This window comes from Lithobates pipiens, unplaced genomic scaffold, assembly GCF_037356315.1.
Source record: "Lithobates pipiens isolate NorthernLeopardFrog02 unplaced genomic scaffold, aLitPip1_a1.2 Scaffold_27, whole genome shotgun sequence".
Classification (NCBI taxonomy): Eukaryota; Metazoa; Chordata; class Amphibia; order Anura; family Ranidae; genus Lithobates; species Lithobates pipiens.
Window position 1 is genome coordinate 229,239,921 of NW_027507788.1, and position 144,179 is coordinate 229,384,099.

A 144,179-nucleotide genomic window follows, 5' to 3' on the forward strand; every position below is an offset into this window, starting at 1 on the left:
GCATTGGAGTGTGGTGGGTTGTAATAGAGTATATTGGGGTGTGGTGGTGGGTTGTAATGGGGTGTGTTGGGGTGCAATGTTGTGGGTGTGGTGAGTTGTATTAGGGTGTGGTGGGTTGTAGTGAGGTGTGATGGGGTGCGATTTTGTGGGTGTGGTGAGTTGTATTGGGGTGTGTAGTGGGGTGTGCTAGGTTGTAGTGGGGTGTGTTTTGGTGGGTGGATTGTAGTGGGGTGTTTTGAGGTGTGGTGCATTTGGTGTGGTATAGTGGGTGTGTTGGGGTGTGATGTTTTGAGTGTGGTATGGTGGGTTGTAGTGGGGTGTGTTGAAGTATAGTGTGGTCTGATGTGGTGTGGTATAGTGGGTGTGGTGGATTGTAGTGTGGTGTGATGGATTTGGTGCAGTGTAGTGTGGTGGGGTGAGTTGTATTGGGGTATGACATCATATGGTGAGTTGTAGTAGGGTGTGTTGGGTTGTATTAGGGTGTGGCACGATGTGGTGGCTTGTAGTGGGATGTTGGGGTGCAGTATAGAGGGTGTGTTGGGGTGAGATGTTGTGGGTGTGATATGGTGGGTTGTAGTGGGGTGTGTTGGGCTGTATTCGGGTGTGGCATGGTGTGTAGGGTTGTAGTGGGGTGTGTTGGGTTGTAGTGGGGCGTGGCATGGTGTGTAGGGTTGTAGTGGGGTGTGGCATGGTGTGTAGGGTTGTAGTGGGGTATGTTGGGTTGTATTGGGGTGTGGCATGGTGTGTAGGGTTGTAGTGGGGTGTGTTGAGTTGTATTGGGGTGTGGCATGGTGTGTAGGGTTGTAGTGGGGTGTGTTGAGTTGTATTGGGGTGTGGCATGGTGTGTAGGGTTGTAGTGGGGTGTGTTGAGTTGTATTGGGGTGTGGCATGGTGTGTAGGGTTGTAGTGGGGTTTGTTGAGTTGTATTGGGGTGTGTAGGGTTGTAGTGGGGTGTGCTGAGTTGTATTTGGGTGTGGCACGTTGTGTAGGGTTGTAGTGGGGTGGTGAGTTGTATTGGAGTGTGGCATGGTGTGTAGGGTTGTAGTGGGGTGTGTTGAGTTGTATTGGGGTGTGGCATGGTGTGTAGGGTTGTAGTGGGGTGTGTTGAGTTGTATTGGGGTGTGGCATGGTGTGTAGGGTTGTAGTGGGGTGTGTTGAGTTGTATTGGGGTGTGGCATGGTGTGTAGGGTTGTAGTGGGGTGTGTTGAGTTGTATTGGGGTGTGGCATGGTGTGTAGGGTTGTAGTGGGGTGTGTTGAGTTGTATTGGGGTGTGTAGGGTTGTAGTGGGGTGTGTTGAGTTGTATTGGGGTGTGTTGAGTTGTATTGGGGTGTGGCATGGTATGTAGGGTTGTAGTGGGGTGTGTTGAGTTGTATTGGGGTGTGGCATGGTGTGTAGGGTTGTAGTGGGGTGTGTAGGGTTGTAGTGGGGTGTGTTGAGTTGTATTGGGGTGTGGCATGGTGTGTAGGGTTGTAGTGGGGTGTGTAGGGTTGTAGTGGGGTGTGTAGGGTTGTAGTGGGGTGTGTAGGGTTGTAGTGGGGTGTGTTGAGTTGTATTGGGGTGTGGCATGGTGTGTAGGGTTGTAGTGGGGTGTGTTGAGTTGTAGTGGGGTGTGGCATGGTGTGTAGGGTTGTAGTGGGGTGTGTTGAGTTGTATTGGGGTGTGGCATGGTGTGTAGGGTTGTAGTGGGGTGTGTTGAGTTGTATTGGGGTGTGGCATGGTGTGTAGGGTTGTAGTGGGGTGTGTTGAGTTGTATTGGGGTGTGGCATGGTGTGTAGGGTTGTAGTGGGGTGTGTAGGGTTGTAGTGGGGTGTGTAGGGTTGTAGTGGGGTGTGTAGGGTTGTAGTGGGGTGTGTTGAGTTGTATTGGGGTGTGGCATGGTGTGTAGGGTTGTAGTGGGGTGTGTTGAGTTGTATTGGGGTGTGGCATGGTGTGTAGGGTTGTAGTGGGGTGTGTTGAGTTGTATTGGGGTGTGGCATGGTGTGTAGGGTTGTAGTGGGGTGTGTAGGGTTGTAGTGGGGTGTGTAGGGTTGTAGTGGGGTGTGTAGGGTTGTAGTGGGGTGTGTTGAGTTGTATTGGGGTGTGGCATGGTGTGTAGGGTTGTAGTGGGGTGTGTTGAGTTGTATTGGGGTGTGGCATGGTGTGTAGGGTTGTAGTGGGGTGTGTTGAGTTGTATTGGGGTGTGGCATGGTGTGTAGGGTTGTAGTGGGGTGTGTAGGGTTGTAGTGGGGTGTGTAGGGTTGTAGTGGGGTGTGTTGAGTTGTATTGGGGTGTGGCATGGTGTGTAGGGTTGTAGTGGGGTGTGTTGAGTTGTATTGGTCTGGATTTCACCTTCCATGGAAACTTCTCTCCTAAAACTCACAAACGATCTGCTAACAGCAAAATCCAATGGACTCCATTCTGTCCTCCCACCCCGGACCTCTCTGCTGCCTTTGACACCGCGGACCTCCTCCTCCTCCTCCTCCTTCTCAAAAAACTCCTCGCCTTTGCTCTCCATGTACTCTACGCTGGTTCTCTTCCTACTTATCCAACAGCACCTTCAGTGTCCGGGTTCCCCTGGACCTCTCTTATTCTCCATCCTTTTCCCGGGATCAGCTGATGGCCTCCCATGGCTTCCAATACCCCCTCTATGCTGATAACACACCAATCTGCCTCTCCACCCCTCAGCTCCTCCATCAGTCTCCTCACCCATCACTGATTTGCTAACAGATATATCAGCCTGGAAGTCACTTCACTTCCCAACCTCATAATATTTCCTAATATTCCTCCCGATTTCTCTGTCAAGATCAATAGCAACACTTCTATCAGCCCATCCCCCCACATGCCAGGGTGTAACCTGGACTCTGAACTCCTTTCAGCCCCACACCCAAACACTTTCCAAATCTTGGCGCCTCAACTGCCGCAACATCTCCAAAATACGCCCCTTCCTAACCAAAGACCTCACAAAACTCCGAGTTCCCTCCCTGGTCATCTCTCGCCTCCACTACTGCAACTCCCTCCTCATTGGCTCACCTTTCCATAGGCTCCTCCCCCCTTCAATCCATCATGAATGCTGCTCATCCACCTTACAAACTGCTCTGTGTCCTCCACCCCTCTCCACTGACCTCCATTCAGTGTCCTCCACCCCTCTCTACCAATCCCTCCACTGACCTCCATTCAGTGTCCTCCACCCCTCTCTACCAATCCCTCCACTGGTCTCCATTCAGTGTCCTCCACCCCTCTCTACCAATCCCTCCACTGACCTCCATTCAGTGTCCTCCACCCCTCTCTACCAATCCCTCCACTGACCTCCATTCAGTGTCCTCCACCCCTCTCCACCAATCCCTCCACTGACCTCCATTCAGTGTCCTCCACCCCTCTCTACCAATCCCTCCACTGACCTCCATTCAGTGTCCTCCACCCCTCTCTACCAATCCCTCCACTGACCTCCATTCAGTGTCCTCCACCCCTCTCTACCAATCCCTCCACTGATCTCCATTCAGTGTCCTCCACCCCTCTCTACCAATCCCTCCACTGACCTCCATTCAGTGTCCTCCACCCCTCTCTACCAATCCCTCCACTGATCTCCATTCAGTGTCCTCCACCCCCCTCTACCAATCCCTCCACTGATCTCCATTCAGTGTCCTCCACCCCTCTCTACCAATCCCTCCACTGACCTCCATTCAGTGTCCCCCACCCCTCTCTACCAATCCCTCCACTGACCTCCATTCAGTGTCCTCCACCCCTCGCTACCAATCCCTCCACTGACCTCCATTCAGTGTCCTCCACCCCTCTCTACCAATCCCTCCACTGACCACCATTCAGTGTCCTCCACCCATTTCTACCAATCCCTCCACTGGCTTCCACTCACTCAATTAATTAAATTCAAAATTGTAACAACAACTTACAGAGGCATCCACAACTCTACCTCTAGCTACATCACTGACCTAGTCTCTAAATACCAACCTACTCGTTCTCTTCGTACCTCCCACTCTCTAGTTCCCTCTTCACCTCCTCCCATACTTGCCTCCAGGACTTCTGTATAATAATAATTGGGGTGTGGCGTAGTATGGTGGGTTGTAGTGGGGTGTGTTGGGGTGTGATGGCGTTTGGTGGGTTGTAGTGTTGTATGTTGGGCTGTATTGGGGTGTGGTGTGGTGGGTTTAGTGGGGTGCGTTCGGTTGTATTGGGGTGTGGCGGGTTGTGTTGGGCTGTATTGGGGTGTGGCACAGTGTGGTGGGTTGTATTGAGGTATGTTGGGTTGTATTGGTGTGTGGCGGGTTGTAGTGGGGTGTGTTGGGCTGTATTGGGGTGTGGTGTGGTGGGTTTAGTGGGGTGCGTTCGGTTGTATTGGGGTGTGGCGGGTTGTGTTGGGCTGTATTGGGGTGTGGCACAGTGTGGTGGGTTGTATTGAGGTATGTTGGGTTGTATTGGTGTGTGGCGGGTTGTAGTGGGGTGTGTTGGGCTGTATTGGGGTGTGGTGTGGTGGGTTTAGTGGGGAAAGTTTGCTTGTATTGGGTGTGGTGAGTTGTAGTGGGTTGTGTTGGGCTGTATTGGGGTGTGACAGGTTGTAGTGGGTTGTGTTGGTCTGTATTTGGGTGTGGCGCAGTGTGGTGGGTTGTAGTGGGGTACGTTTGGTTGTATTGGGGTGTGACAGGTTGTAGTGGGTTGTGTTGGTCTGTATTTGGGTGTGGCTCAGTGTGGTGGGTTGTAGTGGGGTGTGTTGGGCAGAATTGGGGTGTGGCGCAGTGTGGTGGATTGTAGTGGGGTATGTTGGGTTGTATTGGGGTGTGGCGGGTTGTAGTAGGGTGTGTTGGGCTGTATTTGGGTGTGGTGTGGCGTGTTGTAGTGGGGTGTGCCGGGCTGAATTGGGGTGTGGTGGGTTGTAGTGGGGTGTGTGGAGCTGTATTTGGGTGTGGCGGAGTGTGGTGGGTTGTAGTGGGGTACATTGGGTTGTATTGGGGTGTGGCGGGTTGTAGTGGGGTGTGTTGAGCTGTATTGGGGTGTGGTGAGTTGTAGTGGATTGTATTGGGGTGTGGTGGGTTGTAGTGTTGTGTGTTGGGCTGTATTTGGGTGTGGTGGGTTGTAGTGGGGTTTGCTGAGCTGTATTTGGGTGTGGTGTGTTGTAGTGGGGTGTGGTGGATTGTATTTGGGTGTGGTGGGTTGTAGTGTTGTGTGTTGGGCTGTATTGGGGTGTGGTGGGTTGTATTGGGGTGTGGAGGTTTGTAGTGGGGTTTGTTGAGCTGTATTTGGGTGTGGCGTGGTGTGGTAGGTTGTAGTGGGGTACGTTGGGTTGTATTGGGGTGTGGCGGGTTATACTGGGGTGTGTTGGACTGTATTTGGGTGTGGTGGTTTGTAGTGGGGTGTGGTGCATTGTATTGGGGTGTGGTGGGTTGTAGTGTTGTGTGTTGGGCTGTATTGGGGTGTGGTGGGTTGTAGTGGGGTGTGGTGGGTTGTAGTGTTGTGTGTTGGGCTGTATTGGGGTGTGGTGGGTTGTAGTGTTGTGTGTTGGGCTGTATTGGGGTACGTTGGGTTGTATTGGGGTGTTGTGGATTGTATTGGGGTGTGGTGGGTTGTAGTGGGGTGTGGTGGATTGTATTGGGGTGTGGTGGGTTGTAGTGTTGTGTGTTGGGCTGTATTGGGGTACGTTGGGTTGTAGTGTTGTGTGTTGGGCTGTATTGGGGTACGTTGGGTTGTGTGTTGGGCTGTATTGGGGTGTGGTGGGTTGTATTGGGGTGTGGCGGTTTGTAGTGGGGTTTGTTGAGCTGTATTTGGGTGTGGCGTGGTGTGGTAGGTTGTAGTGGGGTACGTTGGGTTGTATTGGGGTGTGGCGGGTTATACTGGGGTGTGTTGGACTGTATTTGGGTGTGGTGGGTTGTAGTGGGGTGTGGTGGATTGTATTGGGGTGTGGTGGGTTGTAGTGTTGTGTGTTGGGCTGTATTGGGGTGTGGTGGGTTGTAGTGGGGTGTGGTGGGTTGTAGTGTTGTGTGTTGGGCTGTATTGGGGTGTGGTGGGTTGTAGTGTTGTGTGTTGGGCTGTATTGGGGTACGTTGGGTTGTAGTGTTGTGTGTTGGGCTGTATTGGGGTACGTTGGGTTGTAGTGTTGTGTGTTGGGCTGTATTGGGGTACGTTGGGTTGTAGTGTTGTGTGTTGGGCTGTATTGGGGTACGTTGGGTTGTATTGGGGTGTTGTGGATTGTATTGGGGTGTGGTGGGTTGTAGTGTTGGGCTGTATTGGGGTGTGGCACAGTGTGGTGGGTTGTAGTGGGGTACGTTGGGTTGTATTTGGGTGTGGTGGGTTGTATTGGGGTGTGGTGGGTTGTATTTGGGTGTGGTGGGTTGTATTGGGGTGTGGTGGGTTGTAGTGTTGTGTGTTGGGCTGTATTGGGGTGTGGTGGGTTGTAGTGTTGTGTATTGGGGTACGTTGGGTTGTAGTGTTGTGTGTTGGGCTGTATTGGGGTACGTTGGGTTGTATTGGGGTGTGACGGGTTATACTGGGGTGTGTTGGACTGTATTTGGGTGTGGTGGGTTGTAGTGGGGTGTGGTGGATTGTATTGGGGTGTGGTGGGTTGTAGTGTTGTGTGTTGGGCTGTATTGGGGTGTGGTGGGTTGTAGTGGGGTGTGGTGGGTTGTAGTGTTGTGTGTTGGGCTGTATTGGGGTACGTTGGGTTGTATTGGTGTGTGGTGGGTTGTAGTGTTGGGCTGTATTGGGGTGTGGCACAGTGTGGTGGGTTGTAGTGGGGTACGTTGGGTTGTATTTGGGTGTGGTGGGTTGTAGTGGGGTGTGTTGCAGTGTGATGGGTGTAGAGAAGTGGGATAGGAGCGGCGGTGGGAGGGGCGTTGCTCAGTTCACAGAGCAGAGTGACAGAGAGATGAGCCCATCACTGTGCTGCCTCTCCTTTCACTGTCCAATCACAGGCTAAGTTTGGGTCTATGATGACCTGGGCTCAGAGGAAGTGGCTTTCTTGATACTGGCCATCAGACTGAGGACATCTAGGGGCAGAGAAAAGTACTGTGGGGAAAATCTCTGAATTGAAGGGGAATATTGCAAAAGTTGTTTTTTTTTTTTTTTTTTTATATTTTGGTGGACTCTTCTAGCTTTACTTTATACCTAAAGAATAACTCCAGCAAACAAATAACTAATTCCTTGGATATCTATTTATATCCCTTTTCCCCGCAGATCCTTTGACAATTCTTTTGCTTTCCCCATCACTCAGAATCCAGAGAGGTCAGTGCAGCACTGGATGGAAGATGGAAGGGTCTGTCAGGAGTCCAGAAACTCATTGACCTTTTATACTCACTAATTACAAGCAGATGACAGGTGAGGATGGGGACCTTTCATAGCCATTCAAACCCCTTTGTGTCACCTTGTGTGCATGTTATCAGGACAAAACCACCGGGGTATGTAAACTTTTGATCAGGGGCATTTGGGTAGTTTCTGTTTTGAGTATGATATAAAAAAAAGTAAACACAGATGATTGATAATAAATGTCTTCAGCCAATCACTGACCACGAGTGAGAGAAACGTTTTTGTGTTATCATTCATATTCTCTGAAACATGGCCAAGAAATCATAAATTCTGCCCCCGGGGTGTGTAAACTTATGAGCACAGCTGTATTTGGATTGTACGGGGGGGGGGGGGGGGGGGTGACAAGAATAGCCCGGGAAATGATGATCTGGATTGACTGGTTACAAGATTAATATCCATCCACGAGACGTAACATATATATAGATATACAATATATATCTGATTCATACGGACAGCTACACATTGTGAAAATAATTCCCTGAAGAAGACGGCGACTTCATTAGGTCGGAACGCGTTGGAGTACAAGTTTGGGGCTGGATTACTGTACAATTTCAGTAACTCCGCCCCCTGTCTTTTTCATGTTGATGGTCTCTGATGGATTAACATATTCTGCAGCCAGATTCATATTTTAAAACGTTGTGATTTTCAATATTTGTATAATAAAAATAATGTTTTATACAACTTATTGTATTTGACAAATCATTTGCTGCAAATAAAACTCCTCCATCCATCCATCCATCCATCCATGTCTCTATCCATCCATCCATGTCTCTATCCATCCATGTCTCCATCCATCCATGTCTCCATCCATCCATCCATGTCTCTATCCATCCATCCATGACTCTATCCATCCATCCATCCATCCATCCATCCGTGTCTATATCCATCCATCCATGTCTCTATCCATCCATCCATGTCTCTATCCATCCATCCATCCATGTCTCTATCCATCCATGTCTCTATCCATCCATCCATCCATCCATCCCTCCATCCATTATCCAGGTCTCTATCCATCCATCCATCTGTGTCTCTATCCATCCATCCATCCATGTCTCTATCCATCCATCCATCCATCCATGTCTCTATCCATCCATCCATGTCTCTATCCATCCATCTGTGTCTCCATCCATGTCTCCATCCATCCATCCATCCATCCATGTCTATATCCATCCATCCATAACTCTATCCATCCATCCCAGTCTCCATCCATCTATCCGTGTCTATATCCATCCATCCATGACTCTATCCATCCATCCATCCATCCATGACTCTATCCATCCATCCATGTCTCTATCCATCCATCCGTGTCTATATCCATCCATCCATCCATGACTCTATCCATCCATCCATATCTATCCATCCATCCATGTCTCCATCCATCCATCCATCCGTTTCTATATCCATCTATCCATGACTCTATCCATCCATCCATGTCTCTATCCATCCATCCATCCGTTTCTATATCCATCCATCCATGACTCTATCCATCCATCCATGTCTCCATCCATCCATCCATCCGTTTCTATATCCATCCATCCATGACTCTATCCATCCATCCATGTCTCCATCCATCCATCCATCCGTTTCTATATCCATCCATCCATGACTCTATCCATCCATCCATGTCTCCATCCATCCATCCGTTTCTATATCCATCCATCCATGACTCTATCCATCCATCCATGTCTCCATCCATCCATCCGTTTCTATATCCATCCATCCATGACTCTATCCATCCATCCATCCATGAGTCTATCCATCCATCCATCTGTGTCTATATCCATCCATCCATCCATCCATGACTCTATCCATCCATCCATTCATGTCTCCATCCATCCATTCATATCTCCATCCATCCATGACTCTATCCATCCATCCATGTCTCCATCCATCCATCCGTGTCTATATCCATCCATCCATGACTCTATCCATCCATCCATGTCTCCATCCATCCATCCGTGTCTATATCCATCCATCCATGACTCTATCCATCCATCCATGTCTCCATCCATCCATCCGTGTCTATATCCATCCATCCATGTCTCTATCCATCCATCTCTATCCATCCATCCATCCATCCATCCGTGTCTATATCCATCCATCCATGACTCTATCCATCCATCCATTCATGTCTCCATCCATCCATGTTTATCCATCCATCCATGCCATCTTCCATCCATCCATGTCTCCATACATCCATCCATGTCTCCATACATCCATCCATGTCTCCATCTATCCATCTGCATCCATCCATCCATCCCTCTATCGATGCATCCATCTGTGTCTCTATCCATCCATCCATCCATATCTATCCATCCATCCATGTCTCCATCCATCCATCCATCCGTTTCTATATCCATCCATCCATGACTCTATCCATCCATCCATGTCTCTATCCATCCATCCATGTCTCCATCCATCCATCCATCCGTTTCTATATCCATCCATCCATGACTCTATCCATCCATCCATCCGTTTCTATATCCATCCATCCATGACTCTATCCATCCATCCATGACTCTATCCATCCATCCATCCATCCGTGTCTATATCCATCCATCCATGTCTCTATCCATCCATCCATGTCTCTATCCATCCATCCATGTCTCATCCATCCATCCATCCGTTTCTATATCCATCCATCCATGACTCTTTCCATCCATCCATCCATGTCTATATTCATCCATCCATGACTCTATCCATCCATCCATGTCCCTATCCATCCATCCATGACTCTATCCATCCATCCATGTCTCTATCCATCCATCCATCCATCCATCCATGACACTATCCATCCATCCATTCGTGTCTATATCCATCCATCCATGACTCTATCCATCCATTCATCCATGTCACCATCCATCCATGTCTCCATCCATCCATTCATATCTCCATCCATCCATGTCTCCATCCATCCATTCATATATCCATCCATCCATGACTCTATCCATCCATCCATGTCTCTATCCATCCATCCATGACTCTATCCATCCATCCATCCATCCGTGTCTATATCCATCCATCCATGACTCTATCCATCCATCCATCCATTCATGTCTCTATCCATCCATGCATGTCTATCCATCCATCCATCCATGTCTCCATCCATCCATCCGTGTCTATATCCATCCATCCATGACTCTATCCATCCATCCATGTCTCTATCCATCCATCCATGACTCTATCCATCCATCCATGTCTCTATCCATCCATCCATGACTCTATCCATCCATCCATGTCTCTATCCATCCATCCATGACTCTATCCATCCATCCATGTCTCTATCCATCCATCCATGTCTCTATCCATCCATCCATGACTCTATCCATCCATCCATGACTCTATCCATCCATCCATGTCTCTATCCATCCATGCATGTCTATCCATCCATCCATCCATGTCTCCATCCATCCATCCGTGTCTATATCCATCCATCCATGACTCTATCCATCCATCCATGTCTCTATCCATCCATCCATGACTCTATCCATCCATCCATGTCTCTATCCATCCATCCATGACTCTATCCATCCATCCATGTCTCTATCCATCCATCCATGTCTCTATCCATCCATCCATGTCTCTATCCATCCATCCATGACTCTATCCATCCATCCGTGTCTATATCCATCCATCCATGACTCTATCCATCCATCCATGTCATCATCCATCCATCCATGTCTCCATCCATCCATCTGCATCCATCCATCCATCCCTCTATCCATGCATCCATCTGTGTCTCCATCCATCCATCCATCCATTCCTCTATCCATGCATCCATCTGTGTCTCCATCTATCCATCCATCCATGTCTCCATCCATCCATCCATCCATCCATGTCTTTATCCATCGATTCATTTCTCCATCCATCCATGTCTATCCATCCATCCATGTCTCTATCCATCCATCCATACCACCATCCATCCATGTCTCCATCCATCCATCCATGCCACCATCCATCCATGTCTCCATCCATCCATCCATGTCTCCATCCATCTATCCATGCCACCATCCATCCATGTCTCCATCCATCCATCCATATCTCCATCCATCCATCCATGTCTACATCCATCCATCTGCATCTCTATCCATCCATCCATCCCTCTATCCATCCATCCATCTGTGTCTCTATCCATCCATCCATGTCTATATCCATTGATTCATTTCTCCATCCATCCATGTCTCCATCCATCCATCCATCCATGTCTACATCCATCCATCTGCATCTCTATCCATCCATCCATCCCTCTATCCATCCATCCATCTGTGTCTCTATCCATCCATCCATGTCTATATCCATTGATTCATTTCTCCATCCATCCATGTCTCCATCCATCCATCCGTCTCCATCCATCCATGTCTCCATCCATCCATCCATCTCCATCCATCCATGTCTCCGCCCATCTAGCCATCCTTGTCTCCATGATTTATTTTGCTGAGAAATCCCTTTGAAGAACCAGTGCCATCATCTGTGGTGGCAGGTAGGTACTCCCACCTCTGTACAGGTGACGGGATCTGTGTGATCACTCAATACAGCCAATCAGATAAAGGAGACACAGAAAAACAAAATGGCCGCACATTTATCCACATATAAGGTCGGCAATTAAAAGTCTATTTCCAGGACGGGAGTACGGACAGCACTCCGGGGTACCAGCTGCAGGCCGTGTGTGCCCCTCCCCCCCCCCCCCCCCCCCCCGCAGATATATATACGGAATATATAAAGCAGGAGGAGGGAGAAGATACGGCATACGGGTTATATTCTCGGAGTGCCGGCCCTACTTCTGTCCCGGAAATAGAACGGTAATTGCCGTCCTTACATATGGAAACGTGTTCTGGCAACTCATGGAAACAGTTGGGGTCAAAGTACATCTACAATCAGAGATTGCACCAATCCAGCCACCATGGGAGGAGTGCCGAGGGGAAGACTTTGCTGTCCAAAAAGAACAATAGAAAAGGTTCCAGGCGGCCATTGAACATCCAGGGCAGGGCTTCTCACCCAGGGTTCCTCCAGAGGTCCCGAGGGGTTCCCTGAGCCACCATCAGGTCCTGCTCCTCGGAGAAGGTCCCACTGACACCATTCATGTGTAAGGAACATTCCTCCCACCTTGATGTGCCATGAGTTGTAGATATAGGAATTGTTAGCAGAGGGTTTCCCCGAGACCGAAAACCTATTTCATTGGTTCCTCTGTGTTGGAAATGTTGTGAAAGGCTGATCCAGACCTTCCAGAACCATGACTGGAGGACCGATCCATCAAAGACAGAGCTCTCTGGTCACAGTAACAGCAGACATGACTGCTGAGAACTGAAGACAGTATTTCAGAAGACTCTCATACCAACTGTGAAGCACGTGGTGGAAATGTCACAGCTTGAGTTTTTCTTTGCTGCTACCCGGACCTGGCCTGGACATATCGCAGTCATTGAGTCATCTCTAAATTCTGCATCATATCAAAGTCAGCCTGATTATTATTATTATACAGGATTTATATGGCGCCAACAATTTCCGCAGTGCTTTACAATATAAAGGGGGATGGTACAATTTCAATACAAGTCAATACAGAAGGAGAAGGAGGACCCTCCTAGTTGAGCTTACAATCTAAAAGGGAGGGGGGGGGGGGTGGTACAAAAAGTAATAGCTTTGGGGCATGATAAGATGGAGGTGGTCAAAGTTTTGGATTTAGGTGGGAGAGGGGTAGTCTTCTCTGAATGAGTTTTTTAGGGCTTGCCTAAAGGTGGACAGAGTAGAAGATAACCAGACATATTGGGATAGGGAGTTCCAGAGGATGGGAGAGGCTCAGGAGGTCCTCGAGGAGGTCACGAGGAAGCTACAGAGCGGGGGGGGGGGGGGGGGGGTCTTCAGAGGAACGCAGAGGTTTGGGTGATATTTTTGGATGATGTTAGTGATGTAGCTAGGTGCAGAGGTGTGGATGTCTTTGAAGGTTGTGGTTACTATTTTTAATTGTATTTCTTCGTTGAGTGGAAGCCAGTGGTGGGATTGGTAGAGAGGGGTGGAGGACACTGAATGGAGGTCAGTGGTGGGATTGGTAGAGAGGGGTGGAGGACACTGAATGGAGACCAGTGGAGGGATTGGTAGAGAGGAGTGGAGGACACTGAATGGAGGTCAGTGGAGGGATTGGTAGAGAGGGTGGAGGACACTGAATGGAGACCAGTGGAGGGATTGGTAGAGAGGAGTGGAGGACACTGAATGGAGGTCAGTGGAGGGATTGGTAGAGAGGGGTGGAGGACACTGAATGGAGGTCAGTGGAGGGATTGGTAGAGAGGGGTGGAGGACACTGAATGGAGGTCAGTGGAGGGATTGGTAGAGAGGGGTGGAGGACACTGAATGGAGGCCAGTGGTGGGATTGGTAGAGAGGGGTGGAGGACACTGAATGGAGGGTCAGTGGAGGGATTGGTGGAGGGGGGTGGAGGACACTGAATGGAGGTCAGTGGAGGGATTGGTAGAATGGGGTGGAGGACACTGAATGGAGGTCAGTGGAGGGATTGGTGGAGAGGGGTGGAGGACACTGAATTGAGGTCAGTGGAGGGATTGGTAGAGAGGGGTGGAGGACACTGAATGGAGGTCAGTGGAGGGATTGGTAGAGAGGGGTGGAGGACACTGAATGGAGGTCAGTGGAGGGATTGGTAGAGAGGGGGTGGAGGACACTGAATGGAGACCAGTGGAGGGATTGGTAGAGAGGGGTGGAGGACACTGAATGGAGGTCAGTGGAGGTATTGGTAGAGAGGGGTGGAGGACACTGAATGGAGGTCAGTGGAGGGATTGGTAGAGAGGGGTGGAGGACACTGAATGGAGACCAGTGGAGGGATTGGTAGAGAGGGGTGGAGGACACTGAATGGAGGTCAGTGGTTGGATTGGTAGAGAGGGGTGGAGGACACTGAATGGAGACCAGTGGAGGGATTGGTAGAGAGGGGTGGAGGACACTGAATGGAGGTCAGTGGATGGATTGGTAGAGGCGGGTGGAGGACACTGAATGGAGGTCAGTGGAGGGATTGGTAGAGAGGGGTGGAGGACACTGAATGGAGACCAGTGGAGGGATTGGTAGAGAGGGTGGAGGACCTGAATGGAGGTCAGTGGAGGGATTGGTAGAGAGGGGTGGAGGACACTGAATGGAGGTCAGTGGAGGGATTGGTAGAGAGGGGTGGAGGACACTGAATGGAGGTCAGTGGAGGGATTGGTAGAGAGGGGTGGAGGACACTGGAATGGAGGCCAGTGGAGCGATTGGTAGAGAGGGGTGGAGGACACTGAATGGAGGTCAGTGGAGGGATTGGTAGAAAGGGGTGGAGGACACTGAATGGAGGTCAGTGGAGGGATTGGCACAGAGGGGTGGAGGACACTGAATGGAGATCAGTGGAGGGATTGGCACAGAGGGGTGGAGGACACTGAATGAAGGTCAGTGGAGGGATTGGTAGAGAGGGGTGGAGGACACTGAATGGAGACCAGTGGAGGGATTGGTAGAGAGGGGTGGAGGACACTGAATGGAGGTCAGTGGAGGGATTGGTAGAGAGGGGTGGAGGACACTGAATGGAGGTCAGTGGAGGGATTGGTAGAGAGGGGTGGAGGTCAGTGGAGGGATTGGTAGAGAGGGGTGGAGGACACTGAATGGAGGTCAGTGGTGGGATTGGTAGAGAGGGGTGGAGGACACTGAATGGAGACCAGTGGAGGGATTGGTAGAGAGGAGTGGAGGACACTGAATGGAGGTCAGTGGAGGGATTGGTAGAGAGGGGTGGAGGACACTGAATGGAGACCAGTGGAGGGATTGGTAGAGAGGAGTGGAGGACACTGAATGGAGGTCAGTGGAGGGATTGGTAGAGAGGGGTGGAGGACACTGAATGGAGGTCAGTGGAGGGATTGGTAGAGAGGGGTGGAGGACACTGAATGGAGGTCAGTGGAGGGATTGGTAGAGAGGGGTGGAGGACACTGAATGGAGGCCAGTGGTGGGATTGGTAGAGAGGGGTGGAGGACACTGAATGGAGGTCAGTGGAGGGATTGGTGGAGGGGGGTGGAGGACACTGAATGGAGGTCAGTGGAGGGATTGGTAGAATGGGGTGGAGGACACTGAATGGAGGTCAGTGGAGGGATTGGTGGAGAGGGGTGGAGGACACTGAATTGAGGTCAGTGGAGGGATTGGTAGAGAGGGGTGGAGGACACTGAATGGAGGTCAGTGGAGGGATTGGTAGAGAGGGGTGGAGGACACTGAATGGAGGTCAGTGGAGGGATTGGTAGAGAGGGGTGGAGGACACTGAATGGAGACCAGTGGAGGGATTGGTAGAGAGGGGTGGAGGACACTGAATGGAGGTCAGTGGAGGTATTGGTAGAGAGGGGTGGAGGACACTGAATGGAGGTCAGTGGAGGGATTGGTAGAGAGGGGTGGAGGACACTGAATGGAGACCAGTGGAGGGATTGGTAGAGAGGGGTGGAGGACACTGAATGGAGGTCAGTGGTTGGATTGGTAGAGAGGGGTGGAGGACACTGAATGGAGACCAGTGGAGGGATTGGTAGAGAGGGGTGGAGGACACTGAATGGAGGTCAGTGGATGGATTGGTAGAGGCGGGTGGAGGACACTGAATGGAGGTCAGTGGAGGGATTGGTAGAGAGGGGTGGAGGACACTGAATGGAGACCAGTGGAGGGATTGGTAGAGAGGGGTGGAGGACACTGAATGGAGGTCAGTGGAGGGATTGGTAGAGAGGGGTGGAGGACACTGAATGGAGGTCAGTGGAGGGATTGGTAGAGAGGGGTGGAGGACACTGAATGGAGGTCAGTGGAGGGATTGGTAGAGAGGGGTGGAGGACACTGAATGGAGGTCAGTGGAGGGAATGGTAGAGAGGGGTGGAGGACACTGAAAGGAGGTCAGTGGATGGATTGGTAGAGAGGGGTGGAGGACACTGAAAGGAGGTCAGTGGTGGGATTGGTAGAGAGGGGTGGAGGACACTGAATGGAGGTCAGTGGTGGGATTGGTAGAGAGGGGTGGAGGACACTGAATGGAGGTCAGTGGGGGGAATGGTAGAGAGGGGTGGAGGACACTGAAAGGAGGTCAGTGGTGGGATTGGTAGAGAGGGGTGGAGGACACTGAATGGAGGTCAGTGGTGGGATTGGTAGAGAGGGGTGGAGGACACTGAATGGAGGTCAGTGGAGGGAATGGTAGAGAGGGGTGGAGGACACTGAATGGAGGTCAGTGGTGGGATTGGTAGAGAGGGGTGGAGGACACTGAATGGAGGTCAGTGGAGGGATTGGTAGAGAGGGGTGGAGGACACTGAATGGAGACCAGTGGAGGGATTGGTAGAGAGGGGTGGAGGACACTGAATGGAGGTCAGTGGAGGGATTGGTAGAGAGGGGTGGAGGACACTGAAAGGAGGTCAGTGGTGGGATTGGTAGAGAGGGGTGGAGGACACTGAATGGAGGTCAGTGGTGGGATTGGTAGAGAGGGGTGGAGGACACTGAATGGAGGTCAGTGGAGGGAATGGTAGAGAGGGGTGGAGGACACTGAAAGGAGGTCAGTGGTGGGATTGGTAGAGAGGGGTGGAGGACACTGAATGGAGGTCAGTGGTGGGATTGGTAGAGAGGGGTGGAGGACACTGAATGGAGGTCAGTGGAGGGATTGGTAGAGGGGGGTGGAGGACACTGAATGGAGGTCAGTGGAGGGATTGGTAGAGGGGGGTGGAGGACTCGGAGTGGTTGGTAAGTTGGATGAGTCTGGCAGATGCCTTCATGATGGACTGGAGGGGGAGGGGCCTATGTAAAGGTTGGCCAATGAGGATGGAGTTGCAGTAGTCATGGTGGGAGGTGACCAGGGAGTGGGGTGTGATTGGTCAGGAAGGGGGGAGTTACGGAAATGTTATAATGGTGATAAACGTGGAATTCCTTTAGTTCCAAATTAGTTTTTTTAACTAATTTTAACAAATTAGTTGATTCTGAATTTCAACATTTTTACATTTGTGAAATTTCGGAATTTCAAAATTTGCAAAATTATAAATTCCCGAATTTCGAGTTTTCGAATTTCAGATTTTCGGAAATTTGAAAATCAGAAAAAAAGAAAGAAAATCTGTTTAATTATAAATAATAATAACTATGAAATGATTGGGATTCCCTCAGTGAACGTAACGAATTCATCCGAAGTGACGAATCATCTGAAATAAGAAACAAATGGAACGGAAAAACCTTTTTATTATTAATAATTATTTTTTATTAATTTGTTGCGTTCCATTTGTTTAGATTCGTCACTTCGGATAAATTCGAACTCGTAATTTAATTGTTAGTTATTAATTAAACTGATTTTCTTTATTTTTTTTTTCAGATTTTCAGATTTTTGGACTTTCAAATCTTTGAATTCCCGAATTCCAGAAATCAGAAATTCGGAAATTTGGATGAGATTCCGGATTTCATGTTCAGCACTTCACTGAAGAATCTGGAATCTGATTGGTTGCCATGTACTATGGCCCAGAAATCCAGATTATTATTATACAGGATTTATATTATTATTTTTATTTCATTCGTTTAAATGATGCGATGACTACATTTCCTGTATTGTGAGTACGGGGGGAGGGGTTGTCACTGTGGGAGGGGTTGTCACTGTGGGAGGGTCAGGCTGATAATAGAACACAGAGAACCGCCAATTAGCAGACAGAGGGCGGCTCCACACTCAATTTAGAGCGCGGGCCAATAGGAAGCGAAGGACGGAGCCTGAGGTAGCAGCCAATAGAAAGCGAAGGAGGGAGCCTGAGGTAGCAGCCAATAGAAAGCGGAGGACGGAGCCTGAGGTAGCAGCCAATAGGAAGCGGAGGACGGAGTCCAGGGTACCAGCCACTAACCATCCTCCCGATGATGATGATGACAAAAGGGGGCGGGTCCCTTCCGTTCATCCAGCCTCCCCGTCAGCCAATCAGAGCGCCCGAGCATCTTCTTCTCTGTTCCAACTGAAGAGGGAGTCCTGGAACAGGGAGGGGGCGGGGAATTCTCCTTTTTCATTTTAACCAATGGCGTTCGCAGCGGCAAGGCAACTACACGGGGGCGGGCCCGGGAGCGCTAACAGGCGTCCGCCTACTCCAACCAGCTCGGAGGAAGGGTTCCGCGCCATCCAGTGAGAGGAGAACTCATCTGCATATCCCCGCCCCGCCGAAGTTTGTATTTAATTGTGTGTCGGCGCTCCGGTGGATTCATTCCTCTCCTCACACTCCGCCCGATCTTCTCTCCGATCATCTCCGACCTTCTCTCCGGAATTATTATGGCCGATACCGAAGTAGACACTACCGCCACCGTCCCCGCCGCCAAGGTAAGTCCGAAATACCCCTCCCCCTCCCCGGTACTCCCCTCCATCTCCCGGTCCTTGTATTCTCACCGGGAGGAGAAGAACCCTCTGTGAGGAGAAGAGAGGCGGGAAACCGGAGAACTCCCCTCCCCCTCCATTGTGTGAGGTGATCCCGGTGTCCGGTCCGCGGGGGAGGAGAGGAGCCCCGGGACTTCTCACCCGTCCGCCCGACTCTCCCCGGGACTCCTCCTCACTCCCCGGGACTCCTCTCCACCCTCCCCGGGACTCTTCTCCACCCGGGACTCCTCTCCACCCTCCCCGGGACTCCTCTCCACCTGTCCGGTCTGACTGGAGAATAATTATAATAGACCCTCCTCTCCTCACCCCCCGGCTTCTCTCCTCCCGGGGCTCTTCTCCTCTCCTCCGGCACTGTGAGGTGAATGTAGAACACCGGAGACCCCCCCTCCCCCCTCATCTCTGATACCCCCGGGGGGGGGCAATTCTTCCACCCCGCTCTGTATATATGATGTGCGGTGTATATAGATATATATATAGAGATGTCGGTATTTATGACGGTGCGATGTTCTCTCTCCTCTCCCACCTGTGTCCCCTCTCCTCCTCCAATCTATTCTCATCTACATCAAACGGCGGGAAGGGTGATGCGCGCTCCCGGGAAGGGTGATGCGCGCTCCCGGGAAGGGTGATGCGCGCTCCCGGGGAGAGGAGCCGAGTGGGCGGAGCGATCGGACCTTCTCTTTTTCCCCGCCTCCTCCTCCATTCCTTTTCTGTGGCGGGAGCGCGCCCTCGGGCACGCGCCGGACTCCCCCGCCAGCTGGTGGCGCGAGGCTTTGTTTTTCCGCGCGGTCGCCCCGGGAGAGGAGGAGACGGGAACGCGCGTGCGCGCCCCCTGGCTGTGGCAGATGTTCAGGTTCTCCGTTCCCTCCCTCGCCCCGCCCCCTCCACCTCTGTTCTCTGCCATCTGTTTATGGCCATAGAGAGTAACGATGAGCCGCTCCGTGCGAATCCTGCGATCTACATCCTGTACACACCGTACAATCTACACACTACAATCTACACATACTGTACAATCTACACACCGTACAATCTACACACTACAATCTACACATACTGTGCAATCTACACACTACAATCTACACATACTGTACAATCTACACACCGTGCAATCTACACACACCATACAATCTACACACCGTGCAATCTACACACCGTGCAATCTACACACCGTGCAATCTACACACACCATACAATCTACACACCGTGCAATCTACACACACCATACAATCTACACACCGTACAATCTACACACTACAATCTACACATACTGTACAATCTACACACCGTACAATCTACACACTACAATCTACACATACTGTGCAATCTACACACTACAATCTACACATACTGTGCAATCTACACACCGTGCAATCTACACACACCATACAATCTACACACCGTGCAATCTACACACCGTGCAATCTACACACACCATACAATCTACACACCGTGCAATCTACACACACCATACAATCTACACACCGTGCAATCTACACACACCGTGCAATCTACACACACCATACAATCTACACACCGTGCAATCTACACACACCATACAATCTACACACCGTGCAATCTACACACACCATACAATCTACACACCGTGCAATCTACACACACCATACAATCTACACACCGTGCAATCTACACACACTGTACAATCTACACACCGTGCAATCTACACACTGTACAATCTACACACACTGTACAATCTACACACCGTGCAATCTACACACTGTACAATCTACACACACTGTACAATCTACACACCGTGCAATCTACACACCATACAATCTACACACCGTGCAATCTACACACTGTACAATCTACACACACTGTACAATCTACACACTGTACAATCTCCACACCATACAATCTACACACCGTGCAATCTACACACTGTACAATCTACACACACTGTACAATCTACACACCGTACAATCTACACACCGTACAATCTACACACCGTACAATCTACACACCGTGCAATCTACACACACTGTACAATCTATACATATACTGTACAATCTACACACTGTACAATCTACACACACTGTACAATCTATACATATACTGTACAATCTACACACCATACAATCTACACACACTGTACAATTTACACACCATACAATCTACACACCATACAATCTACACATACACTGTGCAATTTACACACACCATACAATCTACACACACTGTACAATCTACACATACCGTGCAATCTACACATATACTGTACAATCTACACACCATACAATCTACACACCGTGCAATCTATACACCGTACAATCTACACATATACTGTACAATCTACACACCATACAATCTACACACCGTGCAATCTATACACCGTACAATCTACACATATACTGTACAATCTACACATACCGTGCAATCTACACACCATACAATCTACACACACTGTACAATTTACACACACCATACAATCTACACATATACTGTACAATCTACACACACTGTACAATCTACACACACCATACAATCTACACACACTGTACAATCTACACACACCGTGCAATCTACACACCGTGCAATCTGTACACCGTACAATCTACACACCGTACAATCTACACATATGCTGTGCAATATACACATTGTACAATCTACACACCATACAATCTACACACATACTGTGCAATCTACATACATATCATGCAATATACTACACACCATACAATCTACACAGCATGCAAGATACACGCTGAACACTCAACATACACACCATGCAATTTACTACATATATATATATATACTACATATCATAGAATCTACAAGTGATATATTGATACACCATACAGTAGAGAACACGGGGTGATCACCACTCATCACTGATCAGATCTATACACCGTCGTCTGATTGGTGGGATTATACACCGTCGTCTGATTGGTGGGATTTGCTTTTCCTCATTCCAGGATCTGAAGGAGAAGAAGGAAGTTGTGGAGAAGAAGGAGAAGAAGGAAGTAGTAGAGGAGCCGGAGAAGAAAGAGAAAAAAGAGAACGGGAGCGAGAAAGCCAAGAACGGAACCGTGAGTCCTTCTGTTTATTTACATTATGGATGGGGGTGGTGATTGTAGTTCTATACCCACAATATGGAGATGAATGGAGGTGATTGTAGTTCTGTACCCACAATATGGAGGTGATTGTAGTTCTGTACCCACAATATGGAGATGAATGGAGGTGATTATAGTTCTGTACCCACACTATGGACAGTAAACCATTCACACACAAGATCTAGAGCTCTGTAGATGCCGGTAATCAGACGTGACTTCCTCTCTGATATCCCTGTATCACCCCGCTGTTTGTTTACATTGGTCGGGGGAGGGGACACTGTAAGGTGATAGGAAGACAGAGTGCCTGTGATGTGAGTATTCATTTGCCCACAATGTCATAGATACAGAGGGGAATGACGGCTCATGTAAAGTGTTTTTCTCCTGCTGGGTCAAAATATATAAACACTGAGTGATGACAGTCGGGGTCACTGGATGGAAACCCAAAACATTTATTTTTCTAATGAAGACTCCTATCCGCGAGAGTGGAGGATGTGATGTCATCCGTGAGAGCGGAGGATGTGATGTCATCTGTGAGAGTGGAGGATGTGATGTCATCCGTGAGAGTGGAGGATGTGATGTCATCCGTGAGAGTGGAGGATGTGATGTCATCCGTGAGAGCGGAGGATGTGATGTCATCCGTGAGAGCGGAGGATGTGATGTCATCATTCTTGTCACGAATCGTTATTCCAGCTCTGAGCAATCCTCTGATATTTTTTCAGTGACATAAAAACCGACCAATCGGAGTCCATTCTCCCACCTTGCTGTGAGTGACGGGGGGGGGGGTTCCTATCTGTGTACTTCACACCCCCCTCCTTTCTTCTCCGGCTCTCCCAGGATTGGCTGCTCCACACCTCAGCAAGGTTGGGCATGCTGAGGTCATGTGGTGACTTTCCTGGGTTTTGACTGGATGTTGGTGATCATGGGGCATAAATCCACGAGACCAGCAGAACTTTAGTGTAAGAAATATTTATGGCTGGCCAAGGGGAGTGTACTGACATCACGACTCCGCCCACCGAGCTCCGGACAAGAGACCCGCCCACATAATCTGGAGTATTGCGGGGCTCCAAATAGCTGAGGGGAGATATTTGATGATAGGTGAGGATATATGCAGGAGGCGTGTCTATCCTTGTAGATCCGCCCTATGGGCGTCATCCAGAAATGATCGGAGCGGCTTCACACCCACTGTAAGGTTCCTAATAGAATGTGAGATGTTTGATATGTTTTATAATGAGACTCTCCTCTGAGTGTAAGCAGTGTAGACAGGAGAGGAGCACTGATGCAGTGTAGACAGGAGAGGAGCACTGAGGTCGTGTAGACAGGAGAGGAGCACTGAGGTCGTGTAGACAGGAGAGGAGCACTGACGCCGTGTAGAAAAGTACAGAGAAGAGCACTCAGGCAGATCAGTAAACATTTCTTCCTTTCCAGGAGGAGAACGGTGCAGAAGACAAGGAAGAGGAGCCCAAGGACGCTGAAGAGGAGGATGAAGGTAACTTTGTGCCCTTTCTATGGGAATAAAATCTGTCACAGAGCAAAACATGTGTGTGAAAGGGCTCCGATGGAAGCTTCCATCCCCAGCACACATAATAGAGCTCCGCCCGGCGCTGATCAGGTCATGGCTGATCCTTCCACACAATGGTTCTGCTTTGTCCCTTTAATGAGATCTTGTTGTTTTCGTGTGATTGGTCGGGTGTTCATATCTCTCTTTGTTCTTCCAGTAGAAGGAGAGGGTGAAGACGAGGAGGAAGATGATGATGAGGAGGAGGAAGAGGAGGAAAGTAAAGGTGATAAGAAGACTGAAGGTAAAGGCGATAAGAAGACTGAATCTGATGGACATCCTGTGAAACGCGCAGCAGAAGAAGAGGTGAGGAACAAAGCCCGGGCACAGTGAGAGTCCGTCATAGAGCACCGTGTGACCATCTACCCACCTGTCATAGATATCGCCCCTTGGAGGAGAGCAGAGGTCCACTGGCTGGGCTGAGGCTGCAGGTTCCCCAGTATTGGCTAATCCCAACCACGGCACAGCAGTTCGCATGTTCTGCCTGCGCGGGTTTCCTCCGGGGGGCTCCGGGTTTCCTCCCACACTACAGACATGCTGGGAGGGTAATTGGCCCCAGTATGGGACATAACCATCATTTCTACACTCTGCGCCCCCTAGTGGTCTCTCTTATAAACAGTGTTCTGTTATTGAAACCACTAGATGGGGCACAATGATAATTTCTAAGTGCTGCGCCCCCTAGTGGTCTCTCCTATAAATTGTCGTTACTTTTTTTAAATTTATTTGCGTTTTCTCATCTTCTATTCTCCTTTTTTTTTTTTTCTTCTAGAAGAAAATCGAACCTAAAAAACAGAAGACAGAAAACGGAGATTCCACAGAAGTGAAAGAGTCCGCTTAACCCCACCCCCCCTCCCCGACATTTTATAGCTTAAGTGACATGGTTGACTTGTAGAGGACGTGCTTTATATCTGTACATTTTGCAGGACGATGACTTTTTATATACTGTAAACCCACATGCACTAGAGGACCTTTACCATCATCACAGCCAAGATAGCGCTAAGGTTTTTTTTTTTGTAAAATGTTATTTATTGGTGCTTTGTTTGTACTGGTTGATTGCTACAATAAAAAAAAAAAAAAGAACAGAATTTTTTTTTTTTGTTTTCAGTGGTTGGTATAGCTTTGCTTTGATTTCTCTGTCCATCTATGAAGCGGCGGACGGCGGCGCGCCGCGTGCGTTGGGAGTGAAGCTGCCTTCTTGTAATATATAACGGTGTTTAGAATAGAACGTTCTTCATATGCAATGAAGACCAAAGAGATCGCCGGAAGGGAACGCTGGGCATTCTGTATAGATCTTTGGATTCTCAGATTATGTTGCTGTTCAGTATATAGTTTGTGGTGCAAAAAAAAAAAAGCAGAAGTTTGGGGGAAAAAAATGTTAAGGTTCTTTTTTATGTAAATTTTTTTTTTTTTTCTTTTTTCTCTCTGTATCCTAATGTACTATGGAAGTGTATGGCGGAGATTTCTGAGGATAGACTTCTTGTCATTATATAACCGTATACCTCATTAGTTGATGCTTGACCACTACTTTGTATATTCAGGTTAAGTGCTACAAATAAATCTTTCTTTTATATAAAAATACGTTTTTGTGGATTTCTTTTATTTCCTTCTCCTCCCATGTAGGAGTCCCTGCATCTCTGTGCCGGTGTCCTATCACATTATGTCCCCCCCATCGGATAGTGTCCGTTGTGTACTGGGCATGCGCAGTACACAGCACACACAGATTCCGAAAATAGCTGAAGATGAACGGCGCCTGCGCCGTGAGTCCAGGTTCTATCCCCACCATCCAAGTGGACATAGAGTTGGAATATAAGAGCCGAGCGCAGCGAGGGGCCCTCTAATATCGGCAGCCCTATGTCCCATGTTTCCATTGGCCCTCGGCTGCCGCCGCCATTGCCTGTATGGGAAACCGGCAAAGAAGGCTTTGCGGCATCACAGTTCCCTACTGCTTTCTGAATGGCCCAGCGGTGGGGAGGAGGTGGCGGGCGGCCGAACTTCCCAGTGGTCTTGCCGCTGCAAAATCTCTCGGAAGTGGGGACAGGTACCTGCCAAAAAAACACGTGTGTGTGGCACCGAAGGGGAGGAGGGGTCAGATAAGCAGAGCTTCCACTTTTGGGTGGAACTCAGCTTTAAGGACCCTGCATTTGGTGTCCTTAATCCTCCCCCTCCATAACCGCATCATTACTCCCCTTCAGAGCAGTGTTCTCCCCATTCAGAGCAGTGTCCTCCCCCCCTTCAGAGCAGTGTTCTCCCCATTCAGAGCAGTGTTCTCCCCATTCAGAGCAGTGTCCTCCCCCCCTTCAGAGCAGTGTTCTCCCCATTCAGAGCAGTGTTCTCCCCATTCAGAGCAGTGTTCTCCCCATTCAGAGCAGTGTCCTCCCCCCTTCAGAGCAGTGTCACCCCCCCCTTCAGAGCAGTGTCACCTCCCCCCTTCAGAGCAGTGTTACCCCCCCCCCCTTCAGAGCAGTGTCACCCCCCCTTCAGAGCAGTGTCACCCCCCCCTTCAGAGCAGTGTCCTTCCCCCCTTCAGAGCAGTGCCCCCCTCCCTTCAGAGCAGTGTCCTTCCCCTTCAGAGCAGTGTCCTCTCCCTTCAGAGCAGTGTCCTCTCCCTTCAGAGCAGTGTCCTCTCCCTTCAGAGCAGTGTCACCACCCCCCCTTCATAGCAGTGTCCTCCCCCCCCCCTTCAGAGCAGTGTCCCCCTCCCTTCAGAGCAGTGTCCTTCCCCTTCAGAGCAGTGTCACCACCCCCCCTTCATAGCAGTGTCCTCCCCCCCCCTTCAGAGCAGTGTCCTCTCCCTTCAGAGCAGTGTCCTTCCCCTTCAGAGCAGTGTCCTCTCCCTTCAGAGCAGTGTCCCCCTCCCTTCAGAGCAGTGTCCTTCCCCTTCAGAGCAGTGTCCCCCTCCCTTCAGAGCAGTGTCCTCTCCCTTCAGAGCAGTGTCCTCTCCCTTCAGAGCAGTGTCCTCTCCCTTCAGAGCAGTGTCCTCCCCCTTCAGAGCAGTGTCCTCTCCCTTCAGAGCAGTGTCCTCTCCCTTCAGAGCAGTGTCCTCTCCCTTCAGAGCAGTGTCCTCTCCCTTCAGAGCAGTGTCCCCTCCCTTCAGAGCAGTGTCCCCTCCCTTCAGAGCAGTGTCCTCTCCCTTCAGAGCAGTGTCCTCTCCCTTCAGAGCAGTGTCCTCTCCCTTCAGAGCAGTGTCCTCTCCCTTCAGAGCAGTGTCCCCCTCCCTTCAGAGCAGTGTCCTTCCCCTTCAGAGCAGTGTCCTCCCCCTTCAGAGCAGTGTCCTCCCCCTTCAGAGCAGTGTCCCCCCCTTCAGAGCAGTGTCACCACCCCCCCCTTCATAGCAGTGTCCCCCTCCCTTCAGAGCAGTGTCCTTCCCCTTCAGAGCAGTGTCCCCCTCCCTTCAGAGCAGTGTCCTTCCCCTTCAGAGCAGTGTCCTCTCCCTTCAGAGCAGTGTCCTTCCCCTTCAGAGCAGTGTCCTCTCCCTTCAGAGCAGTGTCCCCTCCCTTCAGAGCAGTGTCCTTCCCCTTCAGAGCAGTGCCCCCCTCCCTTCAGAGCAGTGTCCTTCCCCTTCAGAGCAGTGTCCCCTCCCTTCAGAGCAGTGTCCCCTCCCTTCAGAGCAGTGTCCTTCCCCTTCAGAGCAGTGTCCTTCCCCTTCAGAGCAGTGTCCTCTCCCTTCAGAGCAGTGTCCCCTCCCTTCAGAGCAGTGTCCTTCCCCTTCAGAGCAGTGTCCTTCCCCTTCAGAGCAGTGCCCCCCTCCCTTCAGAGCAGTGTCCTTCCCCTTCAGAGCAGTGTCCTTCCCCTTCAGAGCAGTGTCCTTCCCCTTCAGAGCAGTGTCCTCTCCCTTCAGAGCAGTGTCCTCTCCCTTCAGAGCAGTGTCCTCTCCCTTCAGAGCAGTGTCCCCCCCTTCATAGCAGTGTCCCCCCCTTCAGAGCAGTGTAGAACAGTGCCCCCCCCTTTAGGGGAGTGTTCTCCCTCCTTCAGAACAGTGTCGTCCCCCTTCAGAGGAGTGTTCTCCCCCCCTTCAGAGAAGTCTTCCCCCCCTTCAGAGCAGTGTCCTTACCCTCGCCCCGCCTGGGTTCCCTATCAGAGTTCTTCTCCTTGGGAACAATGTTTCCATCTTCCTGACAATACATTGTAGATGATATCGGCATCACTTCCTCTCCGGGTTCTATGAAGACTTCCAGTGTGATATGCAGATACATTGTATACTTTTCCATCCATCTCATCAATAAAATGGACATCAAAGTCTCAATGATTGTGAGACTTCGACCACCGATCTTCCTCTATATCGGGGGTTTCTCAACCTTTTTTCAGTTTAGGCGCCCTTTAAAATGATGGACAGTCACCAGGCACCCCATTCTAAAATGTAAAAAAATGATTCTAATGCCGCGCACACGCGGGCGGGATGTCTGACAGAAAAAGTCGATGGAAGCTTTTCATCGTATATTCCGATCGTGTGTATGCCTCATCGGACTTTTCGAAAATCATCGGGCGAAAATTCTGGCAGACCTAGAAATAGAACGTGTTCTAAATATTTCCGATGGAACCAATTCCTATCGGGAAAAAATGCTCGTCTGTACGCTGTTCCGACGGACCAAAAACGACACATGCTCTGAAGCAAGTACGAGACGGAAGCTACTGGCTATTGAACTTCCCTTTTCTAGTCCCGTCGTACTTGTATGTCACCGCGTTCTTGACGATCGGACTTTGGTGTGATCGTGTGTACACGAGAGAGTTTCAGCGGAACTCCGCGGGAAAAATTCAGAGTTTGTTCCGACGGGAAACCCGGTCATGTGTACAGGGCATAATAGTTTTACATAATGCAGCAACATTCACACATGTAGGACACCCAATGTTAGAGGTGATTTATTCTGCCAAAGCAAATAAATACACCTTTACACACTGGTACTGACTAGTATTCCTATGTTTCTCCTCTCCTTCAATTTTTCTCCATCAGTCAGCTAATGTGACCCCAGGGCTGGGGGAAGAGGGGCAGAGGAGGGTCAAACAGAGATGCTGTGGAGGCAATGGATATCCTTCTTATCAACTGATGACATCATTGGATGTTAGGACGCCACTGTCTAGAAAGTTGTAATGAAAACCTGTGGCTTTGTAGTAAGTAAAAGGCTTCATCCACCTTCTGATCAGATTACCGCTATCCATCAGCTTGTGTAATAGAAGAGACATTCCGACCAAAAACGACTCACTGCGCATGTGCTATGCGTTCCAAACATTTCAGAATCTGACGGGTAGCGGTAATCTGATAGAACACCCATGTGGACATCTTACTACGCCCAGCTAGGTCTTGAATTTCAGAGTAGATTTAGCAATAAAGTGAGCCTATATAAATAAATATAGTATAGTGACATCTGTGAAAGATGGAGGCCATGTTGGTACACCAAGCAGTAGGAAGGTGGCGGAGACCATGTTGGTACACCCAGCAGTAAGAAAGTAACAGAGGCTATGTCGGTACACCCAGCAGTAGAAAGGTGGTGGAGGGCCATTGGTGACTTCTAGTACCGGGATCACAGGAGACTTATAGACCCAATCAGGAACTTCCAGTACCGGGATCACAGGAGACTGATAGACCCAATCAGGAACTTCCAGTAGCAGGATCACAGGAGACTAATAGACCCAATCAGGAACTTCCAGTACTAGGATCACAGGAGACTGATAGACCCAATCAGGGACGTCTAGTACCGGGATCACAGGAGACTGATAGACCCAATCAGGAACTTCCAGTACCAGGATCACAGAAGACTGATAGACCCAATCAGGAACTTCTACTACCGGAATCACAATAGACTGATAGACCCAATCAGGAACTTCCAGTATCAGGATCACAGGAGACTGATAGACCCAATCAGGAGCTTCTAGTACCGGGATCACTGGAGACTGATAGACCCAATCAGGAGCTTCTAGTACCAGGATCACAGGAGACTGATAGACCCAATCAGGAGCTTCTAGTACAGGAATCACAGGAGATTGATAGACCCAATCAGGAGCTTCTAGTACCAGGATCACAAGAGACTGATAGACCCAATTAGGGACTTCTAGTACTGGGATCACAGGAGACTCATAGACCCAATCAGGAACATCCAGTACCGGGATCACCGGAGACTGATAGATCCAATCAGGGACCTCTAGTACCGGTATCACCGGAGACTGATAGACCCAATCAGGAACTTCTAGTACTGGGATCACTGGAAGCTGATAGATCTAATCAGGGACCTCTAGTACCAGAATCAGGAGACTGATAGACCCAATCAGGAACATCCAGTACTGGGATCACCAGAGACTGATAGACCCAATCAGACTTCTAATACCAGGATCACAGGAGACTGATAGACCCAATCAGGAGCTTTTAGTACCGGGACCACAGGAGACTGATAGACCCAATCAGGAACTACTAGAACCAGGATCACAGGAGACTGATAGACCCTATCAGGAACTTCCAGTATTGGGATCACAAGAGATTGATAGACCCAATCAGGAGCTTCTAGTACCGGGATCACTGGAGACTGATAGACCCAATCAGGAGCTTCTAGTACCATGATCACAGGAGATTGATAGACCCAATCAGGGACTTCTAGTACAGGAATCACAGGAGATTTATAGACCCAATCAAGAGCTTCTAGTACAGGAATCATAGGAGACTCATAGACCCAATCAGGAACATCCAGTACCGGGATCACAGGAGACTGATAGACCCAATCAGGAGCTTCTAGTACAGAAATCACAGGAGACTGATAGACCCAATCAGGAACATCCAGTACCGGGATAACCGGAGACTGATAGACCCAATCAGACTTCTAATACCAGGATCACAGGAGACTGATAGACCCAATCAGGAGCTTCTAGTACCGGAATCACAGGAGACTGATAGACCCAATCAGGAACATACAGTACCGGGATCACCAGAGACTGATAGACCCAATCAGACTTCTAATACCAGGATCACAGGAGACTGATAGACCCAATCAGACTTCTAATACCAGGATCACATGAGACTGATAGACCCAATCAGGAGCTTCTAGTACTGGGATCACAGGAGACTGATAGACCCAATCAGGAGCTTCTAGTACAGAAATCACAGGAGACTGATAGACCCAATCAGGAGCTTCTAGTACAGAAATCACAGGAGACTGATAGACCCAATCAGGAGCTTCTAGTACAGAAATCACAGGAGACTGATAGACCCAATCAGGAACATCCAGTACCTGGATAACCGGAGACTGATAGACCCAATCAGACTTCTAATACCAGGATCACAGGAGACTGATAGACCCAATCAGGAGCTTCTAGTACTGGGATCACAGGAGACTGATAGACCCAATCAGACTTCTAGAAGCGGGATCACAGGAGACTGATAGACCCAATAAGGAATTACTAGTACTGGGATCACAGGAGACTCATAGACCCAATCAGGGACCTCTAGTACCAGTATCACCGAAGACTGATAGACCCAATCAGGAACTTCTAGTACCGGGATCACCGGAGGCTGATAGATCCAATCAGGGACGTCTAGTACCAGGATCATAAGTAAACTCGTTAAGTACTTACCTCCGCTCCAGTGATTTGAGGTCCCCCACCAGCACCAACATCATCTCAGCTTCTCCCCAGTTGCCAAGTCAGGAAATGCCGTTACATGCAGAGGAATTCTGGCTTGGGGTGTGCCAGGAACATATGCTGAGTGGCACATGCCTGTGTTCTAAGGAAGACCTCCAGTAGGAAGGTAAGTACACACAGAGCCGGCCTGCTCCCAGTTCTTCATTTGGCTACCTTTAGTTCCACTGCACATGAATCCAGAAATTCACATGATCCCGGATTGTCATCTATTCATTCTTATAACTGCCGGGTCTGTCTGGCTGTGACTTTATTACCGGTGAAGTTGGTGGAACATTGCATTTACTCCGGGTATTACGGCAGCAACATGCAGAAAGATGGCCATTAAATGGTTAAGCAATCGTTATTTGCATGACGTTTTGTTGCTTAGCTGCCATCTGTCATGGTCAAAGGTTATAAAGCCGAAATTGCCCATATAGCAGATGAGCTTCTCTCAGCTAGTCTGAATATAAGAGCTCCGTGGCCCTCGGTGGACTCCCAGACCTTACTGGTTGGTGGTGTGCCTGTAGCATTGTGTCCCCAGCTCTCTGAATGTGGAACGACCCCTCCCCCTATGTACAGAGACAGCACAGAACAAGTCCTAACAGAGGGAACCCATACTTATCAGGGAAGTTTATTATCTGTGTATTTGGAGGGAGTTTCCACAGCAATGCAGCTGAAGTAGAACTTCCATTCCAAGTGGCTGCTGGTGAACTCTCCGAGGGAATGTCAGGAGAACTCCCTGAGGCTGGAGACATTGGGAGCTTATAAGGCCCACCTGCCATGGCTGGAGGAAACTGGCTGTCGGGGTGATAATGGCAAATACTAGACAGAAAGCTGATGGCAAATACAAAATATCAGTTTCGTTGATACATCCTTTCTACTTCTGCTAAATGGCCAAGACTTAACACCTATATGAACCTATTCCAAATCCATGGTGAATAATATAGATTTGCCCCTCCCCCATGGGCAATTAATATAGAGTTACATAGTAAATCTGGTTGAAAAAAAGACCATCCAGTTCAACCAAGAAAGAGTTACCCCCTTTGAGGCTATACCATCCATCACTCTGTTGTGAAGACTTTCCACAAGAGTTTGGAGGGTGTCTGTGGGAATTTGGGCCCATTTGAGAGGTCAGGTGCTGATGTTGTATGAGAAGACCTGGCTCACCATTGGCCTTCCAATTCACCCCAAAGGTGTTCGGGTAGGGATGAGGTCAGGGCTCTGTGCAGGACACTGGAGTTCCACCACACCAAACGTTGGCACGTTTGTCATGCTGTGTGATTGTACCGAGAAACCTCAATAACCTGTTTGACAAGAAAGTGCATCTGTTCTATGAATATACGACGTCCTCATGTGATTGGACGGTATGAGGAAGTGCGCCTGTTCTATGAATATACGACGTCCTCGTGTGATTGGACAGTATGAGGAAGTGCGTCTGTTCTATGAATATACGACGTCCTCGTGTGATTGGACAGTATGAGGAAGTGTCCTCGTGTGATTGGACGGTATGAGGAAGTGCGTCTGTTCTATGAATATACGACGTCCTCGTGTGATTGGACGGTATGAGGAAGTGTCCTCGTATGATTGGACAGTATGAGGAAGTGCGTTTGTTCTATGAATATACGACATCCTCGTGTGATTGGAGGGTATGAGGAAATGCGCCTGTTCTATGAATATACAACGTCCTCGTGTGATTGGAGGGTATGAGGAAGTGTTTCTGTTCTATGAATATACGACGTCCTCGTGTAATTGGAGGGTATGAGGAAATGCGCCTGTTCTATGAATATACGACGTCCTCGTGTGATTGGACGGTATGAGGAAATGCGCCTGTTCTATGAATATACGACGTCCTCGTGTGATTGGAGGGTATGAGGAAATGCGCCTGTTCTATGAATATACGACGTCCTCTTGTGATTGGACAGTATGAGGAAGTGTCCTCGTGTGATTGGACAGTATGAGGAAGTGTCCTTGTGTGATTGGACAGTATGAGGAAGTGTCCTCGTGTGATTGGACGGTATGAGGAAGTGCGTCTGTTCTATGACTATACAACGTCCTCGTGTGATTGGAGGGTATGAGGAAATGCGCCTGTTCTATGAATATACGACGTCCTCGTGTGATTGGACGGTATGAGGAAATGCGCCTGTTCTATGAATATACGACGTCCTCGTGTGATTGGAGGGTATGAGGAAATGCGCCTGTTCTATGAATATACGACGTCCTCGTGTGATTGGACGGTATGAGGAAGTGTCCTCGTGTGATTGGACGGTATGAGGAAGTGCGTCTGTTCTATGAATATACGACGTCCTCGTGTGATTGGAGGGTATGAGGAAGTGTCCTCGTGTGATTGGACGGTATGAGGAAGTGCGTCTGTTCTATGAATATACGACGTCCTCATGTGATTGGACGGTATGAGGAAGTGCGTTTGTTCTATGAATATACAACGTCCTCGTGTGATTGGACAGTATGAGGAAGTGTCCTCGTGTGATTGGACGGTATGAGGAAGTGCGTCTGTTCTATGAATATACGACGTCCTCGTGTGATTGGACAGTATGAGGAAGTGTCCTCGTGTGATTGGACGGTATGAGGAAGTGCGTCTGTTCTATGAATATACGACGTCCTCGTGTGATTGGACGGTATGAGGAAGTGTCCTCGTATGATTGGACAGTATGAGGAAGTGCGTTTGTTCTATAAATATACGACATCCTCGTGTGATTGGAGGGTATGAGGAAATGCGCCTGTTCTATGAATATACGACGTCCTCGTGTGATTGGAGGGTATGAGGAAGTGTTTCTGTTCTATGAATATACGACGTCCTCGTGTAATTGGAGGGTATGAGGAAATGCGCCTGTTCTATGAATATACGACGTCCTCGTGTGATTGGACGGTATGAGGAAATGCGCCTGTTCTATGAATATACGACGTCCTCGTGTGATTGGAGGGTATGAGGAAATGCGCCTGTTCTATGAATATACGACGTCCTCTTGTGATTGGACAGTATGAGGAAGTGTCCTCGTGTGATTGGACAGTATGAGGAAGTGTCCTCGTGTGATTGGACAGTATGAGGAAGTGTCCTCGTGTGATTGGACAGTATGAGGAAGTGTCCTCGTGTGATTGGACGGTATGAGGAAGTGCGTCTGTTCTATGACTATACAACGTCCTCGTGTGATTGGAGGGTATGAGGAAATGCGCCTGTTCTATGAATATACGACGTCCTCGTGTGATTGGACGGTATGAGGAAATGCGCCTGTTCTATGAATATACGACGTCCTCGTGTGATTGGAGGGTATGAGGAAATGCGCCTGTTCTATGAATATACGACGTCCTCGTGTGATTGGACGGTATGAGGAAGTGTCCTCGTGTGATTGGACGGTATGAGGAAGTGCGTCTGTTCTATGAATATACGACGTCCTCGTGTGATTGGAGGGTATGAGGAAGTGTCCTCGTGTGATTGGACGGTATGAGGAAGTGCGTCTGTTCTATGAATATACGACGTCCTCATGTGATTGGACGGTATGAGGAAGTGCGTTTGTTCTATGAATATACAACGTCCTCGTGTGATTGGACAGTATGAGGAAGTGTCCTCGTGTGATTGGACGGTATGAGGAAGTGCGTCTGTTCTATGAATATACGACGTCCTCGTGTGATTGGAGGGTATGAGGAAGTGTCCTCGTGTGATTGGACGGTATGAGGAAGTGCGTTTGTTCTATGAATATACAACGTCCTCTTGTGATTGGACAGTATGAGGAAGTGTCCTCGTGTGATTGGACGGTATGAGGAAGTGCGTCTGTTCTATGAATATACGACGTCCTCGTGTGATTGGACGGTATGAGGAAGTGTTTCTGTTCTATGAATATACGACGTCCTCGTGTAATTGGAGGGTATGAGGAAATGCGCCTGTTCTATGAATATACGACGTCCTCGTGTGATTGGACGGTATGAGGAAATGCGCCTGTTCTATGAATATACGACGTCCTCGTGTGATTGGAGGGTATGAGGAAATGCGCCTGTTCTATGAATATACGACGTCCTCGTGTGATTGGAGGGTATGAGGAAATGCGCCTGTTCTATGAATATACGACGACCTCGTGTGATTGGACAGTATGAGGAAGTGCGTCTGTTCTATGAATATACGATGTCCTCGTGTGATTGGACGGTATGAGGAACTGTCCTCGTGTGATTGGACAGTATGTGGAAGTGATCCTGTTCTATGAATATACGATGTCCTCGTGTGATTGGACAGTATGAGGAAGTGCTCCTGTTCTGTGAATATATACGACGACCTCGTGTGATTGGAGGGTATGAGGAAATGCGCCTGTTCTATGAATATACGACGTCCTCGTGTGATTGGAGGGTATGAGGAAATGCGCCTGTTCTATGAATATACGATGTCCTCGTGTGATTGGAGGGTATGAGGAAGTGCGCCTGCAGACAGGGAGACGTAGAGAAAGATGGTACATTTCAAATCTTTTCTTTCCCGACACGCAGACAAATCCAATCAAGTAAAACTAAAAGAAAAACTTTTTCCATTTTGGATGGAGTAAGGGAGGGTTAGAACCCCTGTCAGTTTTTTTTTTTTTTTTTTTTACATCTGTGTCGGAGATTTCCGTTCACTTCCTGTCCCATAGCCAGGATAGTAATGTCTTTCTTTAGTATGGTCTGGACAACAATGAAATACAAATATTTGAATCAAGTAAATGTGAAATATAACATATTTTTTATTATAATATTTTTCTTTTGCCCAGATGGTGACGCTTTAGGCCGGATTCACACCGATGCATTTTTAGTGCTTTTTGAATTTTGCAGATTTGCACTACAGAACGTGTTCCATAGGAAACCATGTTAAATGGACTTTAGTACAAATCTGCAAAGTGCAAAAAAGCTGTAAAAATGCCATAGGTGTGAATCAGGCCTCAGGCTTCTCATGAGTTTCTGTTTACAGCCTGTGTTAAAAAAATAAACTTTTTGTTTACAGGTTCTGTAACTCAAGCTGCGGTTTCCACACAGAAGTGGATGACAGGCACACATTCCTTGTCCTATGGTTCAGACCAACATGTCAGTGAGAGGGAGCCGCAAAGTAGGCTGTTCTGTCTCCTTAGCAAACCCGGAGTCCTCTGGGAATCCTTTGTTGTGTATGAGATTATTAGATGTTTATTTGTAGAACAATGTCTCTATATATGGGATATTTCTTGCAGCAGTCAGAGGTTCCCCTGGGTGCTCTGTAACCACTTTACCAATCCCCCCCCCCCCCCAAGGCTTTTTTGATACTCTTTGTTCACATATAACAATCTGTATTTCTTGGTAGAAAATTACTTAGAACCTCCAAACACGAAATATTTTTTTAAAGCAGAGACCCTAGAGAATAAATTGGTGGGTCAGTTTTTTATGTCACACAGTATTTGCGCAGCGTTTTTTCAAACGCAATTTTTGCAGAAAAATTACACTTTAAAGCAGAGTTCTGCCGGAAAAAAAAAGCAAAAATCAGCAGCTGCAAATATTGCAGCTGCTGACTTTTTATATATGGACACTTACCCGCCCAGGGCGCCGGTGATGTCCGAAGCCAATTTTTGCCATCTTCAGTAAGGGAATCAGGAAGTGGTGCCTTGCGGCTTCACAGCCTGGCTCCCTACTGCGCATGTGCGAGTCACACTGCGCGATCTCACTGGTCTCTGCTGTCTTATGGGACCTGTGTCCCCCCCAAAAGATACGGATACTGCTGTAATCTATGCCCGGAAGTGGGAGAAAATACCTGGATTATACAAGTATCTGCTCCCCCCTGAAAGGTGCCAAATGTGACACCGGAGGGGGGGAAGAATCCGAAAAGTGTAAGTTCCATTTTTGGGTGGAACTCCGCTTTAATGAATTTTAATGCAAAAAAAAACCCAACACAATACATAAATGCACATGCCCGTGGAACAACAACAAACCTTGTAAAATGTACTATTCATAGTCGACTCTTTAAAAGCCTATACAGGTTCCCACTGTAGATGTACAGAGGAGGTCTGCTGATAGAATTATCGCCCGTGATCTGACGTTCGCTGCACATTTGCTTTTGCACTTAATGTTTTTTTTTCATTATTAATTAAAAAATGTTATTCTTACACTGTTTTAATTTTTTTTTATCACTTTTATTGCTGTCACAAGTAATGTTAACATGCTTGCTACAGTGATATACAGTGACATGTCCTCTTTATGGAGAGATCCGGGGTCTATAATGAATGTAAACATCCCATGTGACAGTAATAGGGGGTGACGGGTCCCCTTTATGGAGAGATCCGGGGTCTATAATGAATGTAAACATCCCATGTGACAGTAATAGGGGGTGACGGGTCCCCTTTATGGAGAGATCCGGGGTCTATAATGAATGTAAACATCCCATGTGACGGTAATAGGGGGTGACGGGTCCTCTTTATGGAGAGATCCGGGGTCTATAATGAATGTAAACATCCCATGTGACAGTAATAGGGGGTGACGGGTCCTCTTTATGGAGAGATCCGGGGTCTATAATGAATGTAAACATCCCATGTGACAGTAATAGGGGGTGACGGGTCCCCTTTATGGAGAGATCCGGGGTCTATAATGAATGTAAACATCCCGTGTGACAGTAATAGGGGGTGACAGGTCCTCTTTATGGAGAGATCTGGGTTCTATAATGAATGTAAACATCCCATGTGACAGTAATAGGGGGTGACGGGTCCTCTTTATGGAGAGATCCGGGGTCTATAATGAATGTAAACATCCCATGTGACAGTAATAGAGGGTGACGGGTCCTCTTTATGGAGAGATCCGGGGTCTATAATGAATGTAAACATCCCATGTGACAGTAATAGGGGGTGACGGGTCCTCTTTATGGAGAGATCCGGGGTCTATAATGAATGTAAACATCCCATGTGACAGTAATAGGGGGTGACGGGTCCTCTTTATGGAGAGATCCGGGGTCTATAATGAATGTAAACATCCCATGTGACAGTAATAGGGGGTGACGGGTCCCCTTTATGGAGAGATCCGGGGTCTATAATGAATGTAAACATCCCGTGTGACAGTAATAGGGGGTGACAGGTCCTCTTTATGGAGAGATCTGGGTTCTATAATGAATGTAAACATCCCATGTGACAGTAATAGGGGGTGACGGGTCCTCTTTATGGAGAGATCCGGGGTCTATAATGAATGTAAACATCCCATGTGACAGTAATAGGAGGTGACGGGTCCTCTTTATGGAGAGATCCGGGGTCTATAATGAATGTAAACATCCCATGTGACAGTAATAGGGGGTGACGGGTCCTCTTTATGGAGAGATCCGGGGTATATAATGAATGTAAACATCTCATGTGACAGTAATAGGAGGTGACGGGTCCTCTTTATGGAGGGATCCGGGGTCTATAATGAATGTAAACATCCCGTGTGACAGTAATAGGAGGTGACGGGTCATCTTTATGGAGAGATTCGGGGTTACCATAGCTGAATTTAGATTTGTTTGGCTTTCTGGGGTCTCCTGGTGGAATGGGAGAGCCTTAGAGAACTATGGAAGGGGTTTGGGGGGGGGGAGGGGAGTCTCCTCCCACTGCACTGATTGTAATAGCCATCCAGCAACTTGTTCGCCGCTCTGATTGCTATTACAAGAGAGCCAACCGTTCGCTCCAAAAAACGTCTGCAGGCACTACACAATCCCTGTACAACCACAGAAAGGCCGGCGACATGCCGGTACATCGCTGGTCATTGAGTGGGTGGGTAGTCGGGTAGATGGTCATTGGGTGGGTGGGTAGTTGGGTAGATGGTCATTGAGTGGGTGGGTAGTCGGGTAGATGGTCATTGGGTGGGTGGGTAGTCGGGTAGATGGTCATTGGGTGGGTGGGTAGTCGGGTAGATGGTCATTGGGTGGGTGGGTAGTCGGGTAGATGGGGAACACGCAGGACCCACCACACCATCCACCACCCAATGAATGATGGTTTATGATTTGCTTCCTCCTAATGGTGGATCTGTGTGAACCTCGCCGCCCGTCACCAGAACAGCCGACATTGCAGGAGGCGCATGGAGGAGGCCATATAACAATCTACTTTATAACACCCAATACAATCTCTGCTGAGCTTTATTACATAGGAGATAATAATCTCTCCATCTGAAGGAACATTCCAGAAGATCTGTATTGTAGATGGCGGGACGCCCCCATACATGCAGACACATCTCAGTCATTATCGTCTCGCCCAACATTCGGGGGGTTTCCTGTCAGTTTGCCACTCATCGTGCGTTCCAACAGCAATCGGTCGTCTCCATTTATAAATCCCTTCAGCTGTCAAGATCCTCATTTCCTGAATGGCCTCAGATCTGATCCTTGGAAGCTGCGGACCAAGTCTTCCCGGGATTGCAGCCATGGAGAAGGGTAGACCGGCCTCCGTGTGCCCCCCGGGGCATATAAGAAAGCTTGTGACAAGAGGCTGCAGTCCCGATCACAGGCGGGGCCTAACCAGTGTCCCGGAGAAACAAACACATCGATAGGAAATCCTTACATCACAGAAATAAGGCCTACTCTCTCCCTACCACCATCCCTACTCTCTCCCTACAACCATCCCTACTCTCTCCCTATCACCATCCCTACTCTCTCCCTACCACCATCCCTACTCTCTCCCTACTCTCTCCCTACCACCACCCCTACACTCTCCCTACCACCGTCCCTACACTCTCCCTACCACCGTCCCTACACTCTCCCTACCACCTTCCCTACACTCTCCCTACCACCGTCCCTACTCTCTCCCTACCACCGTCCCTACACTCTCCCTACCACCGTCCCTACTCTCTCCCTACCACCGTCCCTACACTCTCCCTACCACCGTCCCTACACTCTCCCTACCACCTTCCCTACACTCTCCCTACCACCGTCCCTACTCTCTCCCTACCACCGTCCCTACACTCTCCCTACCACCGTCCCTACTCTCTCCCTACCACCGTCCCTACACTCTCCCTACCACCGTCCCTACTCTCTCCCTACCACCGTCCCTACACTCTCCCTACCACCGTCCCTACACTCTCCCTACCACCGTCCCTACACTCTCCCTACCACCGTCCCTACTCTCTCCCTACCACCGTCCCTACACTCTCCCTACCACCGTCCCTACACTCTCCCTACCACCGTCCCTACACTCTCCCTACCACCATCCCTACACTCTCCCTACCACCATCCCTACTCCCTCCCTACCACCATCCCTACACTCTCCCTACCACCATCCATACTCTCTCCCTACCACCATCCCTACACTCTCCCTACCACCATCCCTACTCTCTCCCTACCACCATCCCTACTCTCTCCCTACCACCATCCATACACTCTCCCTACCACCATCCCTACTCTCTCCCTACCACCATCCCTACTCTCTCCCTACCACCGTCCCTACGCTCTCCCTACCACCGTCCCTGCGCTCTCCCTACCACCATCCCTATACTCTCCCTACCACCATCCCTACTCTCTCCCTACCACCATCCCTACACTCTCCCTACCACCGTCCCCGCTCTCTCCCTACCACCATCCCCACTCTCTCCCTACCACCATCCCTACACTCTCCCTACCACCGTCTCTGCTCTCTCCCTACCACCATCTCTATACTCTCCCTACCACCATCCCTACTCTCTCCCTACCACCATCCCTACACTCTCCCTACCACCATCCCTACTCTCTCCCTACCACCATCCCCGCTCTCTCCCTACCACCGTCCCTACACTCTCCCTACCACCATCCCTACACTCTCCCTACCACCGTCTCCGCTCTCTCCCTACCACCATCTCTATACTCTCCCTACCACCATCCCTACTCTCTCCCTACCACCATCCCTACACTCTCCCTACCACCATCCCTACTCTCTCCCTACCACCATCCCCGCTCTCTCCCTACCACCGTCCCTACTCTCTCCCTACCACCATCCATACTCTCTCCCTACCACCGTCCCCGCTCTCTCCCTAATCTTATCCTTATTCTCTGGGTTTAGATATCTGGCTGTAGTGGTCTGAGCGTAGATCTCGGCGTAGATCTCTGGGTAGATCTCGGGGTAGATCTCGGCGTAGATTTCGGCGTAGATCTCGGCGTAGATCTCGGCGTAGATCTCGGGGTAGATCTCGGTGTAGATCTCGGTGTAGATCTCGGGGTAGATCTCGGTGTAAATCTCGGTGTAGATCTCGGTGTAGATCTCGGTGTAAATCTCGGTGCAGATCTCGGCGTAGATCTCGGTGTAGATGTCGGTGTAAATCTCGGCGTAGATTTCGACGTAGATCTCGGTGTAGATTTCGGTGTAGATTCGGTGTAGATTTCGGTGTAGATTCGGTGTAGATCTCGGTGTAGATCTCGGTGTAGATTCGGTGTAGATCTTGGTGTAGATCTCGGTGTAGATCTCAGTGTAGATCTCGGGTTAGATCTCTGTGTAGATCTCGGCGTAGATCTCGGCGTAGATCTCGGCATAGATCTCGGCTTAGATCTCGGCGTAGATCTCGGCGTAGATCTCGGCGTAGATCTCTGTGTAGATCTCGGCGTAGATTTCGGCGTAGATTTCTGCGTAGATCTCTGCGTAGATCTCGGCGTAGATCTCGGCGTAGATCTCGGCGTAGATCTCGGCGTAGATTTTGGCGTAGATCTCGGCGTAGATCTCGGCGTAGATCTCGTCGTAGATCTTGGCGTAGATCTCGTCGTAGATCTCGGTGTAGATCTCGGCGTAGATTTCGGTGTAGATTTCGGTGTAGATCTCGGGGTAGATCGCGGCGTAGATCTCGGCGTAGATCTCGGTGTAGATCTCGGCGTAGATCTCGGTGTAGATCTCGGCGTAGATTTCGGTGTAGCTCTCGGCATAGATCTCGGGGTAGATCTCGGCGTAGATCTCGGCGTAAATCTCGGCGTAGATCTCGGCATAAATCTCGGCGTAGTTTTCGGCATAAATCTCGGCGTAGATCTCGGCGTAGATCTCGACGTAGATTCGGTGTAGATCTCGGTGTAGATCTCGGCGTAGATTTCGGCGTAGATCTCGCCGTAGATTTCGGTGTAGATTTTGGCGTAGATCTCGGCGTAGATCTTGGTGTAGATCTTGGTGTAGATCTCTGGATGGATCACACTGGAATCTGGGAGAATGTGGTGTAGATCTCGGCGTAGATCTCGGCATAGATCTCGGCTTAGATCTCGGCGTAGATCTCGGTGAAGATCTCGGTGTAGATCTCGGTGTAGATTTGGTGTAGATCTCGGCGTAGATTCGGCGTAGATCTCGGCGTAGATCTCGGCGTAGATCTCGGCGTAGATCTCGTCGTAGATCTCGGCGTAGATCTCGTCGTAGATCTCGGTGTAGATCTCGGCGTAGATTTCGGTGTAGATTTCGGCGTAGATCTCGCCGTAGATTTCGGTGTAGATTTTGGCGTAGATCTCGGCGTAGATCTTGGTGAAGATCTTGGCATAGATCTCGGTGTAGATCTTGGTGTAGATCTCTGGATGGATCACACTGGAATCTGGGAGAATGTGGTGTAGATCTCGGCGTAGATCTCGGCATAGATCTCGGCTTAGATCTCGGCGTAGATCTCTGTGAAGATCTCGGTGTAGATTTGGTGTAGATCTCGGTGTAGATTTGGTGTAGATCTCGGTGTAGATCTCGGCGAAGATCTCGGTGTAGATCTCGGCGTAGATCTCGGCGTAGATCTCGGCGTAGATCTCGGCGTAGATCTCGGCGTAGATCTCGGTGTAGATCTCGGCGTAGCTCTCGGCGTAGATCTCGGCGTAGATCTCGGCGTAGATTCGGCGTAGATCACGGCGTAGATCTCGGCGTAGCTCTCGGCGTAGATCTCGGCGTAGATCTCGGTGTAGATCTCGGCGTAGATCTCGGCGTAGATCTCGGCATAGATCTCGGTGCAGATCTCGGCGTAGATCTCGGTGCAGATCTCGGTGTAGATCTCGGTGTAGATCTCAGTGTAGATCTCGGCGTAGATCTCGGCGTAGATCTCGGCATAGATCTCGGCGTAGATCTCGGTGTAGATCTCGGTGTAGATCTCGGTGTAGATCTCGGGGTGGATTCGGCGTAGATCTCGGCGTAGATCTCGGTGTAGATCTCGGTGTAGATCTCGGCGAAGATCTCGGCGTAGATCTCGGCGTAGATCTCGGCGTAGATCTCGGCGTAGATCTCGGTGTAGATCTCGGCGTAGCTCTCGGCGTAGATCTCGGCGTAGATCTCGGCGTAGATTCGGCGTAGATCACGGCGTAGATCTCGGCGTAGCTCTCGGCGTAGATCTCGGCGTAGATCTCGGTGTAGATCTCGGCGTAGATCTCGGCGCAGATCTCGGCATAGATCTCGGTGCAGATCTCGGCGTAGATCTCGGTGCAGATCTCGGTGTAGATCTCGGTGTAGATCTCGGTGTAGATCTCGGCGTAGATCTCGGCGTAGATCTCGGCATAGATCTCGGCGTAGATCTCGGTGTAGATCTCGGTGTAGATCTCGGTGTAGATCTCGGGGTGGATTCGGCGTAGATCTCGGCGTAGATCTCGGTGTAGATCTCGGCGTAGATTTCGGTGTAGATTTCGGCGTAGATCTCGCCGTAGATTTCGGTGTAGATTTTGGCGTAGATCTCGGCGTAGATCTTGGTGAAGATCTTGGCATAGATCTCGGTGTAGATCTTGGTGTAGATCTCTGGATGGATCACACTGGAATCTGGGAGAATGTGGTGTAGATCTCGGCATAGATCTCGGCTTAGATCTCGGCGTAGATCTCGGTGAAGATCTCGGTGTAGATTTGGTGTAGATCTCGGTGTAGATTTGGTGTAGATCTCGGTGTAGATCTCGGCGAAGATCTCGGCGTAGATCTCGGCGTAGATCTCGGCGTAGATCTCGGCGTAGATCTCGGCGTAGATTCGGCGTAGATCTCGGCGTAGCTCTCGGCGTAGATCTCGGCGTAGATCTCGGCGTAGATCTCGGTGTAGATCTCGGTGTAGATCTCGGCGTAGATCTCGGCGTAGATCTCGGCGTAGATCTCGGCGCAGATCTCGGCGTAGATCTCAGTGTAGATCTCGCCATAGATCTCGGCGTAGATCTCGGTGTAGATCTCGGCGTAGATCTCGGCGTAGATCTCGGCGTAGATCTCGGCGTAGATCTCGGTGTAGATCTCGGCGTAGATCTCGGCGTAGATCTCGGCGTAGATCTCGGCGTAGCTCTCGGCGTAAATCTCGGCGTAGATCTCGGCGTAGATCTCGGCGTAGATCTCGGCATAGATCTCGGTGCAGATCTCGGTGTAGATCTCGGTGTAGATCTCGGTGTAGATCTCGGCGTAGATCTCGGCGTAGATCTCGGTATAGATCTCGGTGTAGATCTCGGTGTAGATCTCGGTGTAGATCTCGGTGTGGATTCGGCGTAGATCTCGGTGTAGCTCTCGGCGTAGATCTCGGTGTAGATCTCTGGATGGATCACACTGGAATCTGGGAGAATGTGGTGTAGATCACAGGGGGAGTTGATGAATTCCCAGGAAGAGGACCTCATAGTCCTCACTGTAGTCACTATCAGTATGGGGGATGGGGCTGATGGTGTCAGGAGGATGAGCTGATATCTGATAATCTGATAAGAGAGATAAATCTTCTACTTCCAGACTTCTGTGTGACTTCCGCACCTCCAGGAGCCGAATTCAGAGCAAAGTCCTGAGAGACCACAAATCATATCCAATCCCGGGGGTGGGGGAGGGACACACAGCTCCGATCCGGGGCCCCGCATTTCTCTGTCATCAGTGGAGTACAGCGAATCTTACTAAATCCGAAAACAAAAAAAATGATATATTGCAGTTTACTAATCCTTAGATGTGATGGCCGCATTCGCTTTTCATTTTCTGACTTTAATAAACTGCCCACTAGATGGCGCTTCGCTTTCTATAGGAGCAGTGGGGAAAATCACATGCGATTCTTTTGAGTGCGATTCGCGCCTATTTATTTTATCGCATTGGGCAACCCTAGTATATACTGTGTGTGTGTATATAATATATGTATATATGTGTGTGTGTATGTATATATATGAATAAACATCCCGTCTTCAGCCGGGTATATCGGAGCGCAGTGCTGCTTACCGAGTTGCAGGCTCTGGGAACAGGGCCCAGAAGAAGCAGCGGCTCCTTTGGGGGTAAGTGCTGCACCTTTGTGAATCAAGTCTCCAGAGATATAAACAACGATAACAGCGAAAGTCTGCAGAACAGAAAACAGCTGCGGGCATAGGCACAGTCACTTTGCTGCAGCATGAGGATCGGTTTGTATTCACTGTGATGTCAGGAATTCATTCGCACCGATTTGTAAGATTTTCCGATCGGTTTTACCTCTTTGTTCTGTATTATGAGAGGCTGAAATAAACGGCCAGAGATGATATGAACGAAGTCTGCGTCCGAAATCTCCTTCTCTGTGTCCTCTCACTACACCCGGCATTGTCCCCAATACCAGATCTGGGTGTAGATCTTACTTAGGACAGATTTGTACCAGAAAAACACAAACACATTTGACCTCTAGATGGCGCTAAGTATCAGAAGATAAGCCCTAGGATCCTTAGTACCATCTAGTGGCCAAATGTGGTATTTTCTATTTTAAATCAATTAAAAACATTCAACTAGCACAGGAAATAACCAGATAACATTCGTTTTTTGCCCCATTCACACAGAATGAATGTACACACACTTTCACTGAGTCAATTGTTATGCTATTTTTTTCTTTTTATAAATACACGACTTAAGTATAGCATTTGTTTTTGTTTGTTTGTTTTTTGTTTTTTTTACATCACCCAAATGGTCTTTAGCAATCTCTGTGGGGTTTATGAAGCACACAATCGTCTTGCCAAATGTAATTGAATTGCACTGAATTTGGTTCCATTCATTTGTATACATGCTCTGTAGTCTTGGCATGATTATGATTGTGTGTAAGGAAAACCAATACGGGACACCACCGACCTCTTGACTGTCTGTCATGCTGATCCAACAGCTTCATGATGTTCCCCGTGTTTATGGGGTGTTTAGTAAATGTACCTTTCCTGGAGCGGACAAATTGTGGCTTCTCCCCTATGTTCTTGGTGCAGTACCCTAACTACCACCACTAGGTGTCACTGGCACTTAGGGTCCTAGTTCTGGGATGGCAGCAAATGTTGTGCTATTGAGTCTTTATGTCCCTTCTGCCTCCCACTAGTTTCCTTCTGTGGTACGTGTTGGGGGGCTATAAAAGCCTAGGAAGTGGCCTGCTGAGCTCTCTTTTCCCCTGGGCTTTGGCCTGGGGAGAATGTGTGTTTGTGCTGTGTGGGCCGGAGTCCTATGGGGCCTAGCACAGAATTCTCCAGGCTGTCCTTCATGGTGGAGGAGGACTTCCCTTCCAGGTTGGAAGATAGATGTCTGCTGGAGGGGGTTCAGTGTCCACCCTGGGAGGATCCCGGCACTCCTATGGACAAATGTCATGAAGCCCTTGTTGCTAATGGAAACCCAACCCTGGAGCAGGTTGGGGGGGCAGACCTACCTGTAGCATGGCTGGTGAAAGGCAAACCAACCTTTAGCATGGCTTGTGAGGGGCAGACCTACCTGTAGCATGGCTGGGGGTGTGGACCTACCTGTAGCATGGCTGGTGAAGGGTAAACCAACCTTTAGCATGGCTTGTGAGGGGCAGACCTACCTGTAGCATGGCTGGGGGTGTGGACCTACCTGTAGCATGGCTGGTGAAGGGTAAACCAACCTTTAGCATGGCTTGTGAGGGGCAGACCTACCTGTAGCATGGCCGGTGGGCATGTAAATATTGTATCCCTAATAAGTATCATGCTGATTGGTGTCCCATAAGAGGGGCCTGGCCTAAAACAACCCATCCCCCCTCTCCCTCTTGTCTAACGTTTCAGTCAGGACAGCAATTGCTGTGTTCTCTCTTAATGTAACCCATAGTGCTCCAGGAATCCTATATCCCATAGTTGTCCGGGAATCCTATAACCCATAGTGCTCTGGGAATCCTATATCCCATAGTGCTCCAGGAATCCTATATCCCATAGTTGTCTGGGAATCCTATATCCCATAGTTGTCTGGGAATACTATAACCCATAGTGCTCTGGGAATCTTATATCCCATAGTGCTCTGGGAATCCTATATCCCATAGTGCTCTGGGAATCCTATATCCGATAGTGCTCTGGGAATCCTATATTCCATAGTTCTCTGGGAATCCTATATCCCATAGTTCTCTGGGAATCCTATTTCCTATAGTGCTCTGGGAATCCTATATCCCATAGTTGTCTGGGAATCCTATAACCCATAGTGCTCTGGGAATCCTATATCCCATAGTTGTCTGGGAATCCAATAACCCATAGTGCTCTGGGAATCCTATATCCCATAGTTGTCGAGGAATCCTATATCCCATAGTTCTCTGGGAATCCCATATCCCATAGTTCTCTGGGAATCCTATATCCCATAGTGTTCTGGGAATCCTATATCCCATAGTTGTCGAGGAATCCTATAACCCATAGTGCTCTGGGAATCCTATAACCCATAGTGCTCTGGGAATCCTATATCCCATAGTTGTCGAGGAATCCTATATCCCATAGTTCTCTGGGAATCCCATATCCCATAGTTCTCTGGGAATCCTATATCCCATAGTGTTCTGGGAATCCTATATCCCATAGTTGTCGAGGAATCCTATAACCCATAGTGCTCTGGGAATCCTATAACCCATAGTGCTCTGGGAATCCTATATCACATAGTTGTCTGGGAATCCTATAACCCATAGTGCTCTGGGAATCCTATATCCCATAGTTCTCTGGGAATCCTATATCCCATAGTTCTCTGGGAATCCTATATCCCATAGTGTTCTGGGAATCCTATATCCCATAGTTGTCGAGGAATCCTATAACCCATAGTGCTCTGGGAATCCTATAACCCATAGTGCTCTGGGAATCCTATAACCCATAGTGCTCTGGGAATCCTATAATCCATAGTGCTCCGGGAATACTATAAGTCATAGTGCTCCGGCAATCCTATAATCCATAGTGCTCCGGGAATCCTATAACCCATAGTGCTCCGGGACTCCTATATCCCATAGTGTTCTGGGAATCCTATATCCCATAGTTGTCGAGGAATCCTATAACCCATAGTGCTCTGGGAATCCTATAACCCATAGTGCTCTGGGAATCCTATATCCCATAGTGCTCTGGGAATCCTATAATCCATAGTGCTCCGGAATCCTATAATCCATAGTGCTCCGGGAATCCTATAATCCATAGTGCTCTGGGAATCCTATATCCCATAGTTGTCTGGGAATCCTATATCCCATAGTTCTCTGGGAATCCTATATCCCATAGTGTTCTGGGAATCCTATATCCCATAGTTGTCGAGGAATCCTATAACCCATAGTGCTCTGGGAATCCTATAATCCATAGTGCTCCGGGAATCCTATAAGTCATAGTGCTCCGGCAATCCTATAATCCATAGTGCTCCGGGAATCCTATAACCCATAGTGCTCCGGGAATCCTATATCCCATAGTGTTCTGGGAATCCTATATCCCATAGTTGTCGAGGAATCCTATAACCCATAGTGCTCTGGGAATCCTATAACCCATAGTGCTCTGGGAATCCTATAATCCATAGTGCTCCGGGAATCCTATAAGTCATAGTGCTCCGGCAATCCTATAATCCATAGTGCTCCGGGAATCCTATAATCCATAGTGCTCCGGGAATCCTATAACCCATAGTGCTCCGGGAATCCTATAACCCATAGTGCTCCGGGAATCCTATATCCCATAGTGTTCTGGGAATCCTATATCCCATAGTGCTCTGGGAATCCTATAACCCATAGTGCTCTGGGAATCCTATAACTCATAGTGCTCTGGGAATCCTATAACTCATAGTGCTCTGGGAATCCTATAATCCATAGTGCTCCGGGAATCCTATAAGTCATAGTGCTCCGGCAATCCTATAATCCATAGTGCTCCGGGAATCCTATAACCCATAGTGCTCCGGGAATCCTATATCCCATAGTGTTCTGGGAATCCTATATCCCATAGTTGTCGAGGAATCCTATAACCCATAGTGCTCTGGGAATCCTATAACCCATAGTGCTCTGGGAATCCTATAATCCATAGTGCTCCGGGAATCCTATAAGTCATAGTGCTCCGGCAATCCTATAATCCATAGTGCTCCGGGAATCCTATAACCCATAGTGCTCCGGGAATCCTATAACCCATAGTGCTCCGGGAATCCTATATCCCATAGTGTTCTGGGAATCCTATATCCCATAGTTGTCGAGGAATCCTATAACCCATAGTGCTCTGGGAATCCTATAACCCATAGTGCTCTGGGAATCCTATAACCCATAGTGCTCTGGGAATCCTATAACCCATAGTGCTCTGGGAATCCTATAACCCATAGTGCTCTGGGAATCCTATAATCCATAGTGCTCCGGGAATCCTATAAGTCATAGTGCTCCGGGAATCCTATAATCCATAGTGCTCCGGGAATCCTATAAGTCATAGTGCTCCGGGAATCCTATAATCCATAGTGCTCCGGGAATCCTATGACCCATAGTGCTCCGGGAATCCTATAACCCATAGTGCTCCGGGAATCCTAGAAGTCATAGTGCTCCGGGAATCCTATAAGTCATAGTGCTCTGGGAATCCTATAACCCATAGTGCTCTGGGAATCCTCATCCTTCTTAAATGCCTATATTAAAAAACTGCAATGTTATAAATCTGCCAATCATCAAATCCATCGATATGAAAGAGGAAATGTATCCTCCTCTCCATATCATTAATGTTTTCATTGTAAACCGACTTTTCCTGGGAACGCCATGCGGGAAGAAGAAAGGATTTGCAGAGAATGGCCCCCCGGAATGACGCTGAATGTTCCCCCGCCGCCTCGTACCGCGGTGACCTTTCCATGTATTATGATAATTACACCGACATTCATACAAAGGAGCTCATTGGAGGAACAAAGAGCGAGTGTTGTGCGGAGGACGCGGTCCATCGCTGAGTGGGCCGACCTTCAGAACCTTAACTGTTTATTGGACCCCATACAATGTGACTCTCCATAGGAAAGTATGACGGAGGTCCTCCCCGGGGGATGGGGGGGAGGGGCTCATTAATGCAGAGGTGATGTCATCCATGACCTTGTATGAGGTCATTAACAGAGAAACATTAAATATTTGTATAGAGAGCCCCCCTAAAACTGGGCGAGAATCAGAGCGTGACGTCACCCCCGCCGCCCCCAACTCCTCCGTGTGTCTCTCCATAGAACCCAGATATGTACATTGCTGTGCAGCAGAGCTCAGACTAGGAAGGGGAGAAGCAGCCAATCAGCTGTGCTGCAGAAAAAAGGAATTTTCCCACTAGATGGCACTAAGTATCATACACCCCAAACTCCATACACTCCGTACACCCAACACTCTATACTCCATACACCCCAAACTCTATACCCCACACTCCATACACCCCAAACTCCATACACTCTGTACACCCAACACTCCATACACCCCCCACGCTGTACACCCCAAACTACATACACCCAACACTCCGTACACCCCCCATGCTGTACACCCCAAACTACATACACCCAACACTCCGTACACCCAACACTCCGTAACCCAACACTCCGTACACCCAACACTCCGTACACCCAACACTCCATACACCCAACACTCCATACATCCAACACTTCATACATCCAACACTCCATACACCCAACACTCCATACACCCCCCACGCTGTACACCCCAAACTACATACACCCAACACTCCGTACACCCAACACTCCGTACACCCAACACTCCGTACACCCAACACTCCGTACACCCAACACTCCGTACACCCAACACTCCGTACACCCAACACTCCATACACCCAACACTCCATACATCCAACACTTCATACATCCAACACTCCATACACCCAACACTCCGTACACCCCCCATGCTGTACACCCCACACTACATACACCCAACACTCCATACACCCAACACTCCGTACACCCCCCATGCTGTACACCCCACACTACATACACCCAACACTCCATACACCCAACACTCCATACACCCAACACTCCGTACACCCAACACTCCGTACACCCAACACTCCGTACACCCAACACTCCGTACACCCAACACTCCATACACCCAACACTCCATACACCCCCCATGCTGTACACCCCAAACTACATACACCCAACACTCCGTACACCCCCCATGCTGTACACCCCAAACTACATACACCCAACACTCCGTACACCCAACACTCCGTACACCCAACACTCCGTACACCCAACACTCCGTACACCCCCCATGCTGTACACCCCAAACTACATACACCCAACACTCCGTACACCCAACACTCCGTACACCCAACACTCCGTACACCCCCCATGCTGTACACCCCAAACTACATACACCCAACACTCCGTACACCCAACACTCCATACACCCAACACTCCGTACACCCAACACTCCGTACACCCAACACTCCGTACACCCAACACGCTGTACACCCCAAACTACATACACCCAACACTCCGTACACCCAACACTCCATACACCCAACACTCCGTACACCCCCCATGCTGTACACCCCAAACTACATACACCCAACACTCCGTACACCCAACACTCCGTACACCCAACACTCCATACACCCAACACTCCGTACACCCAACACTCCGTACACCCAACACGCTGTACACCCCAAACTACATACACCCAACACTCCGTACACCCCAAACTACATACATCCAACACTCCGTACACCCAACACTCCGTACACCCCCCACACTGTACACCCCAAACTACATACACCCAACACTCCGTACACCCAACACTCCGTACACCCCCCACGCTGTACACCCCAAACTACATACACCCAACACTCCATACCCCACACACCCAACACTCCATACACCCCAAACTCCGTACCCCATACACCCCAAACTCCACTCCGTACACCCCAAATTCCATACACCCCAAACTACATACACCCAACACTCCATACCATGTACACCCCAAACTACATACACCCCAAACTCCACACACCTCCCCACACCGTACATCCCAAACTCCACCACCCCATAGACTCTGTACTCCATACACCCCAAATTACATATACCCCGCACTCCATACGCCCCGCACTCCATACGCCCCTCACTCCAAACGCCCCGCACTCCATACGCCCCGTACTCCATACGCCCCGTACTCCATACGCCCCGCACTCTATACGCCCCACACTCCATACACCCCACACTCCATACACCCCACACTCCATACACCCCACACTCCATACACCCCGCACTACATACACTCCAAACTCCACACACCTCCCCACACCGTACATCCCAAACTCCACCACCCCATAGACTCTGTACTCCATACACCCCAAATTACATATACCCCGCACTCCATACACCCCGCACTCCATATGCCCCGCACTCCATACGCCCCGCACTACATACGCCCCGCACTACATACACCCCACACTCCATACACCCCCACACTCCATACACCCCGCACTACATACATCCCAAATTACATACACCCCACACTCCATAAACCCTGCACTCCATACACTCCATAAACCCCGCACTCCATACATGTTATTGCACTGACTGACATTATGCAAATATTGAATATTTCCCAACGTTCAGCAGGCAGATGTTTCCTGTGTGATGGTTCAGTGATCGGCTCTATGAAGTGCTGCACAGGAGATGATGGGGGTTGTCCCCTTGTCTCTATAATCTGCACACATATGAATTACACCCCTTCTGAGATAAAGCACTGAGTGAGTTTAATTAGCACCATAATAAGGACGGGCTCAGGTGTGTTCAGTGCCCGCGCCCGCCCGCCAGGAAGTCGGCACTGCGCTAATCACAGGTAGACATTTCTCCATCTCTGCAGCCACGGGTCAGGAAAATGTCTCATTGCCTGTGATCAGCGCAGTGCCGACTTCCTGGCGGGCGCGTGTGGGGTACCGAACACCCCTGAGCCCGTACTTACAGCCCCAAAACCTGTGTGATTCATATGTGTTCGGGGTTAAAGGGGGGAGGTGACAACTCCAGCTGTACATGAGATGAGGATTGCCACCTCATTACCCGATATATAAACCTCAAACTGTAGGTATTGGATACAATAGGAAGGGTTAGATCCCCTGCACGTTTTTATTTTATTTATTTTTTGTGTGTGTTACAATGGGGAGATTTTCCATCACTTCCTGCTCTAAGGACACAACAGGAAGTGAAAGGAAATCTCTTCAAACTAACCGGAAATCTCAAAATTTCCCCCACAATAAGTGTCCCTGCAGAATAAATAGAGGGGGAGGGGCTTCCTCTGTATCACTGACAACATTACCATGGGGTCCTGCTTGGAGATTGATGGGGCAACCTGCAGAGTAAATAGAGCGCCACCTGGAGGCTGCAAGTTGTAAATATAAAAGATTTCCACACTTTATTTATTTATTTTCTGTTTGTTTCATTAAACAATTTCTAAGGAAAGAAGTGCAAGCCTTGTGTGCCAGAGAGTGATGACTGATATCCTCCTGTATCCCCAGTAGAGCCTCACCCCCCCCCCCGCCATGAATGCAGATGATAATATTGGGGACCCCTGGGAGCCCCGTCTTTGGGGAATCTCCAGATATTTGTATTCAGCAGAACCAATGACTGGAGTTGTCTGAGCTATACACAGTATACAGGCTGGTAAAGTGCGCCACCTTGTGGTGTAATATATGTATTGCTCCATCCATTCTCTGTGCCTTTACTGCCTCATTTCTGGAATGTCTGAAAATCATCAGCTGACGCGTTTCTCCATTATTTTATATCGGAACTCCGGATGGAACAATAAACATTATATTTTTGGTTTCATTAAAATAAGTAATTATATTCTAAAATGTAATGACTGTATTTGTCTGATGTCAGAATGTGTAACCCCCGCACTGGGCGATTCAGAACCAATCAGACGCCGCTTCATGCACTTGTGCTAACAAAGAGCATGCTGGGAGGAGGAGAGAGCAGAGAGACGCCCTCATCAGCGTGCTGTTGTTGGTTCATTGTCCAATCAGCAGGCTGGTTCATACACCCCTCACCCCATACACTGCCCACTATACATACACCCCACACACCATATACCCAATACTCCACTCTACATACACCCCCACCCCATACACTCCCCACTATACATACACCCCACACACCGTACTATATACACCCCCCCCACTCTACATACACCCCACACACCATATACCCAATACTCCACTCTACATACACCCCCACCCCATACACTCCCCACTATACATACACCCCACACACCGTACTATATACACCCCCCCCCACTCTACATACACCCCACACACCATATACCCAATACTCCACTCTACATACACCCCCACCCCATACACTCCCCACTATACATACACCCCACACACCGTACTATATACACCCCCCCCACTCTACATACACCCCACACACCATATACCCAATACTCCACTCTACATACACCCCCACCCCATACACTCCCCACTATACATACACCCCACACACCGTACTATATACACCCCCCCCACTCTACATACACCCCACACACCATATACCCAATACTCCACTCTACATACACCCCCACCCCATACACTCCCCACTATACATACACCCCACTCTACATACACCCCACACACCATATACCCAATACTCCACTCTACATACACCCCCACCCCATACACTCCCCACTATACATACACCCCACACACCGTACTATATACACCCCCCCCCACTCTACATACACCCCACACACCATATACCCAATACTCCACTCTACATACACCCCCACCCCATACACTCCCCACTATACATACACCCCACTCTACATACACCCCACACACCATATACCCAATACTCCACTCTACATACACCCCTCACCCCATACACTCCCCACTATACATACACCCCACACACCGTACTATATACACCCCCCCCCACTCTACATACACCCCACACACCATATACCCAATACTCCACTCTACATACACCCCCACCCCATACACTCCCCACTATACATACACCCCACACACCGTACTATATACACCCCCCCCACTCTACATACACCCCACACACCATATACCCAATACTCCACTCTACATACACCCCCACCCCATACACTCCCCACTATACATACACCCCACTCTACATACACCCCACTCTACATACACCCCACACACCATATACCCAATACTCCATAAACCCCCCACTACATACAACCCACCATACATACGCCATACACCCCGCACTCCATACACCCCATAAACCCCCCACTACATACTCCCCACCATACATACGCCCAACACCCCGCACTCCATACACCCCACCATACATACACCCCTGCACTCCATAAACCCTGGACTATATACACTCCATACACCCCGTGCTCCATACACCCCACATTCCATACACCCCACATTCCATACACCCCACATTCCATACACCCCACATTCCATACACCCCACATTCCATACACCCCGCGCTCCATACACCCCGCACTCCATACACCCGTGCTGTGACATGTATAACGCTTTATTTTGCACCGCCCCCTCCCCCCAATTCTCATTCTTTGGGGTCTTATTCGAAGATCGGCTCAATAATACCCAGGAAGGCAGCTCAGCATCCAGTGGAGGGTTTATTGAGATTGAAAACAAAGTTCGGTTTCTAAAGATTCTACGGAGAGTTCAGATGTTGAGTAGAAGCGGCTGCTCCTCGTCATCCAGATCTCCACTCGGTGGAATGTCGTAGATAACAAATAAAGAGGAGTAGAAGCAGCCCACAAAGGCCATGAGGCTGGAGAAGTACATGACTCCATTGGCACTGCCGACGATCGACGTCAGAGGTCCCATGATGATGGAGACCAGGATCTGGGCGAGGAAATACTGGCAGCTGAGGAGAGAGATGTCCACCCCCATCCCACGCTTGGTGCCCTCCGAGCTGGAGCCTACAAACTGGAGAAAGACAATCAATGAGGATATAAAATGTATAGAAAACTCACCTGAGAGGTTCCGGTGATGTTGTGTTGGGTGTTCCTTCAATGGACACACATGGAAGGTCAGCGTGGACATCTTCAGTGTAGATGAGGTCGGAAGCACGCTGGATACGCATGGACATCACTTCAAGCTTTTATACAACTTAGTTATTGATGATTTCAGTTCACATGGTTCAAATGGAGCCAACGCATTTCAGGGGAAAGCACCTCCTTCATCCCTCCGAAACGCGTCAGTTTATTTGTACCTTATGAACTGCAAACCTTAATACATTGTATAAAAGCCTGAAGTGCGATGTCTCTGCATATCGAGCGTGCCTCCAACCTCATCTACACTTACCCTGCAGAGCGATTTCACTTCCCCCTCATCTACCCGTGGGATCCCTATGAAGAGCACCATATCATGGATCTCTTCCAGAGATACCAGACCCCAGACCAGTGGTCTCCAAACTACATGTGGCCCTTTACTTGCTTTTATCGGGCCCTTGGGATACTTTTCCTCCCACTGATTTGGGGCACTAGCCTTCTCACTGACACCAACAATAAGACACTATTCCTCCTACTGACACCAATGACGGGGCACTATTCCTCCCACTGACACCAATGACGGGGCCCTATTCCTCCCACTGATACCAATGATGGGGCCCTATTCCTCCCACCGACACCAATGATGGGACACTATTCCTCCCACTGATACCAATGATGGGGCCCTATTCCTCCCACCGACACCAATGATGGGGCACTATTCCTCCCACTGACACCAATGATGGGGCACTATTCCTCCCACTGACACCAATGATGGGGCACTATTCCTCCCACTGACACCAATGATGGGGCACTATTCCTCCCACTGACACCAATGATGGGGCCCTATTCCTCCCACTGACACCAATGATGGGGCACTATTCCTCCCACTGACACCAATGATGGGGCACTATTCTTACCACTGACACCAATGATGGGGCACTATTCCTCCCACCGACACCAATGATGGGGCACCATTCCTCCCACTGACACCAATGATGGGGCACTATTCTTACCACTGACACCAATGATGGGGCACTATTCCTTCCACTGACACCAATGATGGGGCACTATTCCTCCCGCTGACACCAATGATAGGGCACTATCCCCCCCCCCCCACTGATATTAACGATTGTGCACTTTTTTTTCCCACTGACCATAATGATGGGGCACTATTCCTCCCATTGACGCCAACAATGGGGTATCTTCCACTGGGACCCTTGAGGGAGAACTTTATCTCCTACCAAGATAAACAATGGGGCACTATTCCTTCCACTGAAGATAACATTCCTCCCACTGACCCTGTAGCACCCCCCCCCCCCCAAAGTCTGTTTAGAAAGTTTGGAGAACCCTGATTAAAAGTATCAGACACAGCCAACGCGTTTCAGGAGGGAAAGCCCCCTCCTTCCTCAGGGCTCAATGTTAATACAATCAGGTCAGAATGAAGGGACGGGTGGTGAGGCGTGATGAAGATGAGCGCCCCCTCCTGGCGGCACTGAACCCAGCTGGCTCAAACTGAAGGACTTGGCACACCTTTTGTATCGATGCTCTCAGAACGCGTTCAGCTGATTTCGTTCATTTGGGTTTTCAGCCCCGGTTCACACTGCATGCGACTTTGAAATCGACTTGGAGTCACGCAATTTCATAGCTGCAGGTCAGTGCAATTTCAGGTGCGACTTCCTGCACAGATGTCAATGCAATTTGCACCTGAAATGGCAAAGAGTAGTTCAGGAACCTTCTTTTCAAATTGTCGCGGCACCGCAAAGGTTGAGTCGCACCAGTTTGAACGGTTCCATTGCCGACAATAGGGTGTGACTCGTCATGCAGTTTGGACCCGTCTAATCGCATGACAAAACGCACCGGTGTGAATGGGGGCGAAATGATTTGAAGACCTGATTTTTTGGTATGATGTGCGCTGTCAGTGATTGGGGGGGGGGGGAGGGGTAGACGTACCCTCTTATTCTGGAAATAGTCGCAGAGCAGGGAGTAGGGCAGGATGCAGAGTGTGGAGAAGAGGATGCCGTGCGTTATACACAGAGATAGGATGATGTACAGATTTCTGGAGAGCGTTGCCAGACCCGTCCCCAGGCCAAACGTCAGATAGGCGATGAAGTAGAGCGTGCGGGTGGTGAAATGTTCCTCCAGCTTCTCCAGGAGAGCTTCATATAGAAGAAGAAGAAGAAGGAGGATTTCTGGTGAACATTCACAGATCTTCAATAGAATTATCCCCAAAACACAGAGACCCCCCAGGTGAAATAATTGTCTTTCATAGAGATTAAAGCCGAATTTCACTCCCAATCACCCGGAACTCCTCCTGTGTGATCCTCATCCCCCCCCCCCCCCCATCATTAGTAATAAGTAGGGACTAGGAAGGGAGATTATAGTTTTTGGTTTTGCACTTTTCTTTTTCTTTTTTTTTTTCTTTTCTTTTTTTTTTTTTGATTTCTTCAGTGTCTTCCTGGTTTCTGGTGTAGGCCACAATGATGTCACACCTCCCCAAGGGTCTTCATGGGAGGATTTTTTTTTTTTATCAGCTAAGCAACCCCCTCCTGTTTGCATGTCTGTGCTAAGGGCCGATTGATTCAAGATGGCCAGAGCTAGAAATGCTAGGCGGTGTTTTTCAAAGTGATTTAGCAACAAAATAAAAAATGGGGACATGGGCAGACGGATGGAGACGTGGGTGGGCGGATGGAGACATGGGCGGGTGGATGGAGACATGGGCGGGCGGATGGAGACATGGGCGGGCGGATGGAGACATAGGCGGGTGGATGGAGACATGGGCAGGTGGATGGAGACATGGGCGGGCGGATGGAGACATGGGCGGGTGGATGGAGACATGGGCGGGTGGATGGAGACATGGGCGGGTGGATGGAAACATGGGCGGGTGGATGGAGACATGGGCGGGCAGGTGGATGGAGACATGGGCGGGCAGGTGGATGGAGACATGGGCGGGAGGATGGAGACATGGGCGGGAGGATGGAGACATGGGCGAGAGGATGGAGACATGGGCGGGAGGATGGAGACATGTTCGGGCGGATGGAGATATGGGCGGGCGGATGGAGATATGGGCGGGTGGATGGAGACATGGGCGGGCAGGTGGATGGAGACATGGGCGGGCAGGTGGATGGAGACATGGGCGGGTGGATGGAGACATGGGCGGGAGGATGGAGACATGGGCGAGAGGATGGAGACATGGGCGGGAGGATGGAGACATGGGCGGGCGGATGGAGACATGGGCGGGCGGATGGAGACATGGGCGGGCGGATGGAGACATGGGCGGGTGGATGGAGACATGGGCGGGTGGATGGAGACATGGGCGGGCGGATGGAGACATGGGCAGCCGGATGGAGACATGGGCGGACGGATGGAGACATGGGCGGGCGGATGGAGACATGGGCGGGCGGATGGAGACATGGGCGGGCGGATGGAGACATGGGCGGGCGGATGGAGACATGGGCGGGCGGATGGAGACATGGGCGGGCGGATGGAGACATGGGCGGGCAGATGGAGACATGGGCGGGCGGATGGAGACATGGATGGATGGAGACATGGATGGATGGAGACATGAACAGATGGATGAAGACTAGGGTTGCACTGATGCCGGTATCATTGCCAATACTAAGCATTTGCATGAGTATTAGTACTGGTACAAATGTTCCGAAACCTGAAACTGCTACTTTCAGGCTCGGTTCTTTCAGCTGTCAGCTGCAGTTATCGGTTGTTAAGGAGCCGGGCTGCCGTGTCCTTAACACCCGATGACTCATTCAGCTGTCAGTGGGGTTCCCCTGTTCACATCCATATAAACATGGTGAACCCATGTCTTTATGGAGCTGATCCAAACTGGTCAACTCATGTATTTATGAACCTGGTCCAAACTCCTCAACCCGTGTCTTCATGAACCTGGTCCAAACTGGTCAACCCATGTCTTTATTAACATGGCCCAAACTGGTCAGCCCATGTCTTTATTAACGTGGCCCAAACTGGTCAACCCATGTATTTATGAACCTGGTCCAAACTCCTCAACTCGTGTCTTTACGAACCTGGTCCAAACTGGTCAGCCCATTTCTTTATGGAGCTTTCTTTGTACATGTGGGAAGCACAGTCATGGTGAAGCAGAAAGGGGGCTTCCACAAACTGTTACTACAAGGTTGGAAGAGCATGATTGTCTACAATGTATTTGTATGATGGAGTATTACCGGGACCCTTCACTGGAACCATGGGATTCCACAATCCCAGGGGTCTCCTCATAATTTTTCCCATATAGTATATAATCCACCAGGACTGACTCCTATCCATTTAATGTATAACCAATCAGCAGGGGCAGGTAGATGGTCACACTAGATAGTTGTTCTTCGATCTAAAGAAGATTGTGCAATCAGATTGTATCATATGTGGCAGTACAGATACCTGAGTAAAGAGCGGCACTGAAGGCATATATACACATCCCCCAGCAACCCATTGTAACACCGGCGTTGTATTTATGATAGTCCTCAGAGTTGTGGGGAGCCTTAGGATCTCCTTGAAAGACCACCTCACCCATGAAGTCCGTATAGAAGAGCAACATTCCTTCAAATGACAGCCAACCTGTGAAAAACAAAGGAGAATTTTAATGAGGAATTCGAAACAATCCCGACTAAAACTATTCTACAACATGTAAGGGACAAGCCTTCCATATCATAAAATCTGAACTCCAGGAGAATAAATAAATTGTTAATTAAACTGATCAACCCTACTTATAATTTACCAAATTAAAGATATCTGGATGGATCAATCAACATGACTCGGAAATGGGAGGACTTTTCAAAGGGTCTCCTGCTGATCTCACTCCTGCCATATTTAACCAGAAAGAATGACCAACTCTAGAGCCATTGTGGATCACGGTGCTCCACCAAAATGGTCCTGATTAGGGAATGCCGTGCCTAGGAACTGATGACCTCACCAACATTCCCCTTACACCAGTCTTCCCGGCTGGCACTGCACATGTCAAGCACAAGAACTACAAATCTGACTTTTTTTACCAACACTGACTGAGGCCATACGTTTATTGGACACCCGGAGGCCATACTTTTATTGGACACCCCAAGGCCATACTTTTATTGGACACCCCGAGGCCATACGTTTATTGGACACCCCAAGGCCATACTTTTATGGGACACCCCAAGGCCATACGTTTATGGGACACCCCAAGGCCATACTTTTATTGGACACCCCAAGGCCATACTTTTATTGGACACCCCGAGACCATACTTTTATTGGACACCCCGAGGCCATACTTTTATTGGACACCCCGAGACCATACTTTTATTGGACACCCCGAGGCCATACTTTTATTGGACACCCCGAGGCCATACTTTTATTGGACACCCCCCGAGGCCATACTTTTATTGGACACCCCGAGGCCATACTTTTATTGGACACCCCGAGGCCATACTTTTATTGGACACCCCGAGGCCATACTTTTATTGGACACCTCGAGGCCATACTTTTATTGGACACCCCAAGGCCATACTTTTATTGGACACCTCGAGGCCATACTTTTATTGGACACCCCAAGGCCATACTTTTATTGGACACCCCAAGGCCATACTTTTATTGGACACCCCAAGGCCATACTTTTATTGGACACCCCGAGGCCATACTTTTATTGGACACCCCGAGGCCATACTTTTATTGGACACCTCGAGGCCATACTTTTATTGGACACCCCAAGGCCATACTTTTATTGGACACCTCGAGGCCATACTTTTATTGGACACCCCAAGGCCATACTTTTATTGGACACCCCAAGGCCATACTTTTATTGGACACCCCAAGGCCATACTTTTATTGGACATCCCAAGGCCATACGTTTATTGGACACCCCAAGGCCCTACTTTTATTGGACACCCCAAGGCCATACGTTTATTGGACACCCCAAGGCCATACTTTTATTGGACACCCCAAGGCCATGCTTCCCTTGGACAACCCGATAAATGAGGTTTGCTAAGGTTTCCATGCCCCTGGGATGGAGAGGGAAGTCCTGGTACGAGGCTCATAATCTATTAGACTCCCACACAGCAATGGTCCTGGAATTTACCTAAGAAATGGTTGATGCATAGATTGCGCAGAGCTTTGGGCATGTGGTAGATGGACGAGCAGAGGACTTTCATGGAAAGCCTTTGACGAGATATCTCGTTGGATCCATTGAGTTCGCTTTCGTACTTTGCACCGTTCAGCAATATGTTAGCCACCTGCACCATAAGAACTCCATATCAGCATACAATACAGTCAGAAACACCTAGAAATCAAACCATGTAGCATTAAGTCATGCACAGTCACCTCACATCATGTCCTCAAACTCAGATACAACAATTCACATTTAAAGAGAACCAATTGGCAGAGTTTAAACCTGAACTGTGATCAGTAGATAGCACAATGTTCTGGCACAGCCTGGGCTGAAGTGTGTTCAATAGATAGTGCAGTGTTCTAGTACAGCCTAGACCACGTATGGGGAAGTGTGTTCAATAGATAGCGCAGTGTTCTGGTACAGCCTGGGCCCCGTATACCTGAGAAGAACCTCCATGTATTTGGATATATTTATATAGACACGACCTGACTTGACTTTCTGCTCTTGGGGTGTCTGATGTCTGTTATCCTGCCTAACCACTTCCCCACCTGAGACTGTAAAGGATGATTTTATCAAACATTTCCCATTGATTCCTATGGAGGACTCACTGAGTTTCCTACCATTTTGCTTTTAGCAAACGTTTTTATGGAGAGGATAAAAACCCAAGGAAATACCTTGAAGTTAACCATTTCATTGACCATGCGGGTCAGCGGGTGTAGTTTATTGGCATCCTCACCAGCATCACATATTCTCCTTTCTTTTGTACCCCCACCGCTCCATTTAGCCAATTGGAGTGAAGAAGGATGTCCGGTATTTCCAGGTATGGACCGGCCCACTTTAATTTTGCAAATACGCACAAAAACAGTATATGAACTGCACGCAATTGCGCAAAAAAAAAAAAACTCCCCCTTACATCAGGGTCCCCAGAGAGCCCCTCCTTACATCATTGTCCCCAGACAGCCCCCCACTTACATCAAGATCCCCAAAGAGCCCCCCCTTACATCAGGGTCCCCATATAGCCTTTCCCTTTCATCAGGGTCCCCAGTGAGCCTCCGCCTTACATCAGAGTCCTCAGAGAGCCTCCGCCTTACATCAGGGTCCCCAGAGAGCCCCTACTTACATTAGGGTCCCCAGAGAGCCTCCCCCTTACATCCCGGTTCCCATATAGCCTTCCCCTTTCATCAGGGTCCCCAGAGAGCCTCCGCCTTACATCAGAGTCCCCAGAGAGACTTCGCCTTACATCAGGGTCCCCAGAGAGCCCCTACTTACATCAGGGTCCCCAGAGAGCCTCCGCCTTACATCAGGGTCCCCAGAGAGCCCCTACTTACATTAGGGTCCCCAGAGAGCCTCCCCCTTACATCCCGGTCCCCATATAGCCTTCCCCTTTCATCAGGGTCCCCAGAGAGCCTCCGCCTTACATCAGAGTCCCCAGAGAGACTCCGCCTTACATCAGGGTCCCCAGAGAGCCCCTACTTACATCAGGGTCCCCAGAGAGCCTCCGTCTTACATCAGGGTCCCCAGAGAGCCTCCGTCTTACATCAGGGTCCCCAGAGAGCCCCTACTTACATCAGGGTCCCCAGAGAGCCCCCTCCTTTCATCAAGATCCCCAAAGAGCCCCCCCTTACATCAGGGTCCCCATATAGCCTGCCCGTTACATCCGGGTCCCCAGAGAACCTTCACCTTACATCAGAGTCCCCAGAGAGCCTCCGTCTTACATCAGGGTCCCCAGAGAGCCCCCTCCTTTCATCAAGATCCCCAAAGAGCCCCCCCTTACATCAGGGTCCCCATATAGCCTGCCCCTTACATCCGGGTCCCCAGAGAACCTTCGCCTTACATCAGGGTCCCCAGAGAGCCCCTACTTACATCTGGGTCCCCAAAGAGAGGGCAGGCAGTGAGAGCTGCCTGCCCGCTCTTCAGCTCTCCCATGCTGCCCGCCACACGGCTGCAGAGAGCCCATGGCCCGGTAGTGGGCCGGGACCCTGTGGTTGGGGACTCCTGGTCTGACTCTGGGCTATGGGCCCCAGATTCAGGGCTATAGCCCCACAAGTACCCCCCCCCCTCCCCCAGCGATGCCACTGGCTGTCCCTGAAACTGGCCCACTGAGCCATCGGCCCACCGGGAAAATCCCGGTAGTCCCGATGGCCAGTACATGCCTGGTTGACTGGCTATCTGTTTGGTGTCAATATTGGCCGAGTCGTTAACCCAGAAGAAGTAATCAGATCAATAAGGTCAGAAAACGTTATCTACAGACCCGTTCTGCAATAATGACTCAGAGTGTTGTGACCGGAGGATCAGCATCAGCATCGCAGAGACAGAAGACCGCAGCTGAAGCTTCCTTTTATCCCTCCGCAAAACTTTCTTTTTATTTTATTTTTTTTACATACATTTTTTTTATAGACAAATAAGCTAAAATCATGAAACAAAACAAATTATCTATCAAATGGATCATTAATAAGGGCTTAATGGCGGCTCTGCATGCCCAGAGTCCATATTTAAATATATCTACAGCCAAGACTATCACTTAAAGTTTTGGATAGTAAAGAGAAACCCCTCCCAGGACAGTCATATGTCCCACCGGGGAGACCTCTCTGTATTTCAATTCCTCCCGCTGAAAGATTTCCTCTCCATTCCTGTGCTGGTGAAATCCCAAAACTTTGGATTTTTCTCACTGTTTGGACCCCATGGCATTGGTCACCCGGCCAAAGATAGAGGCGTGGCCACCCTGTATTCATAGCTGTCTAGTACATTTAGTTCTTCTAGGTCACATGTGTCAAACACAAGGCCTACGGGCCGAATCTGGCCCTCCAGGCCACTTCATGTGGCCCTCGAAACCTCTTCTGCAGCTGCACCCCCCTATCTCGTCTCCACCCCCACCTCATCTCAGCAGTTGGCAGCAAAGAGGACAAACCAAACCAGATCCTTCACCACTTCTCTTTGCAGCTACAGGGAGACTCATCGCTGGACATCGAGTCTTGGAAATACAAATGGCCCTTTGAGGGCAACCATAATGCCGATGATGCCTGCCGTGAAATGAAGTTTGCCCCCCCCCCGTTTTAGGTTGTAGTTGTCAAAGTCAATTTGTCGTTTTCTTAAGTTTGGCTCTCCTCTAGGTTCAGGGGTTGCTGCTGCCACTGGGTGTCACTGGCAATTAGGGCAATAGATATGAGGGCAGTGACAATCTTGGGCTATTCAGCATTTATGTCCTCTGACAACCACTAAGAGGTTCATTGGCAGTGGGGCAGAGGAGAATTGAAATGTTTGGGGAGTGGCCTGGTGAGGTCTCTTCCCCCTGCCTGCAGCCTAGGGTTGCCACCTGTCTGGGATTCACCCGGACAGTTCGGGTTTGGATTCATGTGTTCGGGTTTCAGACCACCTGCAACCCGGACACATTATTCAGACCAGACTATGGCTTCCCAGCAGGGTTGCTGGCTGCAGTTGTGTAAGCCAAGAGTGTCTGTTACACTCTCTTTTTCATATTGCCCAAAGCCAGCACTAACAATTAGCCCCTCCCCCCACCCAGACAGGAAAGGAGAGAGGGCTTGATCTGCTCCTCTTCCTCCTAACCCTGTCTGCCCCACACTTCAATCCCTGGTGCTGTGCCTCTCGAAAGGTAATTGGGGGCCAGAAATTTGAAGTCCAGCAGCCTCAGATACATCTGGATGAGAGGTGCTCATTGCCAAGGGGTGAGTGAGCTCACCATCCAACCCTGTCTGTGACTGAAGTCTCCTCCCTTCTCTCTCCTGCCTCTGAGTGAGTACACTAAGGCAAATCAGGGTTCTCAGAGCACCCCTTACATCAGATTTCCCCTTTACACCAGAGGCCACAGTGTTCCCCCTTAAATCAGAGTTCCGAGAGCATCCCTTATGTCAGAGTCTCCAGAGTTCTCCCTTACATCAGAGTCTGCAGAGTCCCCTCTTACAGTGAAAGGGAACTCTGCAAGTTCAGATGTAAAAGGGGAACTCTGTGGGCTCTGATGTAAAGGGGAACTCTGTGCACTCTGATGTAAAGGGGGACTCTTGTTATTAACTTCATATGATTAGAAATGTTATTTAATTGCAAAATATACGAATAGTTTACACAATAAACTAAAACTTTTCTGTGTGCCGCTAAATTGTTCGGGTTTGACTTGAAGAAAAGGTGGCGACCTTACTGCAGCCTGGGGAGGGTGTGTGCAGAACACTTTGCACTGACTAGGCCAGAATCCTGTTTCTGCTTTGTAAGAAATCCTCAAGCTGCCCTGTCTGAGCAAGAAGAACTCCCCCCCCCATGGTTGGAGAGGCAGAGGATGGGAATCCTGCTGGAGGGGGATTGGTGTCCTCCCTCGGAGGATCTTGGCACTCCCTTGGATGGAGGAGACGTGTGGCCGGGTCTGGAGCCCCGTTGCTGGCTAGGGTTGCCACCTTTTCTTCAAGCCAAACCGAACACTTTTGCGGCACAGGGCAATACTTTGTTTCTTTTTTCAGTAAACACTATAGGATTATAAAAGGCCTGGGATATATTTGGGTGCCCCAAGGAGAGTAGAAATGTAGCGCACAGAGCGCACCAGTGGGTGCGGCCAAATCGCTCTTGCTGACATCATCAACCCACCTTTCAGTGATGCCCAACCTGACCTCAAACAGCTGCCCGCAGCGGCAACAGATTTGTGTACGACTATCTGGGTTACTTGGGGAGCCACAGCCTAGTCTGAATAATGTGTCCGGGTTTCAGATAGACTGAAACCCGGACAGATGATTCAAAACCCGAACTGTCCGGGTGAATCCTGGACAGGTGGCAAGCCTATTGCTGGCTGAGACTGATACTCTAGCCTTCTCTCCCTGTGAGCTGGAGCAATAAAACGTGAAACAAATTGGCCCATGCCCACCATTGTTGTGACCATATCCACCGCAGCCATGAATCCACCCTGGGGTAATGCTACTCCTCCCCCTGAGTTAGAGGCATGTTTTCCCTGCCCCAGGCCAGGAGAGGCGCTACAGAGGGTAAATCTCAGCAGGAACACAAAAATAAACCCAAAGGGGCGCTAAACCTACCCCACTGTTGCCTTTAGATACACTTTGAAGTTGGGAGTGTTTTTGTGATGACCCCACGAGTCGCGCTGAGCCATTGGAGCTCATGAAACATGGAACTGTCTGTGGTTCCCAGCAGAGGCGGCTCTCTAATTAGGCAAATAAGGTGGTCGCCTAAGGCCTCACACTCACAGGGGCCTCGCGACAGCCTAATTGAAGAGCTGCCTCTGCTGACAACAATGCCGCTGCGGCATTAAGCTCAGACTGGCAACGGTTTAACATTGCCTGTGAGATAGAGAGCACTGACACCAGCACCGAGAGTACTGACACCAGCACAGAGAGTACTGACACCAGCACTTTAAAGCTCTTAATATATGTAATTTATACAGTTCATTTTTTTATCGCTTGAATTATTTTTCCCATTATGGGCATGAGTGGGGCCTCATGTCTAGGTTTTGCCTAAGGCCTCAAAAAGCCTAGAGCCGCCTCTGGTTCCCAGTATGAGTCACTCCAAACATGAGGGTGTTAAACTTGACCCCGGGGACCGCCGTGCCCCCCACCCCTATGCTGTTATCATCTTGTCCATGTTACCTGTTGGCTGAAGGTGACGTTCCGCCTGCGGCTGCTCTCAGGACAAGTTCCCGTGACTATATCCGGGATGGCCAGGGACTGCGGCCTTTTCAGAATTCCCGATGATCTTGGCTTTGGTGCATCAAGGGACCCGACTCTTAAGCTGGTTCTATCTGTGCCAGGACTTGTCAGGTGGTCTGCGGGGTCCAGGCTTCGGTTGCCACCACCGTACAGATTCTCGGCTACTCGAGGAAGGCTGCTGGCCTGTCTCGGCAAACTGCCGGAGGTTGTGGTGAATCCATCGTGCCCTCCGGTAAAACAGTCAATGAGAACGCTGTCAATGTTGGTCGTGCCAAAGGAGGAAGCAAACTGGTGAATTCCGGTGAGAGAATTGTCCCGGCTGATGAGGCTGCCGTACTTTGGTGTCAGGGGGCTGAGGGGGGAGATGGGACTGGTGAAACTTGCATACAAGTGGTTGGAGTTCTGGCAGCGTTGCTGTTGGTTTTCATGTTCTTCAAAAAATATGGGAGGTGATGGGGGAAGGGCGAGACTGGGGCTCTTCATGACTTTCTTCTTCTTGCTGAAGGACTGAAGAGGTTTTTCCGGGATGCTGAATAACGTCAGGATTGTCATGATGGTCAATGTGATTGAGGTGAACAGATAGATCACCCGCAGCTGTCCTCCAATGGCTTTTCCAAAGCTGGTCTTGTTCCAGTTAATGCCGCCAACCACATACCCAAAACCACCACCAAGGCCTGAAGGAAGAGATAACATTCCTTATATTGCTACAATAATTTACACAAAACTTACAGAATAGAGGTGGGATGTACGGCATCTTGCTTTTAGCATGGAGGCTGGAAGGGGTGATGGGAGGGGAGGGGGTGATGGGTCGGTAGGGGGTGGATGGGGTGATGGGAGGGTAGGGGGGTGGAGGGGGTGATGGGAGGGTAGGGTGTGGAGGGGGTGATGAGAGGGTAGTGGGGTGGATGGGGTGATGAGAGGGTAGTGGGGTGGAAGGGGTGATGGGTGGCTATGGGGGGTGGAGGGGGTGATGGGTGGAGGGGGTGATGGGTGGCTAGGGGGGGTGGAGGGGGTGATGGGAGGGTAGGGGGTGGAGGGGGTGATGGGAGGGTAGGGTGTGGAGGGGGTGATGAGAGGGTAGTGGGGTGGAAGGGGTGATGGGTGGCTATGGGGGGTGGAGGGGGTGATGGGTGGAGGGGGTGAAGGGAAGGTAGGGTGTGGAGGGGGCGATGAGAGGGTAGTGGGGTGGATGGGGTGATGAGAGGGTAGGGGGGTGGAAGGGGGTGATGGTAGGGTAGGGGGGTGGAGGGGGTGATGGGAGGGTAGGGTGTGGAGGAGGTGATGAGAGGGTAGTGGGGTGGAAGGGGTGATGGGTGGGTAGGGGGGTGGAGGGGGTGATGGTAGGGTAGGGGGTGGAGGGGGTGATGGGTGGAGGGGGTGATGGGAGGGTAGGGGGGTAGGGGGGGTGGAAGGGGTGATGGGAGGGTAGGGGGTGGAGGGGGTGATGGGTGGCTAGGGGGGGTGGAGGGGGTGATGGGAGGGTAGGGGGTGGAGGAGGTGATGGGTGGCTGGGGGGGTGGAGGGGGTGATGGGAGGGTAGGAGGGGTGGAGGGGGTGATGGGTGGCTAGGGGGGGTGGAGGGGGTGATGGGAGGGTAGGAGGGGTGGAGGGGGTGATGGGTGGCTAGGGGGGGTGGAGGGGGTGATGGGAGGGTAGGGGGTGGAGGAGGTGATGGGTGGCTGGGGGGGTGGAGGGGGTGATGGGAGGGTAGGAGGGGTGGAGGGGGTGATGGGTGGCTAGGGGGGGTGGAGGGGGTGATGGGAGGGTAGGAGGGGTGGAGGGGGTGATGGGAGGGTAGGAGGGGTGGAGGGGGTGATGGGTGGCTAGGGGGGGTGGAGGGGGTGATGGGTGGCTAGGGGGGTGGATGGGGTGGATGGGGTTGATGGGAGGATAGGGGGTGATGGGAGGGTAGGGGGGTTGGAGGGGGTGATGGGTGGCTAGGGGGGGTGGAGGGGGTGATGGGAGGGTAGGGGGTGGAGGGGGTGATGGGTGGCTGGGGGGGTGGAGGGGTTGATGGGAGGATAGGGGGTGATGGGAGGGTAGGGGGGTGGAAGGGGGTGATGGTAGGGTAGGAGGTGGAGGGGGTGATGGTAGGGTAGGGGGTGGAGAGGGTGATGGTAGGGTAGGGGGTGGAGGGGGTGATGGGAGGATAGGGGGTGATGGGAGGGTAGGGGGTGGAGGGGGTGATGGTAGGGTAGGGGGTGGAGGGGGTGATGGGAGGGTAGGGGGTGGAGGGGGTGATGGGTGGAGGGAGTGATGGGAGGGTAGGGGGGTAGGGGGGGTGGAAGGGGTGATGGGAGGGTAGGGGGTGGAGGGGGTGATGGGTGGCTAGGGGGGGTGGAGGGGGTGATGGGAGGGTAGGGGGTGCAGGAGGTGATGGGTGGGTAGGGGGGGGTGGAAGGGGTGATGGGTGGGTGGAGGGGGTGATGGGTAGGTAGGGGGGGGTGGAGGGGGTGATGGGTGGGTAGGGGGGGCAGAGGGGGTGATGGGTGGGTAGGGGGGTGGAGGGGTTGATGGGAGGATAGGGGGTGATGGGAGGGTAGGGGGGTGGAAGGGGGTGATGGTAGGGTAGGAGGTGGAGGGGGTGATGGTAGGGTAGGGGGTGGAGAGGGTGATGGTAGGGTAGGGGGTGGAGGGGGTGATGGGAGGATAGGGGGTGATGGGAGGGTAGGGGGTGGAAGGGGGTGATGGTAGGGTAGGGGGTGGAGGGGGTGATGGTAGGGTAGGGGGTGGAGGGGGTGATGGTAGGGTAGGGGGTGGAGGGGGTGATGGGAGGGTAGGGGGTGGAGGGGGTGATGGGTGGAGGGAGTGATGGGAGGGTAGGGGGGTAGGGGGGTGGAAGGGGTGATGGGAGGGTAGGGGGTGGAGGGGGTGATGGGTGGCTAGGGGGGGTGGAGGGGGTGATGGGAGGGTAGGGGGTGGAGGAGGTGATGGGTGGGTAGGGGGGGTGGAAGGGGTGATGGGTGGGTGGAGGGGGTGATGGGTAGGTAGGGGGGGTGGAGGGGGTGATGGGTGGGTAGGGGGGGTGAAGGGGGTGATGGGTGGGTGATGGGAGGGTAGGGGGTGGAGGAGGTGATGGGAGGGTACGGGGTGGAGGGGGTGATGGGTGGGTAGGGGGGTGGAAGGGGTGATGGGTGGGTAGGGGGGGCGGAGGAGGTGATGGGTGGGTGATGGGTGGGTAGGGGGGTGGAGGGGGTGAGTGGGGAGTTGAGGGCAGTACTTACCACCAAGCAGTGCATGAATATTGAGCCCCCGATCCTGATCCCCTGGGGAGCAGACGTCCATCATGTAGGCGTGGCTGGGATTATCCGCAGAGTCTGCACTGAAATCCATGAGGATGACTCCGCAGATGGTGAGGATGAGGCCCCATTTATGGTCGGTCTGGGTGTCCCCCACAGACAGGCCAATGTCCCTCCCATTCAGCAGCAGTGTGAGGCCAAATAAGGCTCCTGGAACAAAAATCATTGGAATGTTATTAGAAAATAATTCACAACTGCAGAATATTCCGCTCCCTGCTCTCCCCTCCAGTGCTCACCGGAGTGCCGGGCTGTGCAAGGGGCGGGAGCGGCTGGCTCAGGCTTCTAGTGGCCCGCTGAAAGGTCCAAGCATCTGGGTGGATCCCGACATAAAAGTCAGGATCCTTTCAGAGTCTGGGCTGGTTGAGTGTCAGCTGATAGCCGACTTTAGCCGTTTTTCGGCTAAATACGGGTCACAGGAGTGCCGGAGGAAGTGATCGGTAATGTGATCTGTAGGAGACGCTCGGCCTGAAGAGCTTCCCCTGAACTTTCTTCATTAATAGTTGGAAGACACAGGAGAAACGCGTCGGTGTAGAAACGCGTCGGTGGTGCACACGGAGGGAGATGTGGGGAAGGAGCCCCCCGATATCCTCCGTGTAATTGAGGCGGGTGAATAGGTGGTAATAAGAAGGTCTGACCCGCCCCCTGCCCAGAGCTCCAATCAGAGAGGGTAAGTGTTACTGATTGGAGCACTGGTCAGGGGGCGGGTCAGACCTCTGAGTTATTCTTTGTATGGGGTGATAATAAATGAAGATTGGATGGGGGAGGATCGCCGTCCGCTCTGCGGGTTCCACTGGCGGGAACAATGCTTTGTTATTGGTCGTCCAGACAACGATCAGATAAGGGGGCGTCGGCTCAGCACTGAGTACATAAAGGTGTTCCAGAGATTTACAACTTCCTCTTATCACTACATCCGACCTTCCCTCCTCCTTCTCACGCAATTGTATCCACTCCACCTTCCCCATGTCTGATATTCCTCCAAATATATATATATATATATATACCAGACCTGGGGGTTCTCTAGGAACTGGAAATCACTGTATAGACACCCCTACTACACCACTACTACATCCCTACTACACCGGTACTACATCACTACAACATTCCGACTACACCTGTACCCCATCCCTACTACACCCCTAATACATCCCTACAACACCGCTACAACATCCCTACTACACTGCTACTACATCTCTACTTCACCACTACAACATCCCTAATACACTGCTACTACATCCCTACTATATCACTACTACACCCCCTATTACACCGGCTACAACATCATTACTACACCCCTAATCCATCCCTACTACACTACAACATCCCTACTACATCCCTACTATACCACTAGTATATCCCCTACTACACCCCTACTACATCCCTATTACACCACTACAACATCCCTACTAAGAAAAATAAACTACCGGCGCACAGGGAATTTCCAATCTCAATTTTGTTTGCTGCAACCTGATATAGAAGTGTCACTTTATGGACCAACCTAATTAAAATATATATGAAGCATGGGTTGCGCTAACTCAACTTTTTGTTGAGTTAGAACATCCCTACTACACTGCTACTACATCCCTACTATACCACTACTACACCCCTACAAACCTCTATTGCATCCCTACTATACCACTAATACATCCCTACTATACCGCTACTACATCCCTACTACACCCCTAATACATCACTACTACATCCCTACTACACCAATACAACATCCCTAATCCCTACTACATCCCTACTACACCACTACAACATCCCTACTACATCCCTACTACACCGCTACTACATCCCTACTACATCACTATTACATCCCTACTACACCACTACTACATCCCTATTAAACCCCTAATACATCCTTACTACACCACTACTACATCGCTACTACACCCCTAATACACCCTTACTAAACTGCTACTACACCCCTAATACATCCCTACTACACCCCTAATACATCCCTACTACACTGTTACTACACCCCTAATACATCTGTACTACATCCTGACGACACTGCTACTACATACCTACTATACCCCCTACTACACCCCTTCTACTCCCCCGCTACATCCCTACTGCACCCCAAATACATCCATACTACACTGCTACTACACCCCTAATACATCCCTACTACACACCTAATACATCCCTACTACACCCCTAATACATCCGTACTACACCCCTACTACATCCTGATGACACTGCTACTTCATACCTACTATACCCCCTACTACACCCCTTCTACTCCCCCGCTACATCCCTAATTCACCACTAATACATCCCTACTGCACCCCAAATACATCCATACTACTACTACGTTTCTTGAAACTATCGATGCCCCCCGCTGAGACCACCGCCTGTGGAAGGGAATTCCACATCCTTACCCCTCTTACAGTAAAGAACCCTCTACATAGTTTAAGGTTACACCTCTTTTCTTTTCTTCTTAATTTTAATGAGTGGCCACGAGTCTTGTTATACTCCCTTCTGCAAAAAAGTTTTCTCCCTATTGTGGGGTCACCAGTCCGGTATTTATATATTGTGGGGTCACCAGTCCGGTAAATATATATTGTGGGGTCACCAGTCCGGTATTTATATATTGTGGGGTCACCAGTCCGGTATTTATATATTGTGGGGTCACCAGTCCGGTAAATATATATTGTGGGGTCACCAGTCCGGTATTTATATATTGTGGGGTCACCAGTCCGGTATTTATATATTGTGGGGTCACCAGTCCAGTATTTATATATTGTGGGGTCACCAGTCTTGTATTTATATATTGTGGGGTCACCAGTCCGGTATTTATATATTGTGGGGTCACCAGTCCGGTATTTATATATTGTGGGGTCACCAGTCCGGTATTTATATATTGTGGGGTCACCAGTCCGGTATTTATATATTGTGGGGTCACCAGTCTGGTATTTATATATTGTGGGATCACCAGTCCGGTATTTATATATTGTGGGGTCACCAGTCCGGTATTTATATATTGTGGGGTCACCAGTCCGGTATTTATATATTGTGGGGTCACCAGTCTGGTATTTATATATTGTGGGGTCACCAGTCCGGTATTTATATATTGTGGGGTCACCAGTCCGGTATTTATATATTGTGGGGTCACCAGTCTGGTATTTATATATTGTGGGGTCACCAGTCTGGTATTTATATATTGTGGGGTCACCAGTCCAGTATTTATATATTGTGGGGTCACCAGTCTGGTATTTATATATTGTGGGATCACCAGTCCGGTATTTATATATTGTGGGGTCACCAGTCCGGTATTTATATATTGTGGGGTCACCAGTCTGGTATTTATATATTGTGGGGTCACCAGTCCGGTATTTATATATTGTGGGGTCACAGTCTGGTATTTATATATTGTGGGATCACCAGTCCGGTATTTATATATTGTGGGGTCACCAGTCCGGTATTTATATATTGTGGGGTCACCAGTCCGGTATTTATATATTGTGGGGTCACCAGTCCAGTATTTATATATTGTGGGGTCACCAGTCTTGTATTTATATATTGTGGGGTCACCAGTCCGGTATTTATATATTGTGGGGTCACCAGTCCGGTATTTATATATTGTGGGGTCACCAGTCCGGTATTTATATATTGTGGGGTCACCAGTCTGGTATTTATATATTGTGGGATCACCAGTCCGGTATTTATATATTGTGGGGTCACCAGTCCGGTATTTATATATTGTGGGGTCACCAGTCTGGTATTTATATATTGTGGGGTCACCAGTCTGGTATTTATATATTGTGGGGTCACCAGTCCAGTATTTATATATTGTGGGGTCACCAGTCTGGTATTTATATATTGTGGGATCACCAGTCCGGTATTTATATATTGTGGGGTCACCAGTCCGGTATTTATATATTGTGGGGTCACCAGTCTGGTATTTATATATTGTGGGGTCACCAGTCCGGTATTTATATATTGTGGGGTCACCAGTCCGGTATTTATATATTGTGGGATCACCAGTCCGGTATTTATATATTGTGGGGTCACCAGTCCCGTATTTATATATTGTGGGGTCACCAGTCCGGTATTTATATATTGTGGGGTCACCAGTCCGGTATTTATATATTGTGGGGTCACCAGTCCAGTATTTATATATTGTGGGGTCACCAGTCCAGTATTTATATATTGTGGGGTCACCAGTCCGGTATTTATATATTGTGGGGTCACCAGTCCGGTATTTATATATTGTGGGGTCACCAGTCCGGTATTTATATATTGTGGGGTCACCAGTCCGGTATTTATATATTGGGGGGTCACCAGTCCGGTATTTATATAATGAAATCAGATCCCCTCTCAGGCGTCTCTTCTCCAGACACCCCTAATACATTTCTACTAAGCAGCTACTACAACTATGACAACTACACCACTATTACACTGCTAAGACACCATCACAACACGGCTACTACTGTATATCACTATGACTTCACACTACTACACTGCTACTACAGTGATCTCCACTTACTTCCAGGTCAGGGAATACAAAGTGTTGATTGGATGAGGTGGAGATCATGATGTCACTGCCCCATCTCTCCACCTCATCCAATCAGAGATTCTTTCCATTCACTGAGAAAATACAAAGTGTTCTCTGATTGACCGATAACAAGTGAGTGACATCCTGGGATCACATGACTGCGATGACTATGATGTCATTCTCACCTTCTATGGGGCGGAGTTCCGCTGTAAATGACACCAAAGTGGTGCAGAAACCTTTCCAAAGTCGCACCGCCGACTTCATTTATCAGAGCCGGCGAGATGGAAAGCGATCATGTGATATCATTATCATGTGATATTATCATGTGATTCTATGCGACTCAAATCACATCAGTGTGAAGCGGGACTCATTCCGCACAGGACCCAGAAACTGCCAATTAGTGATGGACGAACTTCCGACGGGACGTTTCGCGAACGCGAACGGACACAAACGTTCGCGAAAACGACCGTTCGCCGCGGGCTCCATTGACTTCAATGGGAGGCGAATTTCGCAAACCTTTAGGTCGAATTTGCGGCCACGGGGTAATTATTAGGGGGTAGCACGTAGTCCCACCACCTGGACAATAGCATAATACATGTATGAGGTGAATTTGGGATCGATAGCTACAAGCATTTTTTTTTTATTTGGGAAATTGTTCTGACAATTCAGGACTATGGAGCTAATGAAGGCAATGGAGGAGAGGGAAGGTCAGGGACCAGGGTAGGCAAACAAGAGGGTGCAGGAGATACAGAGCACTGACAGCAGCACCGTAATACAGAGCACTGACATCAGCACCGTGACATACAGCGCTGACAGCAGCTCCGTGACATACAGCGCTGACAGCAGCTCCGTGACATACAGCGCTGACAGCAGCTCCGTGACATACAGCGCTGACAGCAGCTCCGTGACATACAGCGCTGACAGCAGCACCGTGACATACAGCGCTGACAGCAGCTCCGTGACATACAGCGCTGACAGCAGCTCCGTGACATACAGCGCTGACAGCAGCTCCGTGACATACAGCACTGACAGCAGCTCCGTGACATACAGCGCTGACAGCAGCTCCGTGACATACAGCGCTGACAGCAGCACCGTGACATACAGCGCTGACAGCAGCTCCGTGACATACAGCGCTGACAGCAGCTCCGTGACATACAGCGCTGACAGCAGCTCCGTGACATACAGCACTGACAGCAGCTCCGTGACATACAGCGCTGACAGCAGCTCCGTGACATACAGCGCTGACAGCAGCTCCGTGACATACAGCACTGACAGCAGCTCCGTGACATACAGCGCTGACAGCAGCTCCGTGACATACAGCGCTGACAGCAGCACCGTGACATACAGCGCTGACAGCAGCTCCGTGACATACAGCGCTGACAGCAGCTCCGTGACATACAGCGCTGACAGCAGCTCCGTGACATACAGCACTGACAGCAGCTCCGTGACATACAGCGCTGACAGCAGCTCCGTGACATACAGCGCTGACAGCAGCACCGTGACATACAGCGCTGACAGCAGCTCCGTGACATACAGCGCTGACAGCAGCTCCGTGACATACAGCGCTGACAGCAGCTCCGTGACATACAGCGCTGACAGCAGCTCCGTGACATACAGCGCTGACAGCAGCTCCGTGACATACAGCGCTGACAGCAGCTCCGTGACATACAGCGCTGACAGCAGCTCCGTGACATACAGCGCTGACAGCAGCACCGTAAGCAGCCCCAGGAGGAAGTCAGCACAGCACAGGGATGGTGGGAGCCCCTCATAATAAGAACACCCAGGAGGAAGTCAGCACAGCACAGGGATGGTGTGATCCCCTCATAATAAGAACCCCCAGGAGGAAGTCAGCACAGCACAGGGATGGTGGGAGCCCCTCATAATAAGAACACCCAGGAGGAAGTCAGCACAGCACAGGGATGGTGGGAACCCCTCATAATAAGCAGCCCCAGTAGAAATATGACACCGCTCAACCTCTTCAAAGAGGAGGGTAGGGGCATATAGTACGGTGTGCTTTTTTGGGTCAGGGAAGTGAGCCAAATGAATTAAGAAGGTCTGTGTGCTTGATTCCAAAAATTGTTTATAGACATATACATGGTCTACTGATCACATGTGTTGAATTCCTCCGAGATCCATGCCTCATTCATTTTTAGAAATGTGAGGTAGTTAACACTGTCGTGAGCTAGGCGAGTACGCTTATCGGTCACAATCCCCCCTGCTGCGCTGAACGTCCTTTCGGACAGGACACTGGATGAGGGGCAAGCCAACAGTTCGATTGCAAATTGGGCAAGCTCTGGCCAGAGGTCAAGCCTGCCCACCCAGTAGTCTAGGGGTTCATCACTCCTCAGAGCGTCCACATCGGCCGTTAACCCAATGTAGTCGGACACCTGACGGTCTAGGCGTTCCCTGATGCTGGATCCGGATGACACCTGTCGATGGGTCGGCTGAAAGAATGACCTCATATCCGAAGTCACCAACACATCTTCAAACCGGCCTCTTCTTGCAGGCGCTGTTGGATTGGTACCCGCAAATCCTTCTCTGGGAGTGGGAATTGCTCCTCTGCCAGCGCACGCAAAAGCAGAATGCAGCATTTCTCGAAGCAAGGCCTGGAAGTGCTGCATTCTGACAGCCCTCTGCGACGGCGGTAACATTTCCGCCATTTTGTGTTTGTACCGGGGATCTAAGTACGTTGCCACCCAGTACTGGTCCTTGACCCTCATGCTTTTTATACGGGGGTCCCTATTAAAACACTGGAGCATGAAGGCCCCCATTTGCACTCAAGCGGAAGGTATGTGGTGGTGGTGGTGTTGTTGGTGGTAGTGTCTTTGGGGGTGCACATAGCAGAGAGTGAAGAAGAGGGTGCAGATCGAGAGGATGAGGAGGGTGCAGAAGAGTAAGGCTGAGCGAGCCACTCAACCAAGTCTGGTGCGTCCTTTAAAGTAATTGAACGCACCTTCTGCAACTTCCCACTTTGGCTCAAGGCTGTTGCTCCTGCCCTACCCCTACCACCCCTGCGGAAGGGCCTGCCTCTTCCTCTGCCTGTCATTTTTTAAATCACCCTGTGACAAAACTCTTAGTCCCTATACCGCTGAAGGACTGCTGCAGTATAGGGCAGCGGTCAGCAGTAGTGCACGGCAACCCTATGTATTGTGGACCGATAGCGGTCCTTACAGAACAGCAGACTGTAACGCACTCAGGCCTATGTACCGTAGCACCCTATACCAAGTTACCAGTCCTTATAAGAACTTTTGTGGACCAAGCAGGTTGTGTATTAGTGTTTAGCAGACTGTGCGTCAGTCCCTATACCGCTGAAGGACTGCTGCAGTATAGGGCAGCGGTCAGCAGTAGTGCACGGCAACCCTATGTATTGTGGACCGATAGCGGTCCTTACAGAACAGCAGACTGTAACGCACTCAGGCCTATGTACCGTAGCACCCTATACCAAGTTACCAGTCCTTATAAGAACTTTTGTGGACCAAGCAGGTTGTGTGTTAGTGATTAGCAGACTGTACGTCAGTCCCTATACCAATGAAGGACTGCTGCAGTATAGGGCAGCGGTCAGCAGTAGTGCACGGCAACCCTATCTATTGTGGACCGATAGCGGTCCTTACAGAACAGCAGACTGTACTGCACTCAGGCCTATGTACCGTAGCACCCTATACCAAGTTACCAGTCCTTATAAGAACTTTTGTGGACCAAGCAGGTTGTGTATTAGTGTTTAGCAGACTGTGCGTCAGTCCCTATACCGCTGAAGGACTGCTGCAGTATAGGGCAGCGGTCAGCAGTAGTGCACGGCAACCCTATGTATTGTGGACCGATAGCGGTCCTTACAGAACAGCAGACTGTACCGCACCCAAGCCTATGTACCGTAGCACCCTAGACAGACCAAGTTACCAGTCCTTATAAGAACTTTTGTGGAACAAGTGAGTTGTGAATGATTAGCAGACTGCAGCAGAAGGGCAGCAGTCAAGTATAATATTCTTTCTATATTTGGAAGAAAGAATATTATACGTGTACAAGCCTATTACCGTACCACTGATACCAGTCCTGAAAAGAACCTTTGTGGAACTAATAGTAACAGCAAGTCTTTAAAATTATCCTCACTGCCTGACACACTGCTTCCTGCCTGTCCCTATACAAATTGGCAAAAAAGAGTAGGCTGGAACGATTAGCTGGAACAGCTCTTTTGTGGACCTGATAGTAACAGCTAATGATGATGATGATGATGATGATGAAGAAAGACTAATCTGGCTGAGCTGTCCCTAAAATAGCAGCATACAGCGCTCTGTCCCTTTATCTAAACTGACAAAAGAAACTCAGGCTGCTGACCTAACACCTATACCAGTCCTGAAAAGAACTTTTGTGTACCAAATAGCTAGCGTTTTCTCTGTCCCTACTCCACACAGGATCCTTTCCCTACAGTGACAGAAGAAAGAATGTAAAATGGCCACCGGATCGGGTGTATTTATAGGTTAGGGGGAATGTCCAAGTGTCCATGAGCTGTCATGTCTCAATTGGTTGTCCTGTAACACATGATAAACGTGTCACGAAAGGTTAAAGTTCTTGTATACATTAAACACGTAAGTCCGCCGGGGCGAACGACGGAAAAAGGCGTTCGAACCCGCGGACGGCGAAAGTCGGAAATTCGCCGCGAAACGACCGCCGGGCGAAACGTTCGTCCATCACTACTGCCAATCATCCCTGTAGTAGTGGTGAGGTAGAGGTGTAGTAGCTGTGTATTAATGATGTAGTAAAGATGTGGTAGCGGTGAGGTAGTAGGGTTGGTGTAGTAGAGATATAATAAGGGTCTAGTAGCTGTGTGGTAGAGATATTGTTGTGGTAGTAGTGGTATGATAGCGATGTAGTAGTGCTGCAGTGTAGTAGTGGTGTGATACTGGTGTAGTAGTTGTGTAGTAGAGATGTAGTTGTGGTTAGGTAGTAGGTTGGTAGCGATGTAGTAGAGGTGCAATAGCAGTATAGTAGTAGCGTTGTGATAGTGGTGTAGTAGCAGTGTAGAAGCGGTGTAGTAGAGATGTTGTTTTGGTGAAGTATTAGGTTGGTAGTGAGGTAGTAGCTGTGTAGTAGAGGTGTGATAGTGATGTAGTAGTGGTGTCATACTGGTGTAGTAGGGCTGTAGTAGAGATGTAGTTGTGGTGAGGTAGTAGGGCGATAGTGGTGTAGTAGCGGTGTGGTAGAGGTGTAGTGATGTAGTAGAGGTGTGGTGGAGTAGAGATGTAGTTATGTGAGGTAGTGATGTAGTAGTGGTGTAGCAGTGATGTAGTAGCAGAGCAGTAATGGTGTAGTAGTGGTGTGGTAGAGATGTAGTTATAGTGAGGTAGTAGGGTGGTAGCAGTGTGATACCAATGTAGTAGCAGTATAGTAGAGGTGTGATAGAGGTGTGGTAGAGATGTAGTTGTGGTGAGGTAGTAGGGTGGTAGTGATGTAGTAGCGGTGTAGTAGAGGTGCAGTAGCGGTGTGGTATTGGTGTAGTAGTGATGTAGTAGCGGTGTGGTATTGTTGTAGTAGTGATGTAGTAGCGGTGTGGCATTGATGTAGTCACGGTATTGTTGTAGTAGCGGTGTGGTAGAGGTGTAGTAGCAGTGAAGTAGCAGTGTGGTAGAGGTTTAGTAGCAGTGTGGTAGAGGTGTAGTAGAGGTGTAGTAGCGGTGTGGTATTGTTGTTGTAGCAGTGTGGTATTGATGTAGTAGCGGTATTGTTGTAGTAGAGGTGTAGTAGCAGTGTGGTAGAGGTTTAGTAGCAGTGTGGTAGAGGTGTAGTAGAGGTGTGGTATTGGTGTAGTAGTGATGTAGTAGCAGTGTGGTATTGTTGTAGTAGCGGTGTGGTATTGATGTAGTAGCGGTATTGTTGTAGTAGAGGTGTAGTAGCAGTGTGGTAAAGGTTTAGTAGCAGTGTGGTAGAGGTGTAGTAGAGGTGTAGTAGCGGTGTGGTATTGTTGTTGTAGCGGTGTGGTATTGATGTAGTAGCGGTATTGTTGTAGTAGAGGTGTAGTAGCAGTGTGGTAGAGGTTTAGTAGCAGTGTGGTAGAGGTGTAGTAGAGGTGTAGTAGCGGTGTAGTAGCAGTGTGGTAGAGGTTTAGTAGCAGTGTGGTAGAGGTGTAGTAGAGGTGTGGTATTGGTGTAGTAGTGATGTAGTAGCGGTGTGGTATTGTTGTTGTAGCAGTGTGGTATTGATGTAGTAGCGGTATTGTTGTAGTAGAGGTGTAGTAGCAGTGTAGTAGCAGTGTGGTAGAGGTTTAGTAGCAGTGTGGTAGAGGTGTAGTAGAGGTGTGGTATTGGTGTAGTAGTGATGTAGTAGCGGTGTGGTATTGTTGTAGTAGCGGTGTGGTATTGATGTAGTAGCGGTATTGTTGTAGTAGAGGTGTAGTAGCAGTGTGGTAAAGGTTTAGTAGCAGTGTGGTAGAGGTGTAGTAGAGGTGTAGTAGCAGTGTGGTATTGATGTAGTAGCGGTATTGTTGTAGTAGCGGTGTGGTAGAGGTTTAGTAGCAGTGTGGTAGAGGTGTAGTAGAGGTGTGGTAGCGGTGTAGTAGCAGTGTGGTAGAGGTTTAGTAGCAGTGTGGTAGAGGTTTAGTAGCAGTGTGGTAGAGGTGTAGTAGAGGTGTAGTAGCGGTGTAGTAGCAGTGTGGTAGAGGTTTAGTAGCAGTGTGGTAGAGGTTTAGTAGCAGTGTGGTAGAGGTGTAGTAGAGGTGTAGTAGCGGTGTAGTAGCAGTGTGGTAGAGGTTTAGTAGCAGTGTGGTAGAGGTTTAATAGCAGTGTGGTAGAGGTTTAGTAGCAGTGTGGTAGAGGTGTAGTAGCAGTGTTGTAGAGGTGTAGTAGCAGTGTGGTAGAGGTTTAGTAGCAGTGTGGTAGAGGTTTAGTAGCAGTGTTGTAGAGGTGTAGTAGCAGTGTGGTAGAGGTTTAGTAGCAGTGTGGTAGAGGTTTAGTAGCAGTGTGGTAGAGGTGTAGTAGCAGTGTTGTAGAGGTGTAGTAGCAGTGTGGTAGAGGTTTAGTAGCAGTGTGGTAGAGGTTTAGTAGCAGTGTGGTAGAGGTGTAGTAGAGGTGTAGTAGCAGTGTGGTAGAGGTTTAGTAGCAGTGTGGTAGAGGTGTAGTAGAGGTGTAGTAGCAGTGTGGTAGAGGTGTAGTAGAGGTGTAGTAGCAGTGTGGTAGAGGTTTAGTAGCAGTGTGGTAGAGGTGTAGTAGAGGTGTAGTAGCAGTGTGGTAGAGGTGTAGTAGAGGTGTAGTAGAGGTGTAGTAGCAGTGTGGTAGAGGTTTAGTAGCAGTGTGGTAGAGGTTTAGTAGCGATGTGGTAGAGGTGTAGTAGAGGTGTAGTAGAGGTGTAGTAGCGGTGTGGTAGAGGTGTAGTAGAGGTGTAGTAGAGGTGTAGTAGCAGTGCCTACCACAGTGATTTCCTATGTGACATGTAAATAGAATTTGGTCACTCACCTATGGCGAGAACGAGGATGAAGGGCCGCCTCCGGCCAAACCTGGACACGCAGGTGTCACTCCACGCCCCCAATAACGGCTGGAGGAGGAAACCTGAGGAAACCAATGAAATACATGTCATGTTATTACATCATCTTCTGATGTCATAGGAGCCCCCCTCCCCCTCCCATTCATTGTATCCGGGCAGAGACCCGGACGTGACATCATTGTCAGGGATCAGATCCGCCTTCCAGCTGACAACACACCAAACAATCGGATTGTATAGTGGGGGGCGGATCTCACCACACGGAAATCGATCGGCGCTGTGAGGAATATAACGATCAATAAACGAATCGCGTCTTCCAGGAATTTCAATCAATTGGCAATTTGATGAGAAAACCGCCATTTTCATGAAAGGAAGGATCTGATTGGACATCAGAAATGGCGGAATGCGGTGACTCCGCGGGGCGGTGATCGCTGGGAGACGATCGGAAATGATCGATGATTTCTCCATTGTTTTATGAAATAAATAAATTGGAATGTGAAGCGATCGTTTCCCGTCTTTGGATGAAACCCCCTCCCCTCCCCCCACTGATCTCCGGAGCGACCCATTCATCTTCACAGCACCAAAATCCTTCCAATCAGCTCACCGCCCACCCCTCCCCCCTCCCCCACAACACCCACTCAGAGATTAGCATGGAAGAGGAACAGGGGGAGCTGTAGAGTCACTGCTGGGAGAGGGAGCAGGGAGAGCTGAGCTGCTGAGTCACTGCTGGGAGGGGAAGCAGGGTGAGCTGTAGAGTCACCGCTGGGAGGGGAAGCAGGGGGAGCTGTAGAGTAACCGCTGGGAGGGGGAGCAGGGTGAGCTGTAGAGTCACCGCTGGGAGGGGAAGCAGGGGGAGCTGTAGAGTAACCGCTGGGAGGGGGAGCAGGGGGAGCTGTAGAGTCACTGCTGGGAGAGGGAGCAGGGTGAGCTGAGCTGCTGAGTCACTGCTGGGAGGGGAAGCAGGGTGAGCTGAGCTGCTGAGTCACTGCTGGGAGGGGAAGCAGGGTGAGCTGAGCTGCTGAGTCACTGCTGGGAGGGGGAGCAGGGGGAGCTGTAGAGTCACCGCTGGGAGGGGAAGCAGGGTGAGCTGAGCTGCTGAGTCACTGCTGGGAGGGGGAGCAGGGTGAGCTGAGCTGTAGAGTCACTGCTGGGAGGGGGAGCAGGGTCAGCTGCTGAGTCACTGCTGGGAGGGGGAGCAGGGTGAGCTGAGCTGCTGAGTCACTGCTGGGAGGGGGAGCAGGGTCAGCTGCAGAGTCACTGCTGGGAGAAGGAGCAGGGGGAGCTGCAGAGTCACTGCTGGGAGGGGAAGCAGGGGGAGCTGTAGAGTCACCGCTGGGAGGGGAAGCAGGGGGAGCTGTAGAGTCACTGCTTGGAGAGGGAGCAGGGTGAGCTGAGCTGCTGAGTCACTGCTGGGAGGGGAAGCAGGGGGAGCTGTAGAGTCACTGCTGGGAGAGGGAGCAGGGGGAGCTGCAGAGTCACTGCTGGGAGGGGAAGCAGGGGGAGCTGTAGAGTCACCGCTGGGAGGGGAAGCAGGGGGAGCTGTAGAGTCACTGCTGGGAGGGGAAGCAGGGTGAGCTGAGCTGTAGAGTCACTGCTGGGAGGGGGAGCAGGGGGAGCTGTAGAGTCACTGCTGGGAGGGGGAGCAGGGTGAGCTGAGCTGCTGAGTCACTGCTGGGAGGGGGAGCAGGGTGAGCTGAGCTGCTGAGTCACTGCTGGGAGGGGGAGCAGGGTGAGCTGAGCTGCTGAGTCACTGCTGGGAGGGGGAGCAGGGTGAGCTGAGCTGCTGAGTCACTGCTGGGAGGGGAAGCAGGGTGAGCTGTAGAGTCACCGCTGGGAGGGGAAGCAGGGGGAGCTGTAGAGTCACTGCTGGGAGAGGAAGCAGGGAGAGCTGAGCTGCTGAGTCACTGCTGGGAGGGGAAGCAGGGGGAGCTGTAGAGTCACTGCTGGGAGAGGAAGCAGGGAGAGCTGAGCTGCTGAGTCACTGCTGGGAGGGGGAGCAGGGTGAGCTGTAGAGTCACCGCTGGGAGGGGAAGCAGGGGGAGCTGTAGAGTCACTGCTGGGAGAGGAAGCAGGGAGAGCTGAGCTGCTGAGTCACTGCTGGGAGGGGGAGCAGGGTGAGCTGTAGAGTCACCGCTGGGAGGGGAAGCAGGGGGAGCTGAGCTGATGAGTCACTGCTGGGAGGGGAAGCAGGGGGAGCTGCTGAGTCACTGCTGGGAGGGGAAGCAGGGGGAGCTGTAGAGTCACTGCTGGGAGAGGGAGCAGGGTGAGCTGAGCTGCTGAGTCACTGCTGGGAGGGGAAGCAGGGTGAGCTGAGCTGCTGAGTCACTGCTGGGAGGGGGAGCAGGGTGAGCTGAGCTGCTGAGTCACTGCTGGGAGGGGGAGCAGGGGGAGCTGTAGAGTCACCGCTGGGAGGGGAAGCAGGGTGAGCTGAGCTGCTGAGTCACTGCTGGGAGGGGGAGCAGGGTGAGCTGAGCTGTAGAGTCACTGCTGGGAGGGGGAGCAGGGGGAGCTGTAGAGTCACCGCTGGGAGGGGAAGCAGGGTGAGCTGAGCTGCTGAGTCACTGCTGGGAGGGGGAGCAGGGTGAGCTGAGCTGCTGAGTCACTGCTGGGAGGGGGAGCAGGGGGAGCTGTAGAGTCACTGCTGGGAGGGGAAGCAGGGTCAGCTGCTGAGTCACTGCTGGGAGGGGGAGCAGGGTGAGCTGAGCTGCTGAGTCACTGCTGGGAGGGGGAGCAGGGTCAGCTGCAGAGTCACTGCTGGGAGAAGGAGCAGGGGGAGCTGCAGAGTCACTGCTGGGAGGGGAAGCAGGGGGAGCTGTAGAGTCACCGCTGGGAGGGGAAGCAGGGGGAGCTGTAGAGTCACCGCTGGGAGGGGAAGCAGGGGGAGCTGTAGAGTCACTGCTTGGAGAGGGAGCAGGGTGAGCTGAGCTGCTGAGTCACTGCTGGGAGGGGAAGCAGGGTGAGCTGAGCTGCTGAGTCACTGCTGGGAGGGGAAGCAGGGGGAGCTGTAGAGTCACCGCTGGGAGGGGAAGCAGGGGGAGCTGTAGAGTCACTGCTGGGAGGGGAAGCAGGGTGAGCTGAGCTGTAGAGTCACTGCTGGGAGGGGGAGCAGGGGGAGCTGTAGAGTCACTGCTTGGAGAGGGAGCAGGGTGAGCTGAGCTGCTGAGTCACTGCTGGGAGGGGAAGCAGGGTGAGCTGAGCTGCTGAGTCACTGCTGGGAGGGGGAGCAGGGTGAGCTGAGCTGCTGAGTCACTGCTGGGAGGGGAAGCAGGGTGAGCTGAGCTGCTGAGTCACTGCTGGGATGGGAAGCAGGGGGAGCTGTAGAGTCACTGCTGGGAGGGGAAGCAGGGGGAGCTGTAGAGTCACTGCTGGGAAGGGAAGCAGGGGGAGCTGTAGAGTCACTGCTGGGAGGGGAAGCAGGGGGAGCTGTAGAGTCACTGCTGGGAGGGGAAGCAGGGGGAGCTGTAGAGTCACTGCTGGGAAGGGAAGCAGGGGGAGCTGTAGAGTCACTGCTGGGAGGGGAAGCAGGGGGAGCTGTAGAGTCACTGCTGGGAGGGGAAGCAGGGGGAGCTGTAGAGTCACTGCTGGGAGGGGAAGCAGGGGGAGCTGAGCTGCAGAGTTACCGCTGGGAGGGGAAGCAGGGGGAGCTGTAGAGTCACTGCTGGGAGGGGAAGCAGGGGGAGCTGTAGAGTCACCGCTGGGAGGGGAAGCAGGGGGAGCTGTAGAGTCACCGCTGGGAGGGGAAGCAGGGTGAGCTGTAGAGTAACCGCTGGGAGGGGAAGCAGGGGGAGCTGTAGAGTCACCGCTGGGAGGGGAAGCAGGGTGAGCTGTAGAGTAACCGCTGGGAGGGGAAGCAGGCGGAGCTGTAGAGTCACTGCTGGGAGAGGGAGCAGGGGGAGCTGTAGAGTCACTGCTGGGAGAGGGAGCAGGGGGAGCTGTAGAGTCACTGCTGGGAGAGGGAGCAGGGGGAGCTGTAGAGTCACTGCTGGGAGAGGGAGCAGGGGGAGCTGTAGAGTCACTGCTGGGAGAGGGAGCAGGGGGAGCTGTAGAGTCACTGCTGGGAGAGGGAGCAGGGGGAGCTGTAGAGTCACTGCTGGGAGAGGGAGCAGGGTGAGCTGCAGAGTCACTGCTGGGAGAGGGAGCAGGGGGAGCTGTAGAGTCACTGCTGGGAGGGGAAGCAGGGGGAGCTGTAGAGTCACTGCTGGGAGAGGGAGCAGGGTGAGCTGCAGAGTCACTGCTGGGAGAGGGAGCAGGGGGAGCTGTAGAGTCACCGCTGGGAGGGGAAGCAGGGGGAGCTGTAGAGTCACCGCTGGGAGGGGAAGCAGGGTGAGCTGTAGAGTCACTGCTGGGAGGGGAAGCAGGGGGAGCTGTAGAGTTACCGCTGGGAAGGGAAGAAGGGGGAGCTGTAGAGTCACTGCTGGGAGAGGGAGCAGGGTGAGCTGTAGAGTCACTGCTGGGAGAGGGAGCAGGGGGAGCTGTAGAGTCACTGCTGGGAGGGGAAGCAGGGGGAGCTGCAGTCACTGCTGGGAGAGGAAGCAGGGGGAGCTGCAGTGTCACTCCTGGGAGAGGGAGCAGGGGGAGCTGTAGAGTCACTGCTGGGAGAGGGAGCAGGGGGAGCTGCAGTCACTGCTGGGAGAGGGAGCAGGGGGAGCTGCAGTCACTGCTGGGAGAGGGAGCAGGGGGAGCTGCAGTCACTGCTGGGAGAGGGAGTAGGGGGAGCTGTAGAGTCACTGCTGGGAGAGGGAGCAGGGGGAGCTGCAGTCACTGCTGGGAGAGGGAGCAGGGGGAGCTGCAGTCACTGCTGGGAGAGGGAGTAGGGGGAGCTGTAGAGTCACCGCTGGGAGGGGAAGCAGGGGGAGCTGTAGAGTCACCGCTGGGAGGGGAAGCAGGGGGAGCTGTAGAGTCACTGCTGGGAGGGGAAGCAGGGGGAGCTGTAGAGTCACCGCTGGGAGGGGAAGCAGGGGGAGCTGTAGAGTCACCGCTGGGAGGGGAAGCAGGAGGAGCTGCAGTCACTGCTGGGAGAGGGAGCAGGGGAGCTGCAGTCACTGCTGGGAGAGGGAGCAGGGGGAGCTGCAGTCTGTGCTGAGAAGGAGGGAGAGCAGAGAAAAGGACTTGGAGGACTTCAGTGCTTCTGCTGTGAGATTTGAGGAATAATTGCTCCACAGTGCTTGCCGCTACGGAGGTGATTGGCGTGTTTTTCCGCTCACTATGTGATTGGTAGGGACAGTTGGACGGATTGGTTGGATGTTCGTATCCTGGGAGGGGGGGAGGGGGGGTCATTCTCATTCATACATGTTAGGTGTCAGCGGTCCAATCAGAATGCAGAAATGAAGATTACCCAGGATGGGGCTGATAAACCACACCATGCTATAGAACTCATCGGGGAGACCCATCTGGAGAAGTACCGGGGTGACGTAGGCCGTCTCCATCGCATAGCAGAACTCGATGCCGAACAATATGCAGCCGTTACACAGGAGCTCCAAGAAGGATCTTCGAGGGTGAAGGTCTACGAAATCGATCAGATCGAGCGGGCACGGGGTGTTGGGGGGAGGGGGCGGCGACGGCCGGATTAGTTTTCTTCTCTTTGGATGTCTTTTGAAATTGTTGGCTCGATGGCTGAGGTGACCCGTGACCGATGAGGTGTACCCACACACCTGCGACCTCCAGAAATCCTGGGCGACCGTGCCGGGGGCCGCGGGGTCGGCGGGAGGGGAGAAGGCGGCGGAAGCCATTATCACGAGATATTTCTACGTCTGGAAAACAGAAAGACGACATCCGTTATATAGTGCGAGGAACGCGGAAAACATGGCCGCCGCCACTGCCGACCCTCCCAGAGTACTGACCCGCTTGTCCCGCCGGCGGGTTTATCAATATTATAAATATATACATTTCATAAAATAATACATAAATCGCCAGCCACCCCCCTCCCCACCCCCACCCCCAGGACCCCTGACTCCTCCTACATGGGGAAAAAAACAGCTTTTCAAAATTAGAACCCGAAACATTGTATATTTATACAGAGAATAAAATGGTGGGTGTTGCAATTTTTTATGTCACACGGTATTTGCGCAGCAGTTTTGGAAAAAATACACTTTAATGAATTGTAGCGCACAAAAGTACAATATATATAATATATTACACATTTTTTGGTAAGGTATAAAAGGGTTACGCCCAGTAAATATTGTATCTGACAAAAGTAAGTACACCCCTCAGTCATGTGTGTAAATCTTTTCATGTGACAACACTGAAAAATGACACTTGGGCCCAATTAGCCATTTTCCCTCCCCGGTGTCATGTGACTCGTTAGTGTTACAAGGTCTCAGGTGTGAATGGGGAGCAGGTGTGATAAATTTGGTGTTACCGCTCTCACTCTCTCATACTGGTCACTGGAGGTACAACATGGCACCTCATGGCAAAGAACTCTCTGAGGATCTGAAGATAAGAATTGTTGCTCTACATAAAGATGGCCTAGGCTATAAGAAGATTGCCAAGACCCTGAAACTGAGCTGCAGCACGGTGGACAAGACCATACAGCGGTATAACAGGACAGGTTCCCCTCAGAACAGGCCTCGCCATGGTCCACCAGAGAAGTTGAGGTCACGTGCTCAGCGTCATATCCAGAGGTTGTCTTTGGGAAATAGACGTATGAGTGCTGCCAGCATTGCTGCAGAGGTTGTAGGGGTGGGGGGGTCAGCCTGTCAGTGCTCAGACCATACGCCGCACACTGCATCAAATTGGTCTGCATGGCTGTCATCCCAGAAGGAAGCCTCTTCTAAAGATGATGCACAAGAAAGACCACAAACAGTTTGCTGAAGACAAGCAGACTAAGGAGATGGATTACTGGAACCACGTCCTGTGGTCTGATGAGACCAAGATAAAGGTATTTGGTGTCAGATGGTGACAGGCGTGTGTGGGGGCAACCAGGTGAGGAGGACAAAGACAAGTGTGTCTTGTCTACAGTCAGGCATGGTGGTGGGGGTGTCATGGTCTGGGGCTGCATGAGTGCTGCCGGCACTGGGGGGCTACAGATCATTGAGGGGACCATGAATGCCAACATGTACTGTGACATACTGAAGCAGAGCATGATCCCCTCCCTTCAGAGACTGGACCGCAGGGCAGTATTCCAACATGATAACCACCCCAAACACACCTCCAACACCACCACTGCCTTGCTAAAGAAGCTGAGGGTAAAGGGGATGGACTGGCCAAGCATGTCTCCAGACCTAAACCCTATTGATCATCTGTGGGACATCCTCAGGGGGAAGGTGGAGGAGGGGAAGGTCTCCAACATCCACCAGCTCCGTGATGTCATCATGGGGGAGGGGAAGAGGACTCCAGTGGTGACCTGTGAAGCTCTGCTGACCTCCATGCCCAAGAGGGTGAAGGCAGTGCTGGAAAATAATGGCGGCCACACAAAATATTGAGACCTTGGGCCCAATTTGGAGATTTTCACTTAGGGGGTGTACTGACTTTTGTTGCCAGCGGTTTAGACATTAATGGCTGTGTGTTGAGTTATTTTGAGGGGACAGGAAATTTACACTGTTATACAAGCTGTACACTCACTACTTTACATTGTAGACAAGTGTCATTTCTTCAGTGTTGTCACATGAAAAGAGAGAAGAAATGTCACTGAGGGGTGTACTTACTTTTGTGAGATAAAATATATACCGTGGAGGTCTGTCGGGATATACCGTGGAGGTGTGTCGGGATATACTGTGGAGGTGTGTCGGGATATACAATGGAGGTGTGTCGGGATATACCATGGAGGTCTGTCGGGATATACTATGGAGGTGTGTTGGGATATACCATGGAGGTGTGTCGGGATATACCATGGAGGTGTGTTGGGATATACCATGGAGGTCTGTCGGGATATACCATGGAGGTGTGTCGGGATATACCGTGGAGGTGTGTCGGGATATACCATGGAGGTGTGTCGGGATATACCATGGAGGTGTGTCGGGATATACCGTGGAGGTGTTTCGGGATATACCATGGAGGTGTGTCGGGATATACCGTGGAGGCGTGTCGGGATATACCATGGAGGTGTGTCGGGATATACCATGGAGGTCTGTCGGGATATACCATGGAGGTGTGTCGGGATATATCATGGAGGTGTGTCGGGATATACTATGGAGGTGTGTTGGGATATACCATGGAGGTGTGTCGGGATATACCATGGAGGTCTGTCGGGATATACCATGGAGGTCTGTCGGGATATACCATGGAGGTCTGTCGGGATATACCATGGAGGTCTGTCGGGATCTACCATGGAGGCCTGTCGGGATATACCATGGAGGTGTGTCGGGATATACCGTGGAGGTGTGTCGGGATATACCATGGAGGTCTGTCGGGATATACCATGGAGGTCTGTCGGGATATACCATGGAGGTGTGTTGGGATATACCATGGAGGTCTGTCGGGATATACCATGGAGGTGTGTTGGGATATACCATGGAGGTCTGTCGGGATATACCATGGAGGTGTGTTGGGATATACCATGGAGGTCTGTCGGGATATACCATGGAGGTGTGTTGGGATATACCGTGGAGGTCTGTCGGTATATACCGTGGAGGTGTGTCGGGATATACCATGGAGGTGTGTCGGGATATACCGTGGAGGTCTGTCGGGATATACCATGGAGGTGTGTCGGGATATACCATGGAGGTGTGTCGGGATATACCATGGAGGTGTGTCGGGATATACCATGGAGGTCTGTCGGGATATTCCATGGAGGTGTGTCGGGATATACCGTGGAGGTGTGTCGGGATATACCATGGAGGTCTGTCGGGATATACCATGGAGGTCTGTCGGGATATACCATGGAGGTGTGTTGGGATATACCATGGAGGTCTGTCGGGATATACCATGGAGGTGTGTTGGGATATACCATGGAGGTCTGTCGGGATATACCATGGAGGTGTGTTGGGATATACCATGGAGGTCTGTCGGGATATACCATGGAGGTGTGTTGGGATATACCGTGGAGGTCTGTCGGTATATACCGTGGAGGTGTGTCGGGATATACAATGGAGGTGTGTCAGGATATACCATGGAGGTGTGTCGGGATATACCATGGAGGTCTGTCGGGATATACCGTGGAGGTGTGTCGGGATATATCATGGAGGTGTGTCGGGATATACCATGGAGGTGTGTTGGGATATACCATGGAGGTGTGTTGGGATATACCATGGAGGCGTGTCGGGATATACCATGGAGGCGTGTCGGGATATACCATGGAGGTGTGTCGGGATATACCGTGGAGGTGTGTCGGGATATACCATGGAGGTCTGTCGGGATATACCATGGAGGTCTGTCGGGATATACCATGGAGGTCTGTCGGGATATACCATGGAGGTGTGTTGGGATATACCATGGAGGTGTGTTGGGATATACCATGGAGGTGTGTCGGGATATACCATGGAGGTCTGTCGGGATATACCATGGAGGTCTGTCGGGATATACCATGGAGGTCTGTCGGGATATACCATGGAGGTCTGTCGGGATATACCGTGGAGGTGTGTTGGGATATACCATGGAGGTGTGTCGGGATATACAATGGAGGTGTGTCAGGATATACCATGGAGGTGTGTCGGGATATACCATGGAGGTCTGTCGGGATATACCGTGGAGGTGTGTCGGGATATATCATGGAGGTGTGTCGGGATATACTATGGAGGTGTGTTGGGATATACCATGGAGGTGTGTTGGGATATACCATGGAGGTCTGTCGGGATATACCATGGAGGTGTGTCGGGATCTACCATGGAGGCCTGTCGGGATATACCATGGAGGTGTGTCGGGATATACCATGGAGGTCTGTCGGGATATACCATGGAGGTCTGTCGGGATATACCATGGAGGTCTGTCGGGATATACCATGGAGGTGTGTTGGGATATACCATGGAGGTCTGTCGGGATATACCATGGAGGTGTGTTGGGATATACCATGGAGGTCTGTCGGGATATACCATGGAGGTGTGTCGGTATATACCATGGAGGTGTGTTGGGATATACCGTGGAGGTCTGTCGGTATATACCGTGGAGGTGTGTCGGGATATACCATGGAGGTGTGTCGGGATATACCGTGGAGGTGTGTCGGGATATACCATGGAGGTGTGTCGGGATATACCATGGAGGTGTGTTGGGATATACCGTGGAGGTCTGTCGGTATATACCGTGGAGGTGTGTCGGGATATACCATGGAGGTGTGTCGGGATATACCGTGGAGGTGTGTCGGGATATATCATGGAGGTGTGTCGGGATATACTATGGAGGTGTGTCGGGATATATCATGGAGGTGTGTCGGGATATACTATGGAGGTGTGTCGGGATATATCATGGAGGTGTGTCGGGATATACTATGGAGGTGTGTCGGGATATATCATGGAGGTGTGTCGGGATATACTATGGAGGTGTGTCGGGATCTACCATGGAGGTCTGTCGGGATATACCATGGAGGTGTGTCGGGTTGTGAAGCTCTTACTGCAGACGGAGATCTGGAAGAAATTTTGGATCATTTATAAAATTTACAGAATTGCCCCAAATTTTCCTTATTTTTAGTAAAACAATAATATTGGGGTGGCCATGTATGAGGACAGAAGATTGGTCCCCCGGGGGTGGGGGGGGGCACACGTGTTTCAGGTGTTAGAAGAGACACGTGTCAGGAGTGGGGGTGGGGGGGACACGTGTGTCAAGATTCGGGGGATATTTGTGTCAGGAGTGGACACATGTCAGGAGTGGGGGTGGGGGGACACGTGTGTCATGAGTGGGGGTGGGGGACACACGTGTGTCAAGATTCGGGGGATATTTGTGTCAGGAGTGGACACATGTCAGGAGTGGGGGTGGGGGGACGCGTGTGTCATGAGTGGGGGTGGGAGGGACATGTGTGTCAGGAGTGGGGGACACACATGTGTCAGGAGTGGAGGACACATATGTCAGGTGTGGGGGGGACACGTGTGTCGGCCGTGGTGCTGGGGGACACATGTCAGGAGTGGGGGGGCACGTGTCAGGATTGGGGGTGGGGGACACATGTCAGGAGTGGATGGACACGTGCCAGGATTGGGGGTGGGGGACACATGTCAGGAGTGGGGGGACACATGTGTCAGGAGTGGGGGGACACGTGTGTCAGGGGTGGGGGACACATGTTAGGAGTGGGGGGACACGTGTGTCGGGGGTGGGGGGACACATGTCAGGAGTGGGGGGACACGTGTGTCGGGGGTGGGGGGACACATGTCAGGAGTGGGGGGACACGTGTGTCGGGGGTGGGGGACACATGTCAGGAGTGGGGGGACACATGTCAGGAGTGGGGGGACACGTGTGTCGGGGGTGGGGGACACATGTCAGGAGTGGGGGACACATGTCAGGAGTGGGGGGACACGTGTGTCAGGAGTGGGGGGACAAGTGTGTCGGGGGTGGGGGGACACATGTCAGGAGTGGGGGGACACGTGTGTCGGGGGTGGGGGACACATGTCAGGAGTGGGGGGACACGTGTGTCGGGGGTGGGGGGACACATGTCAGGAGTGGGGGGACACGTGTGTCGGGGGTAGGGGGACACATGTCAGGAGTGGGGGGACACGTGTGTCGGGGGTAGGGGGACACATGTCAGGAGTGGGGGGACGCGTGTGTCGGGGGTGGGGGGACACATGTCAGGAGTGGGGGGACACGTGTGTCGGGGGTAGGGGGACACATGTCAGGAGTGGGGGGACACGTGTGTCGGGGGTAGGGGGACACATGTCAGGAGTGGGGGGACACGTGTGTCGGGGGTGGGGGGACACATGTCAGGAGTGGGGGGACACGTGTGTCGGGGGTGGGGGACACGTGTGTCGGGGGTGGGGGGACACATGTCAGGAGTGGGGGGACGCGTGTGTCGGGGGTGGGGGGACACATGTCAGGAGTGGGGGGACACGTGTGTCGGGATGACCTGAGCGGCGAGCCTCTCCTGGGCACACGTGTCTGTGTCTGGCGCTACGTTGTATCAGTCGCTGTCTCTGGCTCATTAGATGCTCCATCAGCGACCAATCAAATCGCCGGATGCAGCAGACGGGATTTTTTTTCTTTTACAGCAATGCAGCAGAAGTAATTTAAGGGTAAAGTAGAACAAAGACCCCCCACCCCCACCCCGAGGATGAAGACGGAGGGGGGGAATGGGGGGCGGGGGGGTCGGGTGGAACGTTACCTGGGAATTTAGGGACATTCTCTTCCAGAGATGCTGCATGGAGGATGACGATGGAGCGACTTCCCCGGCTGCCTCTGCTGCATCCTCCCTCCCTGTAGCTTCCTTCTGGCTGAGGTGGGGGGAGGTGTGCGTCTTCTGACATCACCGCTCCGCTCCGCTCTGCCGTCCCAGGCTTTGCCTGTCTCCTGGTGTCTTCCATTGTTCTGCTGAGCCCCGTACACCTGACTGCCGCCATCTGATTGGTGGACGCAAAACGCATGGAAAACGCACGCGTGACCCGCCTTTTCCATTTTTTTAATAAAACATTTATTTCTGCACATCGGGGAACGATACAGGAACGTCGTAGTTTGATGGACGCAGTTCATTGACGCGCTTCTTTGTGCATCGCAATGCTTACGTTTAGGCTTGGCGCAACCAAGAGCGGGCACAGGTTTTTTTTGACGCATTTCTGTGCAGGCCCCGCCTATTCATTGCAATGGGCCGCCCTATATGTGCGAAAAAACGCGGGAAAGAAGTGCTGCAGTGCAGTTTGGCACGCGGAATATAAAATGAACTAGAGGTGCGCCGCTATCGATCCCGAGTGCTCCGATACCCGAAACCGATACCTTTGCGGTGCGTTTCGAGCTCCTACAAAATAAAACGGTCTCAAATCGCACTGCAAAAAAATTGAATGCGTTTTTTTAACTGGAATGCGGTGCGATTCCTGTCCGAATCGCAGGCGGTTTCCTGCACTGCTTAGGGTCCTAACCCTAAGACCCCTTCCACACTGAGGCGCTTTTCAGGCGCTTTCACGCTAAACAAAAGCGCCTGAAAATCTCATGAAAACGTATTTTCCATTAAATTCAATGAATGGTTTCACGCGGGTAGTAAGAAGAGTCGGCAACTCTGCAATCCTTGAAGTCTCCTTTATTGGTACAATAATTTGACGCGTTTCGGCAATAGCCTTAGTTGTAGCTGGTTTCACACTGGGGCGGGGCGGTGAAAAAACTCCGGCAAGCAGCATCTTCGGAGCGTGTTTGGAGCGCTAATAAAGCACCTCAAAAGCGCCCCCCCCCCCCCCCTCCAATGAAGGGAAACGCATTAAAAAGCGCCTAAAATAGTTCTTTTGAGTCACATGACCTTCAGAAAAGCGCATCGCTAACGTCTCAAAAGCACCGCAAAAGTGCCTCAAATGCGCCCGTTGTTTTATGGGCAGTTTCGAAGCGCGTCGGTGTGAAAGTGCTCTGAGTCGCACTGCTCCTGTGTGATCCCAAGTGAAGTCGCGATGACAAGCCAATACCGGTATCAATGCGACTCCAATGTATTATATACCGTGTGTGCCGCAGCACCACGTCTTTCAGTGCGGCGCCTTTTTGGAAATACCGTGTATTCGTACCCCGTGCTCCAATACCCGACACCGATACCTTTGCGGTTGCGATTCGAGCCAAAACAAAAAGAATGGGCTCAAATCACGCTACAAAGAACCTGCATGTGATTGGAATAGGAATGTGGTGCGATTCCTGTCCGAATCGCATGCATTTCCCCGCACGGCTCCTGTGGGAACCCAGGCTTGTCATGGTGACTTCAGCCTGTGTTCGCACCTAAGCGGTGCGGGAAGCTGCATGCGATTCGGACAGGAAGCGCAGCACTTTCCTGTCTAACTGGCATGCGATTCTTTGCAGTGTGGTGTGAGTCCATTTATTTTGTATGAGCTCAAATCGCACCGCCAAGGTATCGGTACTCGGTGTTGGCAAGTACTTGGCTGAAGGTATCGGTCCTTGTCCGGTATCAGTGCAACTCTGTAATAAAGGAAGAATGTTCCCGCTGTGACCAATAGGGGCAGCACCTAGGAGATCTGAGCACTTCACACTACTACAAAGATAGGTGCGCCGGCCCTTTAAGAATCTCCTGCAGAGATAACTATTATATAACCAGAATAGTAACAAAATACTTCATAATGTGCAGATTGGATACAAGAATCCCAATATTTCTCATGTTTACCAATACAATCCCCAGTACACAGTATATATATATATACAAACAGCCCAACAGAGTTTAGGATTGATGCACTATACAGTTAAAGTGTTTGTTACCCCAATACCCCCTCCCCCCCCCCCGCTGCCCCATGTACCGCATGAAGAAGTCTCCCGTTCTCTTTGTATTGCTTCCTTTGTGTGAAATCCCCTCTGCTTTCCTATTAAAAACTGACCACACTAAGCAGGAGAGCACAGCATGGTCTCTAGCTATGCTGGGAACCCAGTATGCTCCTCTCCAATGATCAGTCTTGTGCTGACAACCACCCCCCCCCCCCCCGCACAGCCATTCACTGGGAAGCTCAGTGTCCTGATGTTTCTCCCCCCCCCCCCAGATTTCTAATCAGATTTCAGCAATCACCGGACACTTTTTGAGCACCAGTCACTTTGTCTGTTTGTTTTCAGACTTGTATATCCATCGCTAGCAAATTGTATATATTTTTTATTACTTGTTATGACATTTATTATCATCATAATATAGGCATCTAATTCATTTTATAAATATTCCCCTAACAGGTCATAATGAGTGTGAAAAACACCAGCCAGAGGTTGTAACACGTGATATAAAAATCCCAACAAAACACTGCAGCAGCACTTATTGAATTCACATAAACACTTTTATATTCTTTTACTACATGACATTCAGGCAGAGGGTGTAGTACATTCATACTAAAGGGGCTACAATTCCCCACATTTTTTGTTTACACCATTTTGGTTTATTTTTATTTCAGGAAGTGTTATCACCAAATATTGAGCGTTCCTCCTGGGGCTTCTGTCCTGGCTCGCTGTATCAGGCAGAGGTTGCAACACACTTAGTAGCACATGGCTCATTGGATATCGCATCTTGCAGAGGACATACATATTATTATTATTCTTTGCTATAACTAGATGGTGTATATTCTATCACTGTTTATATCTTATTTTTATTTTTTTGGGGATTTTAAAGTTTGTATCATTGCAACCTGCAGAGGGTGCAACACAGAACTATCATTAAAATAGTTTCAAACCAAATATCCTAAAACCTTCCTAATTAGAAGAGCGCCACGCCCCTGCCACTCCTTTTTTCAAAATCTAAACACAAACTTCACCTAGGAGAAAGTATATCTGCAGAAAGTATATCTTTAAGATTATTATTTATTTTTTTCATCTCTTTCCTGTGCGCAGATTTATCCACAGCTTTTTCTCAACAGACAAGAGAAGTATTCATTAAAGATAGAAAAGGTCAGGATGGGCAGCGGGCAAGAGAAGTATTCATTAAACAAAGCGAAGGTCAGGGTGGGCAGTGGGCAAGAGAAGTATCCATTAAACATAGAAATGGTCAGGATGGGCAGCGGGCAAGAGAAGTATTCATTAAACATAGAAAAGGTCAGGATGGGCAGCGGGCAAGAGAAGTATCCATTAAACATAGAAATGGTCAGGATGGGCAGCGGGCAAGAGAAGTATTCATTAAACATAGAAAAGGTCAGGATGGGCAGCGGGCAAGGGAAGTATCCACTAAAGATGGAAAAGGTCAGGATGGGCAGCGGGCAAGAGAAGTATCCACTAAAGATAGAAAAGGTCAGGATGGTGTCACGGTCGTTCCACTATCCCGATCGTACCAAGGAGACTTACCCGCAGGTTTCCTGTGCAAGGGGATCGTCGGTGCCCTCGGACGCGGGTTGGCGCAAACGAACGCACGCGAGTGCATGTAGTCCCCAACAGGCGCACGCGGGTGCGCGTTGACACGAGCGGGCGCACGCGGGTGCGCGACAAGCCGAACGGGCGTACGCGGGTACGCGGGGTCACGAACGGGAGCACGGTTACCCGCGGGGGTACGCAAACGTACCGTGCGACCGTTCTTGGCGCCCAACAGCCTACTTAAGGGATCAGCTCCTGCTCCACAGTGCTGTCCTGTCTACAGCGTTCCTGAGACTTTTGCTACCTGCTCCTGTGTGTGTGTTCGTGATCCTGTACCCGGCCTGTTCCTTGACCTTGGCTGTTTGCCGCCTGCCTCCGACCCTTTGCCTGATTGACCTCGCTTCTGCCTTCTGCCTCTGTACCTCCGCTGCCTGATAGTTGCCGACCCGGCTCGCCTCTGACCACGCCTGCCTGCCTACCTGAAGTCCAGCACTGACTTCTTCTGTGGTTCCTGCCTGTCCACCTGTGCCAGCTGTCCAGCAGTTCCCGCCCAGCGCTGGTGGTGCCCACCGTTCCAGTCTACTACCTGTTCCGGCTGTGCCTGCTATCTGCTAACCGGCCTGGCACTTGTGTCCTCCGGACTCCTGAATCCCTGTCTCCATCTCCAGGGGCTCTCGAGCCGGAGGCTTACGAGGCGCCGCTCCCTGCACATTTGGGCTCTCCAACCAGGTACGTGACAGATGGGCAGCGGGCAAGAGAAGTATTCATTAAACATACAAAAGGTCAGGATGGGCAGCGGGCAAGGGAAGTATCCACTAAAGATAGAAAAGGTCAGCATGGGCAGCGGGCAAGAGAAGTATTCATTAAACATAGAAAAAGTCAGGATGGGCAGCAGGCAAGAGAAGTATTCATTAAACATGGCAAAGCTCAGTAGGGGAAGCGGGCAAGAGAAGTATTCATTAAACATAGCAAAGGTCAGGGTGGGCAGCGGGCAAGAGAAGTATTCATTAAACATAGAAAAGGTCAGGGTGGGCAGCAAGGTAAGCAATCCATTGTAGCAAAGGTCAGGACAGGGAGTAGAGGTATAGCGTAGAGTAGAGGTATAGAGTAGAGGGATCTGGTAACATAACGAAGGTCAGGACAGGCAGCAGACACTTTGGGGATCCAGTAATGTAGAAAAGGTTGATGTGGAAATTTTATCAAAGCGGAGTTCCACCAAAAAATGGAGCTTCCATTTTAAGGGAAGGTGACCCCCTGACACGCCACATTTGGCATGTCCTTTGCTTGGGGGGGGGGGCATCAAAAATGAGGGTTCCCACTTCCTCCCGTGGGCTCGGCGGAGCCAGAAGTCAGTTCACCACTCCCCCCGCCTCTCGGCAATCATCTGGGACACGTCACATGTCACAGGTCCCAGATGATTGCCCGGCCAGTCATGGTGCGCCGTGCGGCTCGTGCATGCGCAGTGGGTGCCCAGGCTGTGAAGCCACAGCTGGGCTCCCACAGTTACAATGCCGGCGCCACAGAGAGGAGGGGGAGATGAGCGGGGCTTCAATCTCCTGCATTTCTGGACCCCGGCGCAGGTAAGTGTCTGATTATTAAAAGTCATCGCTTCTCGGCCTTTTGGCTAAGATCAAGTGTAGTATCTGTTCTTATCAGTTACCAGGAGGTGGCGCTTGCTTCCGTCCCTGTTCTACGGCGAGGTGGAGCAGGGGTGGCGGTTGTTATGCAAAACCTGCTGGTGTAAAGGTGACCCGGAGCGGTTTGTAGTCGAAAGGGAAGCCTTCTGATGAGGATGGAGAACCACTGGTCAGCACCAGGGGAGGGGACCCTGGCCTTCTGGCCTGGATTGGGGCAGCTCTAGCTCCGGTCAGTTTTCCGGGAGGGAACGTTGGTTCCCCTTTCTCCCACCGGGGGGAACGGCCTGTACCTCCCGAATGTAATTAGGTAGGAGTGACGGGAGCGAGGGTGAGGCCTGATGGCAAAGGGTCTCACTAAGCTCCTGGATCTCCATGCCTTTCTGGCTGGGGTGGGGGCTGCTGTGGTCTGGGGGGGGGGGGGGTCGGGATGCTTCTTTTGAAAAGCCTGTGGTGATGTGCCCCTGAAGTGGCAGTTCAGGGGCGCCGTACATTCACAGTGATTTATCACTTTGAAGGACACTTCACTGTATACACACTTTGCACAATTTTTTATTCCTGGCCGTTGTGTTTACACAATGACCACCTTTTTCACTCTCCCTCTCCACTTTTTATTTATTTTATTTTGTGTGTCACGTTTTATGTTGTCACTGCACGTGTGATGAGTAGGGTGTCGGTCCTCGGACCAACCCTGAACATCTTGTGGGAGGGTGGACATATAGGCCTTCTGGCTTGGTTCGCCCTCTCTTTGGGGGAGCCCCTACCCTAGTACCTGGGTGGGTCTGTTTCGGCAGACCTTCCGGAGAAAGGCGGTCGTCGGGCTTCGGCTGGATGGGCCATGTATTTGGTACCTCAGTCCCCGTCTGGAGCCTAAGGCCCGGGGGATCAGGGTTAGGTCCTTCCTAGTGGAGGACAGCAGACACCCTTTGCACGGTTTTGTGTGTCACTCTTGATGTGTGGGCACTTTTTTTTGGCACCGGGTGGAAGTTTTTGGGTGTGTTTTGCAGGCCATGGGCTTTTTTCAATAGAAAAAAAAAAAAAAAAGATAAACAGTCAGCAGCTGCAGTATTTGTAGCTGTTGAGTTTTATATTTTTTTTAAGCAGAACTCCGCTTTAAGATGTATTTAATATATATTGTCACATTGTCTCCTGCCATTAGTTCTCCTGCAGCCCTCCCTAAAGAGCGGACCGGGGCAGACTGACGCCAGTGGAGACCCATCTGGTAGTGAAAAGCTTCCTGAGGATGTAGAGAAGTGTTTGTAGAGTGAGGATATGTCCGCCAGAGAAGGGCCCCTGTGTGATGCACAGAGCGATCGTCTGGGGGGGGGGGGATGTGTTTGCTCTGTGAAGACATTATCGGTTATGGGGGGGGGGATGTACGCTTGTGTCACCCCTGTGTGTCTGATCAACACATGGAGGGGCTATGGAGTGTCTCCGCAGATAATCTCCCATCCTCAGGAATGGTAGTATGATCCGGTATGGGAGAAATCATAGAGATTGTTCCAATGATCAGACAGTCAAGCTGTGGAGCTGAAGATGTGAGGAGCTGAGGATGTGAGGAGCTGAGGATGTGAGGCTGTGAGGATGTGAGGAGCTGAGGATGTGAGGAGCTGAGGATGTGAGGCTGTGAGGAGGTGAGGCTGTGAGGAGGTGAGGATGTGAGGATGGGAGGCTGTGAGGAGGTGAGGCTGTGAGGAGGTGAGGATGTGAGGAGGTGAGGCTGTGAGGAGGTGAGGAGGTGAGGCTGTGAGGAGGTGAGGAGGTGAGGCTGTGAGGCTGTGAGGAGGTGAGGCTGTGAGGATGTGAGGAGGTGAGGATGTGAGGAGGTGAGGATGTGAGGAGGTGAGGATGTGAGGAGGTGAGGATGGGAGGAGGTGAGGAGGTGAGGAGGTGAGGATGTGAGGAGGTGAGGAGGTGGGAGGAGGTGAGGATGTGAGGAGGTGAGGAGGTGAGGAGGTGAGGATGGGAGGAGGTGAGGATGGGAGGAGGTGAGGATGGGAGGAGGTGAGGATGGGAGGAGGTGAGGATGGGAGGAGGTGAGGATGGGAGGAGGTGAGGATGTGAGGAGGTGAGGAGGTGAGGCTGTGAGGCTGTGAGGAGGTGAGGAGGTGAGGCTGTGAGGAGGTGAGGCTGTGAGGAGGTGAGGCTGTGAGGAGGTGAGGAGCTGAAGATGGGAGGAGGTGAGGATGTGAGGCTGTGAGGAGGTGATGATGTGAGGATGTGAGGCTGTGAGGAGGTGAGGAGGTGAGGCTGTGAGGAGGTGAGGAGCTGAGGGTGTGAGGCTGTGAGGAGGTGAGGAGCTGAGGGTGTGAGGCTGTGAGGAGGTGAGGCTGTGAGGAGGTGAGGCTGTGAGGAGGTGAGGCTGTGAGGAGGTGAGGCTGTGAGGAGGTGAGGAGGTGAGGCTGTGAGGAGGTGAGGCTGTGAGGAGGTGAGGCTGTGAGTAGGTGAGGCTGTGAGGAGGTGAGGCTGTGAGGATGTGAGGAGGTGAGGAGGTGAGGAGGTGAGGCTGTGAGGAGGTGAGGAGGTGAGGAGATGAGGATGTGAGGTCTATCTGGTAGCGGTGAGAGGAGGTCTATCCGGTAGCGGTGAGGGGAGGTCTATCCGGTAGCGGTGAGGGGAGGTCTATCCGGTAGCGGTGAGGGGAGGTCTATCCGGTAGCGGTGAGGGGAGGTCTATCCGGTAGCGGTGAGGGGAGGTCTATCCGGTAGCGGTGAGGGGAGGTCTATCCGGTAGCGGTGAGGGGAGGTCTATCCGGTAGCGGTGAGGGGAGGTCTATCCGGTAGCGGTGAGGGGAGGTCTATCCGGTAGCTGTGAGAGGAGGTCTGTCCGGTAGCGGTGAGAGGAGGTCTATCCGGTAGCGGTGAGAGGAGGTCTATCCGGTAGCGGTGAGAGGAGGTCTATCCGGTAGCGGTGAGAGGAGGTCTATCCAGGGAGGTGAGGAGCTGAGGATGTGAGGCTGTGAGGATGTGAGGAGCTGAGGATGTGAGGAGCTGAGGATGTGAGGCTGTGAGGAGGTGAGGAGGTGAGGAGGTGAGGATGTGAGGATGTGAGGCTGTGAGGAGGTGAGGCTGTGAGGAGGTGAGGCTGTGAGGAGGTGAGGCTGTGAGGAGGTGAGGATGTGAGGAGGTGAGGCTGTGAGGAGGTGAGGAGGTGAGGCTGTGAGGAGGTGAGGAGGTGAGGCTGTGAGGAGGTGAGGCTGTGAGGAGGTGAGGCTGTGAGGATGTGAGGAGGTGAGGATGTGAGGAGGTGAGGATGGGAGGAGGTGAGGATGTGAGGATGTGAGGAGGTGAGGAGGTGAGGAGGTGAGGAGGTGAGGATGGGAGGAGGTGAGGATGTGAGGAGGTGAGGATGTGAGGAGGTGAGGATGTGAGGAGGTGGGGAGGTGAGGAGGTGGGGAGGTGAGGAGGTGAGGCTGTGAGGCTGTGAGGAGGTGAGGAGGTGAGGCTGTGAGGAGGTGAGGCTGTGAGGAGGTGAGGAGCTGAAGATGGGAGGAGGTGAGGATGTGAGGCTGTGAGGAGGTGATGATGTGAGGATGTGAGGCTGTGAGGAGGTGAGGAGGTGAGGCTGTGAGGAGGTGAGGATGTGAGGCTGTGAGTAGGTGAGGCTGTGAGGAGGTGAGACTGTGAGGAGGTGAGGAGGTGAGGAGGTGAGGCTGTGAGGAGGTGAGGCTGTGAGGAGGTGAGGCTGTGAGGAGGTGAGGCTGTGAGGAGGTGAGGCTGTGAGGAGGTGAGGCTGTGAGGAGGTGAGGCTGTGAGGAGGTGAGGCTGTGAGGAGGTGAGGAGATGAGGATGTGAGGTCTATCCGGTAGCGGTGAGGGGAGGTCTATCCGGTAGCGGTGAGGGGAGGTCTATCCGGTAGCTGTGAGAGGAGGTCTATCCGGTAGCGGTGAGAGGAGGTCTATCCGGTAGCGGTGAGAGGAGGTCTATCCGGTAGCTGTGAGAGGAGGTCTATCCGGTAGCGGTGAGAGGAGGTCTATCCGGTAGCGGTGAGAGGAGGTCTATCCGGTAGCGGTGAGAGGAGGTCTATCCGGTAGCGGTGAGAGGAGGTCTATCCGGTAGCGGTGAGAGGAGGTCTATCCGGTAGCGGTGAGAGGAGGTCTATCCGGTAGCGGTGAGAGGAGGTCTATCCGGTAGCGGTGAGAGGAGGTCTATCCGGTAGCGGTGAGAGGAGGTCTATCCGGTAGCGGTGAGAGGAGGTCTATCCGGTAGCGGTGAGAGGAGGTCTATCCGGTAGCGGTGAGAGGAGGTCTATCCGGTAGCGGTGAGAGGAGGTCTATCCGGTAGCGGTGAGAGGAAGTCTATCCGGTAGAGGTGAGAGGAGGTCTATCCGGTAGAGGTGAGAGGAGGTCTATCCGGTAGAGGTGAGAGGAGGTCTATCTAGTAGTGGTGAGAGGAGGTCTATCTGGTAGTGGTGAGAGGAGGTCTATCCGGTAGCGGTGAGGGGAGGTCTATCCGGTAGCGGTGAGAGGAGGTCTATCCGGTAGCGGTGAGAAGAGGTCTATCCGGTAGCGGTGAGAAGAGGTCTATCCGGTAGCGGTGAGAGGAGGTCTATCCGGTAGCGGTGAGAGGAGGTCTATCTGGTAGCGGTGAGAGGAGGTCTATCCGGTAGTGGTGAGAGGAGGTCTATCCGATAGCGGTGAGAGGAGGTCTATCCGGTAGCGGTGAGAGGAGGTCTATCCGGTAGCGGTGAGAGGAGGTCTATCCGGTAGCGGTGAGAGGAGGTCTATCCGGTAGCGGTGAGAGGAGGTCTATCCAGGGAGCGGTGAGAGGAGGTCTATCTGGTAGCGGTGAGAGGAGGTCTATCTGGTAGCGGTGAGAGGAGGTCTATCTGGTAGCGGTGAGAGGAGGTCTATCCGGTAGCGGTGAGAGGAGGTCTATCCGGTAGCGGTGAGAGGAGGTCTATCCGGTAGCGGTGAGAGGAGGTCTATCCGGTAGCGGTGAGAGGAAGTCTATCCGGTAGAGGTGAGAGGAGGTCTATCCGGTAGAGGTGAGAGGAGGTCTATCCGGTAGAGGTGAGAGGAGGTCTATCTAGTAGTGGTGAGAGGAGGTCTATCTGGTAGTGGTGAGAGGAGGTCTATCCGGTAGCGGTGAGGGGAGGTCTATCCGGTAGCGGTGAGAGGAGGTCTATCCGGTAGCGGTGAGAAGAGGTCTATCCGGTAGCGGTGAGAAGAGGTCTATCCGGTAGCGGTGAGAGGAGGTCTATCTGGTAGCGGTGAGAGGAGGTCTATCTGGTAGCGGTGAGAGGAGGTCTATCCGGTAGTGGTGAGAGGAGGTCTATCCGATAGCGGTGAGAGGAGGTCTATCCGGTAGCGGTGAGAGGAGGTCTATCCGGTAGCGGTGAGAGGAGGTCTATCCGGTAGCGGTGAGAGGAGGTCTATCCGGTAGCGGTGAGAGGAGGTCTATCCAGGGAGCGGTGAGAGGAGGTCTATCTGGTAGCGGTGAGAGGAGGTCTATCCGGTAGCGGTGAGAGGAGGTCTATCCGGTAGCGGTGAGAGGAGGTCTATCTGGTAGCGGTGAGAGGAGGTCTATCCGGTAGCGGTGAGAGGAGGTCTATCCGGTAGCGGTGAGAGGAGGTCTATCCGGTAGCGGTGAGAGGAGGTCTATCCGGTAGCGGTGAGAATCCAGCTGTGAACGGTAATTCTCTGGATTTCTATAGTGAGAGACTTCCTATCTTTTGCAGTTAAAGTACCTGAACTTCCTACCTACCCCTCCCCCTTCATGGAGAGACTGGTTTTTTTTTTTGTCTACTTTTTCTCAAATAAATATCCCAAAAGTCTCAGTTTCTGCAGTTCTTTGGGCCGTCTACCTCGGGAACCCCCAAGACGCACACAAACAGTAAGCCCAACAAAAGCAGCAGCTCCTTCGGGGGTCAGTACTGCAGGGATATTGGGATCCCCTTATAATGGGCACCACAGATGTGCAAAGATCTGACCAATAGAGAGACAGAAGACAATGTCAGGAATTCTCCATCAATCAGTGAAGGATGAGTTCTGGGCGGGGTGACCCTTTAACATTCTCTACTTCTGCTCATTAGATGTCCCCGGAGGTGTGTGGCTCCATCATGACTTGGCCGGGTTGGGAGATAATTGCATGAACAGTGACAGAATTCCCGGATGAGATTATTTCCAACGTCCCTCCTAATCAGAGTCCTTTCTCTGAGGAGTAACAGATCCCAGAAGATCCTCCCACCATCCAATCAGCAGACAGATGGAGAGCAAAACCCACAATGTGTCCCCGATGGACTCGCCCCCAACCAACCGATCCTAATCATTCCCTCTGTCAGTGCAAACCCAACATTATCTCCGACTCGCCTCTTCTATTGGAGGGCTTAGAAATACCATTCTACAATAAGGAGCCTGACAGAGAAGACGTTTATATGTCGGGGCAAAGAAAAGGCGGCGGATCTCTTCTCTGCGAAACATTCTCATTTCCTGTCTTGTATTCCTGTAACCACATCAGGACCAGCAGGTTCCACCCCTTCCTGTCCAGGACTTCTCACTTCCACTCTGTCAGAGGTTTGATGATTGTGTAGCACATGCAGGTGCAAAGTAAAGGCTTATCGCCCCAACCCCCGAAACATCTCCAAACTACCCCCCTTCCTAACCAATCACACCACAAAGCCCCCAATTCACTCCCTGGTTATGTCTCACCTCGAAAGAATGCAAACCCCTCCTCATTGGCTAACCTTTAATGCTGCCACCAGACTTATCCACCTTTCCAACCATTCAGTGTCCTCCACCCCTCTCTGCCAATCCCTCCACTGACCTCCATTCAGTGTCCTCCACCCCTCTCTACCAATCCCTCCACTGACCTCCATTCAGTGTCCTCCAACCCTCTCTACCAATCCCTCCACCGACCTCCATTCAGTGTCCTCCACCCCTCTCTACCAATCCATCCACTGATCTCCATTCAGTGTCCTCCACCTCTCTCTACCAATCCCCCCACTGACCTCCATTCAGTGTCCTCCACCCCCCTCTACCAATCCATCCACTGATCTCCATTCAGTGTCCTCCACCTCTCTCTACCAATCCCTCCACTGGCCTCCATTCAGTGTCCTCCAACCCTCTCTACCAATCCCTCCACCGACCTCCATTCAGTGTCCTCCACCCCTCTCTACCAATCCATCCACTGATCTCCATTCAGTGTCCTCCACCTCTCTCTACCAATCCCCCCACTGACCTCCATTCATTGTCCTCCACCCCTCTCTACCAATCCCTCCACTGACCTCCATTCAGTGTCCTTCACCCCTCTCTACCAATCCCACCACTGACCTCCATTCAGTGTCCTCCACCCCTCTCTACCAATCCCTCCACTGACCTCCATTCATTGTCCTCCACCCCTCTCTACCAATCCCTCCACTGACCTCCATTCAGTGTCCTCCACCCCTCTCTACCAATCCCTCCACTGACCTCCATCCAGTGTCCTCCGGCCCTCTCTACCAATCCCTCCACTGGCCTCCATTCAGTGTCCTCCACCCCTCTCTACCAATCCCTCCACTGACCTCCATTCAGTGTCCTCCACCCCTCTCCACCAATCCCTCCACTGGCCTCCATTCAGTGTCCTTAACCCCTCTCATCCAATCCCTCCACTGGCCTCCATTCAGTGTCCTCCATCCCTCTCTACCAATCCCTCCACTGACCTCCATTCAGTGTCCTCCACCCCTCTTTACCAATCCCTCCACTGGCCTCCATTCAGTGTCCTCCATCCCTCTCTACCAATCCCTCCACTGACCTCCATTCAGTGTCCTCCACCCCTCTCTACCAATCCCTCCACTGGCCTCCATTCAGTGTCCTTAACCCCTCTCTACCAATCCCACCACTGACCTCCATTCAGTGTCCTCCACCCCTCTCTACCAATCCCTCCACTGACCTCCATTCAGTGTCCTCCACCCCTCTCTACCAATCCCTCCACTGACCTCCATTCAGTGTCCTCCACCCCTCTCTACCAATCCCTCCACTGGTCTCCATTCAGTGTCCTCCACCCCTCTCTACCAATCCCTCCACTGACCTCCATTCAGTGTCCTCCACCCCTCTCTACCAATCCCTCCACTGACCTCCACTCAGTGTCCTCCACCCCTCTCTACCAATCCCTCCACTGACCGCCATTCAGTGTCCTCCACCCCTCTCTACCAATCCCTCCACTGGTCTCCATTCAGTGTCCTCCACCCCTCTCTACCAATCCCTCCACTGACCTCCATTCAGTGTCCTTCACCCCTCTCTACCAATCCCTCCACTGACCTCCATTCAGTGTCCTCCTCCCCTCTCTACCAATCCCTCCACTGACCGCCATTCAGTGTCCTCCACCCCTCTCTACCAATCCCTCCACTGACCTCCATTCAGTATCCTCCACCCCTCTCTACCAATCCCTCCACTGACCTCCATTCAGTGTCCTCCACCCCTCTCTACCAATCCCTCCACTGACCTCCATTCAGTGTCCTCCACCCCTCTCTACCAATCCCTCCACTGACCGCCATTCAGTGTCCTCCACCCCTCTCTACCAATCCCTCCACTGACCTCCATTCAGTGTCCTCCACCCCTCTCTACCAATCCCTCCACTGACCTCCATTCAGTGTCCTCCACCCCTCTCTACCAATCCCCCCACTGACCTCCATTCAGTGTCCTCCACCCCTCTCTACCAATCCCTCCACTGACCTCCATTCAGTGTCCTCCACCCCTCTCTGCCAATCCCTCCACTGACCTCCATTCAGTGTCCTCCACCCCTCTCTACCAATCCCTCCACTGACCTCCATTCAGTGTCCTCCACCCCTCTCTACCAATCCCTCCACTGACCTCCATTCAGTGTCCTCCACCCCTCTCTACCAATCCCTCCACTGACCTCCATTCAGTGTCCTCCACCCCTCTCTGCCAATCCCTCCACTGACCTCCATTCAGTGTCCTCCACCCCTCTCTACCAATCCCTCCACTGACCTCCATTCAGTGTCCTCCACCCCTCTCTACCAATCCCTCCACTGACCTCCATTCAGTGTCCTCCACCCCTCTCTACCAATCCCTCCACTGACCGCCATTCAGTGTCCTCCACCCCTCTCTACCAATCCCTCCACTGACCTCCATTCAGTGTCCTCCACCCCTCTCTACCAATCCCTCCACTGACCTACATTCAGTGTCCTCCACCCCTCTCTACCAATCCCTCCACTGACCTCCATTCAGTGTCCTCCACCCCTCTCTACCAATCCCTCCACTGACCTCCATTCAGTGTCCTCCACCCCTCTCTACCAATCCCTCCACTGACCTCCATTCAGTGTCCTCCACCCCTCTCTACCAATCTATCCACTGACCTCCATTCAGTGTCCTCCACCCCTCTCTACCAATCCCTCCACTGACCTTCATTCAGTGTCCTCCACCCCTCTCTACCAATCTATCTACTGGCCTCCATTCAGTGTCCTCCACCCCTCTCTACCAATCCCTCCGCTGACCTCCATTCAGTGTCCTCCACCCCTCTCTACCAATCCCTCCACTGACCTCCATTCAGTGTCCTCCACCCCTCTCTACCAATCCCTCCGCTGATCTCCATTCAGTGTCCTCCACCCCTCTCTACCAATCCCTCCACTGACCTCCATTCAGTGTCCTCCACCCCTCTCTACCAATCCCTCCACTGACCTCCATTCAGTGTCCTCCACCCCTCTCTACCAATCCCTCCACTGACCACCATTCAGTGTCCTCCACCCCTCTCTACCAATCCCTCCACTGACCTCCATTCAGTGTCCTCCACCCCCCTCTACCAATCCCTCCACTGACCTCCATTCATTGTCCTCCACCCCTCTCTACCAATCCCTCCACTGGCCTCCATTCAGTGTCCTCCACCCCTCTCTACCAATCCCTCCACTGACCTCCATTCATTGTCCTCCACCCCTCTCTACCAATCCCTCCACTGGCCTCCATTCATTGTCCTCCACCCCTCTCTACCAATCCCTCCACTGACCTCCATTCAGTGTCCTCCACCCCTCTCTACCAATCCCTCCACTGACCTCCATTCATTGTCCTCCACCCCTCTCTACCAATCCCTCCACTGACCTCCATTCAGTGTCCTCCACCCCTCTCTACCAATCCCTCCACTGACCTCCATTCAGTGTCCTCCACCCCTCTCTACCAATCCCTCCACTGACCTCCATTCAGTGTCCTCCACCCCTCTCTACCAATCCCTCCACTGACCTCCATTCAGTGTCCTCCACCCCTCCCTACCAATCCCTCCACTGACCACCATTCAGTGTCCTCCACCCCTCTCTACCAATCCCTCCACTGGTCTCCATTCAGTGTCCTCCACCCCTCTCTACCAATCCCTCCACTGACCTCCATTCAGTGTCCTCCACCCCTCTCTACCAATCCCTCCACTGGTCTCCATTCAGTGTCCTCCACCCCTCTCTACCAATCCCTCCACTGACCTCCATTCAGTGTCCTCCACCCCTCTCTACCAATCCCTCCACTGACCTTCATTCAGTGTCCTCCAACCCTCTCTACCAATCCATCCACTGATCTCCATTCAGTGTCCTCCACCCCTCTCTACCAATCCCACCACTGACCTCCATTCAGTGTCCTCCACCCCTCTCTACCAATCCCTCCACTGACCTCCATTCATTGTCCTCCACCCCTCTCTACCAATCCCTCCACTGACCTCCATTCAGTGTCCTCCACCCCTCTCTACCAATCCCTCCACTGACCTCCATTCAGTGTCCTCCACCCCTCTCTACCAATCCCTCCACTGGTCTCCATTCAGTGTCCTCCACCCCTCTCTACCAATCCCTCCACTGACCTCCATTCATTGTCCTCCACCCCTCTCTACCAATCCCTCCACTGACCTCCATTCATTGTCCTCCACCCCTCTCTACCAATCCCTCCACTGACCTCCACCCCTCTCTACCAATCCCTCCACTGACTTTCATTCAGTGTCCTCCATCCCTCTCTACCAATCCCTCCACTGGTCTCCATTCAGTGTCCTCCACCCCTCTCTACCAATCCCTCCACTGACCTCCATTCATTGTCCTCCACCCCTCTCTACCAATCCCTCCACTGACCTCCACCCCTCTCTACCAATCCCTCCACTGACTTTCATTCAGTGTCCTCCATCCCTCTCTACCAATCCCTCCACTGGTCTCCATTCAGTGTCCTCCACCCCTCTTTGGCAATCCCCTCTGTATACCATCTGTGTACAGAGCTCCTCCAGGTGGCCGTATTGCATTGAATGTTAGAGAAGATCTCAGTGGCCGCAGATTGATAAGGAGAGGTCATTTCTATCACCATGAAATGAGAATAATTCTATATCTCCAACGCTGTGCGCAAACAACATTTGTATCATTTTGAACACTGCTCGTCACCGACGCTGGTAAACAGCCATTGGCCGGCTGTTTACGCACGTGATCGGCTGTGATCCTTTCACAGTCGATTACTAAATGTAAACAAACCGTGGTAACGAGATGTTACCGGGTTCTCCTCACACACCAATCGTGTGAGAAAGAGATTGCGGTAACATCTTGTTACCGCTTACAGTACACACCAATCACACTGATTGCCCCCCCAATAAAGAGGACCTGTCACCACCCATTGTAGTACCTATCACTCACAGTCCATCAGAGTACCCGAGTACCTGTCCCAGTCCATCAGAGTGCCAGAGTACCTATTTGCAGCCCATGCCTCATAGAATATACGTTGGGGTGTTTTCTTTCCAAAATGGGGTCATTTTGTGGGTAATTCCATTGTCCTGGTACTCCAGGACCTTCAAAAGTGTGATAGGTAGGAATGAAATGAGATGCGTAATTTTTGCTGGTAGAACGTCTGAGGGTGCCACTTCAATGTTGGTCCTCTGTATGTGGCCAGGCTGTGTAAAAGTCTCACACATGGGGTATCACCGTACTCAGGAGGAGGAGCAGAATGTATTTTGGGGTGTAATTTGTTGTATGAATATGCTGTGCCTGAGAAATAACCTGATACTATGACAATTTTGTAAAAAATAAAAAATCTTCATTTTGCAAAGAATTGTGGGAAAAAATGACAACTTAAAAAAACTCACCATGCTACTCAATACCTTGGAATGTCTACTTTGTAAAAAGGGGTAATTTGGGGGGTATTTGTACTTTCCTGACTTGTTAGTGTCTCAAGAAATGAGATACACCTGATGTACTGAAGGCCTTATCAGATGTGATCAATTTTCAGTGATTGGCACCATAGTTTGTAGACTCTATAACTTGCACAAAGACCAAATAATATCCACTAATGTGGCTGATTTTTACCAAAGATATGTAGCAGTATAAATTTTGGCCAAAATTTATGAAGAAAAATTACTAATTAGCAAAATTTTATGACAGAAACGAAGAAAAAGGCATTTTTTTTTTAAATTTATAGCACAAAAAATAAAAACCCCCCACTAGTGATTAAATACCACCAAAAGAAAGGTCTATTTGTGTGTAAAAAAAGGACACAAGTTTCATATGGATACAGTGTTGGATGACTGAGTAATTGTCATTCAAACTGTGAGAGCGCTGAAAGCTGAAAGTTGGTCTGGTCAGGAAGGGGGTGTAAGTGCCTGGTATTGGGGTGGTTGAAGGGTGCGTTTTATTTCTTCCGATAGTTTATTTCTATATTTCTCTTATTCCGGGAAACGAATTGATGAAAAAATATTACAATGTTACTTCTCTGTAACCAACCCTGTGCCTGCAATCTGCATCATGTCCACTAGATGGCAGTCCAGGCATGTCTTCAGTACAGAGTCAGATGTAGAAGAGAAAAGGGAAGAAATGTAGCGCTAAAAGATATGAAATAAATCAGTGATATGTTCAAAATAAGTCCACTAGAAGGATAATAAGGCCACCAAGACTCCGAGATCAATCGTACGCAGGGGAAGCCAACAGCCAACGGTACTTCAAAGGATAGTGACATCCAAACAGGTAAATGTGGTTAAACACTCTTACCAGAGTTGATGGACCTGTATGTCAGCGACACCAGATCTAACAAGCATGGAACGAAAAACACCTGGGGAGAAGGTCATACAGGATCCTCCGCCAACATCGATCGTCTGGGAAATCCAAGAGGCCAGAAACAAGGTACCAAGGAGGTCCAATGTAGATATGTTACACTCCAGTTGCGACAAATTACCCCATGATTAGTGTATGGATAGTGTAGGACCCACTAATCATGGGGTACCATTGTGCCCGGGGCAGCTGCCCCTCCTGCCAACCCCACTGTCTAACACCTCCTACTCCTCCAGACCCTCCCGCCGGTCTGCACCCGCGCTTTCTCTTTCCTTGCCTATTGCCTTATTGCCCGGGTGACGTGGACCCCCTAATTTTATTTGGTCCTACATCAAAATGGCCACCCAAATCTCATGGCACATCCACCTGGATTACCGTCCTCTACAAGATGGTCATCTGTAGCCCAAGATAGGAGACATTTCCTCCTCATTGGACCCCACCGACCTGATAGGATGGCACCATGCCACCTTCAGATTGGAGGATGTACTGTAGTCCGCTCCTGCCCACACAAATGCTGCCGTTTATATGTTTCCAGGAAAGCAGTCAACCCCCCCCCCCCCATCTACATTGAGGGGGCATCATGCATGAGGTTTGGAATGGCGCCCCCCTCTGGCCACCCACCAAGTGCAGATGAAGATTGGCACAAGCTCACCTACCTGTAGAAAGACCTACCATACACATCAGCACGTGGCACATTGTGGATGGGGGTCATCTGGTGGCTGATTATCTCCTGTAGAAGATTTCTTCCTCTTGGCTCTGATGTCGGTTTCTCTGCCGGAATCGATCGTCGTGTTCTGCATTATTCATCATATTTAATTATGTAAACAGTCGCCTAGCACTTTGCTACAAACGTAGAAACCTTCCCTCTACCAGCTGCCGATTTATGGACTTTCCTCCGCCGGGACCCCCATAAATATCTCACCATATGGCGGCCCCCAGCAGACACCGACGTTCCGTGATCTCTAATATATTCCTCAGGTTCTGGATGGTAGAAAACCTGACCCAAGTTAATGGGAATGTCAACGTCACTCCGCTCCGTCTGTTCATGTTTCTTGTTTCTCTGCAGAAAAAGTCACAGAAGGATCGTATTCCAGGGACCCCTCCCCCCCCCATTCACAAACGCTGGGGGCCGTTCACACCAACGCATTTCCCAACTGGATGATGACCAGTCACCATTCTTTTCATAAAATATTGTTTCCACTAGGGGAGCCGGTATCAGTATCGATGCCGATACCAAGCATCAGAACTCACCCAAATGCTCCCGATACCAAAACCGATACTTTGCGGTGCGATTTGTGTCCATACAAAATGAATGGGCGCAAATCGCACCACAAAGAATCGCTTGTGATTTCTCTCACTGCTCCTGTGTGTGTATAGAAAGGGAAAAGCGTTGTGATGAACCCCCAAACCCCTCAACAGGTCCCCAGAGCTGAGTTCCACAAACCCCCCACCCAAAGTGACTCCTGTCACAAGCGCCATCTAGTGGGCAGTTTAAAAAAAAATGTTAGAACTCACAGTACTTGTCTGACTACATGCAAAATAATCTACATAATGTAGGTGTCCCGGTCCGCCGATGACAGCAAATCACGGCCTCTGGAGGTGACACAGGGCTGGGGGAGATTTAGAAGAGGTTCACTTCCAAGCTGACATCCCTTCCACCCTATAACCACGGGGTCCTGGAACTTCTCCTGCAGTCCAGTGAGCATCTCCAGCGGCCCTGGTTTGGTATCATCGGCAGGAGAGCGGCCCGTTCCATTAAGGGCGCATGGGCGCCGCCCCTTCTATTCATGTCATTCCTTATATTGTTAATAGATTCATGCATAGCATAAATCTATCCACGGCCGCCATGGCCACCCCCTATTCAGGCGTTTGGCCCCTTTCACGCTGTCGGGCACCTGAATTCCAGCGGCGGGATGTTTTTTTTAAGCACCTGCCTGGTTGGAGCCATAGGCTCTAATGGGCATCAAAATAGGGGGAGCTTGTGGCACAAAGGATTGCGTTCAGAGCCCTCCCAGGTGTGTTAGAAAGGCAAATGAATATTCACTGTTCTAAAACTGAACCGCCTCTCCGCCAATCAGCGCGGGTCTGATACCCATTTCCCAATTGGCTGAAAGGTCAGGCCTTCCTATTGGACGCCGAGGAGGAGACGCACATCGGAAGCCAACGTGATCTCAGAAGAGAAGAGGACACAGGAGACGCTGCCAGATGCCCACTACAGCCTGATTCCCTGCCCAATGTGCCCACCGATCCCCGCTGATGTGTGCCAGCTGATCCCCGCTGATGTGTGCCCGCTGATCCCCGCTGCCGTGTGCTCTCCAATCCCCCAAGCTGTGTGCCCGCCGATCCCGGGTGCTATGTGCCCACTGATCCCCGATGCTGTGTGTGCCTGTCGATCCACAATGTGCTCGCCGATCCCAGCCGCTGTGTGTCCGTTGATCCAGGATGTGCTTGTCGATACTTGCCGCCGATGGGGTAAGGGCTGGTGGACTGGCAGACAGCGGAGGGGTTTGAGGTGCCGCGGGGGGGGGGGAATGAATGTTTGTCCCCCCCCAAACAAAAATCCACCAGCCGTCACTGATCGGCAGACTGGGACACCTACGTAGATTATTTTGCTTGTGGCCAGAAATGAAGTGCGAGTTCTAACATTTCTGCCCACTAGATGGCGCTTTTCCCTTTCTATAAATACACACAGCAGCGGTGGGGGGGGGGGGGGGGGGAAGCGCATGCGATTCGGACAGGAAATGCACCACATTCCTGCTCAAATCGCATTCGCAATCAAATTCTTTACAGTGCGATTTGCGCAATTTTTTATTTTTCTTTGTATTGAGGCAAATTGCACCACAAATTATCGGTATTCACTGTTAAAAAAACTGGTATTGGTGCAGTCTTAGGCCGCGTACACACGGGCGGACTGTTCGCCCAACTTTGTCCGCTGAACAGTGTTTCAGCGGACAATCCGCTCGTGTGTGGGCTTCAGCGGACAGTTTCAGCGGACAGTCTGACGAACAAAGTTTTTCGGAATTTCCGTAAGACAGTCCGCTGAAACTTGGTTTTGTCCGTCCAAACTTGGTTTCAGCGGACAGTCCGCTCGTGTGTAGGCAAGTTGGACGGACTAAGTATGGCGCATGCTCAGAAAGGGTTTACACGGCCGAAGGTTGCATTGCAGTGTATAGGACGTCGTTTTTCTAGTCCCATCGTACGTGCTGTACACGTCATCACGCAAGTTTTCAGCGGACTGTCTGCTCATCGTGTGTGGTCAAGTCCGTTCATGCAAATTTTGAGCGGACTGTTTGTCGGATTGTTTGACGAACAAAGTTGGGCGAACAGTCCGCCCGTGTGTACGCGGCCTTAGTTTTCACCTTTTTTTCTGCTACAATATTTTTATTGAAAAAAAGACGAGGAGAAGGCGACAGAATGTGCAGACAAAACAAAAGTTAGTGAGACAGTTGTCATCCTATAACAGGAAGTGGTTGAAGAAGGACATCCATGGCGGGATCACCGGGGATTATACAGGACAGCTGCAATCACAGACACTGGAATAAAGTGTTTTAAAGCACTCAAGTCACTACTATGCACCTCCATTACGGTAGCCTTGTACCCCTTGGCACCAGCTGTACACAAATATGCAACCTCTCGGTGGATGGGCCTTGGCGCCGCACATTCATGTAAATACAGCTGTGCAGAGTAGGGTTGCCACCTGTCCAGGATTCACCCGGACAGTTTGGGTTTGGAATCATGCGTCCGGGTTTCAGACTGCCTGAAACCCAGACACATTATTTAGATTGACTATGGCTTCCCTGCAGCTTCCACCCCCACCCCCCAAACACTCCTACCCCTCTGTGTCTGCCCACACTCCAATCCCCGTCGCTGTGCCTCAGAAATGGAAAGTTGGGGCTGGAAATTTGAAGGTGCTGACTGCCAAGGAGTGAGTGAGTGACTACACTAAGGCAAGTCAGGGTTCTCAGAGCACCCTTTACATCAGAGTTCCCCTTTACACCAGAGGCCACAGTGTTCCCCCTTACATCAGAATCTTCTCCATACATCAGAGTTCTCAATGTTCCACCTTAAAGAGGAAGTAAACCCTGATGAGTTTACTTCCTCTTTCATTCTCTGCAAAGGCAAAGCATAATGGACTACTATGCATCGCATCGCATCGCCGTAGACAGCGGTGCCCGTTTTCGGGAAAATATCTCCTAAACCGTATAGGTTTAGGAGATATTTCTTGGACCTACAGGTAAGCCTTAATCTAGGCCTTAATTTAGGCTTACCTGTAGGTCAAAGTGGTTTGTAAGGCTTTACAACCACTTTAAATCAGGGTTCCCAGAGCATCCCTTATGACAGATTCCCAGAGTTCTCCCTTACATCAGAGTCTGCAGAGTCCCCCCCCTTACAGTGAAAGGGAACTCTGCGAGTTCAGATGTAAAAGAGGAGCTCTGTGGACTCTGATGTAAGGGAGAACTCTTGTGATTAACTTCATATGATTAGAAATGTTATTTAATAGCAAAATATATGTATAGTTTATACTATTAAAGAAAATTGCTGCGTGGCGCTAAAGTGTTCGGGTTTGACTTAAAAAGAAAAGGTGGCAACCCTAGTGCAGAGAGCGATCGCCCGCCGTGCTCCTGGCACAGTTACTGGCAGCTAACGGAAAGCTCCCAATCCCTACTTGCAGTCACATACTCCGCCCTGCCTCCCAACATCCAAAACCCCTTAAAGGGTCAGGAGACGCCGGCTCCGAGGGGTGAAGGCACATTCCACCCAGCATCTTCCATTTTATACCTTTTGTTTACTGTAAGCCCCACCCATTTACACTAAGCTCCACCCTCACCATGACTGTATGAAAACGTCACCACCTCTAAAGGTAAGTGTACCAACTGTCATTCCCCCTCAAAGAAAGCAGGACACCACTTTGTACATTGAGCATTCCTTTAACCCCAGGCAGTGGTGGAGGACCCCAGTCCCTCAGAGATGAAACAAATCCTCCTACATAAATTGTACCTGTTTATCTGCAGCCCCTCTCCTCTACAGCCCTTCAAAGTACAGGATTTACACATTATTTCTGAGCTCCAGGTGGCAGGGGGTGGGGATCTAATGTCACATACTGCACAGCATAGAGCACGGAGTTGAGTGTCATCTGAGACCTGAGTGGAGGGAATGGACACACCCCCTCTACACAGCCTCATATGGAAACATGCACAGCTTTTTTTTTTTTTTTTTTTAAAGCCCATGGCGTGCAAACACACCCAAAAAACTTCCACCCGGTGCATAAAAAAAGTGCACACACATAAAGAGTGAACACTAAAAAGTGCAGACGGGTGCCTGATGTCCTCCAAAAGAAGGACCATACCCTGATCCCCCGGGGCGTTAGGCTCCAGACGGGGACTGAGGTACCAGACTCAACAAGTGGTCCCCGGACGAAACCGGAAGACCTCCTTTCCCCGGGAGGACTGCCGAAACAGAACCTCCTAGGTACTTGGTACTGTGGGGGCTTCCCCGAAGGTAGGCCCCCCCTCATGGAGATTGGACCAAGCCAGAAGGCCTATGTCCGCTCTCCCGCAAGACGTTCAGGATTGGTCCGAGGACCGACACCCTACTCATCAAAATGTGAAGTGACAAACAGTGACAAAACACACACAAATAAAATAAATAAAAAGTGAGGAAGGGATAGTGGAGAGGAGAGTGAAAAGTGACCATTGTGCAATACAATGACCGGCCCTCCAGCCAGGAATCAAAAATTCCTCTGGTCCTAGCCAAAAGGCCGGGCCCTAGAGGCAGGTGTAAAAAAAGCGTGTGATGGTGACGTGACCTAGGTGCCTAAATCAAAGTGCGGACGCACAGTGAATAAGGCACCCCTGCACAGCTGAGGCTGTCAATAACATGCTGTGTGTTGGAGGCAGGGTGGGGCCATCTCCTGGGATTGTCTGGCATCAGCATAGACTGTCAGAAGTGACTCATGGAGATGGCAGAGGAAGGAGGCAGCGGACAGAAATCACACTCAGTGCTCTGGACTGAGACAAGTACACACTATAGAGGGAAATGCTTTGTTCAGATTTCATGTCTGAGGTTTACAATCACTTTAAGTAAATCTCAGGGCAGAAATAAAAAATTATTGGCAAACAATGGATTCTCGTATTTATCGGTATTTATACACTATGTACATAATAACACTTTATTCAGGGTGAAATCAGCTCTACATTTGCTTTATTCAGCAGCCCAGCCACACGCATCAGAAAAGAACGTCCTCCACTCATCGAGCTCCTTCTATGGACGGAGGGTTAAGTCTTCTCAGCAGATGTTGGCATAGCCAACACATGAGCTCATGAACTCCCCAGAAGAGAGCCAAAAAAACGCAGCCGTGCCGAGGGCCCTACAGACCTCTATCTGTGTAGAATCACCGGAAACACCGCCAAAGGCTTCCAAAAGGAAACACGATCGTTATCATTACTGCAACATGAGAGCTGCCAAGTTCTGGAAATTGACTTCAATATCTTCAACATATTTACAATGTTCGGGTTCCCACCATCATAAACAAGTTCTCTAAAGACAGAAGAAACCAAAGGGAAACATTCCAGTAACTTCATATACTATAAGATGACTGAAAGGAGCTGGAAGCTGAACGGTGACATCACTAGGCAGGTCCTACCAATCCTGAGATTGAACAAAGGTGTCCTGCTGGTGACCGTAAGTGTGTTCTAAGACCAGCTGTTCTCCACCAGGGTTCCTCCAGAGGATTCCACCAGGGTTCTTCCACCAGGGTTCCTCCAGAGGATTCCACCAGGGTTCCTCCACCAGGGTTCCTCCAGAGGATTCCACCAGGGTTCCTCCACCAGGGTTCCACCAGAGGATTCCTCCACCAGGGTTCCACCAGAGGATTCCTCCACCAGGGTTCATCCAGAGGGTTCCTCCACTACTGTTCCTCCAAAGGGTTTCTCCACCAGGGTTTCTTAACCAGGGCTCCTCCACCAGGGTTCCTCCACCAAGATTCTTCCACCAGTGTTCATCCAGAGGGTTCCTCCAGAGTCCAGAGGGTTCCTCCTGAGGCTATCTCCTTCAGGATTCCTCCACTAGGGTTCCTCCTGAGGGTTTCTCCTCCAGAGGATTTCTCAGGAGGGTTTCTCCTCCAGAGGGTTCCTCCACAAGGATTTTTCCACAGGGTTTCTCCAGAGGATCCCACTGGAGGTTCCTTTAGCAATGAGCCCTTTTTTTTCCCTCTCAGAAAAATAACTATTGACACCAATTATATGTTTCGGCCCTTTCACATGGCCGTTCCTATCAGGTCCACCCTTCAGTTTTTCAGACTGACCTGATCAGAAAGTCCCGTCATCCATAAGGACAAGTGGGAGTGAACGGACTTTCTCTACTGAACACCAATATAAGAGGGTGCTTTTCAGGCCACCAATGTGAGGCAGTGCTACAATTTTCACTTTATTAATATTCATTATTATTTAATTTATTTCATTATTAATGAAAATAATGTTGTTAGAGGAGCCCGGGGTGTCACATACCTTCACACACCACATTTCTGAACCTTCACTGCTGCGTTTCTAGGTCATCGTGCTGAATAACGATCCATTTTCTTTATTTCACTGAAGACATTTTTCATCTCTCAAACACGTCATTTCCTCAAAGAGATATTGTTGTCTTGTTCTTCACCGGAGCGTCTGAGAAGGTCTTCACCGGAGCGTCTGAGAAGGTCTTCACCGGAGCGTCTGAGAAGGTCTTCACCGGAGCGTCTGAGAAGATCTTCACCGGAGCATCTGAGAAGGTCTTCACCAGAGCGCCTGAGAAGGTCTTCACCGGAGCATCTGAGAAGGTCTTCACCGGAGCATGTCTGAGAAGGTCTTCACCGGAGCGTCTGAGAAGGTCTTCACCGGAGCGTCTGAGAAGGTCTTCACCGGAGCGTCTGAGAAGGTTTTCACAGGAGCGTCTGAGAAGGTCTTCACCGGAGCGTCTGAGAAGGTCTTCACCGGAGCGTCTGAGAAGGTCTTCACCGGAGCGTCTGAGAAGGTCTTCATCGGAGCGTCTGAGAAGGTCTTCACCGGAGCGTCTGAGAAGGTCTTCACCGGAGCGTCTGAGAAGGTCTTCACCGGAGCGTCTCAGAAGGTCTTCACCGGAGCGTCTGAGAAGGTCTTCACCGGAGTGTCTGAAAAGGTCTTCACCGGAGCGTCTGAGAAGGTCTTCACCGGAGCGTCTGAGAAGGTCTTCACCGGAGCGTCTGAAAAGGTCTTCACCGGAGCGTCTGAGAAGGTCTTCACCGGAGCGTCTGAGAAGGTCTTCACCGGAGCGTCTGAGAAGATCTTCACCGGAGCGTCTGAGAAGGTCTTCACCGGAGCGTCTGAGAAGGTCTTCACCGGAGCGTCTGAGAAGATCTTCACCGGAGCGTCTGAGAAGGTCTTCACCGGAGCGTCTGAGAAGGTCTTCACCGGAGCGTCTGAGAAGGTCTTCACCGGAGCGTCTGAGAAGGTCTTCACCGGAGCGTCTGAGAAGGTCTTCACCGGAGCGTCTGAGAAGGTCTTCACCGGAGCGTCTGAGAAGGTCTTCACCGGAGCGTCTGAGAAGATCTTCACCGGAGCGTCTGAGAAGGTCTTCACCGGAGCGTCTGAGAAGGTCTTCACCGGAGCGTCTGAGAAGATCTTCACCGGAGCGTCTGAGAAGGTCTTCACCGGAGCGTCTGAGAAGGTCTTCACCGGAGCATGTCTGAGAAGGTCTTCACCGGAGCGTCTGAGAAGGTCTTCACCGGAGCGTCTGAGAAGGTCTTCACCGGAGCGTCTGAGAAGATCTTCACCGGAGCGTCTGAGAAGGTCTTCACCGGAGCGTCTGAGAAGGTCTTCACCGGAGCGTCTGAGAAGGTCTTCACCGGAGCGTCTGAGAAGGTCTTCACCGGAGCGTCTGAAAAGGTCTTCACCGGAGCGTCTGAGAAGGTCTTCACCGGAGCGTCTGAGAAGGTCTTCACCGGAGCGTCTGAGAAGATCTTCACCGGAGCGTCTGAGAAGGTCTTCACCGGAGCGTCTGAGAAGGTCTTCACCGGAGCGTCTGAGAAGGTCTTCACCGGAGCGTCTGAGAAGGTCTTCACCGGAGCATGTCTGAGAAGGTCTTCACCGGAGCATGTCTGAGAAGGTCTTCACCGGAGCGTCTGAGAAGGTCTTCACCGGAGCGTCTGAGAAGGTCTTCACCGGAGCGTCTGAGAAGGTCTTCACCGGAGCGTCTGAGAAGGTCTTCACCGGAGCATGTCTGAGAAGGTCTTCACCGGAGCATGTCTGAGAAGGTCTTCACCGGAGCGTCTGAGAAGGTCTTCACCGGAGCGTCTGAGAAGGTCTTCACCGGAGCGTCTGAGAAGGTCTTCACCGGAACGTCTGAGAAGGTCTTCACCGGAGCGTCTGAGAAGGTCTTCACCGGAGCGTCTGTGAAGGTCTTCACCGGAGCGTCTGAGAAGGTCTTCACCGGAGCGTCTGAGAAGGTCTTCACCAGAACGTCTAAGAAGGTCTTCACCGGAACGTCTGAGAAGGTCTTCACCGGAGCGTCTGAGAAGGTCTTCACCGGAGCATGTCTGAGAAGGTCTTCACCGGAGCGTCTGAGAAGGTCTTCACCGGAGCGTCTGAGAAGGTCTTCACCGGAGCGTCTGAGAAGGTCTTCACCGGAACGTCTGAGAAGGTCTTCACCGGAGCGTCTGAGAAGGTCTTCACCGGAGCGTCTGAGAAGGTCTTCACCGGAACGTCTGAGAAGGTCTTCACCGGAGAGTCTGAGAAGGTCTTCACCGGAGCGTCTGAGAAGGTCTTCACCGGAGAGACTGAGAAGGTCTTCACCGGAGCGTCTGAGAAGGTCTTCACCGGAGCGTCTGAGAAGGTCTTCACCGGAACGTCTGAGAAGGTCTTCACCGGAGCGTCTGAGAAGGTCTTCACCGGAGCGTCTGAGAAGGTCTTCACCGGAACGTCTGAGAAGGTCTTCACCGGAGCGTCTGAGAAGGTCTTCACCGGAGCGTCTGTGAAGGTCTTCACCGGAGCGTCTGAGAAGGTCTTCACCGGAGCGTCTGAGAAGGTCTTCACCAGAACGTCTAAGAAGGTCTTCACCGGAACGTCTGAGAAGGTCTTCACCGGAGCGTCTGTGAAGGTCTTCACCGGAGCGTCTGAGAAGGTCTTCACCGGAGCGTCTGAGAAGGTCTTCACCGGAGCGTCTGAGAAGGTCTTCACCGGAACGTCTGAGAAGGTCTTCACCGGAGCGTCTGAGAAGGTCTTCACCGGAGCGTCTGTGAAGGTCTTCACCGGAGCGTCTGAGAAGGTCTTCACCGGAGCGTCTGAGAAGGTCTTCACCAGAACGTCTAAGAAGGTCTTCACCGGAACGTCTGAGAAGGTCTTCACCGGAGCGTCTGAGAAGGTCTTCACCGGAGCATGTCTGAGAAGGTCTTCACCGGAGCGTCTGAGAAGATCTTCACCGGAGCGTCTGAGAAGGTCTTCACCGGAGCGTCTGAGAAGGTCTTCACCGGAACGTCTGAGAAGGTCTTCACCGGAGCGTCTGAGAAGGTCTTCACCGGAGCGTCTGAGAAGGTCTTCACCGGAACGTCTGAGAAGGTCTTCACCGGAGAGTCTGAGAAGGTCTTCACTGGAGCGTCTGAGAAGGTCTTCACCGGAGAGACTGAGAAGGTCTTCACCGGAGCGTCTGAGAAGGTCTTCACCGGAGCGTCTGAGAAGGTCTTCACCGGAACGTCTGAGAAGGTCTTCACCGGAGCGTCTGAGAAGGTCTTCACCGGAGCGTCTGTGAAGGTCTTCACCGGAGCGTCTGAGAAGGTCTTCACCGGAGCGTCTGAGAAGGTCTTCACCGGAGCGTCTGAGAAGGTCTTCACCAGAACGTCTGAGAAGGTCTTCACCGGAACGTCTGAGAAGGTCTTCACCGGAGCGTCTGAGAAGGTCTTCACCGGAGCGTCTGAAAAGGTCTTCACCGGAGCGTCTGAGAAGGTCTTCACCGGAGCGTCTGAGAAGGTCTTCACCGGAGCGTCTGAGAAGATCTTCACCGGAGCGTCTGAGAAGGTCTTCACCGGAGCGTCTGAGAAGGTCTTCACCGGAGCGTCTGAGAAGATCTTCACCGGAGCGTCTGAGAAGGTCTTCACCGGAGCGTCTGAGAAGGTCTTCACCGGAGCGTCTGAGAAGGTCTTCACCGGAGCGTCTGAGAAGGTCTTCACCGGAGCGTCTGAGAAGGTCTTCACCGGAGCGTCTGAGAAGATCTTCACCGGAGCGTCTGAGAAGGTCTTCACCGGAGCGTCTGAGAAGGTCTTCACCGGAGCGTCTGAGAAGATCTTCACCGGAGCGTCTGAGAAGGTCTTCACCGGAGCGTCTGAGAAGGTCTTCACCGGAGCATGTCTGAGAAGGTCTTCACCGGAGCGTCTGAGAAGGTCTTCACCGGAGCGTCTGAGAAGGTCTTCACCGGAGCGTCTGAGAAGATCTTCACCGGAGCGTCTGAGAAGGTCTTCACCGGAGCGTCTGAGAAGGTCTTCACCGGAGCGTCTGAGAAGGTCTTCACCGGAGCGTCTGAGAAGGTCTTCACCGGAGCGTCTGAAAAGGTCTTCACCGGAGCGTCTGAGAAGGTCTTCACCGGAGCGTCTGAGAAGGTCTTCACCGGAGCGTCTGAGAAGATCTTCACCGGAGCGTCTGAGAAGGTCTTCACCGGAGCGTCTGAGAAGGTCTTCACCGGAGCGTCTGAGAAGGTCTTCACCGGAGCGTCTGAGAAGGTCTTCACCGGAGCATGTCTGAGAAGGTCTTCACCGGAGCATGTCTGAGAAGGTCTTCACCGGAGCGTCTGAGAAGGTCTTCACCGGAGCGTCTGAGAAGGTCTTCACCGGAGCGTCTGAGAAGGTCTTCACCGGAGCATGTCTGAGAAGGTCTTCACCGGAGCATGTCTGAGAAGGTCTTCACCGGAGCGTCTGAGAAGGTCTTCACCGGAGCGTCTGAGAAGGTCTTCACCGGAGCGTCTGAGAAGGTCTTCACCGGAACGTCTGAGAAGGTCTTCACCGGAGCGACTGAGAAGGTCTTCACCGGAGCGTCTGTGAAGGTCTTCACCGGAGCGTCTGAGAAGGTCTTCACCGGAGCGTCTGAGAAGGTCTTCACCAGAACGTCTAAGAAGGTCTTCACCGGAACGTCTGAGAAGGTCTTCACCGGAGCGTCTGAGAAGGTCTTCACCGGAGCATGTCTGAGAAGGTCTTCACCGGAGCGTCTGAGAAGGTCTTCACCGGAGCGTCTGAGAAGGTCTTCACCGGAGCGTCTGAGAAGGTCTTCACCGGAACGTCTGAGAAGGTCTTCACCGGAGCGTCTGAGAAGGTCTTCACCGGAGCGTCTGAGAAGGTCTTCACCGGAACGTCTGAGAAGGTCTTCACCGGAGAGTCTGAGAAGGTCTTCACCGGAGCGTCTGAGAAGGTCTTCACCGGAGAGACTGAGAAGGTCTTCACCGGAGCGTCTGAGAAGGTCTTCACCGGAGCGTCTGAGAAGGTCTTCACCGGAACGTCTGAGAAGGTCTTCACCGGAGCGTCTGAGAAGGTCTTCACCGGAGCGTCTGAGAAGGTCTTCACCGGAACGTCTGAGAAGGTCTTCACCGGAGCGTCTGAGAAGGTCTTCACCGGAGCGTCTGTGAAGGTCTTCACCGGAGCGTCTGAGAAGGTCTTCACCGGAGCGTCTGAGAAGGTCTTTACCAGAACGTCTAAGAAGGTCTTCACCGGAACGTCTGAGAAGGTCTTCACCGGAGCGTCTGTGAAGGTCTTCACCGGAGCGTCTGAGAAGGTCTTCACCGGAGCGTCTGAGAAGGTCTTCACCGGAGCGTCTGAGAAGGTCTTCACCGGAACGTCTGAGAAGGTCTTCACCGGAGCGTCTGAGAAGGTCTTCACCGGAGCGTCTGTGAAGGTCTTCACCGGAGCGTCTGAGAAGGTCTTCACCGGAGCGTCTGAGAAGGTCTTCACCAGAACGTCTAAGAAGGTCTTCACCGGAACGTCTGAGAAGGTCTTCACCGGAGCGTCTGAGAAGGTCTTCACCGGAGCATGTCTGAGAAGGTCTTCACCGGAGCGTCTGAGAAGGTCTTCACCGGAGCGTCTGAGAAGGTCTTCACCGGAGCGTCTGAGAAGGTCTTCACCGGAACGTCTGAGAAGGTCTTCACCGGAGCGTCTGAGAAGGTCTTCACCGGAGCGTCTGAGAAGGTCTTCACCGGAACGTCTGAGAAGGTCTTCACCGGAGAGTCTGAGAAGGTCTTCACCGGAGCGTCTGAGAAGGTCTTCACCGGAGAGACTGAGAAGGTCTTCACCGGAGCGTCTGAGAAGGTCTTCACCGGAGCGTCTGAGAAGGTCTTCACCGGAACGTCTGAGAAGGTCTTCACCGGAGCGTCTGAGAAGGTCTTCACCGGAGCATGTCTGAGAAGGTCTTCACCGGAGCGTCTGAGAAGGTCTTCACCGGAGCGTCTGAGAAGGTCTTCACCGGAACGTCTGAGAAGGTCTTCACCGGAGCGTCTGAGAAGGTCTTCACCGGAGCGTCTGAGAAGGTCTTCACCGGAACGTCTGAGAAGGTCTTCACCGGAGCGTCTGAGAAGGTCTTTGATGAAATAAAGAAATGTGATTGTTATTCAGCACGATGACCCCAACTAGTTTCTAGACACACCACACCACCCACACCACCCACACCATCCACACCACCCACAACATCCACACCATCCACACCACCCACAACATCCACACCATCCACACCACCCACACCACCCACACCATCCACACCACCCACACCACCCACACCATCCACACCACCCACACCACCCACACCACCCACACCATCCACACCACCCACACCACCCACACCATCCACACCACCCACACCATCCACACCATCCACACCACCCACACCACCCCCACCATCCACACCATCCACACCACCCACACCACCCACACCACCCACACCACCCACACCATCCACACCTCCCACACCATCCACACCACCCACACCATCCATTCCTACGGCCAGCTCTGCTGTTTGGTCTATTGACAGGTTTTGGTTCCTTCTCAAACAACAAGCCCAGTATTCCCCTTTGTCCCCTTTAAGGACCGGGGACTGGGTCCCCTGAGACCAACCAGCCCTATCCTACATGGGGACCCGAATATTCTCTACTCCCGTACTAGGAAAGTTATGTGTATTACCTGAAATGTCACCACAACCTCACCAAAAGTCACAATTCTGAGTTCTTCCAAATCCTGTGTATTGTAACCATCAACTCCACACACTTACTGCACTGTAAGGGCTCTCCTGCCTCTCCTCTTAATCACCCCAGGTTGTTCCCTGGACCTTCATTCTACTCCCTCAAAACCTGAGGAACCTCCATCAAACGCCCGCTTTACTGCCCCTGCCTCACTTACAGCATGTTGGACTTTGAGTGGTCATCACCCCAACACTATATGAGATGTTCTCCTGGAATTTGCATAGACTCCTCCCCTTCTAGCCTCTGGAACCTGAAACATGTTAAGATAACATCACTGTGCAGCGTAATTCAGCCTGACCACCAATCTGACACTCCGACCCTCAGCCCCCCCAGAAGAATATACAGGAGGTGTGTTACTGGCCAGACCACCAGGTGAAAACAGAGGGAAGAAAGCCTAAAAAAAAAAGAAAACAAATGCACCAAAGCTAAAACATAATATGACATTTTGAGTTTTGAGTTTACTACTGCTTCAAAGAATACAATGTACAGTACTTTGAAAAAGTATTCACACCCCTTGAAATTTCCCACATTTTGTTATGTTACATGAGTCAATACTTTGTAGAACCCCCTTTCTCTACAAGTCTTTTTGGGGGTGTCTCTACCAGCTTTGCCCATCTAGAGAGGACATTTCTGCCCATTCTTCTTCTTTGTAAAATATCTCAAGCTCTGTCAGATTGGATGGAGAGCGTCTGTGATCAGCAATTTTCAAGTCTGGCCACAGATTCTCAATGGGATTTAGGTCTGGACTGTGACTGGGCCATTCTAACACATGAATATGCTTTGATGTAAACCATTCCATTGTAGCTCTGGCTGGATGTTTCGGGTCGTTGTCCTGCTGGAAGGGGAACCTCCGCCCCGGTCTCAAGTCTTTTGCCGACTCTAACAGGTTTTCTTCTAAGATTGTCCTGTATTTGTCTCCATCCATCTTCCCATCACCTCTGACCAGCTTCCCTGTCCCTGCTGAAGAAAACCATCCCCACCACATGATGCTGCCACCACCATGTCTCACGGTGGGGATGGTGTGTTCGGGGGATGGGCGGTGTTAGTTTCCCCCCACACATAGCGTTTTGCTTTAAGGCCAAAAAGTTGAATTTTGGTCTCCTCTGACCAGATCACCTTCTTCCACATGTTTGCTGCCCCCTCCCCCACATGGCTTCTCACAAACTACAAACAGGACTTCTTATGACTTTCTTTCTCCAATGTCTTTCTTCTTGTCACTCTTCCATAAAGGGCAGATTTGTGGAGAGACGACTAATAGTTGTCCTGTGGACAGATTCTCCCCCCTGAGCTGTGGATCTCTGCAGCTCCTCCAGAGTTACCATGGACCTCTTGGCTCTTCTCTGATCAATGCTCTCCTTGCCCGGCCCGGTCAGTTTAGGTGGACGGCCATGTCTTGGTAGGTTTGCGGTTGTGCCCATACTCTTTCCATTTTCTGATGATGGATTGAACAGAGCTCCGTGAGATGGTCAAAGCTTGGGAGATTTTATATATAACCGAACCCTGCTTTATACTTCTCCACAACTTCATCCCTGACCTGAAGAGAGGAGCCTTGACAGTGAAATTAGTTTTATGGTACCTTCATCCCAACAAAGGACTTTGATGGTACTGTATACCAACTGCAGTAAACAGCTGTAAATAAAATAATTAATAATTATATATATATAGACATTTAACAATTAATTATAAAAAACAATGATAATCAACAAGGACTCTTCGTTCTGAGGTCACCTCGAGACGTGACAACTGAATCGGTTACATCACCTGTATATTAATTGCTCGACGTGTTTCGCGGGTCACGTTCACCGCTTCTTCAGGAGCTTTATTGTACATATACATGAAGATTAAGAGATGATTATCATATAACTATGAGATAAAGGAGACATGTGTTAGATAACAATACTTGTGATAAGATGATATAACTGAATGTAGAAGAGATCATCTGCTGTGTGTACCCCGAAACAATCATTTTACCCAGAACGGGGAATTGCCGGAGGCCCAAAGGAGGTTTATGTCCAGCATTACTGATATATCCAATGGTGACCCATATGTATGCTGTGTTCTGTTTTAGGAGCTTACCATTCACAGTAACTCCGAGACAGAATGATAGGCAGACAGCCATACAGGTAGAGGGTCTATAAGCTGGATGCAGCAACTGTATTTTTAGAACGGCTGTCTCCTATGGCAACTGATATTTTAACAGTCAATAGAGATCCTGTTACATACCATCTGGGAGAGCCGGATGGGTAGAAGGAGACCTCGTACAGCCCTGTTGGAGTTGCAACAGTGGCTGCGAGAGGTAAGAACGCCTGCAAAGTCCTCCGATGGTAGTGGTAGTGACAGCTGATGAGTAGCAGGCAGGGGCGGACTGACCATTCCACCACTCGGACTCTGCCCGAGGGCCCCGGGCCACTAGGGGGCCGCATCATGGTTGCCAGCCTCAGTAAAACCAGGGATAGTATGTAAAAATCTGTGTTTTTTTTACATCTGTCTCTGAAATGTCCCTTACCGACATCCTTTTGGTCTAAAAATCCTGAGATTATAGCTGCCCCACCTCTCCAGTACCTTCTCAGCCAATAGAAACATGTCTGTGTGTACTGTGTGATTGTATACTGTGTGTACATGTATTTGTATACTGTGTGGTCCCATAATCTCCTATTGCCCGGGGGCCCCATGAGTTGTCAGTCCGCACCTGGTAGCAGGACCAGACTGGATTGCTGAGCAGCAAAAGGTAGAAGGAACATCGGATGCAGGTAAGGTGTGGATGCAGGAAGGCGGATGCAGGTAAGGTGTGGATTAGGGCTGAAACAACGAATCGATTATGAAATTAATCGATTAATATTTTCATAATTGATTAATCGGCCAGTAACAAAATGGGGTTAAAATTAACGAGTCTGATGATATTTACCAGATAGACCCTTTAATAGTATATACACTATATGTATCCTCTAATATTATATACAGTATATCTCTCCTCTATTATATACAGTATATCTCCTCTAATGGTATACACAGTACATCTCTTCTAATGGTATATACAGTATATCTCTCCTATAATAGTATATACAGTATCTCTCCTCTAAAAGTATATACAGTATATAGCCTATAATAGTATATACAGTATATCTCTCCTAAGAGTATATATCCTCTAATAGTAGATATAGTATATCTTCAATAGTATATACGGTATATTCCCTCTAATAATATATACAGTATATCTCTTCTGTCCGTTATTCTCAGAGTGGATTAGATATTTTGCCCCCTAACCATATAGTTGGTTATTTATATTTACTACTGCATAGAGATATTTAAGAATAAATTGCCTTTTTTTTTTAAACTTTACATATTAACCAAATTATACACCACACTTTTTCTTAAGGTTATTAATCGATTAATCGAAACAATAATCGGTCAACCAATCGATTATGAAAATAATTGTTAGTTGCAGCCCTAATGTGGATGCATGTAAGGTGTGGATGCAGGACGTCGGATGCAGGACAGCAGATGCATGTAAGGTGTGGATGCAGGACGTCGGATGCAGGACAGCAGATGCATGTAAGGTGTGGATGCAGGACAGCGGATTCATGTAAGGTGTGGATGCAGGACAGCGGATTCATGTAAGGTGTGGATGCAGGACAGCGGATGCATGTAAGGTGTGGATGCAGGACAGCGGATTCATGTAAGGTGTGGATGCAGGACAGCGGATTCATGTAAGGTGTGGATGCAGGACAGTGGATGCATGTAAGGTGTGGATGCAGGACAGTGGATGCATGTAAGGTGTGGATGCAGGACAGTGGATGCATGTAAGGTGTGGATGCAGGACAGTGGATGCATGTAAGGTGTGGATGCAGGACAGTGGATGCATGTAAGGTGTGGATGCAGGACAGTGGATGCATGTAAGGTGTGGATGCAGGACGGCAGTACAGACTCGAAGCAGAAAGACTGGAGCAGGTTATACACGGAGGATCAGTCTATCATGAACAGCTGGCAGAGAATGGTCAGAGTTCAGCCCCCCCTCCCCCAGCAGTCACAAAAATAAAAACATTAAAAAAAAAAGCCCTTTAAAAAAAAAAATAGAAAAAAACGTCCTTTAACCACTTTCAGCCCCGGACCAATTTGCTGGTCAAAGACCAGACCACTTTTTGCGATTCGGCACTGCGTCGCTTTAACTGACAATTGCGCGGTCGTGCGACGTGGCTCTCAAACAAAATTGACGTCCTTTTTCCCCACAAATAGAGATTTCTTTTGGTGGTATTTGATCACCTCTGCGGTTTTTATTTTTTGCGCTATAAACAAAAATAGAGCGACAATTTTGAAAAAAAATCATTATTTTTTACTTTTTGTTATAATAAATATCCCCCAAAAATATATAAAAAAAATAATTTTTCCCTCAATTTAGGCCGATACGTATTCTTCTACATATTTTTGGTAAAAAAAATCGCAATAAGCGATTATTGATTGGTTTGCGCAAAAGTTATAGCGTTTACAAAATAGGGATAGTTTTATAGCATTTTTATTAATAATTTTTTATTATTTTTTTTTTTACTAGTAATGGCGGCGATCTGCGATTTTTATTGTGACTGCGACATTGTCGGGGACCCATCGGACATTTTTGACACATTTTTGGGACCATTGTCATTTATACAGTAATCACTGCTATATAAATGCAGTGATTCCTGTGTAAATGACACTGGCAGTGAAAGGGTTAACCAGTGGGTGGCAGTGTAGGGGTTAAGTGTTCCTAGGGGAGTGTTACTAACTGTGGGGGGGTTGGGCTTTCATTTAGTGTACACTGATCTCTGCTCCAATCACATGGAGCAGAGATCAGCGTCACTAGTTGCTGGGCAGAATGAGAAAATGTTGTTTATACAGCATTTCCTCACTTCCGCCGCTCCGTGAGACGATCGCGGGGATGCCCGCCGCGATCGAGTCCGTGGGTCCCGCGACCGGACTCACGGGGGTCCCGACCAGCGTGGGAGCGCGCCGCCGGCGGCGCGCTCCCGATGGCACGGCGGCAACGAATATTGGACGTACATGTACGCCAATATGCCTGCCCGTGCCATGCTGTCGACGTACATCGTCGTGCGCTGGTCGGGAAGTGGTTAAGTACACTGCGCCACGTCTATGCAGTCACGAGATTACAGACGAGGCGCTTCATTTGCTGGCTTTTGATTTGGCTTGTGGCGCAGTCCATCCCGCCGGACAACTTTCGCCCGCCTGTAATATCATGTAACTCGGAGACACTTCCAGTTTCCCTGGGCCAGTGGTAAACTGGAAGTGACACCAGAATCTCTGTGGAACGCATGGCCCGAACGGAGCTGGTATGTTTGGAGCTCGCAGTCCACTCAACTGGAAAGCTGTGTTGGCATAGTGTGAATGACTATTCACTTTCCTAACACTGAACCGCCTCTCCGCCAATCAGATGCTCAGGTCTGAAACGACAGGCACCGCTATTGGACACCTATCAGAAGGAGAGTATAGGAGATGACGTAGGAGATGCAGGAAGGACCCTGCTCTTCGCCGTCACCCGCTGCCCCATGGACACAGGGTAAGTTCCGGGCAGACGGCAAGTGGACGGGGGGCACACTGGCAGCATTTAATGGGCACACTGGCAGCATTTAATGGGCATAATGGCAGCATTTGATGGGCACACTGGCAGCATATGATGGGCAGTTGGGCACACTGGCAGCATTTAATGGGCACACGGGCAGCATATGATGGGCAGTTGGGCACACTGGCAGCATTTGATGGGCACACTTGAAGCATATGATGGGCAGTTGGGCACTCTGACAGCATTCGATGGGCAGATGGACACACTGGCAGCATTTGATGGGCACACTGGCAGCATATGATGGGCAGATGGACACACTGGCAGAATTTGATGGGCACACTGGCAGCATTTAATGGGCATAATGGCAGCAAATGATGGGCACACTGGCAGCATATGATAGGCAGTTGGGCACACTGGCAGCATTTAATGGGCAAACTTGCAGTGTTTGGGCACACTGGCAGCATATGATGGGCAGTTGGGCACACTGGAAGCATATGATGGGCAGTTGGGCACTCTGGCAGCATTTGATGGGCAGTTGGGCACAATGGCAGCGTTTGATGGGCACACTGGCAGCATTTGATGGGCACACTGGCAGCGTTTGATGGGCACAGTGGCAGCATATGATGGGCAGTTGGGCACACTGGCAGCATTTGATGGGCACACTGGCAGCATTTAATGGGCACACTGGCAGCATATGATGAGCACAGTGGCAACATTTGATGGGCACACTGGCAGCGTTTGATGGGCACAGTGGCAGCGTTTGAGGGGTACAGTAGCTGCGTTGGGCACACTGGCAGCATTTGATGGGCACACTGGCTGCATTTGATGGGCACATTGGCAGCATATGATGGGCAGTTGGGCACACTGGCAGCATTTGATTGGCACAATGGCAGCATTTAATGGGCACACTGGCAGCATATGATGGGTACACTGGCAGCATTTGATGGGCACCGTGGCAACATTTGATGGACACAGTAGCAGCATTTGATGGGCACAGTGGCAGTGTTTGAGGGGTACAGTAGCTGCGTTTGGCACAGTGGCTGTATTTGATGGGCTCACTGGCAGCATATGATGGGCAGTTGGGCACACTGGCATCATTTGATTTGCACAATGGCAGCATTTAATGGGCACACTGGCAGCATATGATGGGCACACTGGCAGCATTTGATGGGCACATTTTTTTTTTCAGTTTGTTTGCACCCCTCAAAAATTTTGAGCACCAGCCGCCACTGGTCTGCGCATGCTATGACAGATCCACTTCTAGTCTAAATCCCCTATGCCCTGGTCCTTCTAATGCCACCTAGTGACAGAAGAGAGAGGTGCATCAAATACAGAGTTAAGAGAAAAGTCAGTGGATCCCCCCAATGATTAGCCAGGCTAGTTACCACCTACATTTCTCAGCAACCCTGCCTACTACCAGTCTGCTACACCCGGAATGGAGATGATTTGTAACATTGTACCAGAGGGAGATCTTCCTGTGAATGGGGAGGATTTACTAACGGTGAGTAGACTGTGAACTTTGCAAGTGTTGATTTTTTTTCTTATTATTTTTTACAATTTTCCTGGCACCTAACTGGGTATTCTTTACAAAGAGAAACTTTACCACATCCAATGAGCTCTGGGGAAAATGAGAGCAACTACACTTGCAAAGTGCCCCATGACTGAGCTCAGAGTGAAACGCGTTGGGGGCGTGGCCCAAGCTGAGGTTGTCTCTCCCATCACAGGACGCCGTGGATGTGCGGCACCCGGGATCTTTCCTCCAGTCTATTTGCCTTTAGTAAAGTCCCCCCAATGAGAAGGCTCCCCCAGATCCCCAATATTTCAGTCTTCATTCCCAGAGGAAATTTCCTCTGATGTGTTTGAAAAATAAATTGTGATAAAAAGTCTAAAAAAAGAATTGAGGCAAATAATAAATATTTTCACATTTTATAAATCATGATTTTTAGTGAATTGACGGCTCCTGAGAAAATTACCGGCGGAGATATTTCAGGTCAAACATTCATTTATTGCCCCCAATATTCTTTATTATCAGCTTCCAGCTCATCGGAGTCGCGGGTCATGTACATGCGTCTGCGATGTTTGTGTACATCACATGACCTGTGAGGTCACATCCCCCCCCCCCCCAGCTACATGACACCAAGATAATAACAGACATTAGATGATGATTATACACCTGTAGTAATGAGGTGGGGGAGGGGAGGGTGGGGGTGGGGGGGGTTCAGACTGTTAATGATTAGTGCCGAGTCTGCGGGGGCAGGGAACCTTCCTCAAGGTGAAAAGTGTTCATCGGATAAAATCTGCACACGCTGCAAATACAAGAATCCTGCGATACGTGCCGAGGAGCAGCGCTCTAATTACATCACGTGTTTAATCATTTCTTCTATTCTTTACTTCTGCCCTGAGGCCCTAAAGAAGAACTCCGACCAGAACCAGCAAGATTGAAATGAACAGACCATTAACCCCTTCAATACCGGGCACTTCCCCCCTTCCTGTTCCTCTAATACCGGGTGCTTCCCCCTTCCTGTTCCTCTAATACCGGGTGCTTCCCCCTTCCTGTTCCTCTAATACCGGGTGCTTCCCCCCCTTCCTGTTCCCCTAATACCGGGTGCTTCCCCCCCCTTCCTGTTCCCCTAATACCGGGTGCTTCCCCCCCTTCCTGTTCCCCTAATACCGGGTGCTTCCCCCCTTCCTGTTCCCCTAATACCGGGTGCTTCCCCCCTTCCTGTTCCCCTAATACCGGGTGCTTCCTGCCATCCCAATACCGGACGCTTTTACCCCCCTTCCTGCCCCCCATTACTGGGCACTTTCACCCCCTTCCTGCCCCCCAATACCGGGCACTTCCCCCTTTCCTGTTCCTCTAATACCGGGTGCTTCCCCCCCCTTCCTGTTGCCCTAATACCGGCATTCCCCCCCTTCCTGCCATCCCAGTACCGGGTACTTTCACTCCCTTCCTGCCCCCCAATACTGGGCAGTTCCCCCCTTCCTGTTCCCTAATACCGGCCACTTTCCCCCCTTTCTGTCCCCCCCAATACCGGGTACTTTCCCCCTTCCCTCCCCCAATACCGGGCACTCCCCCCTGGGGGTCCTCAGTGCGGTTCCTCAGTGGGGGGTCCTCAGTTGGTGGTCCTCAGTGGGGGGGGGTTCTTAGTGGGGGGTCCTCAGTGCGAATCCTCAGTGGGGGGTGCTCAGTGGGTGGTCTTCAGTGGGGGTTTTTCAGTGGGGGGTCCTCAGTGGGGGGTCCTCAGTGGGGGGTCCTCAGTGGTGGGTGCTCAGTGGAGGTCCTTAGAGGGGGGGTCCTCAGTGGGGGGTCCTCAGTGGGGGGTCCTCAGTGGAGGTCCTCAGTGAGGGGTCCTTAGAGGGGGGGTCTTCAGTGGGGAGGTCCTCACTGGGGCTCCTCAGTGGGGGGTCGTGAGGATTAGTGCATTGGTTATTGTGATGTATTATAGGCAGCTGTGTTGCTGTTGCATCTCTTTGATATTTTGAACTGTATACAATAAAATTGTGTTTTTTTAATATATGAAATTCTTTGGTTTGTTCCTATCGGAGTGCATAGAAATGTATTCAAAGTCACAAACAGACTCTCCTTTTCCTCCAATTTATCCAAACCGGGGTGACACCTCTATGCCCCCACTATGGTTAGGTAAAATTCCTTTCCACACATACTTTCTCCTATTTTTATTATTATTATTATTAACGATTTATATTGCGCCAACAGTTTACACAGCGCTTTACAATGTAGAGGGGGGACAACACAATTACAGTACAATACAAAAGGGACAGGGGGGCCCGGCTCATAGAGCTTACATTCTAAAGGGAGGGGGTGGTGGTACAAAAGGTAATAACTGCAGAGAATGATTTGATGGGGGCGGCTCGGGGACAGTTAGGTGGGTGTGGGATAGACTTATTTAAATACTATTGTGATTAGCTGTGATTGGCCCTGTCTGTACCATGTGATGACTGTGACCAATCACAGAGCTCATCATAATAGTACACAATGAAAAGCATGTAATAAAGCCTTTCATTGTGTAGAACTGTCATGTGATCTTCTGGGATTGGCCACAGTGATCACATTGTGTCCATGTATTGTCATGATTGCTCATCTGTTGCCCATGTATTGTCATGATTGCTCATCTGTTGCCCATGTATTGTCATGATAGCCAATCTGTTGCCCATGTATTGTCATGATAGCCCATCTGTTGCCCATGTATTGTCATGATAGCTCATCTGTTACTCATGTATTGTCATGATTGCTCATCTGTGGCCCATGTATTGTCATGATTGCTCATCTGTCGCCCATGTATTGTCATGATAGCCCATGTATTGTCATGATTGCTCATCTGTTGCCCATGTATTGTCATGATTGCTCATCTGTCGCCCATGTATTGTCATGATAGCCCATGTATTGTCATGATTGCTCATCTGTGGCCCATGTATTGTCATGATTGCTCATCTGTGGCCCATGTATTGTCATGATAGCCCATCTGTTGCCCATGTATTGTCATGATTGCTCATCTGTTACTCATGTATTGTCATGATAGCCCATCTGTTGCCCATGTATTGTCATGATAGCCCATGTATTGTCATGATTGCTCATCTGTTACTCATGTATTGTCATGATTGCTCATCTGTCGCCCATGTATTGTCATGATTGCTCATCTGTGGCCCATGTATTGTCATGATTGCTCATCTGTCACCCATGTATTGTCATGATAGCCCATCTGTTGCCCATGTATTGTCATGATAGCCCATCTGTTGCCCATGTATTGCCATGATTGCCCATCTGTTGCCCATGTATTGTCATGATAGCCCATCTGTCGCCCATGTATTGTCATGATTACCCATCTGTTGCCCATGTATTCTCATGATAGCCCATCTGTTGCCCATGTATTGTCATGATAGCCCATCTGTTGCCCATGTATTGTCATGATTGCTCATCTGTCGCCCATGTATTGCCATGATTACCCATCTGTTGCCCATGTATTAAAACAGTCTCCTTTGTGTCTGTATATTGTAAACATTGTATATCTGCTTGCAGACTGTATACTGTATATATACGGCAGCTCTCCTGCATAGGACCATGTACCTAGTACGTGATCCTGTATTTCCGGGTCTGGGGCACTACAAATCGCTGATCGCCACCATTACTTGTAAAAAATAAATGATCCCATAGTTTGTAGAAATTATAACTTTTCTGCAAACCAATCAATATACACTGATTGGGATTTTTTACCAGAAATATGTAGCAGAACACATTGGTCTGAGTTGATGAGACTTTTTTTTTTAATTGGATATGTTTTATAGCCGAAAGTAAAAAAAAATATGTATATATTTTTTAAATTGTTGGTCTTTTTTTGTTTATAGTGCAAAAAATTAAAAACCGCAGATTTAGTTAAAGTAACACAGTGCCGTATCGCAAAAAATGGCCTGGTCATTGAGGGGGTAAATGTTCCAGAAGGCAAATGGTTATTGAACAGGAATCGAGGGGAAATCTTCCAATGTGAATGCTAGTTGAATAACCAGGGATTCCCTCACTTTGGAGGGATTTCCTCTCACTTCCTGTTTTGGAAATGGGACAGGAAGTGAAGGGAAACCTCCCCAATGGGGACATCTGATAGGTTACAGCCTCTGTTACTCTATCCAAATTGGAAAAATAAAAAGGTTTTGTCTTTAGTTGTATGTTAGGTGCAGATTTGTTTGCTTGCCACTAGATGGTGGTATTCGGTCAATAAATGTGACATCATAACAGTGTGAACAGTGCAGAGGATTGGAGGGGATTGTACAGTGCGTGGCCAAATGTGGGCTAGAATCATCTGGGTATCCACGTTTAATGGAGACACATCCACATTTTTTATTAGTTTCAAATTTACGTGTATCGTGTATTTTTTTTTTTCCACGGACCAATCACATGATATGTAGATGAACTGAATGATATATTACTTGCACCCCAATGCTTCCTGCGAATCGCACGCATATCAGTCACACAGTATTGCCCCGCATCGTTTAAAGGGACAGCAACCATTTTTTTACTTGGATTCTTCACTGGTTATATTTATGTTTTGTGACATCATTTTTGTTGATTGTATGTATTGTTGTGTTTGAGCTCAGCATTTCTTTTACTATTTCCCTGGGAATATTTGTTTTGTGATGTATGCCCTCCTCCTGTGTCTGTATGCCCCCCTCCTGTGTCTGTATGCCTCCCTCCTGTAGGATGTATGCCCCCCTCCTGTGTCTGTATGCCCCCCTCCTGTAGGATGTATGCCCCCCTCCTGTGTCTGTATGCCTCCCTCCTGTAGGATGTATGCCCTCCTCCTGTGTCTGTATGCCCTCCTCCTGTGTCTGTATGCCCTCCTCCTGTAGGATGTGTTCCCCCTCCTGTAGGATGTATGCCCTCCTCCTGTAGGATGTGTTCCCCCTCCTGTAGGATGTATGCCCCCCTCCTGTAGGATGTATGCCCCCCTCCTGTAGGATGTATGCCCCCTTCCTGTGTCTGTATGCCCTCCTGTAGAATGTATGCCCCTTTCCTGTGTCTCCTCCAACCACTGTGTGCTCTTTGGTGGACATTCACCGCCTTCTCCTCCAACCACTGTATGCCCATTGGTGGACATTCCCCACTTTCTTCTCCAACCACTGTGTGCTCATTGGTGGACATTCCCCGCCTTCTCCTCCAACCACTGTGTGCTCATTGGTGGACATTCCCCGCCTTCTCCTCCAACCACTGTGTGCTCATTGGTGGACATTCCCCGCCTTCTCCTCCAATCACTGTGTGCTCATTGGTGGACATTCCCCGCCTTCTCCTCCAACCACTGTGTGCTCATTGGTGGACATTCCCCGCCTTCTCCTCCAACCACTGTGTGCTCATGGGTGGACATTCCCCGCCTTCTCCTCCAACCACTGTGTGCTCATCGGTGGACATTCCCCACCTTCTCCTCCAACCACTGTGTGATCATTGGTGGACATTCCCCGCCTTCTCCTCCAACCACTGTGTGCTCATGGGTGGACATTCCCCACCTTCTCCTCCAACCACTGTGTGCTCATCGGTGGACATTCCCCACCTTCTCCTCCAACCACTGTGTGCTCATCGGTGGACATTCCCCACCTTCTCCTCCAACCACTGTGTGCTCATTGGTGGACATTCACCTCCTTCTCCTCCAACCACTGTGTGCTCATCGGTGGACATTCATCGCCTTCTCCTCCAACCACAGTTGCTCATTGGTGGACATTCCCCGCCTTCTCCTCCAACCACTGTGTGCTCATTGGTGGACATTCACCGCCTTCTCCTCCAACCACTGTGTGCTCATCGGTGGACATTCCCCGCCTTCTCCTCCAACCACTGTGTGCTCATCGGTGAACATTCACCGCCTTCTCCTCCAACCACTGTGTGCTCATCGGTGGACATTCCCCGCCTTCTCCTCCAACCACTGTGTGCTCATTGGTGGACATTCACCTCCTTCTCCTCCAACCACTGTGTGCTCATCGGTGGACATTCACCGCCTTCTCCTCCAACCACAGTTGCTCATTGGTGGACATTCCCCGCCTTCTCCTCCAACCACTGTGTGCTCATTGGTGGACATTCACCGCCTTCTCCTCCAACCACTGTGTGCTCATCGGTGGACATTCCCCGCCTTCTCCTCCAACCACTGTGTGCTCATCGGTGGACATTCACCGCCTTCTCCTCCAACCACTGTGTGCTCATCGGTGGACATTCCCCGCCTTCTCCTCCAACCACTGTGTGCTCAACGGTGGACATTCACCGCCTTCTCCTCCAACCACTGTGTGATCATTGGTGGACATTCCCCGCCTTCTCCTCCAACCACTGTGTGATCATTGGTGGACATTCCCTACCTTCTCCTCCAACCACTGTGTGCTCATCGGTGGACATTCCCCGCCTTCTCCTCCAACCACTGTGTGCTCAACGGTGGACATTCACCGCCTTCTCCTCCAACCACTGTGTGCTCAACGGTGGACATTCACCGCCTTCTCCTCCAACCACTGTGTGATCATTGGTGGACATTCCCCGCCTTCTCCTCCAACCACTGTGTGATCATTGGTGGACATTCCCTACCTTCTCCTCCAACCACTGTGTGCTCATCGGTGGACATTCCCCGCCTTCTCCTCCAACCACTGTGTGCTCAACGGTGGACATTCACCGCCTTCTCCTCCAACCACTGTGTGATCATTGGTGGACATTCCCCGCCTTCTCCTCCAACCACTGTGTGCTCATTGGTGGACATTCACCGCCTTCTCCTCCAACCACTGTGTGATCATTGGTGGACATTCACCGCCTTCTCCTCCAACCACTGTGTGATCATTGGTGGACATTCCCCACCTTCTCCTCCAACCACTGTGTGATCATTGGTGGACATTCCCCAACTTCTCCTTCAACCACTGTGTGCTCATTGGTGGACGTTCCCCGCCTTCTCCTCCAACCACTGTGTGCTCATTGGCGGACATTCCCCGCCTTCTCCTCCAACCACTGTGTGATCATTGGTGGACATTCCCCAACTTCTCCTTCAACCACTGTGTGATCATTGGTGGACATTCCCCGCCTTCTCCTCCAACCACTGTGTGATCATTGGTGGACATTCCCCACCTTCTCCTCCAACCACTGTGTGCTCATTGGTGGACATTCACCGCCTTCTCCTCCAACCACTGTGTGCTCATCGGTGGACATTCACCGCCTTCTCCTCCAACCACTGTGTGCTCATTGGCGGACATTCCCCACCTTCTCCTCCAACCACTGTGCGCTCATTGGTGGACATTTCCCGCCTTCTCCTCCAACCACTGTGTGCTCATCGGTGGACATTCACCGCCTTCTCCTCCAACCACTGTGTGCTCATTGGTGGACATTCACCTCCTTCTCCTCCAACCACTGTGTGCTCATCGGTGGACATTCACCGCCTTCTCCTCCAACCACAGTTGCTCATTGGTGGACATTCCCCGCCTTCTCCTCCAAACACTGTGTGATCATTGGTGGACATTGTCCACTTTCACCTCCAACCAGTGTGTGATCATTGTTGCTGTGTGCTTTGGAAGGGAAACCTTCTTCCCATTGAAAACTTTCAGCTAGCAGAGGGCAGCAGATTTTCCTCAATAATTTGATGGTATTTTGCCCCATCCATTTTTCCTTCTATCCTGACAAGTGCTCCAGTCCCTGCTGCAGAGAAACCCCCCTATAACACAAGATTACCAGACCCCATAACGGGACTTTACCACCACTCATAACAGGATATTACCCCCTCCATAACACGACACTACCCCCCCCCCCCCCATAACAGTATATTACCACCCCATAACAGGAAATTATCAACTTTTTCCTTACACCCCTCCCCCCATACATGGCCACATTTGTGGAGAATGTGTGATATTGGTGTCCCATGCACACAATGACCACTCTTTGTCAGAGTGGCTCTAGGCATCTTGGTGGCCTCTCTGACCAATTTCCTTCAGTTTGGAGCAACGTTCTGATCCAGGGATGGTCTGTGTTCTACCAAATACCTTCTCCTTATCTATAGATGTCACTCTGCTTCTAGGTATTTATAAAGCCTTAGTATCCATCTCCTGACTTCTGCCTGTTTACAACTCCTAACATGGAGATCCCGGTGACAGCGCCGCCCATAGGTGATTGTTTGCTTCAGTTGCACTACCAGGAACTGAAATGCTCCAGGAAAGCTCTTTTCATGCTGACCTCAGCACAATGACCACAGCTGATCACAGGTGAAAGCCAAATGTCATTGTTTTCCATTGAGAAGGTGATTAGCTACACCTGACTGAGTTTACAAGTCATTTTTCGGAAGGGGGGGGGGGTCCTTTTTCCAACTCAATGATTCTGTTTTTCTGACATGTTGGTGTTTTATCTTTCACTTGGATGTTATAAGTTGCACGGAGTAAATACAGCGGGGGGGGGTTGGGCATTTTGCATTTTAGCTACTATTTAAAAAAGATATTCCATTGTTCAGAGCTTCCTGTTCCTGGTGTTCTCCTTCTCTTCCAGTTTGGCTGAACTCCATTTCCTTATGAGAATATCAGCATAAACAGCAGGATACGGAGAGACAGGGGAGAGGATGCCTGGTTATCCAGGTATATACAGTGTATCTGTAAAGTACTCACAGCGCTTCACTTATCCCACATTTTCTTATGTTACGGCCTTATTCCAAAATGGATTCAATTTATTATTTTCCTCAAAATTCTACAAAACATCCCATAATGACAACGTGATAGAAGTTTGCTTAAAATATTTGCAAATTTATTAACAATAAAAAAGGAAAAAATCCCATGTACATAAATATCACAGGCTCCTCCCCTGTACATAATGATCACAGGCTCCTCCCATGTACATAAATATCACAGGCTCCTCCTATGTACATAAATATCACAGGCTCCTCCCATGTACATAAATATCACAGGCTCCTCCCATGTACATAAATATCACAGGCTCCTCTTATGTACATAATTATCACAGACTCCTCCCATGTACATAAATATCATAGGCTCCTCCCATGTACATAAATATCACAGGCTCCTCCCATGTACATAAATATCACAGACTCCTCCCATGTACATAAATATCACAGACTCCTCCCATGTACATAAATATCACAGGCTCCTCCCATGTACATAAATATCACAGGCTCCTCCCATGTACATAAGTATCACAGGCTCCTCCCATGTACATATTACAGACTCCTCCCATGTACATAAGTATCACAGGCTCCTCCCATGTACATAAGTATCACAGGCTCCTCCCATGTACATAAGTATCACAGGCTCCTCCCATGTACATAATTATCACAGACTCCTCCCATGTACATAAGTATCACAGACTCCTCCCATGCACATAAGTATCACAGACTCCTCCCATGTACATAATTATCACAGACTCCTCCCATGTACATAAATATCACAGGCTCCTCCCCAATACTTAAGTATCACAGGCTCCTCCCCTGTGCATAAGTATCCCAGGCTCCTCCCATGTACATATGTATCACAGGCTCCTCCCATGCTCCTCCCATCTACACAAGTATCCCAGGCTCCTCCCATCTACATAAGTATCACAGGCTCCTCCCATCTACATAAGTATCACAGTCTCCTCCCATCTACACAAGTATCCCAGGCTCCTCCCATGTACATAAGTATCACAGGCTCCTCC

At 50.7% G+C, this 144,179-nt stretch overlaps 2 protein-coding genes and 1 pseudogene across 3 annotated transcripts; 2 read left to right on the plus strand and 1 right to left on the minus strand.

Annotated features, from left to right (window-relative positions):
* Window positions 1–18,405: 18,405 nt before the first annotated feature.
* LOC143934614 (uncharacterized) lies at window positions 18,406–24,823 on the plus strand. The gene is made up of 5 exons (XM_077458367.1): window positions 18,406–18,568; window positions 21,553–21,666; window positions 23,116–23,176; window positions 23,406–23,551; window positions 24,015–24,823. The coding sequence occupies exons 1-5, from the start codon at window positions 18,521–18,523 to the stop codon at window positions 24,081–24,083; spliced, it is 438 nt and encodes a 145-aa protein (XP_077314493.1). The 5' UTR covers window positions 18,406–18,520; the 3' UTR covers window positions 24,084–24,823.
* A 30,614-nt stretch (window positions 24,824–55,437) lies between these two features.
* On the minus strand, window positions 55,438–95,161 carry SLC45A1 (solute carrier family 45 member 1). 2 transcript variants are annotated; one of them, XM_077458368.1, is made up of 9 exons: window positions 95,031–95,161; window positions 88,194–88,608; window positions 82,834–82,926; window positions 70,819–71,043; window positions 67,535–68,268; window positions 61,911–62,064; window positions 60,242–60,418; window positions 57,788–57,993; window positions 55,438–55,772 (listed from the first exon to the last, which is right to left on the minus strand). In XM_077458368.1, the coding sequence occupies exons 2-9, from the start codon at window positions 88,585–88,587 to the stop codon at window positions 55,506–55,508; spliced, it is 2,250 nt and encodes a 749-aa protein (XP_077314494.1). In that variant the 5' UTR covers window positions 88,588–88,608; window positions 95,031–95,161; the 3' UTR covers window positions 55,438–55,505. The 2 variants fall into 2 exon arrangements, with proteins under 2 accessions (XP_077314494.1, XP_077314495.1); XM_077458369.1 differs by lacking the exons at window positions 82,834–82,926; window positions 88,194–88,608; window positions 95,031–95,161 and adding an exon at window positions 71,130–71,523.
* A 5,102-nt stretch (window positions 95,162–100,263) lies between these two features.
* Window positions 100,264–100,396, plus strand: LOC143934657 (U2 spliceosomal RNA; annotated as a pseudogene).
* Window positions 100,397–144,179: the final 43,783 nt, after the last annotated feature.

Bases quoted from the DNA above. Each gene is read 5' to 3' on its own strand.
- LOC143934614 (XM_077458367.1), top strand. From the start codon at position 18,521: ATGGCCGATACCGAAGTAGACACTACCGCCACCGTCCCCGCCGCCAAG. The intron at 18,569-21,552 runs GTAAGTCCGAAA...TCCTCATTCCAG, and splicing joins CCACCGTCCCCGCCGCCAAG to GATCTGAAGGAGAAGAAGGA. The intron at 23,552-24,014 runs GTGAGGAACAAA...TTTTTCTTCTAG, and splicing joins AACGCGCAGCAGAAGAAGAG to AAGAAAATCGAACCTAAAAA.
- SLC45A1 (XM_077458368.1), bottom strand. From the start codon at position 88,587: ATGGCTTCCGCCGCCTTCTCCCCTCCCGCCGACCCCGCGGCCCCCGGC. The intron at 71,044-82,833 runs GTGAGTGACCAA...TTTTTGTTCCAG, and splicing joins CATCCTCGTTCTCGCCATAG to GAGCCTTATTTGGCCTCACA. The intron at 57,994-60,241 runs GTATCTGTACTG...TTCTATATGAAG, and splicing joins CAGTGCCGCTCTTTACTCAG to CTCTCCTGGAGAAGCTGGAG.